Source organism: Ambystoma mexicanum, chromosome 3q (genome assembly GCF_040938575.1).
Source record: "Ambystoma mexicanum isolate Mex_15411 chromosome 3q, UKY_AmexF1_1, whole genome shotgun sequence".
Taxonomy (NCBI): Eukaryota; Metazoa; Chordata; class Amphibia; order Caudata; family Ambystomatidae; genus Ambystoma; species Ambystoma mexicanum.
In genome coordinates, this window is record NC_090926.1 from 645,227,635 (window position 1) to 645,371,813 (window position 144,179).

The window sequence follows — 144,179 nt, forward strand, 5'->3', positions numbered from 1 at the left end:
CCACCCCAAATGGAGGGCCCCACCTCATGCAACCCTCCCTGGGGGCAGATATCTGCTCCTAGGAAGGGGCATCTGACCCCAGGGAGGGATGCATGAGGTGAGGCCCCCCCCTATCTGCGCCCAGGGAGGGTTGCATGAGGTGGGGCCCTCCATTTGGGGTGGGGGGGGTTGAGGGCCACCCCCCGTTGCGGTACATCATGCGCTGCCAATTCAGGGTGGCCCTCAGCCCACCCTAAAAAGCAGCCTGTGATTTTGTATATTTTTTTTTGTTTACCCAACTTGGCTTGGTGCAGATGGGCCCATTAGTGTGGCTATCTGCCCCCAGGGTGCCCAAACCCTACTGCCCCATCTATTGGGGGTCCTGCCCCACCTTTTGGGGTGCCCCCCCCCACCCCACCCCCAATGGCTGGGGGACACACCTCATGCAGGCCTCCCTGAGCCTCCTCCAAACGGCTGCGTGAGGTACACCCCACCTCCATTTGGGGTGAGGGGGGAGAGGGCCACCCCAAAAGGTGGGGCAGGACCCCCAATAGATGGGGCAGTAGGGTTTTGGCACCCTGGGGGCAGATAGCCACACTAATGTGGCCATCTGCACCAAGCAAAGTTGGGTAAACAAAAAAAAATATACAAAACCACAGGCTGCTTTTTAGGGGGGGCTGAGGGCCACCCTAAATTGGCAGCGCATGATGTACCGCAACGGGGGGTGGCCTTCAACCCCCCCCCACCCCAAATGGAGGGCCATACCTCATGCAACCCTCCCTGGGGGCAGATATCTGCTCCTAGGAAGGGGCATCTGACCCCAGGGAGGGATGCATGAGGTGAGGCCCCCCTATCTGCGCCCAGGGAGGGTTGCATGAGGTGGGGCCCTCCATTTGGGGTGCGGGGGGGTTGAGGGCCACCCCCCGTTGCGGTACATCATGCGCTGCCAATTCAGGGTGGCCCTCAGCCCCCCCTAAAAAGCAGCCTGTGATTTTGTATATTTTTTTTTGTTTACCCAACTTGGCTTGGTGCAGATGGGCCCATTAGTGTGGCTATCTGCCCCCAGGGTGCCCAAACCCTACTGCCCCATCTATTGGGGGTCCTGCCCCACCTTTTGGGGTGCCCCCCCCACCCCACCCCCAATGGCTGGGGGACACACCTCATGCAGGCCTCCCTGGGCCTCCTCCAAACGGCTGCGTGAGGTACACCCCACCTCCATTTGGGGTGAGGGGGGAGAGGGCCACCCCAAAAGGTGGGGCGGGACCCCCAATAGATGGGGCAGTAGGGTTTGGGCACCCTGGGGGCAGATAGCCACACTAATGTGGCCATCTGCACCAAGCAAAGTTGGGTAAACAAAAAAAAATATACAAAACCACAGGCTGCTTTTTAGGGGGGGCTGAGGGCCACCCTAAATTGGCAGCGCATGATGTACCGCAACGGGGGGTGGCCCTCAACCCCCCCCCCACCCCAAATGGAGGGCCCCACCTCATGCAACCCTCCCTGGGCGCAGATAGGGGGGGCCCCACCTCATGCATCCCTCCCTGGGGTCAGATGGCCCTTCCTAGGAACAGATATCTGCCCCCAGGGAGGGTTACAAGGGGTGCCCCCTTTCTACTTTGGTTGGGGGGGGCACCCCCCCCCTATGGGGGGACACCCCCTTCCTTTCATTCAGTAAAAAATCCATGGTGGCTAGTGGCCCCCACCCCTTCCCCCAACCCTGTTTCCCATCATTTCATTTTTATTTTTTATTTTACATTCCCTTGGGGCAGATGGTCAGCCATCTGCCCCAGGGTTCACATACACGTGCCCCCATGCTTTGTGGTCGGGAGGGGGGAGAGGGCTGCTTACTTGAAGCAGCCCCCTTCCCACCCCCCACCTCACAAAGAGATCCATGGTGGTCTAGTGGGTTGCTGGTCACGGATCGAGCGCTCTGCGCCGATCCGTGACCAGCAATGCCTCATATGTGGTGTCCTTGGAAAGGGGAGAAAGTCCCCTTTCCAGGGACACCACTTTCTGCTCAATCCCTGGTGGCCTAGTGGGCCCCAGGACCCCAAACCCCCTCCCACCTCCCCCCATCCCTCGGATTATTTTCACGTTTTCTTTTATACATTTCCCTGGGGGCAGATGGTCAGCCATCTGCCCCCAGGGTTCATTTTCATGTGTCCCCATGCTTTGGGGACCGGGGGGGGGAGAGGGCTGCTTACCTGAAGCAGCCCCCCTCCCCCCCAACTCGCAAACAGATCCATGGTGGTTCAGTGGGTTGCTGGTCACGGATCAGCGCTCTGCGCTGATCCGTGACCAGCAATGCGGCATATGAGTGGTGTCCCTGGAAAGGGGAGAAAGTCCCCTTTCCAGGGACACCACTTTTAGGTCAATCGCTGGTGGCCCAGTGGGCCCCAGGGCCCAAAACCCCCTCCCACCTCCCTCCTTCCCTCGATTTTTTTTTTTTCCCCCCCCCACCCCTGGGGGCAGTGATCATCTGCCCCCAGGGGTCCCTGGCGCTGTGGCCTCATGCTTTGGGGCCACGGGGGAAGGGGGCCGCTTACCTAGTAAGCAGCCCCCCCCTCCCCCACGCGTCACAAAAGGATCTTCGTTTGATCCGTGACGTTGCTGCCCGCGGATCGAGGCGCCCTGCGCCCGATCCGCGAGCAGCAAAGCCACACAATGGGTACCGTTGGAAAGGGGAAGATCTCCCCTTTCCAACGATACCCGCCTCGATCTCCGGCTTGAAATACAGCCGGAGATCGAGGCGGAACAAGAAGGGCACTCACCTTCTCTCTCCAACGCAGCAGCCGAAAATGGCTGCTGCGGTGGAATTGCTTTCAGTTTCACGCCGACGTGCGTCACGCACGTCGGCGTGTAACTGAAGGAAATCCAACCCCCGGGCAGTGAGGGGGGACCTCCCCCTCACATAGCCCGGGGGTTGGATTACAGTTTTGAGCAATCCCTGCTTTGCAGGGATCGCTCAAAACAAGGTGCCGAAAAGGACGAGCTATCTCGTCCTTGGCACTGCGTGTGCACTTCCAAGGACGAGATACCTCGTCCTTGGCACTTAAAGGGTTAATGGATGGAATGTTCAAGGTTAATGCATCTGAAGTGCTTAATTGATGGACTGTTCAAGGTTAATGCATCTGAAGTGCTTAATGGATGGAATGTTCAAGATTAATGCATCTGAAGTGCTATGTCCATAATAAAAGCTTTTTGGTGTTAAATGGATGTTCTTGCTTACTTTTGTTCATGAGCCTGGTGCCAAAGGCGTCAGGACAGTGTCCACCCAGGTCTCCTGTGCATGTGACCCCTGCATGCCTGTGCCCCTGACTTCATGACCATGATACTTGTTTCATCATGGAGGATTGTTTTCAGACACTCAGACCTGCTGCAGGGTGCATTGGCGATAGGTCGAATTCCCTTGACAGTCTCCTATCCTGCTTATCTTTAATAATAAGATCCAAGAAATAAGCTTGCAACCTTCGCTGTACTGTTGTCCAAATTCGATTGAATACCTGAGACAAAGCCTTCTACACAAACCATTTTTGAGTGATGCATGGCCAGCATAGTTGTTTGATCTTTAAGTTGGTCTCCCATCTGTTTGTATAACTTCATGAATAGGGACAATATTGCTGTTAAAGTTGATACTAGTAGAAAATCGGACTTGCTTGCTCAACCTTTTGATGTGCCAATGTGCTCAGATTCAGCATTGGCGTCAACTATTTGGATGGTTTGTGTCGTTTGAGAAACCTTTTGTATCAATATATTTACGCCCTCTTCTTGCTCATCTGCGTTCTCTAGCCTGCCTTTTTTCGAGGGTCACATGTAATTGGTGTGGTCATAAACCTGTGGTTTAGTTCGCTTAGTGTACTCCAGGCTGTTTTAGTGTCCCTTAAATTGTGTCCAATGTTATTAAAACAATGATCCAAATGCGTAAAGTCTACGTTTCCTTTTTCTAACTGGATTTTCTCACGTGTCACTCGAAATTGATGGTTCTCCTCGGTTTCCACTGTCAACGACGTCTCCAAGAAAAGTTGATCTGAGATTTCGTTATTTGTGTTCTTATATGAGCTCCCCTCACATCTGGATGTTGTTTGAGGTTGGGCATCCCCCTTTTCGCCATGTAGAGGACTCTTAACCCTGTAGAAAAACCGTGGGCTCCTTGAGCCTTCATACAGCTTTAAGCCTGTTGGTTTCCAGATGGTTGTTCCTCCTTGGCAACTTCCTGGGAGACCCATTTCCCCTCTTTCATTCTGCATGGGCTTTAAGGAGTATTCTTTTAAAACCGGTCTTTCCTGCTGGTAACCAGTCATAACACCTTTTGCCGGGATATTAAAAAGAGTGGTGTACTCACTTTTTGCTCTTTTAGTTTTGTTTTTGATGTTATAATAGTCCGCTGTACCTCTGGAATATTCCTTTCAGAGCCTAACACTTTAAGCGGGTCTGCATGCTTTGTGGGTTCTGCATTCATGTGAGGGGTGATCTCCTAGCCGTGTGATGTTAAAGGGTCATCACTAAACCCTCCTAAATGTGCGGGTTGAACTTGACCACACTGCCATCGCATATCTCCGCCGCCTGAAGCAGGCGTAGTGAAAACAAGTTTGTCTGAGATTGCGACCATAACAGCTGTGACCTGCACCTCAGCCGGTAAGCCACTCGTATTGTCATTTTGTGGGTCTAAACTTCGCTGGTGAATGTCAGATATCCCAGGTGTCCCTCTCCCCCAAGGTACAATTTGAGACAGCATTTGTTTCTAATTGGCACGCCTGCATAGCATCCATGCATAACGCGGTGCTTGCGCAATTATTACCTCCTCATTTAAAGGATGAGATGAACTATCGCCTCGCCCTTGATAATATGGCAAGTGCTTCAAGTCTTCCCTACGGCTAACTGTCAAATTACCAGGGGAGGGCATTCCCTGTGCATTCAAGATCATATCCGCTTCATTCATTTCGTTCAACAATGGGTGCGTTATCGCGCAGCAGTCCTTTAACATGCCAGCATCCATATCCCTTGATTCCGCTTGCACGACCGCCGCACATCCCTCCGGGCCATTCATGTTGTTCGTCTGCAGGGTCCTGTGCAGTCCTGCCCAGACTGCACACCTTGTCACACTCCGAGTCCTCGGACTCTTGGCTCACCCGTTTGTTTCTTGACGTTTTCTTTCTTGGGTTCACAGATTTCTCCTTCTTTCTAGAAGTTCGGGATTTGTACAAGAAGGGGCGTGTCTCCTCCGTTGCCAGTATGCAGGCAGGTAATGTGTAGATGTAGGTTTGGGCTCCTGCCGAGGAAGGATACGATGGTCTGGAACGTTCAGTGTTCCAGGAAGGATTCCAGGAAAGACCAGGTAACAATCCCGGAGGGAAGGCAACAATCCAGGAAGTTGTGAAAGATACTCGCACTGCTCCGAGAAGCAGAGATAGCGAGGAGTGAGACAGATCAACACACCGGGAAGGAAGGGAAGCTAACCGCAAGGAAGCCAAAGGATTAGGGAAGCGGACAATGGATGGAATCAGAGTAGCAAATTGCCGGTACGAACAGCACGAACAACCTTAGCGGTGAGACGCACCGAGCAGCGGGGGCTTGTCTGTTTTCAAGGAAGCAACAGGCATTACTGGAAGACTAGACCGTGTGTTTCCCCGCGGCGTCGGCCATTATGGGAGTACAATGGTTGCAATACTACAGAGTTTGAGGGACCATGTTGTCCAGAAGGGGTGGAATCAGCGATTCAGGACACACCTCTGCTCAGCTCCGCGAACGCTCCACCTTTCCTGGATTCAGAAGTGTTCATGTCCTGCAATATCGCAACACTTCATTTTCCAAGCCACTAAAAGAGCCTCTGTGTTCTTCTGTAGGGCATTATTCAAAACTTTGAAATCCCCTTCTGCTAATCCCAACAGGCATTTGCGGTAGAATGACAATGTTTCCCATACAGTGACAGTGTATAAAGAAGCTAGGCCAAACTCTTCTCTTATGGATGGGCAAACCTGAAGGCAAAGAAAGAACTCTTCTCCAAAATATACCCTCCAGTTTGGGCCAAACCAATGCTGAAAGTGTGAACGAGGCCTCCGCGCTGTAAGTCAATATCAGTGCTACTTTCAGTCTGTAAAATTCTATCACCGTTATTGGAGAGAACTTGCAATGTTTTGATAGTATGAGGCAGGCCTGAGATGCCAGATTACGAGTCTTGCTTCTTAAAATATCTTCCCCATGGGCATCTGCTGTGCTGTTATTTAGACACATTCCTAAGTAGGTGATAGTTGATACTTCACTGATCCTTTCACCCTTTAGGTACCAAGATGTTTTAGACAAGATCTTTTGTCTTCCCCCACACCTCCAAAGGTCAGGATTCTTGATTTTATTATGTTGATTTGCTTGCTAATTCTAATCCTCAATTACCGAATCATACTTTCAATGTAGTACAGTCCACACGGGAACATGATTGAATGCACAACAAACTTGGTCTGGCACTTAATAAAGCTAAAGATTTTGGGCTCTTCTTTGATGGACTTCCATTCCTTAGCATATTCACACATTTTACACATCCCACATTTGTAAAAACCTTTAATTCCCTGGTTCAACCAAGTTCTCGGTCCCTGTACTAGTTTCATAAATGAAGGACTCAATTCCCCTCGGAGCGTCGGGGCTCTTGTAAATACCCAATTGGGTCGATCATTTAAATACGACTGTAAATCAGGGTCCAACAACAAGATATTCCAATGTTTCTGTAATATCTTAAAGAATTAAGTATTTTCGGTTGAATACTGTGTCATCATTCTGAAAATCTTCATGTGCTGCCTTTGATATTGTCTTGGTTTCAGTAGGTCACATCTATTCAGTGTAAGGCTCTTATTTTTCGCATCCTTCAAAACATCTGTAGTGTAAATTCCCTTTCAAATGCTGGCAACTCGCTACAATACGCTTACATGCTCTAATATATTCTCCAGTCGGGATGTTGCAAATCTCACTTCGTTTATGACAGCTACTTGCTAGTAAAACTAAATTCACCTCAGTTGGTTTGCGTTATCCACAACATATAGGTGAACATCTAAGAAATCAATTTCAGTGGGATGTGTGTTGCACGAAAATTATATTCCAAAAGTATTAGTATTCAAGGAATGCACACATTCAAATATTTTTCTTTGTGTACCCTGCCAAATAATGCACATCTATATATCTGACCCACAACTTGATTTGCAGTGTTTAGTCATTCTCCTAAAAAATAAATGGGTCTTAAAAAAAAAATAATGAAAAGGTTGGCTAGTGTAGTGGGGGAGCATAGCTGGCCCCCATAGCCACACCCCTTGTTTGTTTATACAGGTTACCATTAAAGAGAAAAATATTGTTCCTAAGGGTAAACTCCAATAATTCTTTGAGCATAATAATATGTAAAAAACATGAAGCGGATTTACCAGCATGTGTGTGGTCTAGGGTCTTAAGTGCCAAATTGTGCTCATTAGAAGTATATAAAGCCGTCACATCTAGTGTCACAAAACAATAGTGCTCCATCCATTCAAAAGTCTCCAACAACTGAAGTAAATACATTTTGTCTCTCAGATGCGCTGGTAATTTAGTAAATTCCTCAGATATGATGGCATCAATGTATCTTGAATATTTCTCTGTCAACCAGCCTATCCCACTCACAATGGGATGTCCCTCTGGAATAGTACTGAATGTTTTATGTACTTTAGGTATGAAATAGATTGTAGGTATTTGAGAATTGTGTTGATAGCTTTTGTCATCATCTGACAGTAATCCTGTTCTTGCCCATTTATCAATCAGCGAAGTAGATTAGCTCATAATCTCTTTAATAGCTTCACATTTTACTCTCCCATAACAACCCAGTAAATTCAAATGTGTTTCTGCCATCACAGATAGTCCTTTCTATCCATTATCACCACTTTACCTCCTTTGTCAGTCTGTTCTTCAGTGCTTGTCGCTCACCCAATGTCAAATTACTATGTACAGGTTTTTTGACATCATGGTCTACTAATGTATGGATATCTTTCACAACTGCTCTATGGAACAGATCTAATACATTGTCAGTGCCAAAATAAAGTGTACATTTGGACTTTCTTTTAATCTCAATCTCAGTAAAATGCTTAGGATCAATCTCAACTTCTTTTAATATGTCAACATTCTCCAAATCCTCAGACTCATCTAAGGACAACAATAAATGTGTGTCAATAATATCTGATACAGCCAATGAACTATCGAGTACCTTGGACAAATATGTACGAGTGTATCCCTGAGGAAGATGAGACATTGAGGGTAGAAACACGTGTTGGCAGCAATCAATCAAGACAAACAACTTATTAAAGAGATTTTTGTTGTAATAATATTTATTCAAAGACAATTTTTTCAGAGACTCATGAGAAATTACTGGGCATAGCGCACATGGCCAGCTCTTCAAGTTGATCTAAGTATTCATGACATAGGGCTAAGTGTCAAGCAGCGCAACTTGTTTTCCCCGCTTGGTTAGAACTACATGAACTGAAGTCTGCAGTATTAGGAGATGTATTTTGATAGTTGGGTATTAGCTCAGCAAGGTAGTAGCCCATATCCCTTCCGGTGTGTATTGGTGAGAGTATGGAGCCTAACATGTGTTCATCTGAATGGCACAATGTCTACTCAAGAGGTAGGAGGTAAACCAATGCAGGACCGTGCCAGTGAATCCAATCATGTTGGTGAGGAGGGCAAGGAGGATGCAGTGGTCAACATTGTCAGGTCCAGGACGAGGAGGAGGCAGGAGTTGCCCTTGTCCACGATTTTGAGGGCATCTTCCACCACCTTCATGGTGGCTGTCTGCATACTACACTTGGGGGTGGAGCCCCGACAGTCATTTAGGGGTGTAGTTGATCAATTCTGGCTAGAAGTTGTGCAGCAACTACTTTTCCCAAGATTTTGCAGATAAACAGGAGGTTTGTAATGGACTGGTAGTTGGCCAGGTTGTCTGATCTAGGGTCCATTTTCAAGAGATCGTATGAGAACAGTCTCAGTGAGGGAGGCATTTATAATGCAGGGGTGTGATTCAAGCGCTGGGGCCCATCAATTGTTTAATGATGGAGGCCAAGAATGATATTGTCAGACTGTCTTATACTTATCAGAGAGGTACTTCATGTATGCAACGGACATGTTCTTGTTTGCTGTGGTAGCAGATCTAAATACACAGCTACATTATCTCAGTTTAAAGGCAGCAGGAGCATTGCAGATGCTGAAAGTCATGACTGCATGTTCCAATTGCCCATACTAGGTCTTGCATGCAGTCTACCACTTGTCTACTTTTCAGATCTGGTGTAGGCACCTTGCAAACTAGCGTAATGAATCAGGAAACATCTTGAACTGGCTTGATGAGGTCAAGAATGAGCATTATTGGGCTCCAGATTTCTACCTAACAAATTAGATCAGACCCCCGGCAGGCACGGTTGAATGAAGCCCTTTTGCAGGGATTCATTCACATAAGTGTTTAGGACTTTTTCCTTTTCCACAGAGAAGCAGTAGATGCATCCATGTGGAATCTTCTGATCCAATATGAGCTCTATTAGACAATAGTAGGCATTGTGCAGAGGTAGCTTCTCAGTGTCTGTTGGCGAGAACACCCCCATGAATGCTTGATATCTGGCGGAATCTCACTGAGCGTAGTACACAAGGTGGGGGTGTTAAGAGTTACCACAAGAACTATGCTGACGAACATGGGTTGCTGGCAGACTTGTTGACACGAATATTACACTGGTTGCTTAACCAAGTTGATTTTGGGGATTGTGGCAGGATACCCAAGACCACACCAGGATAACTTGTAAATTTGGAGCATTGATTGTTTTAAAGCATCTGGTCTCAGATTGTCTTGGGCGCCCAGTCGCAAAGCACTTGGTGCATGCTTGATGTCCCCAGAGGTTGGGAAATCATCTATTGAATGAATTGGTGGCAAGCTAAGGCTTCAAATACATTAGGTATTGAATGTTTTGACAAACTGCAAATCCATATAGTTGCCGGTTGCCACACAGTCCTTACAGGAGGCAACTTTCACTGTGGCTGTAGTTCCTACAAACTCAAAGGAACGTATAAGTACAAAGACAGGTAGTCAAAGAAGAGGCACATGAGAAACCCACGAGAGAAGTCGATATTCTCAAAGAGGAGTTCCCCATATTCTCGCAGGTTTTGGCATTACCCAAACTTAATAAATGGCAGTCTTGAACAAAGTGCCCCTTGTCTCCGCAGTACATTCATTGGCCTTTCGATCGTCCCTGATTCTGCTGTTCCGAAGGGTGGGGGCCGAGTGGTCTGTGTTTTCTGGCTGTGTTTTATGGGTGACCAACTGCGACCTCCGATTGGAATTCCCTATGCGGAGGCCATAATTATGGAGGTGCAGCAGGGCAGCCCATCAGTTCGAGTGCAGAAAGCGGATGGCCACTCAAACTGTCAGGCTCTGGACAGGAAGCGCAAGTGCATGGGAAAGGGAAAAGGGAAAAAGTGCATGGAAGGGGGCGAGTGGAAAGTGCAGAGCAGAGGAGAGCAGATAAATAATAATTAAAAATAAATAGAGAATGGAGGAAATAAACAGTGGTAGTGCAGCCAGCAAGTGGCAAGTGCTGTGTTTATGGCAGCAGACTGGAGAAGTCTGATAAGTGCAGAAAAGATGAAAAAAGGGTTGAGGGGGCTGGATGGGAACAGATACAGTCCACCAGTGCAAGGGTTGGCCAGGAGGCAGTGCCGGAGGGCGGCAGGCTGATCGGGTACCTGGGCCCAGGGAAAGAGGGTGGCCAGGTGCACAGTGCCAAGAGGGAGCCGGTCAGCAGGGGAGAGAAGGCAAAAGCAAAGAGGAAGGTCATGGGGTGCTTCCGGAAACCGGAGATGGTTCTCCTCAAGTTTTAGAGTGGCAGGGAGGCTGTTCCAGAGACCTTCCCAAAGACTCAATCTCACAGAGTGAGACAGTTCAGTGGGCAGCCAACACTGGTGGATAAGAGCATAAATATTGTCGGGGGCGAGTTACAAAGACCTATAGCAGCCGAGGAGACATCAGTCAATGACGTTGCGAAGTGAAGGGTGTAGGCATGGGGCCAGCTTTTGTACATCAAGGTTTACAAGAGGTTGCATCTTCAGATGAGGGCTGAAAACGCGCAAAACAAATTCAGACAAGGTTAACTCTTAAAAATAGTCCAGTTATCTTTAGAGTAAAAATATATTGTAATTAAGGGCCTCATCGCATCGGTAGCGCTATTACCGCCACATTTAAGGGTCCGCCAGATCATGGCTTTGGCGGATTTCCCCTCAGCTCTGAGCTGTGGGGAAATCCGCAGCAAAATTGGCGATTTTCGGCGCGATTACTGCCAGCGGGAAATCCGCCGGCGGTAATAGCGCAAATTTTCCTCATTGGGCCCAATGAGGAATGTTCCTGAATGGGCCCAATGGGGAATGGGCAATAACCCTTCCGCCAAACCCGTGATTCAGCGCTAATACCACCGGGGGGTTTGGCGGTAGGGCTATTAGCACCGGCGCTAATTGCACCGGCGTTACCGCCCAACTCGTGATGAGGCCCTAAATGTAATGCTTTTGTAGAAGTGTTCATATACAATTGACTAGTACAATATAAGAACAGCACTTATGTACACAGATCACCACATTTTTAATTCAGCCAAATTGATCATGTCTTACATGAAATAATCATACGTTTGTATTGAAATCTGTAAGTGGCTTCGTAGCACTGTCCTACAGTACTTTGGGACTTGATGAGGCAGGACTGTACACTTCCATCCTTCCTACTGATCCCGACAAAACAGTATTTGGTCCAATCAAATGAATTATAATAAGGTTTTGAAGTGGATATCACAACAATATAACTAAACATTATACATAACCACACCACTTCAGTAATCATGTGGCTTCAGATTACTACAGCTAGAAAGGAGAGCCTTGGTTTTTTTGTCACCAAATTCACATAACCTAGTAAGCAGATTAAAAACATTCAACAACCAATTATCATCCAGATACGTCTAGGTAACAAACAATGTTTGTTTAGCTGTTAATCATTTTATATTTACACATTATTTGGTTATATTTAGCAAAATGTAGTAAAAGCTGAGAAGGCTCCCAATTTACAAATGAGCACGAAGGTCCACAAGACATAGGACCTCATTACAACTTGGGCAGATTTTTTGGCAGGAATACTACGGGTGTGTCCGTGCAAGTGCAAAAAAATTATCCACCCAATTACAGGTAAATCACTGCACGAGTGCGAACAGTTTTGGTATTTCAGAAATACCACTTTGTTTTTTAAATTTTTTCCTATCCATTGCAACCCTCATTTTGATGGTGGTAATGCTTGGATTACCTACTGGTACTCTTCACTACTTCTAGTCCTACTCTTCCTTGTCACAGCACTTGCCTACGAGACTGCCTCCCATTCAAGAACTCATTTTCTGGAGGTATAAACTCCCTACTTACCCACAATCCTCAGTTCATAGCAAGACAAGACAGATCATGGCCCGGTCCACACCAGATGGTGCAAACGGTCGGCAATACTGTGACAAGGAAGAGTAGTACTAGGAGTAATGAAGATTACCTCTACGTCCCTCTTCTTTGTCCCAGTACTCACCTATGAGGCATACCCAAGCCAAAACCAGTGGAAGGGGCCAAAGAAATAATCAAAGAAAAAGTTCACCAAGGAACCAATGCAGAAACACCCAAAATGTATGGTGCAATGGAACAGTAAACTAGAGCACTGCAGTTGGGCCATGGACGGCACCCCAACCCCAAAGGAACCATCCCCAGGATTGACCACATTCAGCCTGTAGCGAGTAATAAAGGTATTGAGGTCCGCCCAAGTAGCAGTCCTGCAAATGAACACCCTAAGCATCAGTCCAGGAAGCAGCCATACCCACGGTTGAACAACCCTGCACCAAAGGGACCCAAAATCCACAGGCCAAATACGCCATGGAGATAACTAGCCTAATCTAGCGACTGATGGAACCTACCAACGCCTTCCTCCCCGCCCGAGCTGTCCCAAAAGTCACCAGAAGACTGTCCGACCGCAAAAAAAAAGCCTCTATCCTGGCTAGATATGCCAGGACCGACCGTCGGATATCCAGAGAGTGCCAAGCCAATTCCTCTGGGAACAGAGGGTCTGGAAAAAAGGCCGGGAGGACCACCTCCTGTGACAAATGAAACGTCAAAGCGACTTTAGCCAAGAACCGGAGATCACACCGCAACACCAGACAGTCAGGCAGGATGCGAAGAAACGGGGAACGACAAAGAAGAGCCCTGATCTCCCCCATACGGTGCACAGAGGTGACTGCAACCAGGAATGCTGTCTTGCGCGGAAGGTGCTTAACATCAATGAGGTAAATAGGCTAAAAGGGTCCAACGGAAGAAACTGCAAGATCAGGGGGAGAACCTGAACACAAAAGGAGGCAGAGAAGAAGCCAGGCTCTTTAGGAACCGGCCCACCAGACCGAGATCAAGCAGTGGAAACCCCGACCAGAGCCTTGAATGCCACACACTGGGCCAGCAGAGTGGCAACCGCCAGCCCTTTATCGAACTGATCCTGCAAAAACTGCAACATCGCTGGGACACCACAACCCAGAGGGGAAAGCCTGGTAGCCAGCAGAGAAAATGGGCCCAATGCTTATCGTAGGCCCTCAAGGTACTAGGCCGTCTGGAATGGAGAATAGCCTCCACCACTGCCGCAGAGAAACCCAAAGTCAAAAACCTTTCACTCTCAGGAGCCAAGCAGACCAGCAGATCACAGGAAACCCTGACCTGCCCGAAGATGGCATGGCCAACTGGAAATACAATAAAGAACAGGGGGACAATCTCTAGAGGTCCCTTTAGGTACAGCTGGCAAGTGAAACAGACTCTACTCTATAACTTGTGTATATTGACCACCTTTGGCCTTTCTGGGCACTCCTTTAAGAAAAGAACATGTTGGATTTCAAACAATTTACTTTTTCCTAATTTACTTTTTCTTTTTTTTTGTTAAACAATCTAAAAAAACAATCTAAAAAAACATTTCATCATACAATTAATCTTCATAATTTACCACTTATATACAGGTTGTCAATCTACACAAGTTATAGAGTTACAGAGTAGAGTCTGTTTCACGTGCCAGCTGTACCTAAAAGGGACCTCTAGAGAGGGGTAGTCCATCTGTCCCTCTGTTCGATATTGTATAACTCTCCCCATAGTACAGATCTGAATCCCTGTGAACAAAAATAGGGGATTACCCATTAAATTATCTACAAATGGGAATGCTCCAGGACTCCCACACAAGGAGATCCAGGAGTGACGGGACTCACCCACTGTGTGGCGAAAAGGGAACCACCAAGATCACCAGAAAAGAGCTCCAGCGGATCTTCTGCACCACTCTGAAAATGAGCGTGATAGGAGGGAATGCATAGGAGACCCTGAGGTCACTCGATATTCAAGGCGCCCATGCCCCATCCGACAGGAACGTGGAGCAAAACCAGGAAACCCGGCCGAGGACGGCAACGCAAACCAATCCAGCACCAGAGTATCGAACCAGCAACAGATCCCTGCAAAAACCTGATCTGACAATACCATCTCTTGGGAATCGGGAAACACCCTGCTGAGATGATCAGCCACCGCATTTTCCACCCCCAAATGTGAACCGCCTACAGGGACAGCAAGTGCTGCTCGGCCCAGGCCCTGATGCACCTGGACAGAGAATTCAGGGCCCTCGATCCAGAACCCTCCCCCCTTCCCGATTGTTGACATAGGCCATGGCAGAGGAATTGTTGGTCCTGATCAACACCGCCCACCCCCGTAGGACGGGAGCAAACCACAGGAGAGCCCGATGAATGGCCGCCAACTCCCTCTAATTTGAGGACCGATGGATCCCCACCAGGTCACATCGACCCTGTGCAGACAGAGACCCCAGGGAGGCCCCCCCCCACTCGGTGACACTGGCGTCAGTGGTCAGAACGATCCGAGAGGAAGATCCAACTCCCCCCTGCCCCCTCTGAAGGGAGGGCGTGGACAACCACCAACCCAGAGCCTAACGCAGACTTCGTGAAATCGGGACCCCGGTGCTCGAGGGGCTAGGAATAGCGGGTACCAGTGCTTCAGGAGATGTACCACCAGGAGGCGCAGATGGAGGCAGGCCCAGGGGACCAGAAAGACACAAGACACCATTTGCCCCTACACCACCAGGAGCTCCCGTGCCGAAACCCAGGGACTTTGTAGGACCTTCAAAAGGACAGTCTGTAGACGGATCGCCGTAGCCTGCGGGAGAAGGACTTTCCCACTCCTGGTGTGGAACAGAGCCCCTATGAATAGCAGGTCCTGGGACGGGATCAGATGAGATTTCCCCAAGATGATCAGGAAGCCCCACTCCTGGAGCGACCGACAGACCTAAAGAAGATGAGATTGAACAGTATAGCAGAGTTCTGCCTTGATCAGCAAGCCGTCCAGGTAGGGGGAATTGCTGGATCCCCAACCGATGCAAATGAGCCACCAATGGCGCCACCAGCTTTGTAAAGACCGTCGGAGCAGATCTCAAGCCAAAGGGCAGGACACAGAACTGGTAATAAACCCCCCCACCCCACAGACAACCAGAGGAACTGGAGATGGGATGGGTGAATGGGAACACGATAGTAGGCATCCTGGAGATCCAAGGAGACCAGCCAGTCCCCCCGCCGGACTAGGGGAATGATCTACTGCAGCGCCTACATCCAGAACCGAACACCCCTTATGAACGTATTGGAGTCCTTCAAGTCCAAAATCAGGCAGAACTTCCCCAGGAGATTTGGAACCTAGAATACACCAGTGAGTAGAATCCCAGACCCCACTGGGCTCTGGGAACGCGCACAATTACCTACTTGAGCAGGAGCGCGCCGGCGGCCGACGACAGGGCAGCTTTCTTGACTGGGTCCTTGGGCAAAGTAGTCATGGTCAACGAGGACTGAAGAGGAAGGGACAGAAAGTCAATCCGGTAACCGTCCCAAACAGTCTGCAGGGTCCAAGCATCAGAGGACCACTTTTCCCACACTGGCAGAAACTGCTGGAGCTGCCCCTCCTCCAACCCTGCATCTCCACCCAACAATGGCCAACAGCAATTGTCAGGACTTCGGATGGGTGTCCGTCATCTTTCGAAAGTCCTGGGAGCGATCAGAAGGACCGGATCTGATACCCAAGCCCTGGCTCCGGGCCAAACCACATGAAGGATGTATACCATGGGCGCAGGCTTACGCCGGAACCTGTCCACATGCTTGTCTGCCAGAACACCTGGTGTTCTAGTCTCCGAAAAGCTTACTGCTCACAAAGGAAAGTTTAAGAGCGGCGGCCTTCTGAGAGCCATCCGATTTCCCATCCCGCAAATGCAGATGACGTTGAGCAGAAATGCAAGCCCCCCTAGCCATGGCAATGCTCCAGACGCCATCACGGGAAAGATCGGAAAGGAGTTGCACTTGCTGCTGCATGTCAGCCAGCACTCGAGCACAATCAGTGCCATCGTCCATCGCCTTACGGAGAAGCCGAAAACCCCCAGAACTGTCTCTGCCGTATAGGAGCCATAGACATTAGCCTGCACCGCCAGATGGGACCCCACATGTGCCTTCTTTAATGCGACATTCGTTCTACGGTCCACCAGGTCCCGAAGAGCAGCATCCTCCGCAGCCATGGAGGAAAGCCCCACCAATCTGGCCAAAATATCGTCCACAGTCACTGCATCTGGAAGAAAGTTCTCCGCCCCATTCAACCGATAGAGGCGGGCCATGAAGCACGGCATTGAGATGCGCTCAGGCTCTTTCCACTCACTTAACACCTTGTGCCGGATATCCGAAATTATGCGGACGCCCAGCTTCGGGGTGTGCTTGTATTGCCGGATTTTTGGGTCAGAAGAGCAACCTCTCCCCACCCCCTAGACAGGGTCAGAAAAACCCATGGCATCCCATACCTGGGAGATGACAGCCTCCACTTCATCCCAGGACAGATGTTTACCTTCAGCCTCCTCGTAGGAATCTGACCCCACAGATGAATGGACTGAAATTAAGGAGGAAGAAGACACAGAAGAGGAAGGGCTGGACCGACCTCTGTGCCTTCCCACACCCTCATGCTCAACGGCCTGCTTTACGAGACGCTTAGGGCCTGATTCACAGAAGGGTTTTCTAATGGTGCAAATCCATAGGAAAATGTTCTGTGAATCAGGCCCTTAATCTCCCTCTGGGACAAAGAATACATCAGTGCCATAGCTTTCTTATGCTTCTTCCTGGCGTGGTGACGGTCAGGCCTGGTAAAATCCCCTGGAGAGTCCACATGCTTGTGTTTCTCAGACTGTTTGCTCATCTGGGATACAGAGCAGAAGACGCACCAGCCTGTAACCTGCCGTCATGCAACCAGTCTCCCAGCAACAGGAACTCAAAGGAGAGCCAGCCAATCTGCGCATATATGCTGGCTGGCCTCCTGCCTAAGGTAAGGCATCAAGGGAGGTAGCAGGAGACCCAGACCCGCCCCAACATCAAGGAACAAGAAGCGGCCATACCCCAAACAGGCAGTATCGCGGAAGGAGGGATCCCGTGTAACGGAACACCGTTCGTACCCGGCAGCCCTCCGAAACACGGCACAAAAACAGACTGCACACACAGCCGCAACCAGAGAGCGGGGAGGAACCCGCTCCCAGATAAAAGACAGTTGTTAAGACTCAAGCCCTGCAGGGGACAGAAACCAGCAAACAGCCACGCCACTGTACCCAAAGCCCCGGAAGGGGGTCTGGGGCAGCTGCGCACCCCCAGCCCGACACCAAGCCCTGCAGGGAGCCCTCAACTTACTAGGAGTACGGCGCCGCCCTGCTGGAGACGCCAATTCGGAAGACTCTGCAACAACGCTTCTCAGAGCCCTGCTCTTGGAAGATCCAGTCACCGTCGGAGACAGGAGAAAAAGAACTGTGGATTATAGGCAAGTAGGGGGTTTATACCTGCAGGAGAAGATAAGAAAAAAAATAGAGTTCCTGTATGGGAGTACTTGGGCGAGGAAGAGGGACGTGGAGGGGCTCCTGTACACCTATATTTTTTTGATGTACAAAAGGGCAAATTCTGACTCATGCATTGCATGGGAATGGTGGTTCTCCCTATCCAATGTCTCCACCCCAAAGAAATGGCTACTTTCAAGGAAGTACTCTTGTAGAGGAAATAAAACCCTTGAGAATACCTCTAGGGACCCCGATTTTCAAGGTAAAACAGCACCTTATAATAGGGTGGTATTTACTGCTGGCAGCATTTCTGTGGAAAACAGCTGAGATGTATATTCCTTTAACTGTATTTGGAGACCACTGATACCTCTACGCCTGTAACAAGGCCCAGAGTGCCAATAGCACAATGTTAAACACAATGTGTTCAAAGGTGAAATACATATTCAGCAGCACTTCTAATTTACACACAGTCCACCAATGTATGAACCACTTCACCCCTCAAGAGCAACAAATCAGTTAATCTTAGCCTCTGCATCGTGTCAGAATTTGCTGTCCCGCTGTACAACATGCATTGGTTGAGTCAACATTTGGGACCTCCTATCTCAGAATATTTTCCTCTGCTCCGATTTTGTAAAGATCGGTAGTCTGAGCTGGTCGGGTCCATAACTTGGAAAGGGTGGCATATGTTTAATGAATACTCACATATTTACATTACTGTAAATTGTTGCAAAGGCTTGTTTTACTTTTATGTATATAAGGCGAACTTCTGACTGGGGCTTAGCCTACACCATATAAACATGCATACATTTAAGAGACGGGCATTCTAAAGCTGTGATATAGAAAGATTCAGGAAGATGGACTTCTGATATGCTTACACACTTGTTATCAGCTTTCTAATAGGGTCTGAGGATCATGCAACACACAAGCAGCTCTGTCAGAACAGCACTGGCAGTTTACAGTTAGGCTTTCTCACTGAGGTTCTGGCCCCTAATTCATTTGACAAGGTTTCTCATAATGTTAAGGGAAGACCCTCGATAACCAGACCCAAAATGGTTCCAGTGGTTCAGGTAATGGAATAGCTGGTAAAGTTTCTGCCGTTTGCTGAAGCCGTCAGCTTTGGGAATCTTCTCATGGTAAGAAGCGTAGAAGGTGCTGGAAAATCCCCCAAACATGCCTGCGATGCCCAGCTCGTATTCTGAATGACCGTAGAACGATGCAGGGTCGAAGATCACTGGGCCAGATCCATCTTCTGCCACATTTCCACCCCATAGATCACCGTGAAGAAGAGCTGGAAAAATATTGGCATCTTTGAACAGCTCTGGTATCTTCAACTGGCGGAAGAGAATACATGAAAAGATTTACAGTGTACATAGACTATAAAAATAAAAGGACATCAAAAGGTCATAAACCACCCACAACTAACATTCTATTCTTGTCCACTGCCTTGGACATCTTTATTTTTAACACCATGGAAACAATGACCCTGTTGCATTGATAGTGTGGATGTAAGAACCCTAATCACTGTGGTTTAAACAAAACAGTTGAAAAAAGATATCCAACCCTTTAACAGAGTATGTACGACCCGGAAGCATAACAGATTTGCACTGTTCCAAAAAACTGTTCATGCATGTATACAAAGTATTTAGTTGCTGAATACATACAACAAAGTGCCCCCTGAATGAAAAGCAACAAAGACACCAGCATCTTCTGCTGGCACCACTTATCCTCCATACGTAGACTACACACTATGGCATGATTGATGCAAGTGACTCCCACATTGACTTTGCAAGTCAGCGTGCCTAGGTCTCATGCTTGTAGGAATTTAAAGGGATGTAGCCAACTTGCAGTTTAGGGGATGTCAGAATTGCACACAGTGCAAATGTAACAAGGCGAACGGGAATTAGTGCATTGACATTTTCCGGTACAAACAATATCCTGGCATGCCTGAAATTTGTATTGATGATCATCACATTTTAAAACAAATTGAACACACTAGCCCCCCACCTGCGAATATACCACTGCTAGTGCCAAGAGTCTTCCCAGCACAAATTACATCACAGTTGGTGTAATTGATTCAACCTTTTTCTTTTGTTTGCCAAGGAACTACAAAGCAGCCATGAAATGCCAAATAATGCATTTTCTATATTATTTGTTTAGTTATGTGGTACCACCTGCAATGGAAGTTGTTTTGTGGCACCACAGACAGAGGAGAGAGTAGTGGAGAGGCACAAAACAAGCACAATGAGATGGAAAGACAAATACCTCTTCATTCTCAGTCTGTAGGATGGTCGGATGATTTTAAGATGGTAGATAAAACCTAATTTTGCTGGGAACTAATGTTTGTAAATTATTTCCCTGTAGTTTGAAGTTCCTAGAACATCATTCGAATGTTTCCTACACATAGGGGGAAATCTTTTGTTAAGACAGTCTGGAGGGTTGACCTTTGAAACGACATTCCTTTCAATACCAACAAGACTCCCTATAACATTCCAAAACATTTAACAAAGGAACAAAGGACCATACCGTCTATTACTAAGTTCAATAAATGTGGATCCATGAGAATGTTACATGCCGTAAGCATGAAGCCATCAGGTATTTTACGGTGGTTAACATCCTTGCTAAAGCCAAATCCCATGGCCTGGCAGACATTCAGAAAAATATCCTATAAATAATGTTTATGCAATATGTAAAAATATTATGAATCCTTTAATTTCTTTTTTAACAAATATTTTCTTTTTTTTTTAAAGAAATAAGGAAATGTCAAGTTCTACATGCGACATACTGAGAGGCTAAGATTTTTTTTATATGTAGCTATTGAGCATAAAAACCTGTATAAACTCTGATAATCTCATCTATAAAATGCAGCAACATTTCCCTTTATGCATTGTTTGAATTAAAAATATTGTGTGCAAAAATGAGCAATGAAAGGCTGCAAAATGCATTCATATTCATTAAGGATTTTACAATAATCCATTCACAATCTTCCTTTATGTATGGGATACATTACTCACAGTAATCGTATTTCTGATGCTTGGATTCACATGCTGTGCATAGGCCGACATCTAGTGGAAGCTGCACAGTATTACAGTTGTTGTTTCCGAAACTCAAAAAGGGACGTCGACAGGGCGTGCCAGTAATACTATCCCTAGTGTGACGTCCACTGTACCCATGGCCCTTCACGCGTCAAGGTCCCTCAGATTATTTTTCTGACATGAGGTAGCAGGAAGTGTAGCCTGAGTACAGTTGTATCCAAGCAGTTACGTATCAGACAAGCTCATAAGCATCCATGCGCCTTCTCTCCGCGTGGAGGAAGGGTGGGCGCATGTGAATCTAAGCAGATACAAGCATAAGAAATACTATTTACGGTGAAGAATGTATCCCTTCTGAGGCTTATGGAATCTGCTTAGATCACATGCTGTGCATAAATTAGCGAGCAATGTTAGGAGAAGATGGTGGGATGTGAGAAGGTTCATGGGCGAACAGATGTCTTAGAACCGCTTGTCCCACCTGCGTATCTGTCTTGGAATGAGTGTCAATGCAGTAATGCTCAGTGAAAGTGTGCATTGAGCTCCATGTAGCTGCTTTGCAAATGCTGTCTAGAGGGACATTTGCAATGAAAGACAGAGTGGCTCCTGTGCTCCTTGTGGAGTGAGCTCTAGGTGTGAAAGGCAGTGTTTTGTTTGATAATGAAGAGCACAATTGTATACATCTGACTATCCATCTGGAGATGGCATTTTTGGAAATGTGGTCTCCTTCTCTGCCTGTTGCTATGGAGACAAACCGTTGTCTGTTTTTCTTAGCTGTCCGGTCTTGTTTACATAGCAAAGGACTGCCCTCCTCACATCCAGTGTATGGAGTTTTATCTCAGCTGAGCTGGTGGGGTTATGAAAGAAAGCCGGTAGCTCAATAGACTGGTTTACATGAAATTTAGAGATGAACTTAGGGGAGTACCTACGATGTGTACGTAAAACCAGCTTATCCTTGTGTATAACTAAGAAAGGATCCTGCACTGACAATGCTTGTATTTCACCAACTCTTCTTATGGAAGTAATAGCCACGAAGAAGGCAGTTTTATAAGTTAGGTGTTTAAGACTACACTTATGCATCGCCTTGAAAGGAGGTCCCAAGAACTTAGCGAGTACAGCATTGAGATCCCATCCTGGCGGCGGATTAGAAATTGGAGGGTGAAGTCTCTTTACCCCCTCCATGAATGCTTTGATGACAGGCACCTTCCACCATGAGACTTTATTGTGGGAGGTGGTGTACGCTGACAAGGCCGCCAGGTGGACCTTTAAGGAGTTGAATACTAACCCAGAATCTAGCAAGTGGAGCATATAAGTTAGAATGTCGGATGGAGTAAAATCTATGGGGTTAATTTTTTTAGACTGGCACCAAATTACAAATCTCCTCCACTTGTCGAAGTAACAGAGCCTAGTGTTAGCTTTTCTTGCTTCTGTTAAGATATCCATACACCTCTGTGGTAGGTTAAGCTGTCCGAACTCTATGACTTCAGGAGCCATGCTTCCAAGTTCACTGAGTGAGGGTTGAGGGTGCACTGTTAGCCCCCGGTGCTGAGTGAGTAGGTTGGTCGGGCACAGGAGCTTGATGGGATCACACATCGCCAGTTTGCGCAGATGTGGATGCCAAGGTTGTCTTGCCCACATAGGAGGAACTAGGATAAGCGTCTGTTCCTTGTGGATCTTGTTGACCACCTTCTTCATGAGAGGTGTGGGGGGGTGGGGGTGATGGTAAAGCGTAAGCAAATTTCCCTGACCAGTTCATCCATAGGGCGTTCCCCTTGGAACCTGGCTGGGGAAACCTGGACGCGAAGTCTGGGCATTGACTGTTTTTGCTTGTAGCGAACAAGTCTTTCATGGGGTAACCCCATTGAGAGAAGAGGTGCTCTACGACTCCTGCGTGTAGTCGCCATTCGTGTTCCTCTGGTAGGGGATCTCTGCTCAGTGAGTCTGCCAGAGAGTGGAGTTCCCCTGGAACGTGCTGCGACAATAGAAATATCATCCGTTTGAGTGCCCATCTCCAAATTTGCTGCGCAAGCCTGGACAGATTTGGAGAACGTGTACCCCCGTTTGTTGATGTAGAACATCGCCGTAGTGCTGTCTGTCAGGACTTGCACAGATTGGTTTGCTAGGTGAAACTCGAATGATTGAAGTGCTTTGAATACTGCCAGTAGTTCCAGCAGATTGATGTGGTTCTGAGCTACCGCGCAAGATCACATACCCCGAGCTGTGTGGTGAAGGTAATGAGCCCCCAACCCAGCGAGTGAGACGTCTGTCGTGACAATCACTTGTACTTCCGGATCGTGGAAGGTTTTCCCATTCAGTAGATTCTCCCTTGTCGACCAGCGAAGATTTTGTACTAGTGTTGGCGAAACGACTACTAGATCGTCCGCACTGACCACTTTCCTGAGACCACTGTTTCGCTAACCACTCCTGCATGGGTCGAAGGCGCGCGTGTAATACCAGGTAAATGCAAGATGCCATCATGCCTAGCAAACGCAAAGCTTTGCGCACCCTTACCTGGTGGCCGGCCTGATAATGTGGTATTTGCAGTAACATGTTTTGGACCCTTTCCTCTGACGGAAAGACCAACCCCTCTTCTGTGTTTCAGCCAGCTCCTAGGAACTGTTTGGTTGTGCTTGGCACTAGGCTTGATTTTTTCTCGTTGATGGAGACGCCCAAGACGCCCAATTGAAAGAAAAGGTTGATAGTTCTTTGAATGTTTTGAATGTATTGCCTTGCTGATAGGTGCGCATTTCCTCAATTTTCCAGCTCCGAACCCGATTTCTGCCTCGCGCTACTCCCTGCCGACCTGATTGGCCCGCGAACGCAAACCCAAACGCAGAGAAGGTGTAATCACTGCTGTCCTGCTTCCCACAGCATTTGAGCTGCAGTTATTTTCGCATGGCGAGTGCCCTTTGCTTTCTGTGAGGTTTCACTCACGTTGCCTAACGGCAGAGTTGTATATACCTATTGCCTGGATGATGGGTTTGCATTTCCTCTACCCATTTGTTCCCATTTACGGCTCCGAACCAGATTCCTGCTCCCCTGTGCTGACTTCATTGGACCGTCGAGCCCACTTATGTCCGACACACACGGCAGCCCAATGCCCGTGCAGCTCCTGCGGCTAAGGGCCCTCAGAAGCAGCTCCAGGTCGTGTCTGCCGGTGTGGTGTGGACATGGAGCGCAGGATTCCCTACACCCCACTAAACTGTCCCACCTCTCTTATTACTCCTACTTCTCGTATTTCACAACTAGGTGAACTATGCTAGTTAACAATATGTAGCATCTGGTGCAGACGGGGAGAACAGCCACTGCTTCTCCCCACTGGGCTGACACGCCACCCTTGTTGTGTAACAGTCTGATGTACATGGCCTGCGATGGTGTGCTGTTCATATCTTACACTAAAGCCATAATGTTAATCAGCTATTCTGGATAATTCTGCTAACTACCCACCTATCATTACCCAATTATCCTACTGCCCCAGGCTCTCAGTCTATCTATGCCTGTCAGCTATAGTCAGCATTTACCTCACTTGTACAAGCAAGCCATCCAGGAACCAGACCCATTGTGTAAGGTTACCACACTTTGCATCATGCCAATAGTGCTAGCCAGCCACAGTATGCATTGAGTAAGCAGGGACGGGGTAGAATTGTGAAGTTTATCATGCATCACACCTGGATAGAATCAGGAGGATGATCATGAGTCACATCTAGATAGAATTGTGAAGTTAATCATGTCAGGTCTAGATGGAATTGTGAAGATTAGCATGTGTCCCATCTAGATAGATCCACTAACCAACCCTACTAAAAACTCTCACCCCTCTGTATACACCTCTCACACTAACTAAACACAACCATACCTCTAAAGCACAAAAAACAGCACGTACTTTCATCTCTAAAACTCAGGACATTCTGCCCTCTCCTCCCCGCTCTTCTGTGACCACCTCTCCTCTCTCCTTCTCTGACTTTCCCCTGTTCTCCCCAGACAAGGTTTCTAGACAAGTCAGATCTATAAAATTCTTGTCGAAACCGGTTCTCCCCTGTTCCTCTAAAACCATCAAGGACCACATCGACACCCTGGCTCCTGCTGTGGTAGACTTCTGCAACCACTCCTTTGCCACTGAAGGCTTACCTCCCCCCCCCGAAGCACTCCCCTGTGCACCCTCTTCTTAAGAAACCCTCAGCCGACCCCTCCTGCCCTGCTAACTACCGCCGAATCTCCATCACTCCTTTCCTGGGTAAACTCCTGGAAAAGCTGGCCATCTCCCAGCTTGATCTTCACACTGAATCGGTTGGTTGTCTCCATGACCATCAGGCTGGCTTCAGAGCTGCCAGAAGCATGGAAACTGCTCTCCTGAACATCCGTGAAGACCTGCTCTCCAACCTTGATTCCAATACCCCCGGTATCCTCATCTTACTTGATCTCTCTTCTGCTTTGGTCACGGTCAACCATGGCATCCTGCTCAACCGGCTCCATGATAATTTGGGTATCACCGATCAGGCCCTGGCTTGGCTGACCTCTTTCCTCTCCGATCAACCCTCCCAGGTCCAACTTGGGTCCTTCCTCTATCTCTACCTGTGGTGATCCCCAGGGGTCTAACCTCGCTACCTGGCTGTTCTACCAATACCTGGCACTTCTGGCCCACCACATTGCCGATCTCTGTCCCAACTTTCAGTGCTATGCGGATGACACTAAGCTCATTTTCAGGCTCCCTTCCGCCACCACTTCTTCTCTCATCTCGGACTGTCAGTCCGCTATCCAGGAGTGGTGTGCCGCCAATGATCTCTGCCTTAACGCCAGTAAGACATTCTCCTCACTGGCACACATGCGCCCTCCTTTCCTGTCGCTCTCTGGCCGGCCTCTCTTGGTCCTCTTCCTGCTCCCACCTATGAGGCTAAAAACCTTGGGGTCATCTTCGACTCCACACTCTCCTTCGTTCCTCACATCTCGGACATCTCTAAGAAGTCACACTACCAGCTGCACCTCCTCAGAGGTGTTCTTCCTTTCCTCTCCCTCCCCCAGAAGCTCACGGTCTCCAGAGCTCTGGTTCTCTCTAGGCTAGACTAATGCAACAGCATCTTTCTAAATCTGCCTGCTTCTACTCTCCGCCCTATGCAACTCATCCAGAACAAGACTGCAAGACTTGTCGTTGGCCTCAAGCCCATGGGTCGTATCTCTCCAGGACTGAAATCACTGTACTGGGTCCCAGTGGCTGCGAGGATTAAGTTGAAAACCCTCTGCATTGTCCACAAGGCCTTCTGGGGATTAGGGCCTCAATACCTTCAACTCTCTCTTCCCAAATATCTTCCTTCTCTAGCTCTTCGCTCATTCGCCTCCAACTCCCTCAGGGTCAGTCGCTTCTCCAAGCAACAAGTTGGTGGTAGATCTCTATCTTTGGCTGGGGCCTCCCTCTGGAACAGCCTCCATGAAACGAGGAGAACCATCTCCGGTTCCGGAAGACCAATGTTCCCTCTAAGCTGTGCGCATTTGCGCTTGCCCAGGTTCCTTCTGGGTGCCGCACACAAGAATGTTAGCAGCGCACACAGACAATTCCCAACTATTTAAATCAGATTTAAAATACAAGCCACAGCAGGTACCTAATATTTGCTTTCGCTCAAAATGAAGCTAAATCATACTAATTATTCTTGATATTCTGGTGTAACCTATTGACATTGCCATACTATGCAAGCTTGACCTTAAAAACCTAAACACTCTAAAAATGGAATACACCCACATGAGGTTAAAAATGTAAATGAAAAGTGGCTCCATGAACAGAAGATACAGCTAAGATATGCCTGCACACATTAACTAAATTATCTTCCCTCCCCACCCAGGATCCTATTCTTGACTCTACCACACTTATACCGCATGACTCAAACTCCGCCCTGGGCCACATTCAGCTATTACCAGACAACCTTGACTCTGCCTACCTTAGCTCAGCAAAAGGTTACCAGACTTGGATACAAATCTTGGTTTATGTTATGATAGGAATGGCGTTCAAGCACAAGAATTTCTGTTACTTATGGTGCCTTAATAAAAGCATTACCCATATTATGTAACCCGACTGTCAGCTCAAATATGGGTATTGACTGTAAGTAAGCAGGCTACTAAGATATTTAACCTCATCCCATGCTTCCTATTCTTTGTAAATATGTCACAGAACCACTTTGAAGAGCCCCCACTTGCAAGTTAACGCATTATAAAACTCAAATATGAATTTGCCCTCTAAGAATTTTGAGTAGGCAAATGTCATGTTCAGCCTAACATTACCCTATAAATGGAGAGCAACATTGCAATATAATGTACTTGGCTTGTAACGGATAATTGGTATGGACTCTGCCTGGCATTATTCATATATAAAATGAGGGCAACAATATTCAGATAACTAGAATGCTTTTCACACACAATCTGCAACCTTTCAAAATGTTCAGAGTTCCATGGGGGATAGACCTTAACAAACTATATGTTAACTTGCTCCTATACAAAAATGGATTCACTGAGCACTTGTCGAAACCTGATCAACAATTGAAAGGTGGGGTATGTTGCAAACAATCTTGTATGCACTTCATATTAATTGTGCACATGCAGATTGATGACATTTTCTTAAACTGCACATAATATCATCATGAGGCATTCAATTGGATTTGCTTGCAACATATTGTGGGTATGCAAATATCCCAGTTACAGTTTTACTTCTACAATCCCTCACTTTTGACAGAGTCCCGTCAACTAATATTGGAGGCTAGCACAGGAGCCCGGGAGGGGAACGGGTGGAAGGGAACAGGAGAACACTTCTTCAGGGTGAAGAACAAATCAGCAACTTTCAAAAAACAAATCAGATGTTTTGGCAGTATAGTACACTGAAGGACACGTTTGTTTTGGTAAAGGATAGGAAACTATAGTAATAGCCTAGGAAACTGCACCTTCTATTTCTTTCTACGCTCAGCTGCTGAGGACTTTTCAGTATATTCATGGGTTTGCATTTATTGCTTCTAGCATCTCCATGCATCTTGTTCAACTGATAACAGTGAATTTCAGAAGAGGGGTCCCTAGTTAAAGAAGAAGGTACTCAATATGTTGTAACTGTGAGCATTGCTGCTATTGACTTAAAGGCCAATTGTATGTGATTTTCTTCAACTGGGCGCCAGGAGAAACATTGTTGATTTTTGTCTAGGCTGTGGTGATCATGGGTGGGCAAAACTATAGGCTGTATTATGTGCCCTATAATTTCACTTCCTATGTCAGGGTTACAATCAGGGCTCCAATACGATTTTACTCCAGACTTGGAATCAAAAGATTTTTTCAGGGAGTAAGAAGGTAACTGGCTTTGCCAGTAGGGATATTTCATACTTCTTAAAATATGTCCTTTCCCCTTAAAATTCCTCCTGAGATCGGGCAGTAATATTATTTGAGTTCCTACCAATGACACTGCTCTGCTGGTCACTGATTCGAAAATAGATCAGTGGAACTTTGTGGGTAGAAGCAGGGGGTAGATTCCTATATGTTCATAAAATTCATGGTTTCCTGTTTATGTTGGGTACATTGCCCTGTTTTTAGTAAAATAGTATATGCCTCCTAGCTGTATGGCTGGTTTTGAGTAAATTTCACAACTTACAGAACATAATGTGGATAGTAAGCAGAGGCCTAGGAATTCAGATCATATTCTGTGGTGCAGTTATTCTGATGCAATTATTATCCTTACATGAGAGGCATTTTTTCATGGCCCTTGAATTACTCCATTAAAGCGGCACATCAACTCCTATTGGCATGTTTTCTGACACATTCCTTTCAGTTGCGATTATTCCATTTGCAAAAATTGCATAGTGTCTGAATTTCTTGACAACCACATCAGTGGGTTTTTTCCCCAAAGGTATTAAACAGTTTCTGCATTGTCTCTGTGCAGTGTTGACAAATGAATAGCCACAGCTAAACATATTGTTTATCCTGAGCATGCAAAGCTTTTTTGTGCATACACATGTTTCTCTCTGCGCAGGAGTACTTTTGGTAGGTGCTATGGAATATCTTGAAGTGTTGTACTGGTTGATGAGCTCTCCTTATAATCACATATAACATATTTGATTTTTTAGCCTACATGTTTGGAAAAAAAGTTGTAAAATGCTTCTTTTACACTGATTTGTAAAGAACTGCGGTGGTTGGGAAGGGGAAATTTCCTTCCAAACTCTTCGGAGATTGTATCTCACTAACTATGCATGCTTACAAAGTGGCTTACATCGTTACTCAGTTGCGCACATGGAAAATAATGTGCACACGAAGGCTAATCATTTCCGCACTTACGGAAAAATAATTAGAGGCAACATTGCTCAAGACCTTCCTCTTTGCTTCTGCTTTCTCTCCTCCTCACCCCTGCTGAACTCCTGACTGAAACTGCACTGGTCACCTGGCTACCCTCTGATCTCGGGCCCAGGTTCCCCATCCCCCGCTAGTTGCACACCTGCACTGCCTCCCGGGCAACCCCTGCACTTAGGGGCTGTTTCTGTATCCCTACAGTCCCCTACAAGCTCTCGACAATGATGGCTGCACTTACCCCTACACTTGCCACAAGCTGGGCGCACTTTTTACCTATTGTTTTTATTTATTTTTTACTGTTGATCCTACGTATTGCACTGCCGCCTTCCCTCCCCCCCTGCTCCCCTCACCTGCACGATCTCAATGTCACCTGGCCTAGTAAGATAGTTTTCTTGGTCATCCCTCTGTTCCCCCTCTCTTGCCTCGTTGAAACACTTGTGTATAGGCGTGTCACAAATGCCATATCATACTTCAGTACATGGCCCCAGAGTGTCTGGAGTGTTTCCCATGTGGGGTCCCTCGCCTTGCAGCACATTTGTTGAGTCTTTGGTGTCTTTCTTTGCTGTTGGTTGGGGAAGGTGGAGGCAACCTTTCAAAATCTTATCTCTGGACGTGGAGGGTCGCAGAGTGTTGGGAGTGTCTCCCGTGTTCCCCAGGGTTCCCGGGGTAGAGGAGCCGAAGCAGGAGAGTCCCGATGCAAACGAGGGGCAAGTAGAATGATTTTATACTTTATTGAAACTGTTTACCAGAAATTGCTACTCCATTGCCGAGTCTGGATTAAGAGCTTTTGGTATTTGGCGCAGACAGAGAAGAACAAGTTACTCTCTTACCTGGTAACGTTCTTTCGATGGGATGGTCTGACGACGTATTCCATATCTATGAAAGTAATCACCACAGCTGTGCTGCTTCGGAAACTCTTTTGGCGTCTGACAATATATGACAATCCCACCCGCCTGAACACTATGGGAGAAATAATTGTTACTGAATTTACAAATTTCAGTAGACAAGAGGCACTACCATCTACAACTTTCCCAGCAGACAATGAGAAAATGCTGGCTATGGTGTCCCCAGAGGCAAATATTTTGGAAGGCGTGTGCGCTAGCAAAATGGTTACTCTGGCGGTGCTGGAGGCTCGTCTGGCTAGAGATATTGCGGGTATTTAAAAGGAATTGGACCAAAAGAATTAAGGTGGCAATTTAGCCATTAATGAAATATTCAACAAGACAAATCTTAACTGCGATGACCATAGTCTTCATGTGAATACCTCAGAGGTTGCCTTGGGAACAGATAGGTATTTCAAAAGAAAAGAGGCACTGTAAGCTTCAAAGATCTGACTCCACCCTTCGATGAAACGGTTGATCAGTGGGGCTTTTCTACATACATGTCAGATGAAGATGAAGGGGTGAGCCTGGCAATTGTCAATAAACAGACAATTCAGTTCTCACTGCTGGACCTTACGTGTCTCAGAGTTCAAATTTAGTCTCTAATTCTTCCAGGGATATCGGACGGTCAGCAGAATCTGATCAGAAAAAAAAATGACGAGGCGGGATGAAGCAAGGCGCCGTTCTTCCATAGTGTCTGACTATGACAGAATAGAAGAAGGAAAAAGGCGCCTTAGGAGATACGGGTCCTGTATTTCGTAGACTGCAAGAAAAGCGGTAAATGGCAGATCTAAAATTCCTAGCAACTGACACTGGAATTCGGAAATCATCTACACCACCATTTTTTAGCAATAACTCTAGCAAACGTCTGTGCAGGCGGTCGGAGCAGATGGAAAATTGGCTTTTCTGACCCATAGGAACTTAGTAGTTCCAACTGTGAAAGATGAGACCTGTGCACCTTTGCTTCTCTTGGAACATTTATTGACGACAAATCATGGTCCGATTATGAACCGAGCAAATGTTCTAAGACTACTCCACCATATTCCGCTACTAAGATTTATTAGTACAGACATCAAAATTATAGTATTCTTGAAGGAATCTCACCAGACAAAGTCTGTTTGCACTTAAATTCAAATGTGATTAAATCATCTTTATTGGAAGTGGCACATTTACTTCTGCCATTAGGCTTTGAACTGATGGATCCCTCTTGGAACGTTAGGGTGGAGGTGTCGCCAAGGCCCAGCGCAAATGCTTCAAACAAAGAAAAGATTCTTGACAAACCACAACATGAAGTATTATTACGAGGCCTAGATAACCAGAAGAATAAGAGAAAGAAATCGGGGGGAATCCAGACAGCCTATCCCCTCAAGTTCTTTTACCTGCTAAAAGTGACTTTTGATCAAGACGGTGGACAACTACGAAGGATGAGGGAAGCTGTAGATAACCACTCTGAAGAGGCAACTTCTCAACAAAATTCCCTGCAACTTCACCAAAGTGGTCACAAAATAGATACAAGTAACAACCAGACGCCAGTAAAGAAGATAGTTGGTGGAGGAAAGAGTTTGATGTCTTGTGTTTTCAAGGAACTTGGCTACAAGCACCCCCGTTGGCAGATGGACCTAGTCTATTTTTAAATAGGGCTTACAGGGGTCTTCGAGGAAGACCTGCCTCTGGTTTACTCACACTGGTGAAGAGCAGGAATGGCTGGGCAGTGGTGGAAATGGCAAATCCGAACCCTTTTGTGCAAGCCCTTCTGTTGCAATCTGATCCGGGTCTTGATAACATAAGGATGAGGATCCTTATTTTAAATGTGTATTGAACTCCCTGGCTTTTAAGATAGAGGATTTCATAGACTCTGTAACAGAGAGGATTGATGAAGGGCTATTGTTCTGTGGTGTCTTGAACACCTCCTGCATGGATATTATAGAGGGGTATAAAGGTGGGTTGGGGGGCTTTAACAAGGGCCTTTCAAGAGTACGACAGTGGCATGAGGCAATGCAAGTGAGAGATATGCAGATTCTCAATGGGAGATTCCAGGTGATATACCTAGCTCCTCGACTTGGTTGAATGGAGTACACTCAAAGGTTTTGGATTATTTCTACACCTCATACTTTGATAGAAAAAAATCCCAAACTATAGAGGTTCTGTAGAAGAGAAGCATTGATCATGCCCTCCTAAAACTAGTCTGTACTTTGGGTTTGAGACAACAAAAAGACCAGTGGAATTTTAGGTCGGAAATTGCATCAGGTAGAAATCGTATGCGTATAGAACAAGCGGCAACGGTCTGCTTTACACAGGGCATCAAGCAAAAGATGCTCCACAATCATTTAGCTATTGATTACCCTACCTTCTACTGGACTATGTGGTAAAAGACACAAAGTTCAAACCAAATTTTACCCCAAAACATATATTTGATCAGAATATAGTACAAGAAAAATGAAATCTAAGGAAAGACGTTCGAGCGATTAATCAATGTGGGAAAGATCAGAAATTTGAATTAGTCAAAAAATAGAAACAGAAATACAAGAATCTGTTGCTCTGTTATATGGCCTAAATGTTTCAGAATGACTCAGAAAACATGTTAAAAGTAATTATGAGCGAGGACTCAAGGCAGATCTGGTGTTGGATTAATGCTCAAACATCTTCCCAATCGGCACTTCTGATCAATGGGATCACAGAACTTAAATGGGTCAAATTCTATGGAGATCTTTTTGTCCCAAATAAACCCATGTTGACATTGAATCGGACAGACGGGCCCTGGCCAATTCCCTTTGATATGTTGGATCTGGTATGACTAATTAAAAAGGCTAATGCATCGGGAGCCCCAGGCCTGGATGCCCTTACGTATGCTATGATCAAGCAGGCTAAAATAAAACGTGGATTCCTTTGGTGGCCGCCCTATTTAAATCGGGTAAATAACCTGGGTTTAATTCCTGTTACGTGGAAATCCGTAATAGTAGTCCTGATATTTAAGAGGGGCAACAGAATGGATCCTCCGAACTACCGCCCCCTATTGCCCTCCTGGATGAGTTGGACAAACTGTACGCCTCAGTAATTCTGCTTAATCTCCAAAAGTGGATGAAGCTAGTGAATGGAACTGACCCTCGTCAATCTGGATTTGTATAAGGGGTCGAACAGATCTCAATCTGTTTCTCTTGAACCTCATAAAGTGGAAAGAATATAAACAGCTAAAGATATATTTAGCCTTCATCGACCTGAAGAAGGCGTTTGATAGCGTTGACAGAGAACTATGGTCAAAATTAAAAGCGTGGGAATGTCCTGTGTACTTTGAGGCCAAAACCAAACCACACCTAGCCTTGCACAACAGCGCATGACGGATACCAACCGAAAAACATACCTAAGCACAGTGAACAGTGTTAACCGAACTGAAGCTACCAACAGCACATCACAGCTCCTCAAGCACTTTTCCCGCTCAGTCCAACTAACCCATCTTACCCGGTCTTCCTTTTCGGATTTGCCAGAGCACCAGGGGATCACTCCTGGGATGAGAGGGCGTGGTATAAACATCCTTTAACATTAACATCTTTTCTTTCTAATCTTCACAGTCCAGTGTTTTTTACTAAAAGGGTTTTAGAATATACAACACAGTTTCTATATCAGCAGGTGTTCATGCTTGATTAGACTGTCTTATTTCTTTATTACAGAACATATTGATCAAACAGAACATATTGGTCAAACAGCACACATGCAACAACCTGTAATTGCAGGCAAAGATTACCTGAAGAATGGACCACAGCTCTCTTGCCTCTCTGTCTCCATATTCCTTCTCAACCATGTCTAACTGTGTTTGCAGTCGCTGCCTAGTGTAGAAGGTGACCCAGTCGCTCTGCCAGTCATTCACCTGAAGGAACAAAAAGAACACTTGGAAAAAAAACTGCCTGGTGCCCTGTAACCCAACAACTATGAAACAGCAAATCAACAAGGAAGTCAGTCTTGTGAATCTTCACAGCATGTTGACATGAGCCAGCTGCACCTAGGAGACAACATCATTAGGCGTGCAATTGTAATAGGAAATGTATTGAAGTCTGCAGATTGGGACCTCAAGCTAGCAGTGCAGCAATCTGTTCGGTGTGGAAAGAAACAGTAAAACCAAATGGCACATGTTGAAGTTCTCACCCGAGAGACCAGTTGTGTATGAGGATGTTGGACCTAGTTCGGACATGGGGCAGATTCTGCCAGAGGGGGGGGGGGGCGATCTATAGGGTTGGGTACTATTGTTCAAATTTATGTGGAGGACAGATGTCGTACCAAGAATATATTTATTTTTAAATGTATTTATTGGCATTTATCATTTTTACATTTGCATGACATAAAATATGTCCATAGTTAGAGAATAATAAGCATTTCGTAATAAAACATTAACATTTAACAATTCAACTTTAACTGTCTCCAAATGCTCCTTCCATCATGGCAGGGCAGTCTGTCGGTTCAGTCGTACCAAGAATATAAGGTAGCAAACTCAGGATGTAAGGTGGTTTTGTATTGTAAAATTCCAGAATAGCTGAATGGTTTGAAGTGCGGGCCAGGGTGACATCAGAGACCACTGGAACACGCAGAAAATGTTGCCATCAGGGAATTATGCACCACAGGACGTATCATAGTCAAATAGAGCAGTGCTTGATAAATCCACAGCAAGGCTAAAGTGAGAGGGAAGTGGGAGAAATAATTTGGGATCCAGCTAAAAGATGCAGTGTCTGGCATGGCATACGAACACACCTCAAAGATCGAGGATCAGTCAGTCTGCTTGTGTAACTCGGCCATTGTATGGACAAGGGATATGGTTCAAGACTGCTGAAAGTCAGCTGATTTCATACACACATGGTAGGGACACGTTAAGATATCTAAACTGTGGAGCATAGTAGGAGAGAAGCAGTCTGGGGTACTCACGTGGTGATACGAGGCGTCAATTACATTAGGTCTCCTGGAGTAGTTGCACATTATGAAGAGGTCAAAGTAACAGACACCATTCTAATATTAGTGAATCGTGACGCAGCCATGCATTGGAACAAAGAGCCAGCACCTGGCTCAGAGATTTAAATAAGTGGGCATTAGCCAACCACGAGTTACGAGCCATGATCAGGTAACAGGAGCACATCCGTGTATCATGTAGCATCGAGCTGTGGATGAGATATAACATCTCTTCAATGTAATGGGACTATGATGCATGGATAAATGCATGTGACCAATTGGATGTGCTGGCTCATTCTAATAATATGAATCACCAAATTGGGCAAAAGTAAATAATTTAAATATAATTAAGCAGTATTATGTGGGGCATGGTTAGATTGGATTCCCAGGAGGTTATATCACACGCACTTTACATCAGTTTTTATAATAGCAATGACACTCAATAAAATACTTTAAACTGGGCTGACCTGCAAATGCTACAATAATAGCCTACCTATTTAGTTGCTGGTGACCAATTGCACAATATATAAAGTCAAGAACTGTAATATAATGGCCACTGGTTCAAAAATAAATACGGCTTCATGATCGATGGAATCGCGCATCTGAGTGAGGAAGTGCACTAATCCACTGATGCAAGAGTTCCCAGAGATGGGACTAACACTATCCAATTTAAATGTGGTGCGAAAGAAGGGACACTTTGGCGATTCAGATTTTCACATAATATACCTGGGCAAGGTAACCGCAGCAGGTAGCTGTATGAAATCCGAACTGGTCCACATATTGGGGGCCTGATTGACTGCCTCCTTTACCTACAAAACAGAAAGCATGTGTACATTCAGTGCTATTTACAATTTTTCAAATTACGGCTACTGCAATACGACATTTCATTAAAAGCTAAGGATTTCATTTCTGTTCACTGGTATAGTTTAGAAAAGCTTAGCAAACTGAGGTAATGGCGCAAATTGGCTGAACACTGACGCACTTAGCTGGTCTCCTGCACAAAAATCTATATAAGGCAGCGGGCCCAATAAAAACACTTCAAAGACATACGGAGTGCATGAGAGCCAGAAATAACAGCACACATTGGCGTCAGTTTGAAATCAACGGGCAGGATTTACACAGAAATAATTTTGCCTGTGCTAAATGGCTCATCTAGCAGCGCTAAACACTGATCCCGATATAATCAACTATATGCCCGACTTCAAGAATATAGCACAAAACAAATCGAAGTTGTGGGATGGAGTCCAAAATATAGAGAAGTTGCATACTAGGAAAAGATAGAAGGAATATTCATACCAGAATGTTCCCTTTTATAGACCTAGTGGCTATTTATCTAAACTTTGCACAATTGAGCTGAAACGGTTAATATTGTTTTTTGCGGCTAAATCTACTCCCCACTAGAGAGTTCCTGGGAATATGGCACATTGGACCACTAACTGACTGTTTATGCCGGCTTTGCCATAAGGACGTTGAAACTAGCCACCATATATTAACAGCGTGTTCCGAGTTGGCAATGTGCTACATGAAAGATTACTCTGGATACGTTACAAAAATTCAACTTCCTAATTGAAGGCCCTCTAAACATTGAGCCATCATCCTCCAACACGGATCATGGACACCAGTAGTACATGGGAATGGCCCTGCACACAAGGCACATTTATCCAGATAGGTAACGGCCTAGCCCGCCTTCGCTGCAACCAACTCCACCGTCTCACATGCCCTACCCAATCCTTAACAAAAGGTCCTCCTTTCCCAGCACGAGCACTTACACCTGATCTTACCCCATCCACCCAGGACATAGAGGCAGCTCGTCCCACCACTACAGCCCACCGGCCAGCTCACTGCACACCGGACAGCTTAACTAGAAAATATAGACTATTCTCTCGTACTCACCAGAACCAAAAAAAAAAAAAAAAAAAACCTACTCGTCCACATCCTACTAAGCAAACCCCATCGAGGGCAGACAATATAACTAAATGCCCTACAAGCGCACCTACTAAAAAACCTAACCACAATGAGCCCTTACACCTAAAAAGGTGCCCTCATCAATGCCAGATCTATTGCAGCCCATGCCCTGGACATAGCCAACGTCATTAAAACTAATAACCTGGACTTTATAGCAGTCACCAAAATATAGCTCCACCCAACATCAGGACCAGGCCTATCCCTAGCCATCCCAGAGGAATACACTATCGAAAGGATAGAACAACCGCCAAAGGAGGAGGTGTAGCACTAACAGCAAAAAACACCCTTGACATAAGAACCTTAGATGAACTTCCATTCACCTCTGGCGAAGTCATCTCTGTTAAAATATCACTCACACATGTACTCTCACCCTTCACATCGTTTACAGGCCACCAGGCCCCACAGTCTCGTTTGAAGAGGATATTACCAAATCTCCTAGCTCACAACATGAAACTTAATTCCAAATCTAATCTATCATCCTAGGAGACTTCAACCTTGGTCTAAACGACCCCCTCGACGCCCATGCGGGGCTCTTGGCCAACTCCATGACAGCTCAAGGATTCACACATAGAATCTGCTCCTCCACACATGAAAAGGGACGCACCCTAGATTGGATCGCTGACTCTGTGTCACAGATATCATCTCTAACATTGCAGCTCCTTGGTCAGACCACAATACTATAATATTCGCTACTACACTAACTAACAAAAGACCAAAATATACCCCTTCAACACCTATGGCACCTTCCTGAAGTATGAAAAAGATCAACCGTGATAATATGCTACCTCTTATCTCCAATACTAGATATGAGCACCCTGACCAATGACCCCTCAACATTGGTCAAACTATATAATAAAGCCATGGCGCAGTTGAGAAAGTAGCCCCTTTGAAAGTTAAAAAGGCCAAACCCATAGCACATAACTCCTGGTTTAACTCCGATTTACAAACATTGCGCGCAGCCAAAAGGTCTGCCGAAAGTAACTGGGCAAAGTCACCAACGACAGAATAAAACTCTATTCCAGACTATCGCTAACAGCTACAAGGCAGCCATCATCAAGGCCAAAAGTGAAGTCTATAACCAAACAATCCAGAACTCTCAATCTAATTCCAGAGAATTATTCGCCATTCTCTGGGAGCTTGAATCTCCTGCGCCCTCACCCGACCACTCCACTAAAGATATACAATGGGACTCTAATGTACAAAATGCACTAGCCAGCAAAATGTCCCTACTGCAAAAATAAAAGATCAAACTTAACATCGACCCGACCTTACCTACCTTACTTCCCGCCACAGAACCACATAATGCATGCAAATTCACATTCATGCCTGCAACTATACAGGAAACCATCATCATCAAAGGCCTCAAACCATCAAGATGCAAAGGTGACACCTGTCCCGGAAACTTGATAAAAGAATGCGCCAATGAACTAGCATCCTTCATATTCATAACCAACCTCATCAACAATTCCTTTGCCACCAACACAGTACCAGATGAGTTAAAAGAAGCATGGGTACTACTGCTATTGAAAAACCCCAACCTGGACCCTAACGTACCGACAAACTTCGGACCCATTACAACAGTGCCTTTTCTTTTAAAAATTCTAGACTGTGCAGCCTATTTGCAGATCCAAAAATACTTGGAACTCAATCTTCTAGGACTAAGACAATCTGGGTCAGACCCAGTCAAAGAACTGAATCAGTGCTCCTAGATTTAAAAAACCCAAATGAACCAATTCAAGGACAAAGGAGATCTGTGCATCCTCCTTCTACTAGACCTCTCAGCGGCCTTCGATTTGGTCAATCACCAAATCCTATGCCAACACCTCGAAACATCCGTTCACTTCTCACGTGCAGCCATTAATTGGATCAAATCCTTCCTATCAAACAGATCCATGAGGGTATTTTCCAATTCCACAGCGGCCCCGCCTGTACTAGTGACATGTGGTGTACCACAAGGCTCATGTGTGTCCCCCACCCTGTACAATGCTTTTACTAAGCTGCTATTTGACAAACTCGACATAATGGGTAACACCTATACAAATTATGCGGATACTTATACTTATCACAGGATGTTACGAAACCGATTCTAAAAATCTTTGCTTGGATGGCACAAAATGAATTGTGCCTCAATGATGAAAAAAAAAGCTCATTCTAAATCGGTAATAAAACCAAACTGAACAACCTCCCACAACAAAACAATCCCTTTAACATTGACGGCAACACCATTACGGTTGCAAATGAAATAAAAACGCTAGGAGTTTATATTGACTCAGCACTTACCTTAGACAGGTGAATGCCATTGTCTCATCCTCAGCATACACCTCCAAACTAATTAGAGCTAGCAGACCATTCCTTTCAATGGACAATAGCATCACATTAGCTAGAGCATTGATACTATCTATAATAGATTACTGCAACTCACTCCTTGCAGGTACCAGCAATAGAAACATCAGAAAGCTGCAAATTGTGCAAAATAATGCCATCAGAGCGGCATTAAACATACCTACGAATGAACATATTTCGGCCACAAGACGAAATATTCACTGGCTTCCAGTCCAAGAGGGGCTCAAATTCAAAATCCTCACCTTGACACACAACTGCCTTACCAAGAAGGCACCGACCTACCTTAGCAACCTGATCAGCAAAATCCAGTCCAACAGACCAACACGCTCCCCCTATGCCAACCTCATTGCAACACCTAGATACAGAAAACAGAAATCGGTAGTACAAGCTTCCCTGTAGTAGCAGCTAAACATTGGAACACTCTCACTACACACTTGAGAAATTACACCTCCCTATGGCCTTTCCGTAAAAAACTAAAACCCTACCTATTCATCCTTGAGACCAAACCATAGCCCTCAATGTCCTTCTGAAATGTCTCGCCATTTGTAATGCCTGTGGCTGTCTGCAACTTATGATCTTATGCAAATATTCGAACTGCCGCTTAAAGTAACCGACTACTGCAACTGTACCGTTGTAACATAAACTAACTATTACAAGCAATTGTATTGATGTAACAGAAACTACAACTTAAGTGAATATCCATGTTCTTAAGCTATAGGCCTAGATGCCTAAGGGCTACGTGCGCTTTACAAATGAATAAATAAAAATAAAATGTTATGTGGGGCAGAATCCATAGTAGTAACTGCAGCAGCTTTTGCAGTTTTGCAAGAAGCACTGAAGAGATTTGATTGATTTGGTAACCAATTCTGTATAAACTTGAAAGAAATCTGTGTCATTCTTTTAAGAATTTTGTATGTTTACTCTTTTATTTGATGTGCTTAAAGTTTTGTAGTGAACTAAATGCACAATAAAAAAATTGCTAAGTGCAAATTGCACACGCATGGCGATTCACAACGAATGTTTGGTGTGCAATTTGCAGTTAGTGCCTGAAAGTAAAATTCAACATGAGAATGAAACACAAGTGAAAGAAATGCCACCCTTATTACCTGAAATTGGTGTCGAAATGGGGGACAGTGAAACATATTCTAGAAAATGTTTTTAAAAGCAAGAAAAACATGTTGCTGATCATTTACGTGCGTCTTAAATTGGACGTACGTACGGTATGCCACGCCAGGTTGGACGAGGGGCAAATTGCTGCAGGGGCAGCAGACTTGTCATTTTTGGGTGAACGAGGGTGCTCCATTGCATTTATGCTGCGACACTAATTTTCATTGCGCCTGTCCTTTACCACTCCTCCAGATATGTGTATTTTGCATATGCAAATAGGGTGTTAAGGTGCTCCCCTCCACTGCATATGCGAAAATTTCACAATGCTTTTAACGGATAAGCAAAACAGAGCAATTTGCCACTGGCAGATGCAATGAGACCACAGCAAAGAGTTTGCTTCATTTTTTTGTGAAGCAGACATAAATGCATTTGCGTCAGGAAAAATATGTAAAAATGCAAATTAAGCCGTTTAGTTGGTTTTCCAACATTCCAATCTGTCACATTCTACCAGAATTAGAGTGAGTCCCATAAACGGAATGGTAACGTTAGAGAAATCAAAAGCAACATACAATGGGATTTCCAAGATAATAGACTACCAAGTGAGAATTACTTTCTCAGTCCACATAGATGGATCGAAATTAATGTTTTTTGGGGGGTCAACTACATATCAGACTTTCGAGAGAATGGACAGTAGAACAAGATCAGAAAGTCGTAAACAAATTGACAGGGGAACAATTTCACCAAATGTCTCAAACATTTCCATCACCAGTTGGCCCCATACCACCCACCCACCGTTCTGCTGACTGCACTCCCCCACCATTCCTCTGTTCTTATTTCTCATTTACTTCACATAAGAGAAAGTAAGCAATTTAGGTGACCATGGTAGAGGTAATTCTGGAAACTGATGTAGGTAATTCGTAGCTCACCCAAGAGAAAGAGATACGATTTCCCCAGTTAACGCATAACCCAGAGTAGAGTCTGTATCCCTCTTATCAGTTCTAGGTCTACTTTGGCATGATAGTTCTGTACGCAAATAGTTGGCAAGGGGCTCCTTCAAAAAGGCAAACATTCAGCTGTTATACAAAGACCCTAAAGCCAAAGTACGTACCAATCGTCCCCGGTGCTACCCTACAGAGGCGCACGTGGCGGGGGTGCCCCCTATGCACCCTAATCTTCGCTCTCACGATAGAGGGGCTAGCAGCATATCTGCGCCACAAACATTCACATCAGGGTATTCCAATCCGCGGGCCTTCCCAACTCATCTCACTTTATGCAGATGATACACTGTTGTATCTGCTAAATCCGGAAACTAACCTATTACCAGTCATAGAAGACGTTACAAAATTTTCCAAGTTCTCGGGTCTCGGGATACAAGATTAACCAAGCCAAATTTGAAATCATTCCTCTTACCTCGCGCGCCAATTGCCTGCCATGTCACAATTCCGATGGTCAACCGATTCTGCCCGATACCTGGGTATTATCATAACTACGGAAATAAATAAACTATACAAGACCAATTATGACCCTTACATCTCACATTTAGAAACCAAGCTAACATTATGGAGTAAGCTCCCCATTTCAATATATGGGTGCATAGCGCTGCTCAAGATGGTAGTGGTCCCCAAGTTACTCTACCTATTTAGTAACATCCATTTATAGTCGGGTAAAGCCCTTTTTGAAAAGCTACAGAAAATGGCATCCAAATTTGTGCGAGGAGCGGGACCGGTCAGACAGTCTTGGGTCAAAATAAGCAAGAAATTTGACACTGGAGGCTTATACGCACCAGACTTCACCCTATATTACTATACGGAGCAGGCACAATGTGCCACATTTTGGTTTCATGACACTGAAGCATATTCCCACATACAAGTAGAGAAACATTTAGCTGCCCAAATGATATACGTTTCATAATATTCACCAAATCACGCACGAAACCAGACGGCCTGGACCCGGTGACCTGTACAGCTCGGGCTGCTTTATATCACAGGGTTGGCTTCACATGCCCATACTGGGCTCCCACCCCGCTATGGCACCACATAAACATGACCCCCGCACTAGATACCAGATGCAAATAATATGGGATCTGGCTAAAGCCCTGACACTGGGTGACCCGTTTCCAAACGGGGAATTCTTACACCTAGACAAAGCACATTGTAATTACGGTTAGAGCCTCACGGTTACCTTGTAATACCATTGCCTAAAGGCAGCTCTCAAACAGAACTGGCCATCATTCCCCGCGGAACTGCAGCCACATCCTTTTATACTAGAGATAATGGGTCAGGATGGCTTCAAAGGTTATCATCTCAGAACTATACAGCAAGGTCCAATCTCACACCCCCTCACAAAACACCATGAAATCAAAATGGGAAAGAGACCTGGAAACTGATCGACTAAACGCAGTGGTCAAGCTACTGCCAATATACCAAGTCAGTGTCAATCAACCCCAACCTCAGACTTGTCCAATACAAAATGCTAAACCATCTACATATCACACCTGCTAAAATCACCAAATTCGACCGCTCTACGCAGTCCCTTTGCCCCAAATGCAGACTACCTGAGGTCAAATCATTCCACATGTATTGGGAATGTCCACCAACGAGACATTTCTGGGGAGAGGTGGCATCCAGCATCAGCGCCATACTAGCTATACATATACCAGCCATACCCCTAAAATACCTCTTGGGCGACATCGGTAAGGCCCCCCCAGCCCCCCCAATCAGGAAACGCAGACTCTTCTCGGTAGCAACCGCGGTGGCCAAGCGCAATATTCTCAGACACTGGAAGGCGAAAACAGTCCCCACAATTCAAGCTCGGTTTCGTGACATAATTTACACATACAAATGTGAAGAAACGTATGCAAGATGTATAATCCCCAGGAGCAGACCAAGAGACATTTGGCCCCCCTGAGGCGGTACCTGTACTCCTCAACGCATAATACTGATGATGCGGTCTGAATAGATCTCCAAGTACAGTCGCGTAGTCCTCAAAAAGCGGCCAATACAGATTGCCTGTTTTGCTATTCCACTTATTGTTTTGTATCAAGTAATTATTGCTGCTAATGTAAAGTTTATGCCAGCTCAAAAAAACAAAGTAAAAAATAAATAAATAAATAAAAAGCCAGACATGAGGTGACATTGCACACCCCTGGAATGTATGTTGTTTAAAAAGTCAATTCCTCTGGTATCCTCTTTGAAATGTATAAGGCACTGGGAGTTCAGAGGGCAGCACATAAACCTCTGCCCATGCTATTCGTCTGTGTGTGAACCCAATTACTTTCTTTGGTGATAAAATAAACCATGCCATGGACTCCCTTCTATCCCAAACAGACATTCTGGCCCTCTGGAAAATTAGCCTCTTTTCCAAGGGGATAAAATAAGATTTTGACTTCCTTCACAAAAATAGTATTTTCTAACCGCCTTGTGCAAAGGAAAGGTTATCAACTAAGCATACTCAATAGTGCACCATACCAACTTTATGAACCACCTCCATACCAACTGGAATTGCCCTGCAGGCGTTTCAAAATGCCAGAATCCCACCACTTCCCTGGGGATTAAGACATCCCTGATGACAAGCCATCTCCAGCCTTCCATTGATCGCAAAGGCCATTGAAATAGTGATAACTCCCTCAGATTTCCTCCCATTCAGAACCCAATGACATAGACAGTGACTTCCACTTACACTTTAGAGTATAACAGGTGCACAATCTAGTTTACAAGACATATAAAAGAGGAGAACATGGCAATGTGAGATTTGTGCACATATTCCAATAGAGCTCTTGCTTAACGCGAAGTATCTCTTGAAGACCTTACAGTGTCACCAGGCATGAATTCCACTAATTTCCCTTGATTGCCATTTTGTCTCTGAAACTACACTCACTGAGTCAAGCTGGTATATACCCTCACACAATAAAACATCACATAAGGACCTAAAATAGAAAAATCACCCCCCCCCCCCAGTCATGCATTATTAAATCCATTGCGCAGAATACTGCAAGTGCACGTAGGACACCCATATTCATAAAAACCTTGACAAAGGATGTGGAAGCCATCGCCATGTGGAAAACTGCCTGAACTAAGTCAAGTACTGAATATAGATGAACTGGCTGTGCCCAAACTAGCATTAAGAGATCCTGCTCATGGGCTAAGTCGAGTCTCCACCACTACCATTCGCTTGGCATGGCTCCAATGAAGAGCTGGAATAATGAAATTTCGTCTAGGTAGGAAAGCTCAGCGGCAACGTGCCCGCCTTGCAAGAAAGACGGCACGGAGCCACAAAGGTTCGATCCCCGGGTCCGTGCTTAGAAACCTCTGGGTATTAAGCGCGTTATAAATAACCTATCATATAAATACAGGAAGTCTGTTAACTGGGAGAGAGATTGAGCAGTGATTAGTAATTTACTCCCAAAATGAATTTGTAGTAATTTACTCCCAAAATGAATTTGGTTGTAAAAAATTAATTCGACCACCTGCACATGCTCACATAGTGTCATTGCCCTTTTGCAGCTTCCTCAGAAAAATCACACTGGTCTTCGCAGAGGTCACCTGCTGCTTGTGCTACCACAATAGTGACCCTGGAAAAGACAATATCAAAAAAGCAATTAGTCCAAAATCATGGGGATAACCGACATGGTCTTTCTAGTATCTCTTAAACGTATTAACCAACCAGAAAAGTGTGACTGGCCAAATCAAACTTACTCTACATCTGCTCCAACAAATACTAAAGGCATGGTGGCAAGAGTCTTCAAAGCTCATCACTCGACTCTGAAAAAACCTCCATCAACCACACCTTCAAGGTGAGGTAGACTTCAGGTTATTGAGCCATTTGAAGACTCCCCTCTACCACCTTGCTTATGGCAATGGTAACCCGGATCCGAATGCTCTGAATGGAGGACTGCCATCACCCACAGACACAGCTGCTCCCAACTGGTCAGATGCTGAAGATGGACCCCAATATGAGCATAAACGGTGATTGGGTCCCTACACCTCACTAAGGCTGCTTACAACTAGGAGTAATCTCAGAGTATATTAAAGCAATATCCCTCAGCCTATGCCGCAATTGGCATGAATCTCTGGATGTCCTTTGTCGCCCATGCTATACTTCGAAAATTCAGCCCTTAATTGCTTTAAAGACTGCCTTAAAGCAGGGTGTAGCACTGTACATATCCCAAACAGAAAGCCTTTTAATAACTGAACCCGAGCCGCACTGTTCTTTACTGATCCTGATTGCCAATAAGAGCACCTCTATCAGACATTTTGTTGATCTGAATGGTTGAACATCGAGAATTCTTGGTTTATTTTGTTACTGTGAAACGTATCTTTCTGTACCATACCTACTACGTTCTGTTCCTTCATCATCTTCTCTCCAAGTTTCTGATTGTGGAGATGGAGATCTCCCAGTTGATCGCCAAGCTTGGCAGAATGTCTGAAGGGAAAAAGGAATCAACAGTCACTGAAAACAAAAAAATGCGAGACAGACCACTTATTTTCAAAAATAAACATGCAGGTTAATTTAATTCTGGTGATCCACCATGAACCATGCCTGTTGACAAACAGCATAATAGATATTCCTTCTTTAATTTGGCCAGCAACTTATGAGGGGATATAGACATACTGGCGAAGACAGAGGCAGTCTTGTCTGGCACTAATCACATGAAGACACTTTCAGGGAAGCTTGAAAGCCTTGCTAACTAGCCTTAGGAAGCCACATGCACCTTCGCCTCCGGGACATAGCATGTTACTTAAATGTGAATCCACAGAGAAAAACCAGGCTTTCACATGTAGGCTTGAAGAGAGTGAATGGGGGCAAAAAGGGTCGTCCAGCAGTCAAAGTACACTGCAGCCATCATGTCAATGACTTATAGTGTGCTGACAAAGGGGGACAATCCGCAAATAAAATATATCCGTTGCTACAATGGACTGATTGAACAGAACACAGTTGTGATCAGTGAGGAACAACATCAAAGGTTTTTATTTGGCCAGTTTACCTGAATGGTGTGTGTATGTGTGTGTGCTCCAGAGGGAGGCCAGGGATGCTCTGCATCAGCAGCAGGTCTAAGGAGAGTTGATTAGAGTTCTGCAGCACTTCCACAGGTGAATAAAGCCTCTTGGGGTAAGTGAGTCCCAAAGCACTAAAAACAATAACAATTAGCATTCCTGTGGCCTAGCGGAAAATGGATATCCTCACCCTGCACGTAGTTTGGCAAAGGTGTGCGTGCATTGATGAGCAAAAAGATGGCAATGTAGAGCAGAAGTGGGCCTTACAAAGATAACTAGCTTCACTGTATCCTGGTTTCCTTAAGGCTCCCCTGGGAGCACCGGAGACCCAAAGTGATAGCCACAGCAGGCAGAAACACACGCGGTTGTGTTGGAAAACGCTGCGGTTTTTCTTTCCAAGTTTCTCAGGCTCCTCCAGCCCGGAAAACTTAGAAAAAAAACCGCAGCTAGTGCTTATTTTTTGTAAAATAAATAAATAGCACTTACCAAGATTCAGCTGCAGCTTTCCTGCTCTGGTCTCCGGTCCCCGTCCTCCGCCTACAGCACTAATGAAGGGAAAGCCACCCAGCGGTAGCCTTTGTTTACTACAGCTGGCTGGCTTTTCCTTCATTAGTGCCGCAAAAGCAAAAGCCAGCACAGGAGGGCCTCCATTTCACAAAATGGCTGCGCCCCTGTGCTTGCTTTTTCGAATTTTGAGCTTGAATAGCTCAAAATTTTACATAGGAAGTTTTAAAACGGAGGATGCTAGTATTTTTTTTTTATGTGGCCTATCTATTTTTTAAATAAAAATTTTTACTAGACCATCCCTTTAAGTCAGTGAGTGGATGGGGGCGAGAGAACTGGTTACAGGTTAATGCCAATAAGACAAATCTTTTTTGGGGGACCCTGGAGGTGTTACCCCAAGTGCAGCTTACATGTTTTCCCCCGACCAAATTTCCATTAAAAACCAGGTAAAATAAATCTAGGAGTAATTCTTGATTCAGGTATGGCTTTTTTCCTGCCACATACAGAATACAGTGAAAGCTATTTTCTTCTACTTGTATAAACCTTAATCACTGCGCTATCCTTTATTCCCCAAATCAACACTATTGGAGAGGGGTCCCCCCCCCCAACTCCTGTCTGCATTATTGGAACACTGATGGCTAAAAATGTGGCAGTGAAGATTGCAGGTGGCCTGGGAAAGGGGAATCACATCAGTGTTTTAAGAAGACACCTTCAGTGGCTGCCTATTCAATCCGTATCCATTTTAAAATAGCAATTTAATGCATTAATGTGTACATTTGAAAGCACAAGCATATTTAAACAACTCAACTACTCTGTATGGTGCCGAAATCTGGGCCTTTGACAACCTAACGGAGATGATCAAACTTGAACGCAATTTACTAAAGAAACGTATTCGTATTCGCTCTCGTACCCCTATCAAGTGGTTCTTGCAATTTGACATTGCTCCCCTATATATGAAATTGTGTCTATCTTGTCTTAATACGTAATGGAAACTGAAAAACAGAGCAGCACAAATTTGTCCAAGCTGATCCATGATGCTTAAAGTTGGTTTAATGCCGACTATCGTGAAAATCACAATAGCTGACAGATGGCTTGGGCTGGTGTCCGAGAACATTGTCAGTTTGTCATACAAATAAAAACATTAAGACTACATTGCTTGATTACAGCCAGGAACAACTGACCATCGATTTTGCCACTAAAAGTAACCACGAAGCAGTCATCAACAGGAAAGGGTGGAATCTCCCAGTTACATTAGACATTTTGTGGGTAACCCGTTTATGTGGGACTACCTCCAAATTAAGCTTATGTGGTAAAAACCTTCAAGATGCCGGGAGCGGGGTCTCGTACACCTAGAGAATAAAGATCTTGCCGTCTCTGTGGTGAGGACACAATGGAAACAGCAAAACATCTGTGGAGTGTGCTCCTCTTGTGAATGTTAGGCAGACCGCATTAAGATCTGCGGGCATTGATGTAAACACAGAGGGAAGAGTTGTGGCACACATTTATGAATGGGAATCAGGATGCATATTTTATATATTTCACAATTTTTTAAAGGAAAATAGTAACAATCTTGGATCTGTTGGCCCACTAACTGTGTTGTCACAGTTATCTGGTCATTGGTGGAAGGAGAATTGGGGAAATGTATTTGGGGCCTATGGTCTTATTGTCTGTTCGTTTAAACATGTAATGTTGTTGAGATAAATCAAACGTTGATTTTTATTAACTGTATAATACTAAAAACAAAACTTTTTTTTTTTTTTTAGAACTTTACAATTACAGTCGCATGAACAGATAAATGTCCTGTGATGGCAGAAAGGTGAACTAGGTGCCTTGATTTCAGACTCCAGAGGCCGAGGTTTTGCAATAGTTTACGACTGGAACCCAGGTTGGAGTGAAATATCTCAGCCTTAAGAGATACTCTTCTTTTTTTCACCGAGTAATCTTGGGAGTCATGCTCTTCCCTGTAGTGTCGTATGCTGCTGTCAGTTCCGACTGGCACCAAGAGGTGACCATTTATGCGTTAGGCACTGAATAAATGCATTTACTCACTCCCTCATCTATCGAAGATGCTGTGTTTGTCTTTAGAGCTATATGGATGAGAGAAATCCTGAGAATGTGAAAGATATGTTAGTGGTTGGATAATGTGAAGTGATGCCATAATTTGAAGTGACAGTGCCCTGCCTGGTTAAGACTCAGGTGGACCAACGTTTCCATGATGTTGCTAGTACTGGTGGAAATTCATGTTTTATAAAGCTTGCTACATCTGTGATGCGGATGACCAGTGTGGCGAGTCGGAAGAAGGAGTCGGACACATTGAGGAAATTCCGTACACTCTTTAATAATGCCTCTCTCTCCCTATTGCTAAAGGAAATAACCCATCTATCTAAAGGAACTAAAGGTGCTCGTCAGAAAGTCCAAAGTATATATGTCCTCTGTCCAAACTAACTATCTGACCCTACCCTACCACTAAATATAACTAAAGTAAATAGGCCCAAGGGAATGTCTCTTCTTCCTCTAGTCTTTTCTTCATGGATCGGTGATAGTCTTTTTATATACAGGTTTCTTTTTGGCTCATATCATTCTTAGCGTAATCTCCTTTGATAGTCTTCAAAAAATGACTCTTGGGTCTCGTGCTTCCTGCAGCCCTATCTTTGGAGTAGTTTTCCTTATAGTAGTTCCTCACGCTCTTGTCATCACCTATATAGGTTCTTCCCAGTCTCTTTGCTCAGGCTTTCCTAAATTAGGATTGCCTTTATTCCCTTTTAGGCTTTCCTTACCAAGGATTACCTTGTTCACTGGCAAGCTTTATCTCGTCTTTCTCGTTATGCGTTTGTGTTGTAGTTTCTCCAGCCTTCAGCTCTGCAGATATAGGCTGGTTGCCCTTCCTCCCAGCATGTTAGTTCCCAGGGTCTGTTGTCTCCCCAGGACTGGGATGAGTTTCTCTACAAGTGACACTGGTCTTCCCCAACTGGGTTGTTTGTTATTTGCTTTCTCAGGTTTTTACAGTTCATATATCACTCCTTTTTATATATTCACTCTCGTCCGCAGGACGAGTTTCTTCACGCACATAAATGATTCTCCGGCGGTGTCCCGCTATTCCCAATTCCCCCGGTTCCTCTTGTTGTGCGGTGAAAGGTTGCAGGGCTGGGCTCTCACGTGGTTACTGCTCGCTCTTCTAGGTGCTCCGATTCCCGTTCCCGGTTCCTCGCGGGGTGCCTGCCTTCTACAGACGCTGGTGATCGGAAGTTGTTCAGGATTCCGGTCTCGGTAGTCTCAGCGCTGTTCCTTGGGCGTCTTGACCACCACTCTGCAAGCGTGGTCACCCCACCACCAGGTATTGCTTCTCTCTGTTCCTTCCCATACTACTTTTGCGGTTGCATGAACCGGGGCTCCGGCGTCTCCCACTGTGATTCTCTGGTTGTTCGAAAGTCGCGGAATCCACAACCTGCCTTGACTCCACCTTCACACAGTGTGATGATGTCAGGGGGGGGGTTGCCATTGCGCATAGCACTCTCCTTCTGCTTGTCCCAGTTAAATACATGTCTCTGGTTAAAGAGACACCTTCCTTTCTTTTTCCACATAGGTTTCTTTTCACATTGTCTACAGCCAAACAAAGTTGCCACACTACTCTTCATAGAAGATAGTCCCATATATGCAGCTACGGTAGTTGACTTACGGAGTTCCTCACAGGAATGGGAGTCCTAGTCCCCAAAGGGGAGCCTCTCTCTGTGAGGTCACTTGCCTCAACCCCCTAGGGAGGGTCTGGCAGCGCAAGCTCACCTCACTAGCTTCACAGTACGAGTCCCCTCCCTGGGCAGAAGGGACGAATACCAGCGATTCGTCACACCAGACAAACACAGAAATCTAAGTTTAAGGTGGTCTGTTAGGGAACCTTTGCAGTGTATGGGTAAAATAATAAACTGAGTACTAATAAAGCACACCCAAAGTGTCAGGAAATAGAGTTTAAAAATGACTTCTCTCCAACAGAGGTCAATTCCCTGGGTTAGCACCCCAAAAAATGTATGTAACAAGAGAATGTTTTACAACAAAGTCTTTAAGTGCAGGACTTTCCTCCTTACAGGTTCTTTGGCAATTCATAGTCAGTATTGACTTCAAAAGGACAATTCTCCTTCTTTCTCCTTCTCTTCAGTTACCTGAACTTTCTGGTCTGCTGTTGGTTATCTTTTTCCAGTATTCCCATGGTCTGCTCCTCAAGACAAATCATCAGTCTTCTTTAGCAAAGGCATAAAGGTCCTGGGTAACCTTTCAAAACCCTTGATGCGGGCCAGGGCACTTTCAAAGGTTAAGAGGGCGGATGAAAACTCTGCCTATAGCTATAATAGCCCCTCAGCTTGGCATGTGCGTTTCCCCGGTTCTCCTTTCTTCCAGGCTCCTGCTTCCCTTATATGCCCCCTTTCGTCAGCTACAAGTTTGTCTTCACCCGTTCACACATCTCTGTGCAATGTGTCAATTTCCTCAATTACTATTTCTATGAACTCACTATTACAATTCTCTCTCCTGTCAAACATCTCTGATCTGTATGCTATTCTTTCAATCTACGATCACCTGCTTCACCCTTTTGGACAACATTCCTCCCATAGTCTTCAATTTCAAAGTGTCTACCTTCTCCCTCACCTTCTTCAATCCTTAGTGTAATACTCACATTTCTCCAAATCCCACCTCTTCCTCTCACCTTATTTACCCCATTAGGCACTAGTCACAGTTCTCCAATTCTCTCTCTCTCGAATTTATTCCCCCATTTGGGTACTTTCCTCTGTACTCAGAGCAATCTTTAGCCTTCTACTCTAGCCTTTATAACCTCTGTGCCTGCTACACCTTCGAAATGTGTGGTCTCCCTTTTTGCTCTTCTGAGCACCAGCCTCCTTACTACATACAAACTACTTCACCCCTTTGGGTGTTGCTCTTCTGACTACATTCAATCTCCCCTTCTAAAATCGCTCTTTTGGATTCTTCACCCATCTGGGCACCTCATGTGCCCCTATCGGCAACAACCTCTTTCCCTCTACCTTCCAGCTCAATGTGTCTAGGTCTCTCCCACCTTCTCCCCCCTCTGGGCATCACCTTATTTCTCAATAATGACACCTTATTTGGCCAAGACTATCCCAATGATTGCTGCTTGCTCCAGCTCTCTTGGCTTTTGTCTTGTCTGTCTCTCTTCCAGCTCAAAGGATCCTGTACTGCCTAATCCACTGGACCTCTCTTCCAGTCTCCTGGGTCTTGCTCAATCTCTTGCTCTCTCCACCAATCTTCTCCAAAGTAATGTTTCCACTCTCTGGTCTACAGCTCCTACTCACACATCTACAATGCCAGACTGGCATTTTATAGGGCTTCATTCACACCTTCCAGACACTGTACTGAAAGGGGACCCATGTGTGCTAGCTGGGTTGGGGATTGGCTTTTGGGCTATGCCCCTGGGGATAGGTTATATCCGATTTGTGATGGACTCGTCTCGCCCTTCGGTGGTCCTCTCTCTACCTGCCACAGGCTGGCCCTGCCCTTCAGCCTCTCGCTGAGGTAAGGGAACTCAGGTGTGTCTCTTCAGGCATCTGATGTAAAGATTGGCAGAACCCTAACCCAGAGGATGGCTTCCAGTTCTGAAGTGGAAACTGGGGTTAACTAGTCCATCCTCTTGAGCAGTCTTCTATTGGGAGGTCACGCCCTGTGACAGGGTGAACTCTCTAAGCATTTCTGTTAACCATACAAGAGTGGAGGCATTGTCCGATGGCCAGCTGACTGTCGAGTTTCATGCCCTAATTCAGGTCGCCCTTTCCATCTGTAGATTTATATGGAATTTCTGCACCTGCATGAAAGGAGCAGAGCATGCAGGTGCTGTCGGTTGTGTGCATCCGCTGTTCCTCAATTCCATTAATGGGGCAGAAGCATCTGTGGTGTCAATGTGACTGCCCCTCCTCCCCTAAAACAGCGGCCCTATCATCTGCTAGCTTGGAGAGGGACCCAGCACCTTTGGACACCCCACTAAAAGTCCCCAGAGCAAGCTAAGGGACTTTGTCACACATGGACATTGGCTATTAGATGTTATGGCCAGGTAGCAATTGAGATCCGCTATCCAGTCCTTAATGGCCGGACTCTGGACTGGAGAGTGGACCTCAATTGCAACTTGGCCATAACATCTAATAGCCAATGTCCATGGTCGGACCACCACATTATTACTTTCAACATACCCCAAATATCAACTGGTGCTCTAGTATCCAGTAAGCACTATCTGACAAAATAACCCTCCTTCAATCTAAAATAGAATGCAGAAAAGCAACTATACAACTTACAACTCCACTGCCCTCTGCACACAAGCATAGTAATAAGGTCTCCCAATATTTGAATTGACTGCAGTCACTAATGTGGAAGTCTTACAAATTATCAATGGACTCAAACCTTTGAGATGCCAAGGAGACCCATGTCCGGCAGCAGTCATCAAAGACTGTGCTGCAGATTTGGCACCATTCATAATTAGGCTCATCAACGCCCCATTCAAAAACAGTACGGTCCCAACAAACCTCAAAAATACATGGGTGCTCCCCTTACTAAAAAGAAAAGCATTGCTCGACCCAAACATCCAGACTATCTACTGCCCCATTACGACAGTGCCCTTTCTACTTAAAATGCTACACATAGTAGCTTACCTTCAGATACAAAACTACCTGAAAGTCAATAACCTCCTCAACCTCAGACAACCTGGCTTCCGCCCTAGACATGGCACGGAAACAGCACTGCTAGATTTGAAAATCCAAATGGATGAGCTTAAAGACCAAGGTAAATTAGCCTTGCTCCTCCTACTGGCCTTGTCTGCAGCATTTTATCCGGTGAATCACGACATTCTATGTAAACGTCTAGCCTCAGCCGCCCACTTCTCTACTAAAGCCATTCAGTGGATTCAATCTTTCCTCATGGACAGAACAAAGAGTCTTCTCAGCCATTCCCCGTCACTTGTGGTGTAGCCACAAGGTTCTTGGGTCTCGCCGAGACTTTACAATATATTTACTAAACCCCTTATTGACCGCCTGGATGACCTGGGTGTCACCTACACCAACTATGCAGATGACACCCAAATCCTCATCCCCATCTCAGGAGTGCATGACATCGACTCTGCTTAAGTGAACGTCATCTATCAAACTATCCAAACCTGGACGGCGCACCATGGTTTATGCTTGAATGATGACAAAACCGAACTGCTTTTACTAGGGTCACAACGTCGTATAAACAAACTGGATGAAGCCTGGCGTGAAATTTCGACGGCAACATTATAAAAGTCGCCAAAGAAGTGAAAACCTTAGGTTTCTACCTAGACTCAACACTTACAATGTCATGGCAAGTCAACGCTACAGCTTCAGCCGCAGCCTACTCAGCCAAATGAATCAATGCCGGTAGACCCTTCCTGTACATGGACAGCTGCATTACTCTAGCGAGAGCTCTAATCCTGTCAAGACTGGACTACTGTAATGCTCTCTATGCAGGCACAAATAGTTACAACATGAAGAAATTACAAGTGATACAGAACAATGGCCTTAGAGCAGCATTAAATATACCCATAAGTGTCCACATCTCCTTGATAAGAAGGAACCACCACTGGCTCCCAGCGCAAGAACGTAGAGTGTTCAAAACCCTGACCATAACACAAATGCTCACACAAAGTAGCCCCCACTTATCTAACAGATCACAATCCATTAGGCACACCCGGTCTGCACACAGTCACCTACTATCAACACTCAGATTCAGACTTCAGAAAGTCGGTGGGAGTAGCTTTCCTGTACTAGCTGCTAGACTCTGGAATACGCTTCCAGATAAACTAAGGGTGGAAGAATCTTTCTGGACCTACCGGAAACAATTGAAAACTCTGCTATTCACCAATGAAACACAATTTTAAGACTTCCGCCTCGATCCCAAGTCTCACGTAACATGGTCACCCCACTAAAGGTTACCAGAGCAAGCCAAGGGACTTTGCCACACATGAACATCACCTAAATATCTATCTAGGCATTGATGTCTGAAATGCCACCTTTACGCAACTATGTAACCTCGATTATGCAAGTCTATCACCACATAGCTATGTAACTTTGTTTGAAATGCCACCACCTATGTAACAATGTTGCTATGTAACTATTTTGATTCTCTTCTACTTTGTAACTCAACCTTCGTCAGAACAGCGCCTACAGTTGGATGCGATATACAAATTGCAAAAATAAATAATCAATACATCTTGTGAAATTCCATGCTGATCCTTAAGGTTGGTTAATTGTACATTATTTGTGATACTATTTAGAAATGTGGAGCCGGTGCTTGTCCAGAACTATGAATGTTCATTTGATGGGAGAAACAGGGAGACAGGGAACATGCAAGGCATGTTTACAAATGGTAAAGTCCATCCTTAAAAACTCAGGTCATCTACACCCCTTTTTAGGAGTGATTATTTGGGCCTACCTCCCTGACAGACGAGATGCCCTATTCAGTAATTTCAGTGAGCTGGACAGAGATATGCATACTATTTAGAAGCAATAGTGCTATGAGTAGCTAGATTTGAATTAAAGACAAAATAAGGGTAATTGGTGGTAGATCCATTGTGACGCCACATAACGTCTACCAACTAAAACAAACCAGCACACAGTGACTGGTTTTTCCAAACTGAAGCTACCAACAGCACATCAAAGCTCTCTTGCACTTTCCCCTCTCAATCCCACTATCTAAGCCCTCCCAGTGCCCCTTCCTTTTCAGATCCACCAGAGCGCCTGGAGACCATGAAAATGGCAGCGGTGCGCGGTATAATCACAACATAACATAGTTAAAAGAAATCTGAGCAATGGAAGTGTGCGTGCTGAAATGACTTATACATTAAGCGCTTTGAAACACATTGTGTATAGGCGATATATAAATAAACTATCATATCATATCATTTAACACTGGTTTCCAGTGACAGAATACTGTGGAAAAAGTACATCCCCATTATGCGTATAACAAACCATGCATGTATATACGTTTGCATTGTGTTTTATATAGCGCAAAACGGGTTTGGGAGCAATGGAGCGTTGTACAACTAAAGAAACAGGATACAGTAATTTGGTTAAAATAAGGATAGAAAAGTAAGGGTATGGTTAAAGGCTATGGTGAGCATAGAGATCGAAGCACAGATAAGGGATACAGGTGAGAAATAGAAAGGCAGAGACAGTCTGGGTCAAAAAGGTTCTGCAAATATGCTCTGTTGGAGCAATGTTTCTGTGAGTTTACCATGATCTGACCATAACAACTTCATTGTTAAGTCCCTTACCATCTTCTCCAATAGTAGAAAATTAAAGGTGTTCACTTTTAATCATTTTCAATGTTAATAGTTACTGGAGTTGGGCAGTGAAGACATTTTTTTTCCTCCAAGATTCCACATAACTAATAATGTTCACCTAATTTCACTTCGCTACAGAACTTACTTTCCTGGAGGTGTGTGGGTCCACTGCATAAAGAAAACAGGCGTTTTATTGTTTTGCTAAAATGGTAAATAGGTGTGTGGCTGGGATGGGGAGTTGGCCTGTGTTTTTGGAGATCATGGTCCACCTAGGGAACTGAACTTGGCTGGGCTACAGCCAGGGATAACAGGAGCAGCATGTGCAAAGCAGGGTTGAACAGAAGGGATATATGTGATCACTGCACCACCCATAATGTCGACTTTCAATAAGCCGACCTCCATTACAGCCAGTGCAGTTATCACATAGATCACTGTGCCCGGCATTCCCCCTACCTAACCTTTTTCGGCGGCACATTCCTCTGTGTCTCCGTTTTGCATGGTCTGAACTAGCGCCACAGGCTCCTTCTTTGTGCGTTTATGGTCTCCTGCTAGCATCTAATCGAAGCGGGGACACCCCCCAACCCACCCCTATCCCCCACCTGACTCCCATTACAACTACTAAGGAGAGCGGGGGACACCCTGCAATCCTGCTCTCTTTGATCGGTATAATGGGGGTTGGGATTTTAGGACAGCGCAAATGCGCAGTTTTCGGCATGAGCAAAAAAAATTGGCCGCAGTGTTTGTATGTTTCCAACAGAAGCAGGGTCTTCCTAGGCCCCTCAGCTTGAAAAACTATCAGCCACCGCTTCGCCTTTATAAGCACTCTGTTGTGAGCGCTATCTTTAGCACTGAGCCTCAGGTGCGCTCCCAAATCAATAAAAACAAAGCATGGAACACGTTCCACGCTGTGTTTACGGTTTTGTTGCCAGCACACAGTTATGAAGGTGTGCATTGTGATCTCTGCCCTCTCCTGCGGCCCAGAAAGCAGAAGGGACAGGAATAAGTGCAGATCTAGCTTGAGAGCAGGAGTCGGACACACCAGAACGGTATCCAACAAACAGGAAGACAAGAGGCTACAGGGGAGGGAGAAAGAGACAACGAATTGGGGGTAAGGATAGAGTGTAGAAGAAAGGCGGTTGAGTGAGAACATGCGCAAGAGAGCCAATTGTAGCCAGAGGAGAACAGGAGGGGAAACATAGGGTGCCACAGAGCAAGGAGGGAAAGATTTAGATCCAGAGGTGAGAGAGCAGCATTTAAACAAGCATTGGCAATGCCAACAGTTTGGGTTTTGTGTAGGCATGGGAAAGGCACTTTCCAGGCACTGCCACAGTGGTTATTAACTGGTCATTGATGGCAACAGGTGCAAATACCTGGACATCTATAGCCTGGCAAATTCCTAATACTTACACACAAGTGGCTGATGGCAGACCTAATCAAAACATTTATATTATACCAGGAGTGGGTTTACAACTCCAATTAAGTCATTAACTCTCAGAAGACTGCTTTGAAGAAAAAAAAAAATAACCCTGGCTGGCACTTCAAGTGAAACGTTTGATGGTAAGGCTGTTTTGCAAGTTCAAACAAATCCCACATGAGAAGTAGTGAGAGGCAGGAACTGTGTGGAAATGGCCATATGATATGATAGGATGTGATGTGATATGGCATTTATAACACGCCTATACACAAGTGTTTCTGGCCATGGGCGGGCAGTCAAAGGGCGGACAAATAACCAAACGCCACCTACATGCGGCGTGTCCCTTCTCAGATGCCATTTCTACCCAGCTGTACTCTGAAGCAATACTTTCGGCTTACAGATGGTGCAAGCGTCACCTAATAGCCCAAACTAAAAAAGAATATTTTTGTAGAACACGATAATACCATATATTATATAGCGTTATATGCTAGATTGTTCCCACTAAACTCTTTAATAAGAGTGGTTATTACCAATTATGGGTACACATTTTTTTCACCTTGGAAGGATAAAGGGCTGCTTAAACCCTGCCTGGATTAGAACTAGGGACGGGCTGGCTTGCCCCATGTCAGAGGATAGGGCTTTGACAAAAAAAAGAAAAGAAAAGTAATAAAACATAAGCAACATCAGGATCAGCCAGCCTATATTCAACATTGGCAAACTATATTGGACATACTAAGGAGGCACAGTGTAAATTGCGGTCTGTTAAGCAGTGCTATTATGCATGTAAAGCCCTTAGTCAGCTGTGAACCTAAAAAATGTTGTTGAGCTCTACAGTCTTCTACTGCAAAATAACTCATTTACGTGAAAATGTCACTATGTATACTACCCATGTTTGCATCCGTTACCCAATGTTCAACATATTGCCACATTACATTGAAGTAGCAAGCGTACCTGTTAAGGCTTCCCATATCCAAATACTCCATGGCAAGCGCTGATCCACCCTCCTTCAGGTCAATAATTTTGATTGGTTTTGGCGCTTTCACCGTGTTCGTTTGGAGGATAGCTTCCAAACTTGCCATTTCTCCCAAAAACATTTTCATTGCCTGTGAAACAGCAACGGAAAGTTCAGCCTTCTATTAACAACATCCAACAGTTAAAAACTAAACAGCTTGTTTTGTGATAAGACACGTTCATTAAGTTAGATGGTAATGGTCATTTTTATTTATAAAGCGCCTATACACAGACAAGTGTTTCAAAGCGCTCAAGGAGGGTGGAAACCTGGGGGAAAAACAGTCGCTCAGAGGCCTTGAAATTCTGAGATGATAATAGTCTGCACAGGCAGAGGAAGTGCATATCATATATTTAACAGTAGAGACACAGCAAATAGGCCTGACGACGATTCTGCAGTTTTACTAAGTGCAATTAAGGGGGTGAAGACAAAGGAGAACAAACAGACGATCTTCAGGCACGGTGCATCCGGATCGTGCAAGTGCACAAACGGTCACAGGGAGGGGGAAGGGCCAAGTGCACCCATACGGTTGAGATTGGGTTTAGTGCAGAGGGAGCCACTCTCTTGGGTTATTTCTCAAGTGCAGTGAGGGTGCAGGGCCCTGAGACAAGAGTGAGAGAGGACTGGCCGCGGTGCCCGGGACCTGTGAGACTCGGAGGTAAACCAGGCGGTCAGTCAGCAAGCTGTAAGCAAGAGGAGGGAAAGAGCAGAGAGCTAGGTTAGCAGGGTAGAGGGAAAGAGAAGGAAGAGGAGACAAGGAAGGCTTGTGGAGTTTCCGGAACTTAAGAAGATCAGACTCAAGACGGAGTACGGCTATTCCAGAGGAAGGCACCTGCTGAGGATAACAATCTCCCTCCAAATCTCTGCTTGGAGAACCGGCTCACTCTCAGAAGGTTGGAGGTATATAAGCAGGGGGCTCCTAGGGGACAGTATTTAGGTAGGCAGCGTTGCAGGTAGGTAGAGCCCAGACCCCAGAAAGCCTTGTGGACAATGCAGAGGGTCTTGAACTTGATCCTTGCAGCTACGGGAAGCCAGTGAAAGGATTTCAGAGCCAGAGAGATGCAGTCCCTGGGCTTGAGGCCAAGGATAAGTGTTGCGATTCTGTTCTGGATGAGTTGCAGAGGGCGCAGGGCAGAAGCAGGGAGGTTGAGGAAGAGGCTGTTGCAGTAGTCCAGCTAGAGAGAACCAGGGCTCTGGAGACGGTGAGCTGCGGGGGGAAGTGAGAAAAGGTAGAGTACCTCTGTGGAGATGTAGCTGATAAGTTAGACTTTTTAGAGATGTCCGAAATGGGAGAGGAGTTGATGACCCCAAGGTTTTTAGCCCCGCAGGTGGGAGCGGGCGCAGGGCCAAGAGAGGCCGGGAGCAGGGGTCTCATTGCAAACAATCTCAGTCTTGCTGGCGTTGAGGAAGAGGTTGTTTGCAGCACACAAACACTGAATTGCAGACAGTCAGATATGAGCGAGGAGGAGGAGAAATGGGGGGCCAGGACCTGGGTCAAGTCAAGCCTGCTTGGCTGCTTGAATCTTCCCCTGCAGGTGCCAACAGCGCTGTGAGCCTCCACCGAAAGCCTGGGACCGACCTCTGTAGGATTCCTGCGCTGTAGAGCGGGAAGGTTGATGGTAGGAAGAAGAGGCGTAACCCATGGAGAATCTTCCAAACGTACTCCTAGAGGACTGAAAGGAAGAGCAATGCTGCTGCAGGCTTCCTAGCGACCTAGCTGTCTCAGTGTCCGTCTTGATGGCCTGCAGTGTTTCATCCACTGCCTTCCCAAAGAGGTTATTGCTGTCGAAAGGATTATCTACCACCTTGGCCTGAACCTCTGGCCTGAAATTGGTAGCCTTCAGTCAACATTGACGCCAGAGCGCTACGCCATTACCCATTTGGCAGTAGCCGGAATCCGCGACGTCCATAGCCACAGTAATGGCATTATTTCAAGAGGGGGAGAAGGCCGCCGACCATAGCTCTCTCTCATACTGGGCTGGGATGGCCAGCGTGTGGCAGCCTTGATGGTTGACGCTGCAATATATATGATGCGCTTTCCCAACACATCCCTCTTCCACTCCTGGTCTGCAGGGACCATAGACTTTGAGGATGGGTTCACTGACCACTTGCCAAATCTGGCACCCTATATTTTTTCTCCAGCCGGTCCCGCTTTGCCAGCGTTGAGCTTGGGAACTTCATTAAGGCTAGGCCCTCATCCCACACTTCATCCAGCAGTGGGACAGACAACAGTTTTCCTGCCTTCGGTATGCCTCTGGTAGAGGGAACCTTCCTCCGTTTTCTTCTCTGGTACCAGATTAAATAGGGCAGAAGCCCTAGCCATCATGGAATGGAACGACCCAACTTCATCCGGAGGTGAAGCTCTGGCGGTACTGTCCACACCTGCTACCACTCCATCCGCTGTGACAAATTCATCGAATTCATCTGTGTCCGTTGCATCGGTGTCCATGTTAGTTGGGTTCAACTAACTCTCTCTTCCTAAAAATCTTCCTTCTCGAGCTCTTCGCTCATCCGCCTCCAACTCCCTCAGGGTCTGTCGCTTCTCCAAGCAACGAGTTGGTGGTAGAGCTCTTTCTTCGGCTGGGGCCTCCCTCTGGACAGCCTCCCTGCCTCCCTGAAACATGAGGAGAACCATCTCCGGTTCCGGAAGTACCTCAAAACCTTTCTCTTTGCTTCTGCTTTTTCTCCTCCTCTCCCCTGCATGACCTTCCTGGTTGAAACAACAGCACTGGTTACCTGGCCACCCTCTGATCTCGGGCCCAGGTCCCTCGCCCTCCAGTCGCACACACCCGCACTGTCTGCCTGGCAACCCACGCACTCCGAGACTGTTTCTGTATCCCTACAGTCCCACTACCAGCACTTGACACCTGATGTCTGCACTTACCTTGCACTTGCCACCTGCTGGCCGTTAATTTTACTTATTGTTATTTTCTATTCCCATGTACTGCACTGTCCCTTTCCCCCAGTCCCGCACTTTTCCCCTTCCCCATCCCATGCACTTGCGCGATCTGAATGACACCTGGCCTAGTAGGAACGTTGTCGGTCCTCCTTTTGTTCCCCTTCCCTTGCCTCGTCGCGCCTTGATACACTTGTGTATAGGCGCGTTATAAATGCCATATCATATGTATGAGGTGCCTCACCTGGCAGTGTTGGGACAGGCAGCGACGCCTGTGGGGAGGCCTTGGAGGGCTGTACCTAGAGTCACTGCCTGAAGGGCCCGCTACGGGTGGTAGCTGCTGTTGTATCTCTGAAACCAGAGAACTGAGCACATCTCTGAGCCTGTGGAGTTTCCCTTGGTGGCACGTTGCCTTGCCTCAATGGGTTTGTACACCCCGGCGTATCTCTGCCTACAGGGCTGTAACCACTTTCCTCCAAGCACTCATGCTGTACCCCATCGTCTCAGTTGTCAGAGCTGGTGTAAATGGGTACAGAGGCTACTGCAGTCTCTGCGTACCATTCCCCTGTTCTAGACGCTTCTGCAGTAACGGCTGCGCCAAAGCCTTTGAGAGTTCCTTTGAAGAATTCGGGAGTGCTTCTTCTCCCGTGTCAAACTGCTGTGCTTAGCAGACTTCGTGCCAGCCACCGGCAAGAGCGCCTGTGCCCTGAGCTAAAGACCTGCAGCAGCAGCGTCCTTGGTCGGACCAACAGACTGGCGCTTCGACTTACTGGAGCCCTCCGGGGCCATGTCCTCTGCCGATCTGGATCTTAACCCGGTGGAGAGCGCTCTGGAGATTGGGCCGATCTGGGTTCCGCCTGCACGTGCCCAGAGGCCACACCAGAGGCCCCTTCCTCCTTCAACCATGCCACCAACCGGCGGTAGCGGTGTCAAGATTAGTCAGGCGAGTACAAAGGCAGCGAACATGGCAAGGGAAATGTGCACCCAGGAACTACGACTCAGGTATGCTAGAACCCAGGAGTGCAAATAGAGTGTGACATCAAAACCAATATAAGAAAAGGGATGTGGGGTAAGCACCTGACCGCGAGGAAAGTCGGCAAGCGCCTTACCCCCAATTGCTGTTACAGGTACTGACAGCGCTAAACCCACGTGGAGGGCAAGCAATGACAGGATCTGTGTACTAACACTCTTGATGGTATTACATAAGGGAACTTAAGAACTGTACTCACGAGGACGAGATAAACCTCTTGAATGTCAGCTAGCCCACGAATCCTGTTGAAGAAACTGGGACCCCGAAAGGCTAGAACAGCAATGGAAGGAAAACTAAATACCTAAGTGGGAATAGTGTTTACAAAATAGTGAGGAAAACATAAGCATTCACACAGGAGCTAGCTACTACCGCACACCACACCTAATAATCAAAGGGAAAATAAATGCAGAAGTGCAGTGAAAAACATGGAATGGATCCTCTAGAAAGTAAGGATCAGGAGCAGGGAAAAACGAAATAACCTATGCAAACTTCTCCCTACCCCTCCAAGGAAAAGACAGGAAACTAAACTAAGAGGAAGGCTAAGGCAAATGGGTAACAGCAGCAAAGGACAGAGTCAAAGAAATATAGAACACAGACAAACTGGGCTGCATCTAAAAGGGGAAAGCACTGAGAATTGCTGCCTGCAAACAGAGGAAGACAAAAAGGGAAATCAAGGGAGCAGAAATCAATTAGCGCATGAATCCGAAATTCAGGGCGGAGGAAACAAGAAAACAGGAACAAGGAAGTAGGTACAAAGGCAAGGAACCAGGAACCAGGGACTAGTCAAAAACAGCAACACTGCAAACGATGACCAGCGCTGGACTGAAGTAAGACTGAGGCTTTTAAAGCTGCTTAACGAGCACACGCCTCGGGTGTGCTGATTGCTGCACCTGCCGCCACAGCTGTTACCTATCCTCCACCCAACCTTGTGTTGCAAGGGTGGAGGTGGAGCAGTGGGCCAGGCATTCTGGGAAGCATAGTCATTTGGTTAAAGAAGCATGCTGGCTGCCAAAAACCTGGAATGGATCCGGAAGGGAAGTAGCTGGGAAAATAGGGATTTAGCGCTCCCAAATCATCACAGCACTGTAGCATAAAGTTCGGAGGAAAAGTCCAGTAGGGAATAAACCCCAAATCATGCCCCCAAAATGGTAGGAACGGGAGTGAAGGGAGCGAGTCGTGACAAGCGGTCCCACTTAATTTTCATCAAAAAACTTTGTTGCATCGGTCCTCCTCACGGTTCGGATGCAGACAGACATCTAGTGTCCACATAGATGTGTTGCAGGCCACACCGGGAGCAGAGCCTGAAGAGACTTCTCCTGCCTTCCTCCGACATGGTGCAGCGCAGAGTAGGCCTTGGTATGCCCTTCCACTTGAACATGTTGTGTAGAACTTTGAGCAAAAATAACCAGCAACGGAGTCCCATTACCGGAGCGGACTAGACACTAACGGTCGTTGAAATCTCATCAAAAAACAGAATTTGTCTTTTTTTTAATGAAAGAAAACTCAAGGACTCCCTGCACCGAAACATGTGGTAAAAATCTGAAGATGACCGCCGGGGGCTAGACTCAGGGAGACGACCGCTATTGGATGGGTGCAGTATGACCCCGGTCTTCAGTGATTGGATAACAGGTGAAAGGCAGTATTCAAGCTTTTTAAAGGGAAGTACAATCAAAATTGTTATCGTTTCAAAAGATGGGTCATAATCAAAAATATATATAAAAAATATTTTTAAAGAAAGTTCCTATGTAAAATTGAGAGCAAAGGCGCCTCAGTCAAAAATTTCCAGCAATAGGAGGCATCTATTTTGTGAAATGGATGAGCCTCCTATGCTTGTGTTAAAGGGATAGTGCGCTCAAAAATGTCTTAAAAGATGGGCAATAATCAAAAACATATACTGAACATCTTTTAAACGAAAGTTCCTATGTAACATTTTGAGTTGTATTTATGATTTCTGTGGCTTTTCTTTTGAAGTATCCTGGGCTCCTCCGGCCAAGGGGAACCCAGGAAAAACTTCAAAAGAAAAACAGAAATCATAAATACAACCATGTTGTATTTATGATTGCGGTGGCTTCAGCTTTCAGTCTCCCAGGCTTTAACCACAGCAATCATAAATACAACAACATTGCATTCATAACTGCCACGCCTTTGCTTGTAGGCAAGTCCAGGCAATCATGAATACTTCGCCGGCTGCCCTGACTTTTATTTTACGTTTTCTGTGCTTCCCTGGGCTTGGGGAGCACAGAAGAGGTAAAATGAAAAGTGAAGGCAGCCTCCTCTCTGCTCCGGCTGCAGGAAGCAAAAGCTCCCAGTAGGGGGCTTTTGCTGCTTGATTAGTACCACCAGAGCAGAGCTTAACATGAACAGAGGAGGCTCTTCAAATCCCAAAATGGATGCCCCCATGTAAACACCTTGAGCGTCATTTGCATGTTACATAGGACCTTTCTTGAAAAAGATGTTTAATATATGTTTTTGATTATTGCCCAGCTTTTAAGACAATAACATTTTTGAAAGCACTATCCCTTTAAAGCAATATTGCTTCCTTCTTTTTACCGAGGATTCCCGACTTGACGACAGGGAATATTCAGGAGCATGCGACTCCATGCCAGACCCCATGCTGGGGAATATATGTTTGGCCTCAGAAGGAGGAGGGCACAGATGATGGGCCAAACATCAGCTAATCTAAGAGCCAGACAAGAATTGAATAAGTATTGGCATGACCTTAAGTGGACTGGACTCCTGGACAGGAGATACTTGTGATGGAGCCCACCAAGTCTAGATCTTTGCCAGATAAGTGGACTCGACCCTTCAGGACAATCACCAAGATGGGTGAGGTCAACTATCTTGTTGACATGGGAACTCCTGGGGCAGCCCCTCAGGCCTTCCATGTTAACAGGCTGAAACCATTCCTCAGAAGAGAGGTCTCATGTCTCTTGCTAGCTTCAAAGCAAGAAGAGGATGAGAGTGAGCCTCCTCCTGATTTGCTGAATGGCAACCATCAGAATGGCTGAGTGGAGGAAATTAATCTCTCTCCAGATCCTACTCCAGAGCAGCAGAGGTCCTCCAGGGCTTTGCTCCAGCAGTATGCCCCTCTGTTATCACCGACGCCAGGCCTCACCACATGGTGTAGGCATGATATTGGTACTGGTGACAGTGTACCTGTCAAAGGCATATGCTACAGGACGTCAGACACGGTTAGGAACCACAGCCAGGTACAAGTCGCCAAGACGTTGGGACGTGGGTGTAACTGAACCTCAACCAGCCCATGGCCCAGTCTAGTGGTCCTTGTCCCCAAGGCAAGTTCCCAGGCAGGCACCAAGGATTGGAGGTTCTGTGTAGACTACAGAGGAGTTAATGCAGTCACCAAGACTGATGCACACCCATTGCCCAGAGCGAATGAGCTTGTGGACAAGATCGGTGCTGCCAAATTTGCAAGCACCTTTGACCTCACATCATGTTATTGGCAAATAGCTCTGACTGACCAGGCCAAGGAGAAAACTGCTTTCTCAACACCCGAGGGGTTCTGCCATTTTAGAGTCATGCCTTTTGGGTTGAAGAATGCTCATGCCACCTTCCAAAGGTTGGTCAATCATACCCTCAGTGGACTGAAGTCCTTTTGTGTGGCCTACCAGGATGACATTGCTGTCTACAGTTCCACCTGGGAAGAGCATTTAACGCTTGGATAAGGTGTTGCAGGCTTAGACCAGGGCCAACTTCACCATCATGGCAACAAAGTGCCAGATAGCCATGGGGAAGGTCAATTACCTTGGTCATGAAGTAGGAGGGTGTCGAATCCAACCTCTCCCCAGTAAGGTACATGCTGTACAGGACTGGGAGACTCACACTACTTAAACCCAGGTGAGAGCTTTTTTGGGCCTCACTGGATACTACAGAAACTTCATGGCAAACTATGGCACCATAGTTGCCCTCTGACATCTTCCAAGCAGCCCAAGAAGGTTCACTGGAGTGAAGACCTCCAGTGGGCATTTGATGGCTTGAAAGAAAGTCTGTGCAGGGCACCTGTGCTGTGTGCTCCAGACTAAAGCAAACCCTTTATTGTGCAAACCTATGCCAGGGACACATGAATTGGAGCGGTCTTGTCCCAGTTGGACGACTAAGGGAGATAGCACCCTATAATCTTCATCAGTAGGCAACTGAAAGGTAAAGAACTTAGGAGGGCCACTCTTGAAAAGGAGTGCTTTGCCATAATTTAGGCACTAAAGAGTTTTAGACCTTGCTAAACCGGGTCTGCCTTCAAGGTCCAAACTGACCATAAGCCTTTAAAGTGGCTTATGTAGATGAAGGGTGGAAACCCCAAACTGCTCAGGTGGTGCTTAACCATTGAGCATAGGCCAGGGAAGTGTCATGACAATGCAGATGGCCTTTCCAGAAGGTATGTTGACCATCTGGATGAGGGTGATCATCTCGTGGGAGATCAGTCACCCTAATCTCAGTCTGGGGAGCGGGGGTGATGAAAATGTGATGCTGGAAATACCTTATAGAGGAACGGGGCCTGTAGGGTGTGTCTTTGGGCACATGCGTGTTGCCCACATAGCAGGGTATGGGCTGATGGCAGCTACATTCTGACCTAGCAGTGGCTCTGAGTATCCTCCATTCTAGGATACCCAGGCCCTGCAATAGGAATCAATGGATTCCTACACAACGGCAAGATGGCCACTCTTGCCTTGTTTTCCAAATGTCCTGGGAAGCCCCGACACTGTCCCTTCCCCTGACTGGCTGTTGGGTGGAAGAACCGTATCCGATCGTGTGGGGAAGTCCATGCCATACTGGCTGGAGCCTTCCCAGTGACTGTGTTGTGGGTACACCCATAGGGTGGGACCATGTGAATGGAGTTGGGAGCTAACTCACATTCTGTGTTGTGGGTGTCTGGTATCTGGTATGTCTGACAATGCCCGAGCCAGCCCTGACTGAAACTGGTATGAATGCAGTGTGGTGCTCTGAAAGGCTGGGTGCTTACTCCAATCTACATTCTCTGTTATGGGTGTCTGGTTTTGGGTGAATGACCTGAATGCCTGTGAGCCCGATACGCTGACTGTCTGCATGAATGCCCTGGTTTGTGATTGGCTGACTGGAGCGGAGTCATCCTGAGTGAGTGGGGAACAACTGTGTATCACTAGGGTCCCTACATTCACCAATTTGTTAAGAAGCTGAAGCTGGTTCAGAAGCTGCAAGTCAAAACACAAGCCGCTGTTCCCTGGAGCCCAGCTAGAGGAAGAATCCTGCTGCTGCTGCTGTTCTTCACCGAAATCCAAAGGCTGCTGTGTTTTCCAAGGACTGATCCAAGAGAGGACCTGGTTAGGAGACATCTCCCGAGCTACGAGGGACCACCGTGCAACCTGCTACTCTAAATCGAAGTGCCCTGGAAGGCAGTTCTGTGTTCCTGCTGTCCGGAGAAGGGGTCTCTGAGTACTGAAGAGGAGTAACAGGACATCTTGAGTCGGAGAGGTCAGTGGTGACACCCAGGGTCCAGAGGAGCGTTTGTGACCACTGGAAGCCAGTTTGCATTGTATAGCCCAGTAGAGGGGTCCGCTGGCATAGTGCTGCTTGACACCCAGAGCTGCGAAAGTTCCAAATGATCTTCCAAGGGATATCCTTGCCATCTCATATGACCACTTAACCACGGCGGAGGAGGTCCAGGATTGCTGGGTGCAGAGGAGTGTGTACATCGGTGGGTTTCCCACCACCAGAATCGAACAGGAGTCCCGGGAGTCCAGACTTGGTGAGGGTCCGTGGTCCACTCCAGTGGTCGAGTCCAGGTCACCAGAAGCCATCCAGCAGTCTGTGCTGTGGTTGTAGCACCGAAAATCCAAAAGCTGGTCTAACGTGAAATCCTGCGACCTGACTCCAAAACAGACCACTGCACCCATCACTGTCAGAAGTCATTGGAGGTCCTCAGGGGTCTTTGGGCCTCATTTAAAGTATGCCGGTAAGATTCTGGTATTTTCGTGATGCCGGTGCCACCATTTCTTGCACCCCTGCAGCACCGTAACGTATTGGCGATTACGATTCGTCAGCCACACGCGAATTCCGACATGCCGCATAAGGGGACACCAGCACCACTAAAACGTGTAAATGGGCAGAATCCAGTCACACTGTGACCCAGAGTGCTGGTGCAACTGTTTCCGGCATGACCATGCTGGACACAGCAGCACCGGAAACAGCGGCACCGCAAATACCATGACCGGAAAGACCATGATCACCAGAACAGAAAGCTGGCCTGCAGCCATTTTTAAAACACAATCCACTTTAAACCTGCAGGTTCCAGCAGCCGTCCACTCCCCCCGACTCTAGAATTCCATCCCTGCCAATGGCATCTAGGATCCCTGAGATGCACCAGCACAAGCCGCACTTTACAGAGGCGGAGCTCAACATGCTCAGACAACATTGTACTGCACGCTGGTGAGCCGATTGCCACTGACCCGTGCCGCAGAACCCAGCTGAGAAAGAAGGGGATCTGGAAGGAAGTGTCCCAAAAGGTCTCAACGGTGGGAACCACCCCATGCCCAGTCTGCGACTGCCACAAGCGATGGGACAACCTCCGCCTGAGGGCGAGGAACCTCCTGTGGGCCCACGGCAGGCAATTAATGGCCCCAGGTGGGGGACCCTCCTCACCAATCCGGGTCATGCCCTGGGAGGAGAAGTGCAGCAGCATGCTGCACATGGAGGGCATAGAAAGAGTAGGTGCTGCAGAGGCCAGAGCTGGGACATCCGTCGAGGGCGGTGAATACATAAAGCCACAATATAAACAACACACCCGACTGCCAGGCAGCACCACCCAACCACTGTGGAGTGGGCACCCAACACACACACCACATTACCACTGCCTGCAACCACATTGCCACTGGGACTGCACCAGCCCCTGTGGACTGTAATGGCAGGAACTGCAAAAAACAAGTCCACCCACCCCTGGAGGCAAACAGGAAACAATTTCCCTGGGTACATGTAAGCACAACCACCGTCTGCAACCATCAGCACACCCAAACCTGGTGCAACAGCCCTGTACAGTGGCCTATGGCAATGCACAACATCACCCCTAACCAATACAAGTCCAACCCCCTGCCGGTGTGCCACGGCCATGTGCACTGAGCAGCCACCCATAGCCATGGCCACCCCAAAGGCCTGATGGACTATGCCAAGCCAAGTGGGGATGCACACCTGCCATACACACATGGCCAAGTGCATTGCGGCCCTGCCCAGTGCACAACACCACACCCCATCTTCGCTAGGCCAACACAACAGACCTGTCAGCTCAACAGAAACCACCCCCCCTGACCACCCAGTCATCTCCACCGTACCACTACAGCACTGAAATGGCAAGTAGACAGTCCCCATCCCCCAAATCGCAACCAGCACCAGCACTGCCTCCCCTCCATGCCGGCCACATTCCCACCCACATGACAAGACACCTCACCTGTATGTCACCTGACACGCTGAGACACACACACACACACACACACACACACACTCTGTGTCTGAAATACCCGATTAACACTGCACAGGCACCATGTACTGCCATTCGTAAATGCATGTCCCACAGACACAAGGCACCACGTACAGCATATGTGCCTGCTGTGCCACAACTTCCACTATGACACAACAATGGCAACCCTCACCTGCACCCACACATGGCCACCCTCCCATGCAATGAGGACAGCATGGACCTCCCATGTCCCTGCCAGACCTACCACAAAGCCCCCCCCATTCACATATTGGACCTGCAGCTGGGTCAGGCATCAACATATGGACACTCCACCCTTCACATCCCAATAGCCCACCACCGGACATACCTGTATGCCACTATCCCCAGCAAATGCTTTGTCACCATGCCAGTAGTCCCACTAGAGCTGTGTTGCATTTGCCAACATCCCACAATTTGCAACTGAGGCCCTGCAACATGTGCATGAGTGCACCATGCCATGTACCACGGCATGTCACCTCAACATCACCCCACACGATCACCATATTGCATTTGGAAGCTACACTGGCCCTGAACGGCATGCCTTACTTCCACCCTCAGGCACATCATCTGACAGCGACTGAGGCCAACCAGGCACCTCAAGGGGCACCAGACGTGGAAGGCGCACCACTGCCCAAGACACAGCAGTACCGCCTATGCAGGCCACGGCTGCCTGGCCAAGACCCCACTCCTGCGGCATCCCATGTGTCACAACCTGTAGCTCCAGTCACAGCTGCTTCCACCACCATCCAGGTTACACCCGCAGTGCCCACAACAGCTGCTTCCACCCCGAGCCAGGCACCACCCACAGCCCCTGACATGGCACAGTTGGCAACAAGGGAGTCAGCACAGCAGGATGGATATGGAGAGATCGAGATCTCGAGATATCTCTCTCTCTCTCTCTCTCTCTCTCTCTCTCTCTCTCTCGCAGCACCTAGGAGGAGTCCTGTCTGATGCGGTTCTGCTGCAAGGCCCAGCAAATCCGGGAGTGTGTGCAGGCCACTGGGCGCCGCAGTACACATGCCCTGGTATATGTAACATCAGCCATTGTCCACCTGGCGAGGGGACCAGCGGCATTTCGGCCATGGCTGAGTCCCTATCAATGTCCCTGTAGGTAGCCCTGGATCAACAGGCCATTGACTTGTCCCGCACGCCCTCATCCAGCTCCACGCCCGCTTGCTCAATGTAGAGCAGGACGAGGCGCCGGTCCATGTTCCTGTCTGCAACGCACAATGGCGGGACATGCAGTGAAGAGGGCACGTAAATAGACCCTGGACTTACATGCGTCATGGGAGTATCTAGAACTTTAGTATTGACGTTGTTATACAAGTTGGGGGGGGGGCGGGTATTGGTCCACCAGTGCAATTCTACAAAACTGTTTGAAATATACTGGGTGATGCACTACATATCATGACTGGACATTCATTATTATGTTCCTGCTAGTTCTGAAGGTGCCTGACAGGTATCTGGTCCCTGGTCCCAGAAAGCCTTGTGGACGATGCAGAAGGTCAGGAACTTCATCCTTGCAGCCACAGGGAGACAGTGGAAGATTTCAGGGCTGGAGAGATACGATCCCTGGGATTGAGGCCAAGGACAAGTCTCACAGTCCTGTTCTGGATTAGTTGTAGAGTGCAAATGGTAGAGGCAGGCAGATTTAGAAAGAAGCTGTTGCAGTAGTCCTGCCTAGAGAGGACCAGGGCTCTGGAGACAGTAAAGCAAGAATACCTCTGAGGAGGTGCAGTTGATAGTGTAGAGGGCCCATGGTGGGCAGCCAGAGTGAGAGGAAAGGCAGGAGCAGGTGTCCCAATGAGGAGGATCTCAGTCTTACTGGCATTAAGGCAGCCATCGTTGGAAGCACACCATTCCCGAATTTCAGAGAGTCAGGTATGAGAGAAGGAGCAGAGGCTAAGGGGAGCCTGAAGGAGAGCTGGGAGTCATCTGCATATCACTGAAAGTTAGAACAAAAAGGTAGAGATGTGGTGGGCCAGAGGTGCCAGGTCCAGGTTGGACCCCTGGGGGACACCACATGTAGGAAGAGAGAAGAGAGGAAAGACCCAAGTTGGACCTGGGAGGATCGATCTGAGAGAAAGGAGGTCATGACCAGAGATGCACAGGTTGTCACTGAGAAGATTGCGCAGGATGGTGTGGATGACCGTATCGAATGCAGAAGATAGATCAAGGAGAATGAGGACAGAAGGAAGGTAACAGACTAGATTAGAGAGCACGTAGCTACGGGTGTTCAGGAGAGCAGTTTCCATGCTTCTGGCTGCTCTAAAACCAGACTGGTAGTCATGGAGACAACCAACAGATTCAGTATCTAGATTAAGCTGGGAGATGGCCAGCTTTTCCAGGAGTTTGCCCAGGAAAGTAGTGATGGATATCAGACGGTAGTTTGCCGGAGAGGAAGGATTGGCAGAGGGCTTCTTAAGGAGGGGGTGCACAAAGGACTGCTAAAAAAGGGGGTGGGGGGGAGGTTCCAGGGCAATAGAGCGATTGCAGAAATAGACCAAGGCTGGAGCAAGGGTGTCGATGTGGTCCTAGATGGTTCTGGTAGAGCAGGGGACCACCTGCTTTGGCAAGACTTTCATAGATCGGACTGGTCTAGAATGCTCGTAGGGAGTGAACAGAGAGGAGGAGAAACATCCAATTATTGTTTTCATTTTTAGCATAACTCCTGTGGTCTTTTCAACTTTCTTTGGAGAATAGATTGATCACGTGTCATGAACAAGTTTGAAAAATATATTGATATGCAAATAATCATTTACGTGGCAGCAGAAGCAAAAAGGTACAGAGGCAAGACTCCTGTCCCTGCTATATCAATGTACCCCTCCCCCCCATGACGAAGTCAAAGGCTTAACTACTGGGCTAAGCTTTCAGATGGCCCACACATCCAGTTGTTAAAATCACTTTGTGAAACTAAATAACCACTGTATTGGGATGCAAAGGAAGGCCTAATGGCTATGCTCAGTGCAAGGGGTTGGGGGGAGGGGTGGGGCGTGCAGGGTCCGTTACCACAATGCGTTGAATGGCTCTACTAAATACTAGCTTTCAAAACGGCCATCCAGCCCCACCAGAATTTTTAGGCTGGTTCCACCCCTTGTTCCTTTGTTTCATACTGTGTTTGTGACGGTCAGATCCAGTTCATCTACTGGGTACATAAAACTTTGTAATGGCTACATTAATGCATTTGCTAGACCAAAGGAATAGTTCTTCTGATACTCTGGCACACGTTAAGCTTTCTCTTAATACCACTTCCAAAATCCTTCAATTTTTCACAGTATATTTGGCAGAATATGCAGGACCATTCCCTGGTTGGCTCTATTGCTTGAAGCTTCGAATCTGGTTGGCTCTATTGCTTTTTAAAAAAGGTACCTGTGATGGGAAATCCCCCAAGGCAGCCATGAGAAGTGTTGTATCCTGGGCAACAGGTGAGACATGCAGCAAACAGAAACAACGTAGGACCCAGGATAATGTAGAAGTAAAGTCTTTAATAGTTACGGGTTACAGGGTAAGTGGTTATGCAGGAGAGTAGGATATAAGCATCCACCAGGTATCTACTCCCACCCTGAACCTCCTCCAGCCGTCACTCCTGGAATCTAGAGAGCCCTAGATTCCATATTCCATCAGGCATTCCACTAGTACAAATCAGCTCATGCACCCAAGACAGAATAGCCCAGGCACAAAAGATACCACACATCTCCGTCCCTAATAATAGGAAACAACCAAAACCTAGCACTTACTCACACAACCAAAACGAACAACCTTTCCAAAACCAACCAGACCGTACAGAAGCCCCTAGGACTAAATAAAACATCAGTAAGGATGCGCACCGTCACGCAAGAATTGCTCTAAAAAAAACAAATAATGTGAGGTAGCAATTCAAATGGTTTAAATAGCCCCAACAAAGTAGTCCCGGTAAAATAGTCCCTAAGCCACCACACCCAAAACACTATACCGCATAGCTTGGTTCCTAGGAGACAAGCTATGTGGATGCCTCCATGTTGTCGGAAAGCCTCAATAAAGTAGTTCCCTGAACACATGTCTTTCACGGTGTATGAGTCTGGCGCCATAGGCGCCAGGACTGGCCCCAAGAGGGCTTTTGAAGTGGATGCCAGGCCTTAGAGACCCGAGTCCTGATCCCACCTGACCAATGGGCTTGCCAGTGGGGATTTGGGACGAGGGTCGTGACAGAAGGTCCAAGCGGACACCCAGGAAGGGGTTGACGTCACGCAGATTGCGCAGGAGTCAGAGAATGACACCGTCATACAGATCATCCTTCGATGCCTAGAGCCTGGAAGATGGGCAAGCAAATGGGGCAAAACACCTGCTACGAGACACAAAGGGACATTAATGGACTACTCTTAGTAAAGGAAGAATTGATGTGGGCTAAAGGAGGCCTACTCTTGAAAAGGTTCCACAATAGTGATAACTAGGAGTTTGAGGACGAAGATGCTGGAACTGGCGCACAAGGGACACAAGGGTTCAGTGTCCACCAAGAGACTCCTGCGCTAAAAGATCTGGTTTCCACATCTGGATGATCAGGTTGAAGTTCTGCTCAAGGATTGCTCTACATGCACTGTCCTGAATCCAAACACCCGACCCTGTATTTTTGGTATCCTTTTCTGTAGGAGTGAGTGAGTAGCTACCTGTAGGAGACCCGAGTATAGGAGTGTAACACCCCACTGCACACATGTGCATGAGCAATAGATAGCCCAAGGGGGGTGAGGTGTCTGCCAGATTGGAGAAAACCCAGTGAGGGCTCTAAAGGGGGTTTGCCCTGCCAAGCAGTAGCAGCTAGGGTATCTTAGACCAAATAAAAAAGCACAGACTTATTAGTTTTGTTTTCAGCATGGCCCGCTTTTGTTTTATATAATGAAAGAATGTCCAATCACATATACAATCTCTATTACACCATTAGGCTCCTGCCAGAGTTGCTCCATTCACTTAATATTGGATGACCATTTGTCAAATAAGTCATAAGATGAATCTATAAGGTTCCCCTACGGGGTTAGTGCGTTACATGTGGTAAATAATTAATCACTCATTGCATTAGGCATCCCCTGACAATGAACGCTTCCACATTTGAGAAGTAAATAACCTTTCCTTCACAGGTACTCCAGGAGGATGAATGCTTTCTTATTTGATAGGTGAATAACCTTTCCTGTCACATGTTTCTCTTGAGAATGACCGCTTTCAGTGGCCAGCAGGCACACAATGAGGACGCAATTCCTCGGTGCACCGAGGCCTCCAGCTATATCCTACGTATAACCTGAAAAATATAGATCCACCACATACGAAAAGAATATCTCCCAGCTGCGGATACATGTGGTGTCACCCGGTTGCAGTGAGAAACAGAATCGGTATGTGGAACCAGAGATATTGACTGCCGAAAGTGGAGGTGCCCGTCACCGACCTCCAGCAAAGATGGGCGCCGTCAACGAGAGGCAGTGGAAAGCGCTGTGATGTAATTGCAGCGACGCCACGACTTCCTCCTGCTGCACGCACCCGCAGACTGGGCACTACCAGGGAGATGAGAGAGCCAACTGCTGCCGATTCGACTGCGGTTCCTGTGTGGGATTGACCCTGCGGCTGATCGGAGGGGGTTGGGGGGGGTCGGGGGAAGACCTGTGGAACCCCCACGTTGAAGCCCGGCTCCGACCCATACCACCGGCTGGAGCGGAGTTTTTTGATCCTGTATGGAGACCCCTGGAAAGTGGGAAGGACCCGCCATGTCTGGATCCGAGGCATCGGCTCGTTTATGGGAAGAGGGGGGGGACCCCTACACTCCGAGGGTCTGCACATCCACCACCCGAGACGACGGAGCGAAATCCTGGAGGTACAGACAGTGAAATTACCGGAACGGATTGGGCTGCCCACACAACATGCTCCCGGGTGGTAGTCGCAATCACAGCAAAACGGTGCAGAGACCAAAGCTGGGATCACAGACCTGAGATCTGCGTGTGATACCTCACTCCGGATATCCCCGCGCAGCCCAGAGGGGTGGGGGGGGGATCACCGGCATGACACGCGCAAACGACCGACACTCCAGAAGGCGTGGTGAGCCGCAGCGATCCACCGCTCCTGTGCCGGCCATACTCGATATATGCTGCTGCCCACAACGGAATGCACAAAGAACCGATGTGCTACAGGCCTCGACGAAGTGGCGTCTCCTGTGCGAAGAACGGACCCCGCTCAAGAGCGTGAACTCGGAATATGCACACAGACCAACGCTGAAAAATACGACACAGACTCTCACATGACGGGCAAGCCGGTCGTCTGCCACGATCCATTAGGAAACACTGCTACACCCTAGCCAATAAAATCGCCACTGTAGTGACACCAAAGGAACTCACTGTGTGCCGGTGAACGCGGCGACCGCCTTAACAGTCAAGATAAAGAGGTCAGCGATCGCCTTCCCGCAAGACTGTATGCTACGCCCGAGGAGGCACACGATATAGGGACGTCACAGGAACGAACGCTACAGCAACTAACACCCCTGGACTGGTACACAACTCTACCATCCTCAGGGCGTGGTTTTACCCTTGCATACCCTGGATTAAGGCACGTAGAGACAGCAAACCACGGTGGCTGAGTGAAACCTCTGAACCACACGAAGAGGAAACTTCCATGAGCGGACCGGGGGCAAGAAAAAACATTGTCTAACTGTCACAGGGCTGGTCCCCATGCTCACTGTGTCCCCACAGACCCCCTCCTCGTGTGAACCCAAGGGGAGAAACAAAGTGGCAAAACGGGGAACAGAGGCCGGGATACCATTGTAGGAAACGCAAAACCCAGCCGACCCCTGGGGGCTTTCTGTGCCGCTGAGGCTCATGCTAACAGATATCCACCATCCGAACTTGCCTAATACTGCTGTGCCTGTTCGCGTAATCTGAGCTGTACGCCTGTGTGGCACTGCCGATGAGCGAGAGAAGCTTCAAACAATATAACGTCTAAAGAAAGAGCAGATGCGCACCTCTGTCTTCCCACAGAGTCGCACTGGCCTTGACTCAGAGAGTGAGTGCACAACGATAATAGCAGCGTTTGCAGAGAACCGTTAGCCCACACATTGCCAACACGCACACAGAGAAGGAAAGGGAACCACGCACTGGAGTCACCCCTCACCTGCACCTCCCGCAGGGATCAGCAGTGGAACCAGTTCCTATACTCACCTTACGGCATTGCTGGCCTGTCACCGTCCATGATAGCATCGTGACTCATAATAGCGCCCCGGGACACCAACGAGGAGGGACGGATCACCTCTCAACATCCAAACCGCAGTTCTCGCCATGGGGAAAGAAACTCAAGAAGTCTACCGTACAGAGCAGAATAGAACAATACACAACACCAACCTTAGTCCTTCCACCGGAACAAACTATATCTTATGAATCAGAGAGTAACGAAGACAACATCTCCCTCAGAGATGTGATGAGCGCCATAGCTAGCTCTCGATCTTCGATGGCCCGCATCTCAGAGACAGAAGACAGCCTGCGAAATGTAAATCAGCAAATATCTGGTGTGATGGAGTGCATTAGAACCCTGGAATGGAGGGTGGACGAAAGTGAAGGGAGATCGAGGCGTAATATTATTCAAATTCTCGGCCTGCCTGAAAAAACGATTCCTTGAACAATGGCTCACCGATCTGTTTGAGCTTAAGACTTTCTCAAAATGCTTCTCCGTCGAACGAGCACATCGCATACCGACTGGTAGACCTGTACCAGGAGCGCCACTGCGCACAGTCATCGCAAAACTCCTGAACTACAGGGATAGAGACACTGTTCTCCAGTTGGCGAGAACAAAAGACTCCACTACATACAACAGCGCCAAAATCGCGTTCTTCCAGACTTTCCCAGAGAGGTGCAAAAGGCTTGCCAATCCTATGACCCACTCAAGAATCGTTTGCAATCAATGAAGATCAAATATGGGCTGATATTCCCTGCACAGCTTAAAATATTCCACAATAATACAACAGTGCACTTTACTGATCCCATAGAAGCATGGAACTGGGCAGAAAGACTCTTGGAAGGAGACTGGAGCTCACCAGGGAGACAAGAGGACAGACAAAACAGACCACGCCCGGAAATACCACCCTGACCAAGACCACAGCAACAACCGGAAGCAATGCAGCAAGTCGGCAATGCCCAACAGGAGCTACGAGTTTGTGAACTATTATGATAAATCTCAAAACCTGAAGTCAGCCCCCTTGGTTGCATTGGAATGTTGGATCATATGTGTCCACAACAGCTGGCAGCCCACCAGGAACCACCCCCTGAGGCAGAACGGAGAGCGCTTCAGTAGCCATGGGAAAGATAGGCGGCCGAGGAAGGTAGCGCCTACTGGGGAATTTGTTGTTTGACTTGTAGTGTTTTTTGACATAGTCGGAAGCAAGTGGCAGTTGTTCCCAGACTATCGTCGGGTGACAGATGCTTTGAGTTGGGTTGAAGTATGGGAAGTTTGTTGCAGTTTTGTTTATATGAAGATGGTTAAAGAATGGAGGAAACAGAGTTCTAACGGGGCAATTACGGAAACAGACAACAAGTGTTCGATAGTCATATACCATGGCTCCACAACATAATTCCACTGGACGACACCGCACATACGCCACAGCTGGCGACACTAGTCCATACCCACGATTAACCGCCACAGCTGGCGACACTAGTCCATACCCACATACTCACGAATGGCTTCCCGTGAAGAAACTTCCCATGCCCAGAAGTTCTTAACCTGGAACGTCAATGGTCTGGGCAATAGCCTAAAGAGGAGACTGGTTTTACAGTTCCTGAATAGACATACCCCAAATATAGCCTTCCTAACTGAAACACATCTGGCGGGCACAAACTGTAATTTCTTCAAACGCACTATCGTACTGCTATACAGGCCGGTTTCACAATGGGCTCACGGGGGGTGCTGATTCTAATACATAAAAGGCTTCCTTTTACCCTCGCGAAAGTATTGCAGGACACTAGTGGCAGGTTCACATACATCACGGGTTCATTGTGGAACAAAACAATTTCTCTGATGGCAGTCTATTCTCCTCCCACACTGCTCACAAGCACTGATGCATGATATCACGCCAAAACTGGTGAACAACACAGCAGATATCCTGGTTAATGGGGGGATGGGAGGTCAATGAGGTTATTGACCTCACCCTAGATCGCACACACTTACGCAAGAGAGATCCAAATGTGCACACCAAACTCGCTACCTTTGCTGGAGCATTAGGGCTTTGAGATGTATGGCGCAATTTGAACCCCGTTATAAGAGAATACTCATGGTGTACACGCCTCACTGTCACGACTTGATTACTTCCTCCTACCGGTGACTGCGATACACATGGCAACACGGGCACACTTTCTCCCAAGGGGCATCTCGGATCACTCCCCCCTGCTCATAGACATTGAAACTGAAACACTATATGTCTATACTGTGCCTTGCAACTAAGCTTTTAAGTAATCTCGTTTTCCTGTTCTCTGTAGCGCCCCGTTACCTTTGGGTTTGGCGTGCCATACAAATCAATAAACAAACAAACTCCGTCCGGCACCAACCTGGCGGCTGAATAGCTACTATCTACATTTCCCGGAACTAATTGAACATATGCAATCCGCTACTAAATCATACTTTGAATCGAACGTGGGGTCAGTGGACAATGCAATATCACTGTGCGAAGCATTCAAAGCGGTGATGCGCGGGCATAATTATCTCCTGGACCACCGCCCAAAAAAAGCCCACCTAAAATTAGTGGAGACAGCAGAAGAAAAGGTAAAGAAGGCAGAGGAAGCACATCTCAGAGACGGACAGTCAGATACACACAGAGCCTTGGTCCTAGCCAAAAAACACCTACAAAACACTGCATTAGATGACGCCAAACAAGCACACAACACAATGAGAGCAAGAATATATGAAACTGATGATAAAGCAGGAAAGATTCTGGCATGTTTGGAGCGGAGAGATGAAGGCCATATTCAGGTGAGAGCGATCACACCTGACGATGCTAGTCTGCTCCTTTCCGACGCAGAAATTGCAGAAGAATTTGCAAAGTACTATGCAAACTTATATCGAACTCCTGAGGGCCCCCCGCACCTCCCCCGATACCTCTATTCTAGAAACTATCACTCTCCCTTCCCTGAGTGTCGTACAAAGAGCCTCCCTGGAAAGTGATATCACAAAGGAGGAGGTGCTGTCGGCACTAGCACAGCTCCAATCCGGAAAAGCACCAGGCCCGAATTGTTTCCCGGTTGAGACTTGGAAAGGTGGGAGGCGCAGAATTAGCTCTGCATCTCTTAAATATGTTTCGCTAAGCAAAAGAACTGGGCAGCCCGTCAGAGGATCTCAGAACCGCCAACATAATAGTTATACCCAAAGCGGGCAAACCGCCAGAAAAATACAGCTCATACAGACCATTCTCCCTCATCAACGGTGAGGCAAAAATCCTAGCCAAGGTGCTGGCCTTGCGCCTGCAGCGTGTTATAACAACTGTAATACACCCTGACCAATGTGGTTTCATGCATGTGAGATCAATGAGAATGAACATACGTAGATTACATCTGGCCATCGAACGTATGCAATAATTTCCACACCCCTTGGCGCTATTAGCAATAGATTTTGAAAAGGCATTTGATTCTGTTTATTGGGAAGCAGTGTGGGAGATAATGCGCAGGATGGGATTTGGCGAACAGTTCCTGGGTTGGGTACAGCTCTTATACAGCTCCCCAATGGCTAAAACCAGAGTGAAGCGGCTGGGCGTTTCAGCCCTTCGAACTAGGAAAAGGGACACGGCAGGGTTGCCCCCCCCCCCGTCTGCGTTAATATTTGCTTTAGCGATAGAGCACCTGGCTGTTTTGCTGAGGGTCACGCAGACATGGAGTGGATTCCCAGGCCCGTCAGGATGGGAAGACCGGGTATCTCTTTACGCAGACGGTCTACTCCACCTAAAAAACCCTGATACTGCATGCCCTGTGGTGACAACTTCTGAAATGTTATAAAGCATTTAGCGGTCTCAGGGTAAACTGGACCAAATCAACCCTTTTTCCACTCAATGAACTAGCGGAGAGCGTCCCAGTGAATTGCCCGTACAAAGTGGAGCAAATTCACTTCACTCATTGACAGATTTACAAGAGATGTCCAGCACTGGATATCCCTACCCTTGACCCTTCTAGGTCGGGCTGCACTATTTAAAATGTTAGCACTTCCCCCGCTTCCTCTACGCCTTGCAGAATGTCCCTTTCCATATCCCATCACGGCCATTCCAGAAAATAGAGAGCACACTTAGGAGACTTATGTGGTGGTGGGCACCCGAGGATAGCACTTCGGACACTTCAGAGATCCATCTGGGAGGGTGGTATTGGCCTACCTAGGCTACAAACATTATTGGGCGAATCAAATGTCAGTGATGAATGACGCACTCCATGCAGACACATCGTTACCACATGTAAGAGCATGAACGGCCATGCTGCTGTACCAGAAAACATCAGCATCTCTCCCCCCGAAGATGATGCAACAAACGCCCCAAATCTGGGCTGAAATCCACACCTTCATAGGCTGGGACAAAATAAAAAACCGACACCACTGCAACCGTTATGGGAAAACGGACACCTCCCCGAGATTGGCAAATTACCGAAATGGCTGATCTGGGTGGCTAGTGGTCTAAGAAAAGTAGGTGATGTATTAGAGACGGTAACATAACCCCCTTTGAAGACCTGGCATTGAAATTTAGTCTACCGGTATCTGAGAGATATCACTACACACAGTTAAGGCACGCACTGCAACAGCACCTGCCAGCCGTATCCAATATGCCAGACTGCACCCCAATGGAAAGGAACATTGTTATGGAATGCATTAAATCTAAAGTCACCACAGTTATGTACAGTGCCATCACCTCCTTTGCCACCCATGAGCTAGTGAACTTAAAAAGCAAGTGGGAAAATGAGGTGGGGAATATTATGCCGGAAGACTGGCTAACAATACTGATGTACCCGCGTGCGGCAGCAATCTCGGCCAGACTGTGTCTGGTCCAACTGAAAGTTCTGCATAGAATTTACTACCCGAGAGTAGCCCTCTATCGCTGGGGCAAGATCGCAGAACCCAACTGCCTGCGATGCAGGAGTGAAGACAGAACCTTTTTCCACATACTGTGGGGATGCCGACACATACAATACTTCTGGCAACAGTGTGGGATATACTGTTGAAAGTCCTGAGTCGGTCGATCCCCCGGGATCCCAAAATGCTATTGGTAGGGGTGGAGGGTGATGTTGAAATGTCAAGGTATGAAGGGCTGTGTTTTTCTACCACCACCGCAGTGATTAAAAGGAACATTACCAGATTGTGGGGCTCCCCAGCGCTACCAGATGTCGAACAATGGGTAACGGACGTCCAGATATGGATGTCCATGGAACAGACAATCTGTAGGGCACGAGGATGCCCAGAAAAGGCCGATAAAATCTAGCGAAGATGGGAAGATGCCATGTAACTCCAGATAATGAAAGACATGAAAAGTGTACGATGACTAACACACTGTTGAAATAGAACTGGTAGAGTTTTAGCCCTGCGAAAGAACCACTAGAACCAGATTATATTGTTGTTAATAATTCTGTCAGTTTCTTTATAGCTTATGTGTTGACTCAATTGGAGTCCATGAATGTTAGGTTTGTACAAAACCAATAAAAATATGTTATACATTTTTTTTTTAAATGACCACTTTCACATTTGATAAATAAACAACATTTTCTGCCACAGGTATCTGAGAATGAACGCTTTTTCATTAGATAAAGAACCAGCTTTTCCTGTAACAGATTTCTCTTAAGAATGATCGCTTTCACATTTAATAAGTAAATAACTTTTCCTGGCACAGGCTTCTCTTGAGAATGAACGCTTTCCCCTTTGGTAAATAAAAAATCTTTTCTGTCACAAGTTTCTCTTGAGAAGGGGGCGTGGCTTGATGGCCGCGTAGAAGGACGAGCTCTGGAGGAGCTCCCGCGATCCGACATCGATCTGAAGTGAGAAAGGAGGTTTGCAGGAATACCAAACTGCTAGCAGCATACCCACGGACGTGTGAACAGATGGAGTGTATTCTGGGCACCGGGAAAATGCAAGCAGTAGCGGAATGAGCGAGATACAGCATCTCGCGAAAAATTGGGTGCCCGTGCCGTGAAGGAAGACAAGATGGCCGGCGGCGGACAAAGGGTCATAAACTGACCAAGGTGCCGCGAACAGGAAACCTGCAGTTGTGGCCGAGCCCGGGTCTGCCGTGACGCTGCACCGACTGCAGGGGCTAACCCAAGGGGGACGGGACGAGGCTGGCCGGAGGGGATCCACAAGTAGCGCCGCAGCAACAGAGCGCAGTGGTGCTGCGGAAGATGCACCAAATGGCCGCCTGAGCCCTGCCGAAGTATAGAAAACGGGCCGGTTTGGCAGACCTGGCCAGATGCAGGCACGGGCACTGGGGCCAGTGGCGAGTGAGAGCGTGGTGGGAGTCAGCGCTGCCCCCGACTGCTGAGCACTGAGGGGGCTATAGAAGTGAGAAAGCTGTGCCGCTGCCAGCACCGAAGGAAGCTGGCAACACAGGAACCCGGCGCCTGCTGCTCTGCGAGGATGAACCCCCGGTGGGTCGTGGCCTTGCACTACGGGAGCCCTGGAGAGTGCGCGACATAACGTGTCGACCCCCACAGTTGCCCGGAGCACCAGAGGGCTGGGACCGGACTCTATGGAAATCAAGAGCGGGCGGGCGGTCCCTGCAGTATCCTGAGTGGAAACGAATAACTGGCCCCAATTGAGCACGGCGGCGTCTAAGAAGGTCGCCCTTGCGTGGCGAAAGGGACCGATCGGCCCGGATACGGGCCACCCGACGCGGGCCCCTGGCTTCATTCCACAGCCCCTGCACTGGAGCGGATGAGTGAGCAAAACACGGCCGGAGGGTGCAAAGTGGCGCGCCCAAGTCACTGGGTGCATATAGTGCCTAGGGTGCCTAGGAACTGGCACAGGAGGCCCAAGAAAGGGCCGGCGAGCTCAGGCCCTAGCGGGGCACACCAACTGCTGTACACACGTAAATGATAGCAGGTGGGGGCCCGAACAAGGCGGTCTAAGGATAAAGGGGGGGCTGACCCGCTAACACATCCATAAGGGCCAAGGAACCAGAGGGAATTACCTTATACAAGACCAGGGGCGGCAGGTCCTGCGGCCAACAGAGTGCCGGAGTGGAGGTGAGCAGAGTCGGGGTGGGCATTTAACCACCGGCCTCTGGCAGAATGACGGCAGGGGCTGGCTGAGCAATACCACATGCGCACAGGTACGTGGGAGGACACAGCCCATTCTGGAAGAGCAGTGTGATAAGGACACACCCAAATACGGCTGAGGCAGCTCCTGAACACAGAGTGGCCTGGTGCTACGCTGGCTGTTTCGAGTGGGGTGGAACTGCTGGCTCGCGCCCGTACGGCGCAGCACGAGGTCTACCAAAATTGTCAGACCCAGGAACAAGCAGCCCACACTGGATGCCTACGCTAAAACATCCTAGGTGACTAGATAGGTGAATGCTGGGCTCTCCATCTGCGTCTAGTGCAGGGTGCCGTTGCCAGTTCCTGCACTGGTGAAACGTTGGCCTCTTGACTTCAGAGGATGGTACCGTCGTTGTCTGCACGACCGGTAAGTTTCTGGACACCTTTAGTCTTTATAGTCTTTTTATGCGTGGCAGTGAAGCGCCTGGAATTGCGTAAGTATGGCAAGCGCTCTTACTGTCTCTTTCTTTGTCTTTGCAGGCGACGATGCAGAATGAAGAAATCCGGAATTCGCCGCGTGCCGGTAAGTGTAACACTGCTGTTGTCTTTGCAGGTGACGTTGCAGCGTGAAGAATCCGGAATGCACAGCGTGCCGGTAAGTAGAATAATGCTGTTTATCTTTGCAGGTGAAGATGCAGCGTGAAGAATCCGGAATGCACAGCGTGCCGGTAAGTAGAATAATGCTGTTTATCTTTGCAGGCGACGGTGCAGCGTGAGACACGGCCGCTGCCGATGGATCAGGTAAGTAAGCGCTGCGTGTTAAAGTTCGTTCTGCTAACCTGTTGTTTCTGGTCTTTTGCAGGTGCTGATGTTGATTGGGTACCGGAATGGTCAGTATAATTCTTGCAGGTTCAGGATCCACAGAAGAAAGGCTGGAACAGACTCGGTGAGCGTTCTGCTGCAGATGCAGAATAACGCGAAGCACGTTTCATCAATCGGGTGTGGTTTAAATAGCCTTGGAGTGATGAGGCGTCTCCTTCCACGGCCCCGCCTAGGTAAGAAAAGAGTTCCTGCTTCCAGAAGAGTTCCAGTGCTGTATCCAGGGAGTGGAGCTGCCCCAACCAGGTAAGAAAGTAGTCCCAGTTCACCGAGGACTTCTAAGAGTCTGGTAAGTAAGCAGCATGGTCTGCCACAGGTAAGTCCACCCAAGCACCTTCACACCAATGATGAGCCCGGCGCTTCCAGTGCCGGGACCGATGCTTCTGATGAGCCTGGTGCCACCGGCGCCAGGACAAGGTCCAAAAGGTCCCTGTGGGGACCGGCTGGTGCCTAGGATCAGGGTTAGGGGCCTGCTTCCAAGGACGTTGGGCTGATCCTGGCTCCTTGGAAGCAGTGATCATGACAGTATCCCCCCTCAAGGCCCCTCCTAAGTGTGTCTTTCCCGGGGGCTTTGGCTTGTCGGGGTGATTCAGATGGAATTTCTTGACCAGACGAGGTGCGTGGACATGTTCTGAGGGTTCCCAAGACCTTTCCTGGGGACCGTATCATTTCCAATCAACCAGATAGTATAATTTAGACCTGGAAATTTTGGAGTCTAGGATGTTCTTTACTTCGAATTCGAGTTCTCCGTCTACCAAAACGGGTTCTGGGAGTTCAGTCAATCGGGTTTCTGGTTGTACTGGTTTTAATAAAGAGACATGGAATACTGGATGTATTTTCATATGCGTAGGTAATTCCAATTTGACAGCCACCGGATTAATTATGGCAGATATGAGGTAGGGCCCAAGGTATCTCGGCATGAAAGTGCGGGGTCCTTTTAAAGGCAGGTGCTTAGTGGATAACCAGACTTGATCTCCTACAGCGTAGTGAGGGGCCTCTTTACGGTGCCGATCGGCTGCCTTTTTGAATTGAGCTTTAGCTCTTTGCAGATGGGCCGTGGCTTCCTTAAAAGCACAGGTGATCTCCGAATGCAAGTGATCCACAGCAGGTGCTTCAATTTCTTGGGGAGGATCCAGGTTGGAGGTTCTAGGATGGTGTCCATATAATAGGAAAAAAGGAGTCTTCCCGGTTCCAGAATGAGTCGAATTGTTGTAAGCGTATTCAGCGATCCAAAGAATGTCCTTCCAGGGGTTTTCTTTTTGTTGGAGCATGCAGCGTAGATATTGTTCTAGTGTCTGGTTTGTCCTTTCGGTTTGTCCGTCAGTTTGGGGATGGTGACTGGTCGAAAGTCTTACATCAACTTGGGCTAGACGACAGCAACTGCGCCAGAAGTGGGAGATGAATTGACTTCCCCTATCGGAGACTAAAACCGAAGGAAAACCGTGTAAGCGAACGATGTTTGCCAAGAATTCCCGGGCCAATACTGAGGCTGAAGGCAGACCCTTCAAGGGTATGAAGTGAGCCATTTTCGAGAATAGATCCACGACTACTAAGATGGTAGTATATCCCAAGCATGGAGGTAAGTCTGTGATAAAATCCATGGACAGGGTATGCCATGGACAGGGAGGGATGTCAAGTGGCTGTAATAGGCCGGCTGGTTTTTGCTTTTGACTTTTATTCTGGACACACACCGCAGGAGATTACAAAGTCTCTAATATCCCTTTTCCACGATGGCCACCAGAAATGTCTTTTAATCTTTTCCATGGTTTTGGTAATGCCAGGGTGCCCCTCCATTAGAGAATCATGATAACCGGAGATTACTTGTTTTTGTAGTTTCTCACAGGACAAGTGCAATCGTCCTCGGAAATATGGTAGGTCTTGATCTACTGAGAATTCTTTTCCCTTTAATTGTCAGTTCTGCAAATCGGTCGGAGTTAGGAGTGATTTCACTGTGGTCTTGATGTCCTCAAAAGATTGAGTGCTGACCAAACCCAAAATCCTTTGTTCTGGGATTATGGGTATTGGATCTGGATTGATAAAATGTTCATCTACTCCCATCCGGGAGAGGGCATCCGCTTTTCCGTTCTTACTACCTGGTCGATAAGTAATTATAAAGTCAAATTCTGCTAGAACAGAGCCCAGCGAAGCTGTCTGGAAGACTGGGCTTTGGCTGTCTTTAGATATTGTAAATTGCGGTGGTCAGTCATTACGGTGACTGTGTGTCTGGCTCCTAAAAGATAATGCCGCCAGGCTTTAAAGGCCGATCTGATGGCCAAAAGTTCCTTGTCTGTAATTGAATAGTTGATCTCAGGAGGCGAAAACTTGCGGGACCAAAAGGCAACCGGATGTAGTTGGTTTGTGACGAATCCCTTTGTGATAACACTGCTCCCATAGCAAGACTAGAAGCATCCGTTTCCATGATGTAAGGAAGTTCTGGGCGAGGATGTTTTAAAACGGGTGCAGAAATGAATTTAGCTTTTAAGTCTTGAAAAGCTTCTTCCGCTTCAGAAGACCACTCAAAACGTTTGATCTTTTTCAACAGAGCGGTGATGGGCTGGACTATCCGAGAAAATTCAGGAATGAATCTGCGGTAAAAGTTAGCGAATCCTAACATGCTTTGAACTCCTTTTACAGAGGTTGGTGATGGCCACTTGATAATTGCATCAACTTTCTTTGAATCCATATGGACTCCGTTAGGTGACAATATGAATCCCAGGAACTCGACTTCCGTTGCGTTGAAAACGCATTTCTCAAGCTTAACAAAAAGACTATGTTGACGCAATCTCTCGAGAACCTTTTTAACGTGTCTCTGATGTTCTTCTTCAGATGATGAATAGACGAGGATGTCGTCAATGTAGACAACTACACGCACGTCAATGAGTTCTCTAAGGACATCGTTCATAAAATATTGGAAAGCAGCAGGAGCATTACACAGTCCAAAGGGCATCACTTGATATTCGAATAGCCCGTACTTGGTGCGGAAGGCCGTTTTCCATTCATCGCCCTCTTTTATCCGTACCAAGTGGTAGGCTCCTCTGAGATCCAGCTTTGTGTATATACATGCATCTTTGACTTGGTCCAGGAGTTCTGGGATCAAAGGTAACGGGTATCTGTTTTTAACAGTGATCTGATTCAGGGCGCGGTAATCTATGCAAGTCCTAAGGTCTCCTTCCTTTTTCGGAACGAAGAACAAAGCCGATGAAACTGGAGATTTTGAAGGACGGATAAACCCGTTAGCTAGGTATTGGTCCAGGTACTGTCTGAGGTGAAGGTTCTCTGGCTCGGTGAGGGCATAGATCCTGCTGCAAGGAGGAGTTGTTCCAGGTATCAGATCTATTTGACAGTCGTAAGACCTATGAGGAGGTAGGGTGTTAGCTTGATCCTTCTGGAAGACGTCTTGGAACTCCTGGTATTCGGGAGGTAATTTGAGAATCTCCTCAGAAGAGATCGCCGCCAGTGAAACATCAGGTCGAGGATAACAAGTGGCAGAACACTCTGGAAACTGAACCATCTTTGCTCGCCAATCAATCTGAGGATTGTGCTTCTCTAACCAAGGGATTCCCAGAATGATCTGGAACTGAGGGGCCTTGATTACATCGAACACTATTCTCTCCCGGTGTCCATTGTGACTCAACAGCGTCACCTCTTGGGTGGCATGCGTTACTGGTCCGGAGGCTATCTCCGTGCCATCCACAGTAGTGATGACGTCTTTTACTGCCTTAGGGACAAGGGGTAGATTCATCCTTGATACCATTTCACGGTCCACATAGTTACCGATTGCTCCGCTGTCAATGTAAGCTTCAATTGCATGCAAACGATCCGGACGCTCAGGACTAATGAGGACCATGGGTATCACGAAATGCGAGGTCACGGGACAGATCTTAACGCTCGGCAAGAGGACCTCTACTCTTGTCGGGCGAGGTCGTTTCCCTGCTCAGAATTTGTGGTACAGGTATCCGCGGCTCCTACCGTCTTCTTAGCTGGTTTCACGGGACAGTCCCGCAGAAAGTGTCCTGAATTACCGCAATAGAGGCATAATTGCAGCTGCCTTCTTTTTTCCCGCTCTTTCTGGGTTTTTTCCCGCTCTTTCTGGGTTAAAGGTCCTCTCATGCCCCCTATTTGCATGGGTTCCACAGTGTCAGCTCCCTTATTCGAGGTCTGTGGTTTAGAAAACACTCGGGTATCAAATCTGGAACGATCTGCCTTCCTGTTCTGTAGTCTATGGTCCAGTTGGACAACTAAGTCAATATAGTCTGAACATTCTTGTGGAGGATTCACAACTTGCGCTAGCACATCCTTGAGCTCTCCACGCAGGCCTCTGTAGAAAAGCGTTACTCTCTTGTCCTCGGGCCATTGTGTTTCCACTATGAGTCTATTGAAGGAGGCTATATAAGTCAAGAGGTCTTGGTTACCCTGTCGTAATGAGAGAAGTTTATTGTCCAAGGCCTGCCCTTGTGCATGTCTTGCGAACAGTTTCTCCATGCTGGACTGGAAGGCTTGAAAATCGTGTAAAACCGGATCATCCTGGGTGACTAAAGGGATCGACCAATCTGCAGCGCTGCCACTGATATAAGAAAGCACGAAAGCCACCTTGGCCTGGTCTGTTGGGAATGCAGCTGGTCGACATAAGAAGTGCAGGCGGCACTGGTTGATGAACACTGCAAATTTCTTTGGATCACCAGCAAAGCGTTCGGGCGGAGCCAAGGGCACATTACCGGGCAGATTGATTTGCACTGGATTTGAAGCTGATGCAGAAGGATAACTCCCTCCTGGAACGGGCAAAGGTGTCTGTCCTGCCTGCGTTTGTAACAACTGCCTAGCAAGGTCCTCTGTTCGCTCCTTAGAAACTATCAGTTCTCTTCTTAGAGAGCTTGTTTCCTGGCGAGCTGCATGTACTTCTGCTCTTAATTCCCCAAGCAACTGGGCTTGTTGATCAGTATCTGAGGTTTCCATTGCGCCTGTGTAGGAGTTTTTTGGTGGGCTTCGCGTTCTGTAACGCTCACCTGATTCCCACGGAGGCGCGGGTCTTGGCAGGAAGGTGTCTGTAACACGAAACGTGATGTGCAGGATTCGGTTGGCTTCTGGGGTCGAACCTCTCCGCACTGTGTGTCGAACTCGAAGGGTGAGGTTTCTGCAGGTGAAATAATATGGGGGTTAAAGGTCTGGGTTGTTGAATGTCCCTATCTCTCTCTCCTCCCAGCTTGTCTGTTGAGCCCCCCTCCCAGGTCAACGTGCTCACCTTAGATAGGTGAATGCTGGGCTCTCCATCTGCGTCTAGTGCAGGGTGCCGTTGCCAGTTCCTTCACTGGTGAAACGTTGGCCTCTTGACTTCAGAGGATGGGTACCGTCGTTGTCTGCACGACCGGTAAGTTTCTGGACACCTTTAGTCTTTATAGTCTTTTTATGCGTGGCAGTGAAGCGCCTGGAATTGCGTAAGTATGGCAAGCGCTCTTACTGTCTCTTTCTTTGTCTTTGCAGGCGACGATGCAGAATGAAGGAATCCGGAATTCGCTGTGTGCCGGTAAGTGTAACACTGCTGTTGTCTTTGCAGGTGACGTTGCAGCGTGAAGAATCCGGAATGCACAGCGTGCCGGTAAGTAGAATAATGCGGTTTATCTTTGCAGGCGAAGGTGCAGCGTGAGACACGGCCGCTGCCGATGGATCAGGTAAGTAAGCGCTGCGTGTTAAAGTTCGTTCTGCTAACCTGTTGTTTCTGGTCTTTTGCAGGTGCTGATGTTGATCGGGTACCGGAATGGTAAGTATAATTCTTGCAGGTTCAGGATCCACAGAAGAAAGGCTGAAACAGACTCGGTGAGTGTTCTGATGCAGAATAACGCGAAGCACGTTTCATCAATCGGGTGTGGTTTAAATAGCCTTGGAGTGATGAGGCGTCTCCTTCCACGGCCCCGCCTAGGTAAGAAAAGAGTTCCTGCTTCCAGAAGAGTTCCAGTGCTGTATCCAGGGAGTGGAGCTGCCCCACCCAGGTAAGAAAGTAGTCCCAGTTCACCGAGGACTTCTAAGAGTCTGGTAAGTAAGCAGCATGGTCTGCCGCAGGTAAGTCCACCCAAGCACCTTCACACCAATGATGAGCCCGGCGCTTCCAGTGCCGGGACCGATGCTTCTGATGAGCCTGGTGCCACCGGCGCCAGGACAAGGACCAAAAGGTCCCTGTGGGGACCGGCTGGTGCCTAGGATCAGGGTTAGGGGCCTGCTTCCAAGGACGTTGGGCTGATCCTGGCTCCTTGGAAGCAGTGATCATGACAGCCGCCCACGAATCGGAACTCCATGCCCTAGTGCAGCGTATGGGCAACTTAGAGAACAGGGCTGAGGAGGCAGAAGGACGCGCTAGATGCAATAACATTCGCATTGTGGGACTGCCAGAAGGAATGGAAGGGTCGAACCAGACGGAATATGTGGAAACCATGCTTCTGCAGGAAATAACTGGCGGAGCACTGACCCAGGGGTTTGCAGTCGAGAGGGCGCACAGGGCTTTGACAAGGAGACCACCCCGGGATCTCCCCCGCGGCCGCTGATTGCAAAGATCCTAAACTACCGGGATCGGGAGAAGATACTCAAATTCTTCCGGAAGGGACGTACGATCGAAAGAAGGCCGGCGAAAATCACAGCGTACCCGCACTACACCTTGCACGTGCAGCGCAGCAGGATGAACTTTGGGTCGGTGAAGAGGAGATTGAGAGAGGCTGGCCACAGATGCCGCTTTATCTGGCCAAACTGAAAGTGTTTCACAAGAACAAACCTCTGTTTTTTGAGACGCCGGAGGACGCTATGGGCTGGCTGGACATGCAGGGTCGCCCCCAGGAACCCGGTATCCAGATAGAAGCCGATGAAGATAAGTAACATGCACTGGGGCATCTCTAATGCCATAGCACAAAATATTGGGACTGGATTATAGTACTAAATAAAGCCTGTGGGGAATGTGTTGCAGTAAACATACGCCTGAAAGACTCGCTAGTAGCAAACACTCCCAAGCGGACAGGAGGGAGCTCATAGGAGACATTCCTTGAACCCCATAGCATGAAGCTTAGTTAGGTCAGTTAGTTCAGTGACGCCCCGCGGGGTCCTAGCCCTCGGTTTACGGGACGGGACCAAACGCGGGCGGGCCTGAGATCCAGGGATGGAGCTGGGCATTTGTTGGGGTTGGGTAGGGAGGGGGGAGGGGCGGGGTTGTGCGCAGTGGGGAAGGGTTTGGGAAACGGGGGTGGGGGGAGTTATTGAGGTTGGGAAAGTTAAGAGTCGGGAAATGGGCCATCGAAGCAGACATCAGAGGGAATGGGGGAGGGAAGAAAATCAGGCCAATGGCTTTGAGTAATCTCAGAGTTGTGACCTGGAATGTGCGGGGCCTCAACAGTTACCTGAAACGCAATAAGGTGATGATGTACCTAAAGAGGATGCGGATTGACATAGCCCTGCTACAGGAGACTCACCTCACCAAGGAGAAGTTGGAGGTGGTTAGGCGAAAATGGAAAGGTAATGTCATAGGATCCACATACTCGGCATATGCAAGAGGGGTGATCACATAGATGGCACCACATGTGCCATTTCGGCTGCGTAGATCAACGACAGACCCTGAAGGTAGAATGGCGGTGGTGGTGGGGCTCCAGGAGAGCAGAGAAGTGAACATTGTAAATTTGTATGCCCCCAACCATGATGCAGCGGCATACTTTAGGTCCCTATATAGTAAAATTAGCCCCTGGGTGGGTGGCGCTACGGTGTGGGGAGGGGACTTTAATTGTACCCTAAACCCCAGGATAGATAGGTTAGATGACAAGTCAGTTAAGCAGGCACCAGCAGCTAAAGCGCTGGGGACACTGCTGACAGATCTCGGCCTGGAGGATGTGTGGAGACAGTTGCACCCAAGGGACAGGCATTACTCGCATTACGCAGCTCCACATGACCTTCATACGAGACTGGATTATGTGTTTGTCGCCGCCGAGATAGCGGGAGAGATGGTGGGGGCGGAATACAAGGCCCGGGTACTTTCTGACCATTCACCTTTGGTCATAGAGTGGCGACACCAGCCCCCCAGAGCGCTAATTCCGACGTGGAGGCTTAGAGCTGAGGCCCTACAGGATGCAGGATTTTGTGAGGATTTCAGGGAGGCCATTGAGGAATACTTAGAAATCAACATGGGCAGTGTATGCTCTGTGGGAACAGTCTGGGAGGCATTTAAGGTGGTGGTGCGTAGGGTAGCTATTTCCAAATCCAAGGGGCTCCAAGGGGGCATCGAACGGGAATTGCAGGAAACAGAAAGAGAGCTAGAGGGCCTGATACAGAGAGGGGGGACCACCCGAGAGGACAGCGCCAAGATAAGGGATCTACAGATGACCTGTAATGAACTCTGGGATAGATTATGCAAGCTAAATTATAAGAAATATACAGAGAGGCTACATGCTGGGGGGGGGGATAAGCCGGGTAGATTACTGGCATGGTTATATAAGAACGAGGCCCCCCGCGTGGTAATCAGAGAGGTAAGAGACGTGGAAGGCCAAATATGTAATACACAGGAGGGGGTAAACAAGGAGTTCCTCAAATATTACAAACGAATATATGAGGACAGAGGAGGAGATATGAGCCAAGAAATACAGGAAACAATAGGTGATATAGGTTTGCCCACCTTGGATGACCTGGAACGCGCAGAACTAGAGGCCCCCCATCACTGCGGACGAATTGGATGCGGTGATCCAACACTTGCCCACATGTAAGGTGCCCGGGTCAGACGGGTTACCCAGTGAGTTTTATAAAACATACAAGCAGGAGTTACTCCAGCCACTGCTGGCTGTGTTTAATGAAGCCTATGAGCAGGGGGAACTGCCGGCGTCCCTCCGGGAGGCTGTAATCATCCCGCTCCTAAAACCGGGAAAGCCGGATGTGAAGTGTGGGTCTTATAGGCCCTTGTCTATGCTCAATCAGGACAGTAAGATACTTACAGTGGTGCTGGCCAATAAACTTATGAGAGTAATTGGCAAGTTGATACACCCAGACTAAACGGGCTATTTCCCCGGTAGAAATATTACAGACAACCACAGGAGGCTGCACCACATCATCGATCAAGCCGAGGAAGACTCGGGCGAGCTAGCTATCGTGTCTTTGGACGCGGTTAAAGCCTTTGATTCAGTACGATGGCTGTGGTTGGTGGCAACCCTGAAAGGATATGGGATGGGACCAGGATACATCAGGTGGGCCCAGCTGTTATATAGTTCCCCGATAGCAAGAGTTAAAACAGGAACAGTAATTTCAGATAAATGGCAACTCAGCAGAGTGACCAGACAGGGTTGTCCCTGGTCGCCTATGTTATATATTCTGGCATTAGAGCCTCTGGCAATTTGCCTGAGGCAGCAATACGGGGAGGTGGGGATTTGCACGACAGGAGGAACACACCTAGTATCACTGTATGAAGATGATATGCTCCTCTACTTGCGCTACCCGGAGGAGAATCTACAATATGTGCTGGAGGTGATGGATCGTTATGCCACCCTCTCGGGCATATCGGTGAACCCCGGGAAGTCCAGTTTGTTCCCCTTGGGCAGGTATAAGGGTATCCCATTGGAAAGGCTACCCATTTTGCAGATACCCTGGCAGACCGAAACGTTCAGATATCTGGGCGTATACATCTACCATAGTGTAGAGACAGAGCATAAACACAATACGGAAAAAGCAATTGAAGGAATAAAAAAATAGCATGGTATTCCGGTCTAGATTACCCCTTGCTATGATGGGAAGAGCAGCGTTGCTCAAAATGGTGGTTTTGCCGAGACTCCTGCATTTTTTTGTGAATGTCCCGTATTTGATCCCCAGATGCTTTTTTGCGAGACTTCATGGCCTGTGCAGGGGCTTCATATGGCACAACTCCAGGAATAGGGTGGCCGTGTGGAAACGACAGAACGCATGTGATAAGGGGGGCATAAACCTGCCTAACTTTGAATTGTATTACTTAGCCGGACAGCTGTTGTATGTGGCTAGGTGGTTGTCTGCAGAGGATTCGGCGGAGGCTAGGCTCCTACGAGGTGATTCAGCCCCATACTTCCTTAGAGAGACAGTGTGGTTGCATAAAAATAAAATGACGGGGATGGGGAGACTATTGGTGTTGGGCTGGGAAGTCTGGCGCAGAGCATGGAGGACTTCAGGCGACCCAGACCCGCACTCTCAACAGGTCCTGCGGGTGGTGCTATGCGGGGAAGACTCCCAACTGTTCAAAGGGGTCCGGAGATATTGGGAACCGGTGGGCCTAGCCACCCTCGGAGATATATGGCAGGAGGGGGAGGCACTAGAATTTCAGAGGCTGCATGAGAAGACAGGGGTGCATAAAGGTACCAGGCTCATGAAACGGGTGAGGGAGAGGTGGCCTGAGGCGGTGTTAGCGGAAGAACCTGATGCCACCCTAGAAACGATGTATGATGTCTCGGAGGGTGGGCACGAAATATCTCGAATATATGAGCTCTTGAGCACGAAAGCAGGGAAGGAGCTACTGCAACTGAGGCATGACTAGGAGGAGGAGGTGGGGGAACCCATGACAGAGGGACAGTGGGATAGAGCCCAGAGATACCATAGGAAGGTGTCCCGGAATGCGAGACTCCAGCAGATACAGCTGTATATCACCCAGAGAGCTTATTTGACCCCGGAAGAATAGCCAGGTTCGGAGGCTCGGCTATACAGAAATGCCCCAGGTGTAGGGAGGTGGAAGCAGGGCTGCTGCACATGTTCTGGGCTTGCCCTGAGGTGCAGAGATTCTGGGAAGAAATAAAGATGAAAATGGCCAGGGGAGGAGTGGTGCTTGATGTGAGGTCTGCCTGGGCATACATGCTCGGGTGTTTCCCTAGACCACGTAATTTGAAACATCAGTAAGATGAAGGGCCTGGCCTATATCCTAGCCAAGCGTAGAATTGCTAAGTGTTGGAAGGGGACCCGTAGGCCCAGAGTGGAGATATGGTGGGCAGACCTCTTGAAATGGGCGGAGGCGGAAACCGCGGTGTGGTATGAAGCTATCACTAGAGGAGGAGAGAGGCCCTTTGATAGCCTGGAGGAAACTGGTGACTACAATGGCAAACCCCCACCAGGTCAATCTTGAAACGGAAGACTCGTATGAGTTGACAAATACTGAGAAACCTGAAAAATCCCAGGCAGATGGCACGGAGGAGACGGCTCAAGTTTGTGGGGAGGGAGGGGGAAGACGGGGGATGATACTGTATAAAGTGTTGTTTTGATACGGACTATGAACGTCCGAAATGGTTGTAATCTTTGGTGTGTTTGTTAAAAATAATAAAAATAGTTTAACATTTCTTTTTTTTTTAAAGTTTCTCTTGAGAATGATCGTTTGACATTTGATAAGTAAATAACTTCTTGTTAGCGGTATCCCCTGAGAATGAATGCTCTCACGCAGTGACGACACTGGGCCAGTATCCTCCTCCACCCTAGCGGAACTTCTACTACCTCACGGAGTAGGCAGATTGCCAAACTCCGATGGGATATATCTACTTGACCCCAAGAGCGGTGGCAACCAACAGAAAACCAGGATGATACATTACACAACCCAATAGGTCGAGGCGCGATTCGTGAGAAAACAGGACACTGGCACTTCACCAGTGGAACACCCACACCCTTACAGGGTGCCAATGAGGACTTATTGCGCTGTGTCCACTTGGGGCATTACTCTCCACCTCTGCACTACATGCGGGAACACCACTCACAAGTCGCCTATCCAGCGCAGTGAATATGCCTTAAATTACTTTTCCTCCCAAAACAGCCTGCGTGTTGACCTAGATTGTCACACACCAGGCATGATATCCTCACTAAACTTCTCTTCCACCTGACTGGCCCAGGCTACGCCACTCCCGACCCCGTTTCCCCCGGCACTCGCCAGCGGCGGGGCCCGGATGCCGTGCCCACCAAGTACTGGGGGAGAGAGAGCACAGTCAACCACCCGATAAGCGGTCGGCCTATGGTCCAGAGCGGGTCCCCGACTCGACAGAGGGCCTCAGTGCCCTCCAGAGAAGTCTGTGCTTCTGCCTCCTCTCGTCTCTGCCGGCCGCTCTCCTCAGCGATTCCCCTTTGGGCTATTATGCCCTATCAGGCGCTACCATTCTTGCTCACCAGCAGGGGAGCTCTCTCAGCCTCATAGGCGGCCCTGTTTCCCCTGCTGGTGGAGCATACTATCCCAGGGTCCCAGCCTTTGTGCGCCCAAACCTCCCACCGTGGAGGGGATTGCGAACATAAAGGAAGGACTGTAAAACAAACCAGCCTGTCCCCAGAAAGGGACATTTAGCCCTTTGCATACTGACCCCTCAGGAAATGGGGCTTACACTCACCTTCTCCATCAAAACCCTTGTCCCTAAGGGTTCCTCCATTCGCGAAGTGCATACAATACAACATGACATTTCTCACGCCACAGCAATGGCACAGTCCACCATTGCCTGGAACAACTCATTGGTTCATTGGTATACATAACTGCACCTGTACTTGTGTGGACAATCTACGTTGAAGCTCTACGAACCCGGTCTTCCCAAGCACAGACTGCTAACTTGGAACTCACCCCCAGGCAACTTTGCTTCGTCTCACTTAGTGCGGTAAGGATTTTGCACTTCACAAGTATGCACTTCACCCGAGCGATGATACATCTGTCTGGCTGTTCGATATAGTGCAGGCTAGGTAACTCTTGCCTTCATCTCAGGTTCAACCTAACGTATACACGCACATTGTTTAGATCACGCTTCCCTATCAAGCGCTCTGAGCTGATTTAGCCAACCTCAGCAAACAGCCGCCTCTAGTGTTCTAACAGTATACATTCCTCTGCAGTAGACCCACGCATACCCGTTCCTCGCATTCCATCCTAAATTTGGCTCTCATCGAGTTCTAGTTTCAGAGCAACAGACCTATCGCTCCAGAACACACTGCGTAATGGTGTCTCATCGCCAACTGTCCTACCCTCCCTCATGACATTAGCGCTATATAATAATCACCCTATTTCACCGACATATGACCACTAGCAACAAATGTAACCTTCTACTGTGGCTGACTACACTGTTCATTGTCACATGTTGATTGATGCTGTATACTTGTTTTATACTACAGTGGCTTGCCTATCTGATTAAGGGCTCACCTTCTACAGCACGCACTCATAGGTAAACCTGCCACCTCTTTACTATATTAGCATATGTCATTGTGTGTATTATGTGTATATTGTATTACTACCGTTCAGTTCGTACTCACACCGGTAAACTACTCACCTGGTTACCAAGTATCGCACCTAATATTAATGTCATACATAGCTTATCTTGCCTAATACAAACACTGCGCCCATTCTATAACTAGTGCCTCCCACACCCATGGCGATTCGGGGGAACTCCCGATTCACCCATGGGAGGGCGTCTTCCACCTGGCCTTTAGCCTTGCAGCACTCGTCTTCCACCTTACTCTTACTTCTTCTCTACACACTCACGACTGCATCAGCCCAACAAAACTCAGGTAACTTACCCTTCAAAACATTTCAGTCACTTCTCTCTGAATCACAGCCCTACCATGCTTGACACTTACAACACTTCAAATGCACCATGCCTCACCTCCCTCAAACATGAGACTTGGTTCACGCACCACATCAGGACCTCATGCTCAACATAAGCCACCAAGGCTCAACCCTACTACCACCACTATTACAGCACCTCCCCTCCTAACTCCGACAGACAACTTTGCTGCTCTTGCTCTTCCGCCACAACTAGAAGGCGCCACCATCAAGGGAGCCCTTATTAATGCAAGATCACTAACTGCTCATGCATTAGATATTGCAGACTTGATCACAGCCAATGAATTACATTTCTTGGCAATCACAGAAACCTGGCTATACCCAGCTGCCGGCCTGGCTCTGATGTTAGCAGTCCCAGATGAGTATACAATCTTCTGGGCTGATAGTAAGGAAGAGGGATAGCTATCATTGCTAAAAATACCCTAGCCATCAGAGAACGTGCCAGAACCCAGTTCACTTCTGGAGAACTCCTCTGTGTGAAACTCCCGCTCCCAGAAGAACGGACGCTCCTCATCCACACCATCTATAGACCACCTGGCCAATTATCTTCCTTTGAGGATGAAATAACAGGCATCCTCACTCAAAATACAAAACCTAACTCACAAACATTATTCCTAGGAGATTTGTACCTAGGTTTACATGACAACCTAGATACCAACGCTCTAGCCATCCAAAATACCTTCCTAGAACTAGATTTCTCACTGAGGATATCAAACCCAATACACTGTAAAGGCAGAATTTTGGATTGGGTAGCAGACCTCTGCAAAACAACAAAATATTAGCCAATACACTGTGTGCTTGGTCTGACCACAATGTCATTTTCTTCAAAATCCCGGATTCCAAACCATCTCCAAAGGACATCCAAGCCCTGCCAACATTAACTAGGAACAATCGCCCAATATCACTAGAAAGCATTCTCCCCTTAAATCAACCTATTATCCAGCAACAATTGTCTCAGGATTTAGATTCCGCCACTATGGTAGAACTTTATAACAAGAACCTACTAGATGCCCTGGACCAACTGGCCCCTCTTAAATTAAGGAAAGCCAAACCTGTAGCACATCTCAATAAATGGTCACGTCTGAATTGAAATCACTACGCAAAGCAAAGAGACGCAGAAGCGTCTTGGAAAAAAAAAACATAGCAAAATAAGGATACATTTGTAAGGGCCTCCACTTCTTATAAAACTGCTACCTTAGAAACTAAAAGAGAGAGTTATAATAACAGAATCTCCAACGCCAAATCTAATACCAAGGAGCTCTTCACTATCCTGAAACAACTGGAATCTCCTATCACACCACCTGACTCCTGTAAGAAAGATGCCCTCTGGTGTACCAACATCCAAAAGGCTCTCTACTCAATAAAATCACACTACTCCAAACTAAAATTGATGCGAAAAGAGCTAGCCTGTCAACCTCTGCCAAAACGAACAACTCTATGCAACCTTACCAGAGTTAACAATCTGCTTCTACCATTATTCCTAACACAGCCTTTAAATTCACACTTGTCACCTCACTTGAGGTTGAATCCATCATCAGAAGCCTCAAACCATCCAGGTGCCAAGAGGATTTATGCCCAGCCACCATCATAAAAGAAGGTGTCAAAGAATTTGCTCCCTTCATCACCTCTTTTATAAACGTGTCCTTTGCCTCCTGCACCGTCCCAAAAAAAATTTTAAAAAATAAAACGCAAAGACGCGTGGTTCATGCCGCTCATAAAAAAGCCAAACCTTGACCCCAACATCCCAACTAACTTTAGACTAATTACCCCAGTGCCTTTCCTCCTAAACATTTTACACAAGGCTGCATATATCCAGATTCAAAACCACCTAGAATCAGACAACCTCCTTGGCCTCAGACAATCGGGCTTCAGACCAAGACATGGGACAGAAACAGCCCTCTTGGATCTGAACATTCAAATGGATGAGGTAAGGGATAATGGCAAGCCTGCACTACTCCTCTTAGTGGACTTATCGGCAGCGTTCGATTTAGTCAACCACAACATCCTAACTAACCATCTAACCACTGCTGCTTCATTCTCTAGCCAAGCCGCAGCCTAAGTCAATTCCTTCTTGGCTGACAGATCTGCGAGGGTCTTCTCTCCACGCGCTTCAGCCAAACCATCCCCCAATCACAGGCAGAGTCCCTCAAGGAACCTGCATATCGCCCACCCTCTATAATATATACACAAAGCTATTGTTTGATCATCTTGATGATTTAGGCGTATCATACAGACATTGTGCAAATACTCATCACTCTATCAGGTAACTACCAATCTGATACCACTCTCCTCAATGAAATCTACAGCAAAATACAAGGATGGATGGCCAATCGTGGCCTCTGTCTCAACGACGACAAAACCGAGATCCTCCTCATTGGCTCTAAACTAATACTCAGCAAATTAGACCCTAAATACACTTCATTCACTAGTGATGGTAATGTCATCAAAGTAGACAAGGAAGCAAAAACCCTAGGTTTCCATCTAGATTCGGCCCTAAACCTCCAAAGACAAATCAATGCCACTGCTTCATCTACGGCATACACATCAAAACTGATAAATGCCTGTCAAACATTCCTGAATACCAACAGTTGTCTCACCCTTGCTAGAGCCCTGATAATGTCCTGGACTATTGTAATACTCTCTAATTGGGCTTCAGTCAAAGGAATCTGCACAAACTACAAGTATTGCAAAACAATGCTCTCAGGGCTGCCCTCAACATCCCTCGGTCTAACCACATTACACAAAGGAAACACTCAGCTCCTAATTACCTGACAAACAAATTCTCCAGGAAAGAGTCCACCAGGCCTACTAGATCTACGTACACCCACTGTCTAAACATTCCGAACTTCAAACTAAACAAAGCAGGAGGGTCTAGTTTCCTAGCGTTAGCAGCTAAAACCTGGAACAAGCTTGCACCTGCACTAAGAATTGACCCTGTGTTCCTCTAATTTTGGAACAGAACATGTTGGTTATTCTCGTGCAATCTAACTAAATAACCACTCTGCGCCATCGAGACTTCTAGACCCCAGATACCCTCTCGACTATGCCCAGAGCCTGGTAGTTCTCACTCCTAGGCCATCCACGGCCATCTGCATTCCTATGTAAGCTCTAATTATGAAGCTGCCTTATTTGTACATTTTGTAAAAATCCAATATCTTGTTTATATTTGTAAATGCTAATTATTTTTTTATCCTTCAATGTATAACTCATTATATTTTGTATCGTATTGTATCCATTCAGTAACAGGTACTTTAAGAAAAGCACCCAGATACCTTTGGGCTCAGTGCCTTATATAAGCAAATAAAAACAAACAAGCAGTCCCATTTGGAAAGTTTTAGTTTGAGTTCTAGGCGCATCGTAGGTCAACATTCTGACGGGCCAGACTTCTCGTTGAGATCGTCGCAGTTCCTGTATAACCCCTGAAGGATCCTCAGGCGCTGCTTCTTGAGAGCCTATGGATGCAGGTGATTGGCTCCTAATTGCTCAGTCTGGCTTTGGTGGGCTTTCCCATTGAATGGGGAGGACCGTGTTGGAGTCCCCAAACTCTGATATTTCTCTCCTTATTTTGGACTGTTCGGTGGAGACTGGATGTGTATCCTCGCTTCCATAACAGTAGCCGAAGTTTAAGCCCTCATCACCTCCATCTTCTTCATCTTCCTCTGTGCTAGCCGAATTGTCCGAGGGACTTAGGGCTACTACAATGGTGGCAGGCTCTATATCTTCTGCATCGTTTTTCTTTCCTGACGTGGAGGCTACAGACGGTACAGTAGGTAGGCCGGCGGGCTGTTGGATTTCCCAGTGGAGGGGCTCCTGTTGAAGATCTCTGGTGTCCCTTTTACTGGCAGAAAAAGGAACTTCCACAGCAGTTGGATCCATTTATAGACCATCCCCTATAGGCAGGAGATGGTTTCGGTGGAGGGTCTTCACATCCCTCGGGGGCCCTTTCCTTCTTAGTTTAAACAAGGGCAACCCCATCAGCTGTCGCTCAATCAGATAGGGTTGCGAGTCCCAGCGGTCACCCAGCTTATTTCACCCTCTCTTCCCTAAATTCCTGATAAGCACCCGATCCCCTGGCTGCAGGTTGTGGAACTGGGCTTTCTCATCATACCTCCTTTTGTTCTGCTGTGCATTACGTTCTGCAGAGGCTTGTGCTAGTTGGAAAGCTCTGGTCAATTGTTCTTGTAGGTCCTTCACATACTTCCCTGTGCCATCAGAAGAGACTCCGAAACCCAAGTCTATGGGGAGCCGGGCATCCCTGCTGAACATAAGAAGGTACGACATGAATCCCGTGCTGTCATTCTTGGTGCAATTATAGGTGTGGACTAGAGTGGATAAACGTTGGCTCAATTTCAGTTTTTCTGTGGTACTCACTGTCCCCAGCATACCCAACACTGTTCGGTTAAAGCATTCGGGTTGTGTATCTCCTTGGGGATGGTAAGGAGAGGTACTAGATTTCTTTATTCCAATCAACTGCGTAAGTTCTTTGAACAGTTTGGACTTGAAGTCTCATCCTTGATCTGAGTGTAAGCGAGCCGGTCAGCCATAATGCACAAAAATGTGCCCCAGAGTACTTCTGCTATGGTCGTTGCCTTCTGATCCTTGGTGGAATATGCTTGGGCATAGCGGGTGAAGTGATCAGTTACTACTAAAATGTTCGGAATCCCTCCATGGTCAGTCTCAAGGCTCAGGAAATCCACACAAACTAGGTCCATGGGTCCGGAGCTCTGTAAGTGTTAAAGGTCTGCAGCAGGATGACTGAGGGTTTTTCGGGCAATGCACCTTGCACAGGTGTGGCAATACTCTCCACTTCGGTAAAATCGATTCCGTATCAAATCTGCACTTCCCAGATGCCCGCGTTGGTCATTCAGATCGTGCAAGACCAGGGGCCGTAATGAGTGTGACACCACCAGTCTATGTATCAGCCACGCTTGGATTTGACTCTTGTACAGCACTCCTCCCTTCATCACCAACGACTTCCATTCTTGTGATATATTAGTTTGGCATGCTTCTGCTTTCCGGTGGGCCCCTAGCGCCGTTCTCTTTGTCCAGCAGGACTTCTTACTTCCTCATCTTGCAACTGCTTTTGCTTTAGTTCCGTCAGGTTCAGGTGTGGCAGTTCTGATGCCATAAGGCTGGTAACGTCACAATAGCTTGCAGGGACACCTTCCTCAGTCCCTTCCAGGCAGTCTATACAACGTGCTGGTTCGGCGTTCTGGCTAGTTCCCATTTGAAGGATGGCTTTCATGGTGACCACAGAGGCTGGACTCTGTGCCGTCGTCAATGTGGTGTCCGGGACGGTGGGTGGTCATAATTTCGAAAAAAAAATGTCGACAGAAAAATGTCGAAAAAAAAAATGTCGACTTTCGTTTTTTTTAATTATATATTTATTTTAGGGGTTCGGGAGTTAAAAAAAAGGGAAAAAAATTGTTTAAAAAATTAAAAAAGGGGGGTTGGGGGAACCCCCCTATTTAAAAAAAAAAATGCATTAAAAAAAATGCATTGAAAAAAAAAGTCGACATTTTTTTTTCGATATTTTGACTTTCGACATTTTTGTTGTCGAAATTATCACTGTAAATCGTCCGGGACAATGCATCAGCATCTACGTTGTTGACTCCAGGGCGATATTCTAGCTGGAAATGTACGTGGACAAGGCCGCTAACATCTGTGGCCGGTGGCATCCAATTTGGCAGACTTGAGTATGTAGGTCAGTGGATTGTTGTCTGTTCTCACTGTGAAAGCAGCTCCATCCTGGTAATCATGTAAATTCTCAGACACAGCCCACTTCAGTGACAAAAACTTTAACTTATGGGCAGATTAGTTTGATTCAGCTGTGCTCAGCTGGCTGCTGGCAAATTCCACAGCCCTAACACTTCCCTGTTGCTCTTGATAGAGTACGGCACCCAGTCCATCAGAAATGGCATCCACATGTAATATGTAGGGTAGATGCGGATTAGCGTAGGCCAGTACCGGTGCCTCAGTAAGAGTTTTTTAACTGGGCGAAAGCCTGTTCACTTCGAGCACAGGCAGAAGACCTCTTTAGGATGATACCGGGCTGTGGATTTATTTCCCCATAGAGTCGTCTTCTTCTATGGGGCTGGATAACCTTTGGTCAAGTCCGTGAGTGGACGGGCTATTTTAGCGAACACAGGCATGAACCTTCGGTAATAATTACAGAACCCCAGGGAGGTTCTCATCTCCCGCAGGTTCTGCAGCTGAGTCTCGAGGGCTTCTATCTTGGTTGGATCTACACTCACCCAGTTAGCCGACACCACATGACCAATATATTGCATACTGGTGCGGTAGAATTGGCATTTGTCTAGGGAGACTTTCAGGCCTTGTTGTTGAAGGAGATGCAAAACTTTCAGCAATCTTTGGTGATGTTCTTCTAGTGTCCTCCCAAACACGGTCACATCGTCTAGGTAAACCAACAGCTCAAACAAGTTCATGTCCCCCACTGTTTATTCCATTAAACATTGAAATGTGGCGGGCGCCCCCGATATCCCATGTGGCATTCTGGTAAAATCCTAGAGGGCAGACGAAAGCCGTCTTCTCCTTATCCTCAGGTAAGATGGGAATCTGGTAATACCCACTCCGGAGATCCAGAACAGAAAACTATTTTCTCCCCACCAGACAGTCGAGGGCCTCATCCACTCGAGGGGTGGTATATTGGTCTGGTACGGTTCTGCCGTTTAGCCATCGGTAGTCGATGCACTGTCGCACATCTTGTTTTTACTCTTGGATTATACCAGCATGCATCAATTCTACTCGATGACATTGGACGTCTTCTACATCCACAGGTGCCAGCCTTCTCAACCTCTCTTGAAATGGGGTGGTATCTCTCCAGACGGATGTGGTGTTGCAATTCTTTAGCTTCACCCAACTCCCAGGCACTGGTTGAAAACACATCCGCCCTCATGGCCAGTTGGTCTCGTAGAGGATTTTTTTCACGCTCGTACAACGAAGAATCACCATAGTTTATCTTTCCCACATCAAAAGGTAGGATATGAGTTTCTGGTTCCAGCCGTCTGGGCCACCGAGTCAGCAATGTGCAACTGCGCTATTGTTCTACATCCAGGCAGCTGCACTCTTATCTGTGACATTAGTAATGGAGACACGTATGTGGGTCACTGCTGCATCAGTATCACTTATCAATGTGCGTTGGACCATCAAACCTCCTGGGCAGTTCTTCACTCTCAGGAGCCTCCATCACCAATCTTCGGTAGCGGTTGTAACTTTGGAGTCGTACACGACCAGGAACCATGATGGTCTGACCAGGGGGTATGTCAAGTTGACTGTGGTTAGTGGTGTCACCTCTCCCGCTGGACCATCAGAGTGTACCACTTTCTCCATACTGTTCTTAAGGTAGACTTGTTTGCAGGTGGGGTGCATTGACAGGGAATGTGCGAACTGCGGGCCGGCCATCTCCATACACATCCGGGTTAAGGTACCAAACATGGCGGAGTTGGTGCCCATGGCCAGGGGTACCTCGGGATACAGGTTTTTTGTGGAGCATACTAATGCCAGAGCGGTCAATATGGTGCACACTCCAGGCACTTCTTGGTCTACGTGGATCTTAACGCAGACGTACCACAGATAGGGGCAAGTGGCATTGCCGACTCCCATCAGGTTTAACCTCTCCAGCGGTTCCAAGGGCAGATGTGAGATGTTTTTCGATATTAGGGCTCATAGACAATAGCGACCTGGGAGCCACTGTCCAATAGGGCTGTAGTCCGCCACCCTTCAAGCTCAACTGGGATTGTTAGGGGTGGTCCAATCAAACCCTCAGGGATACCCCTTGAAAAACCTGTCTGAGTTCGTAGTCTGTTACATGACGCTGGTGACATATTCCGGGTGTTGCAGAGCTCAGAGACTAACCCAAGGTGGTCAGCTGTGGGACCCTCCTGAGCCTTGACTGGGTGTTTGATAGTCGGCACGTCAGAATTTTGCGTCCGTACAGATATACAGGAATTATTGCCAGCGCCCAGCGGAGCTTACTCCTGTACTCGAGGTTGTAGCTGCTCCTCCATTACAACCTCCTGTGCGTTTCCCAACACTGCTTGGGCTGGAGTTGGTTTAAGAGCAGTAAATCAAGCAGCTACTCGAGCATAGTCTTGGCCTTAGTCGCACGGACCAGTTGAGTGGTGGTCATCCCCACATTTATGGCAAAATCTCCAGGGTGGTAAAGGAGCAGGCGAGGAGGTAGCATATTCTCGGGGCTCGTCTAAACACTTGATGTTCTCCGTCACGTGACGAGGGGAAAAAGTCTCTGCACCGTTGTAGAATTACATTCAGATTTTCCCTGGGTAGTAACAGTGTCTGTAATCTCTTCACCAACTGTGGCAGGTCCTCAAGCTGTTTCTGTTGAGAGAGGGCATAGTTGGGAGCTGGGATCTTGTTTTGGACCGGGTGACTCTGGGCATTGACCTCGCCGGTTTCTTCTTCTTCCAAAGCTCTTATTGACCTTAGTAGCTCTTCGTACGGAGGTGGTAAGACCAGCTTTTCTCGCAGCCTCAGTTGGAGGATGGGTATGGCAGCATCTTTGGCCCCTCTAAGGATCTGTTTCAAGCAACACCGGTTCAGTTGGGAAGTCTCTACCTCTCCCCTATGATGTGCTAAATGCAAAATGTGTTAAATGGAACCTCATCATCAAATCTTCCCCAGGCTCGGTAGTGCCAAACGCTCCTTTCAGCACAGCCATCACTTGCAGTGAAGTTGGATCTAGATTCAGTGTTCGCAGGGACTTTACCGTCTGTAGTGCAGGTCCTCGCAATGCCTCTATCACACGACTCCATTTTTCGTGATCTGACTCTTTACAATCATGAAGCATAAGCTGGGCTAGGTCGGCCCATACTTCATACCCTTCTCCTTGGGCACCGGTTTTTAGCCTGAAAAGGGGCCCAACTGGGTGTAAGCTCCATGTTCATTCATCGACAGCAATGAGGATTGTCTGTCCATAGTTACTCTGACTTCTTCAGCCACTGCAGCAGCGATGACAACGGCATCCTTAGTGGGGTAACAGCTTCAGGGCGTGGAGGTATTCCAGGCCACGTGTCTAGCTGCGACACTGGGCAGGTAAACACAGGTTCTCCGCCTTGGAATTTCTCTAGGCAGGTTCTTACCTGTAAGAGAAACTCCACCATAACATAGCATATAACATTTGGTATCATGCCCTCGTATGTGGCGCACACTTTCACTTTACCAGTGCCAGATTCTAAAGGACCAGTCATGGCTAAAATTTTATCTGTGGTTACGTGTAAGGGAACCTCACCTATGATGAAACAGGCCTCAGGGCCAATTCCCTCAGCCCGAATCCACTGTAACATGCATTCCTGTGCCATCTTGACCATGTGTGACTATAACTAAATGTTTTTTTGTTCGTTTTCGAAATACCCGGGTGGGCGATCCTTTCCCCCTATGGGATCTCAGCATTGCCTCCAAAAAGTGTAAGGTGTTTCTCCCTGTATTTTTTTTTTATCCTTTTCTGTAGGAGTGAGTAGCTACCTGTAGGAGACTTGAGTATAGGAGTGTAAAACCTTACTGCACACATGTGCATGAACAATGGATAGACCAAGGGGGGTGAGGTAGCTGCCAGATGGGAGAAAACCCAGTGAGTGCTCTAAAGGGGGTTTGCCATGCCAATCAGCAGCAGCTAGGGTATCTTCAACCAAATAAACAGGCACAGACTTTGTTTAAACGTTTAAGCGTAGCCCGCTTTTGTTTTATATAATGAAAGAATGTCCAATCACATATACATACACTGAATCTCATTTACACCATTAGGCTCCTGCCAGAGCTGATCATTCACATAACATTGGATGACCATTTGTCAAATAAATCATAACATGAATCTATGAATCAATCACTCATTGCATTAGGCATCCCCTGACAATGAACGCTTCCACATTTGATAAGTAAATAACATTTCTGTCACAGGTACTCCCTGAGAATGAACACTTTCTTATTTGATAAATAACCAACTTTTCCTGTCACAGATTTCTCTTAAGAATGATCACTTTCCCCTTTGATAACTAAATTAACGTTTCTGTCACATGCATCCCCTGAGAATGAACACTTTCTCATTTGATAAATAACCTTTCCTGTCACGTTTCTCTTGAGAATGAACGCTTTCACCTTTGTAGTGAAAAGGGGAATCCCGCACCCTCCCTAGGGGCCAGCCCTTGGTGCTATAATCACTCCTAGTCACCTTCCCACACAAGTAACCCAAGTAAGTTTATACGAAGCACGATGAACTCATTCTGGAAGAAACACCAATCACACAGAATATACGATGCTTGCATTTATTTCTATAATGTCTAGTGAGGACTAAGCAGCAATTTACAGTAATATGGGAATAAAGGTGCAAGCTGAATAATACCAATTGTCAGTCTTAGATGAATATGCAATTATTTATCTTACGCTCCTAGAAAATGTAGATGATTAGATCAGATCACACCCGGGACCCTTGCCGCTACAGGTGCCCGGCACTCCTCGAGAGAGAGGAGGGGAGGACTGGCCAAGGCCCCCACAGTCCTACACCAGAGCGGGGATGTGACGCTTGGAGTCTCGGCCCAGATAGTGCACGGCTGATCGTCCAAGTGCTGTTCCTCTTCGTGCGCGCGTTTCACCAAACAGCCCAGGATGAGTCCCTCCCTTACTGGCCCAGGTATAGTTCTCTTATTAGGGGCTGCACGTCAATCACTATGACGTACCAGCTCTTCGAGAAGCTTCTGGGCTCATCCTTCCGGGCAGTAAACATGTTTTCGCCTGGAAAGTTACAAGACTGGAAACAGCCAGCCTTGGCTCACAGGCTTCGTGCACGTTGTTTTGGGGAAGGTCTGGCATTCCTGCGTTATCACTGCACCTGACTCGCAGAGCGAAGACGAGCAAGGCTGTGCAAAGCTGTGCCTGGCTACCAAGGGCTACGTAGAGCTTCTTGCAAAGGCTAGATGTTTATGTCTTTATGAAGGGCCTTCGCAAGTTAACCCCTTACAAGCATGTGGGCTCACCCAGTTCGAGAGGCCTGGCTAATTTCAGCATTTTCCTCCACGCTTTGAACAAGCTCTAATATACTCAAGATAGCTCAGTATGGTTGGTGCAAGTGCAGGCTACTGCAAGCGCCTAGAAGCTTATCACAACAACCTTTGATAAATAACATGTTCTGTCACAGGTATCCCGAGAATGAACACTTTCTCATTTGATAAATAAATAACCTTTCCTGTCACGTGTTTCTCTTGAGAATGAACGCTTTCACCTTTGATAAATAACATGTTCTGTCACCGGTATCCCCGGAGAATGAATGCTCTCACGCAGTGAGAACACTGGGCCTGTATCCTCCTCCACCCTGGCGGAACTGGTACTACCTCACGGAGTAGGCAGAGTACCAAACTCCGACGGGATATATCAATTTGACCCCCAGAGCAGTGGCAACTAACAGAAAACCAGAATGATACATTACACGACCCAATAGGTCGAGGCGGGATTTGTGAGAAAACAGGACACTAGCACTTCACCAGTGTAACAGCCTCACAGGGCGCCAATGGGGACTTATTGCACGGTGTCCACTTGGAGCATTACTCCCCACCTCTGCATCACATGCGGGAACAACACTCACAAGTCGCCGACCCGACGCTGTGAATATGCCTTATAGTACTTTTCCTCCCAAAACGGCTTGCGTGTTGACCTGGATTGTCACACGGCAGGCAGGATATCCTTGCTTCACTTCCCACTCCTACCTGACTGGCACAGGCTGCGCCACTCCTGACCCCCTCTTCCCCTGGCTCTCAGCAGTGACGGGACCTGGATGCCACGCCCACCAAGTACTGCATGGCTCCCACTCAGGCTCGCTATCTTGACCCCGAGTGGGGGAGAGAGAGCAGTCAACCACCCGATAAGCGGTCGGCCTATGGTCCAGAGCGGGGGTCCCCGATTTGACAGATGGCCTCGGTGCCCTCCGCAGAAGTCTAGGCTTCCACCTCCTCTCGACTCTGCCGGCCGCTCTCCTCAGCGGTTCCCCTTTGGGCTATTATGCCCTATCAGGCGCTACCATTCCTGCTCGCCAGCTGGGGAGCTCTCTCAGCACCTGAGGTGGAATCACCTCATACGCGGCCCGGCTTCCCCTGCTGGTGGAGCCTACTATCCCAGGGTCGCCCAAACCACTACCGTGGAGGGAGTGCAAACATAAAAGAAGGACCGTAAAACAAACCAGCCTGTTCCCAGAACAGGACATTTAGCCCTTTGCATACTGACCCCACAGGAAGGAGGTTTACATGTGCATGGGATGCCATTGATTTCTTTGGACCCATTGTGGCAAGCGACCACATCTTGTGGCCCTGGACGAGTACTCTCGATACCCATATGTACAAATGGTGGCATCCACAGCGGTCTATCACACCATCCCGGCCCTGGATAGGATGTTCACGGCGTATTGAATACGAGTGGTGAAACCCGATACATAACACACCCGTTGAACACTTGGTCATCCAAATGCCAGTATAAAACATCCTGTGCTCCTTACAACCCTCCACATGCTCATAACTTCACGCTGTCCCAGAACAGCAGGCGCAAATCCTGCATTTGGTCCCGAGTATCTTCGACACTCAGGATCTCCCACAGTAGCGCTGGTATGCCCCTCTCCTTCGTGGCTTATCTTAAGCAGGAAATACATCTCTTCCCTTCGGTGGCACTCATCTCATCACGAGTACAGATTTCCAACATCCTCGTTGCCAAACATGTTGTATCCTGGGTTTCAGGTAAGAAGCCTAGGCACAGAAGATACCACAAGAGGGTTGGGATCAGTGGCCCCTTTCGCACTCCCAATGCAACATGGGGGCTGGTATTAAAACAATGTCAGTGTTGCTTTTGGCTCCAAGTGACGTATTTGCATTGCGTGTCCTCTCCATTGAAGGTGTGCCATCTCTAAGCTGTTGTGACGTTCTTTTAGCTTCTCCAACACTTTCCACCACGGCACATTCTACTATCTAAGAAGGGGACGATCAGACGGACTGACTGCTTAATCCATCCAAACTCCCGTTATATTGTTATTATCGCCTCTATTTAATAACGAAGCCAGCTAAATAAATTACATATGTGGATCTCCTTCCTTCTAAGTACATTAGACTACGAGCACGCCAGTTTCCGGATCGCGAGATATGTTTCCATTGTTTTTTTGTCATTCAACGTTTTTGTCTCTTTTTGGGACTTCGTCTTGTTAATTGTTGCGACCCTTCAAACGCCCATCCATCGCCTCAGACGTTGGTTTCTTTTAATAAGTAACTGGTGAATAAGCAGCTAACTTCTGCTTTTGAATAAGAAGCTAACTTAAACGCATTTTACAAATCAAGGCGGAAAATCTCGTGTCGTGCGACATCAAGTCCTGGACTCTGGAGTGAATGCCAAACTGATGAGGAAACTGTGCTCATGTGACCGAGAGCAGAAACCAGGCATATTTTACCTCAGGACGATGGTTCATTTTCACGAACACCCGTCCAGCGTCGGTGTTGTAAGTTTTCCCGTGGCTGATACATCCACCCTGAGAATGCCCGGTCTCCTCCAGCAACGCGGTGCCCAACTCGCTCCTGAGTAGCGATTCCATCTCCTTTCGGCTGTTGCTGTTTTGATGGCGGTCGAAAACACAACACGTAGCCTGCACTGGCGCTCCCGTGACACGCCCCCACACGTGGCCGCTGTGTGTGTCTGCTTAAAGGTACAGACACAGCAGGGAGGAGCCAGCATCAAACACGAACGACACCGTTTTGGCGAGGATGGGGCGTGAGCGTGGAGTTCTGGTCATCCTTTACACAGGTCTGCATTGGCACAAGGGTCGATACTAGTTTCCATCCGAGAAACGGACCATCGGTTGCTAGGGCCATTTCTCAGATGGGAAATAGCTGCTTCAGTGTGAGTGGGCTAGTTCCCATTAGACGAGAGGACCTCTTGTGTAATGGGAACTAGCCCACTCACACTGAAGAAACTATTTCCCATTAGAGAAACGGCCCTCCGACCTGCAGAGGCAGAAAGGTCCTCTCGTATAATGGGAACTAGCCCACTCACACTGAAGAAACTATTTCCCATTAGAGAAACTGCCCTCCGACCTGCAGAGGCAGAAAGGTCCTCTCGTCTAATGGGAACTAGCCCATTCACACTGAAGCAGCTATTTCCCATTAGAGAAACGGCCCTCCAACCTGCAGAGCGTGTTACACTCTAATGCATGTAGAATGTTGTTGTACATGGAGCATATTTAGGAAGTTAGCCATTTCTTGACATTGTCATATTTTTGGATGCATGTTCCCGTCGAGGTGCTGAAGTACTGTGGCAGGCTCCAAAGTAATTCTGTTCTTGTTAGCCGTCGCCGGTATAATTTCAATTAGATAGTGTGGTGAGGAGCTGGGGCCGGAGCCGCGAGCGAACGTGCCTGCCTCAGGCAGCCAGCCCCGCCCCTCTTTTTGAACGCTTCAGACGTGCCAGGAACACAGCGGTCTGTAGGACCCAGGGGAACGGTAAGCTCTAGGCTTCCCATCATCCCCTGTGAGTTCTCTGACACTTGCATGTGTTTATTTTCAACGTGAACGCAGAGCGGAGAACATTTAGAAGCCTCCTGTCAAAAAAAAATAACAAAAAAGAAATCAGATGCAATATCAAGTTCATACAAGGGAAGGCTGAGTGAAAAATACAAAGTCCCAGCTAAAGGCTTCAGAGCCTAACTTTACAAGTTAGCACAGCCATCCTCATAAACTGACTGCCCTGAAGTTGGCTCTGCCAACACAAGAAGCATGGTGCATTATGAAAGCTCCAGAGAGACAGCATACACTACACCAGAGTAGAGCGAAGAGAAGTGGGAGGAGGATCCCGATCAACAAAATGAAGATTTATCTCTAAGCTTCAAAAAAGTGCTGGGAGACTCACTTACTCAAGCAGTCTCACGAGGGGTCCAGCCTATAGCCCAGAGGCTGGAAATATTGGAGGCGATTATGGCAAAGCAGCAGGAGCAACTAACAGCCAGAAAAAGACAGGCAGAGAGCCCCGAAGAGGGGCCGTCAGCCAGACACCCTGCTCAACGGGTTGAAACAAAGGGGCGTAAAGTGGCTTTGAAGAGCAGGAACTCTGTGACCCCCCCCCCCGAGCAATCTAGAAAGGGAGGGTACTGCTCCCCAAAGACTAAGCGACCCTATCGCTAGGCTGAAAAGAGCCTTCCTGGAAAAAAAGATGGAATGCTAGGACAGACCCTCTACCCCAGGGGTGAATAATTCAGGGGACCATGACGAGGGCTACGTGCCCGATGATGGAGGAGAGGACGAAGACGCCTTTCGGCGCACCGAAGAGAGCGTAGACCCTCAGGACATGGACAATACCACAGATACGTTTGATCCAGAGGCCATCAGGTACCCGAAGCCCTCGGAGTGGGTGCCGTCGCCCAGAGTAGCAGCGTATATGGCCCAACATATAAGGAAGCCTCTAGATAGAGAGTTACGATCTTGCATGCGGTCGGAGTGTCCGAGGCCAGAGTTGCCAGGGAAACTGGCAGAAACACCAGACCTCGACTCCAAGATGGTCACCTTCGTGACAAAAGCTGCACGAGACATTAGGAAAGGTGTCGACTGCGCAGGGAGGGAATGCCAGGACAAGATTCTGGTTAGAGCAAGTCCATTAGCAAAAATAATGGACCTGGCGGAGAAAGTGAAAGACACAGGAACACCTGTGGATGCCCTCACTCTGGGCAACTGGGCCCAGCGAGCTATTTGCCTCCTGGGCAACGCCAACTGCGCCCTTTCTTCCGAGAGGAGAAGAGGCATCCTGTTGAAGATCGACAGTAAATTAAGCGACCTAACCTCATACGAAGCAGGTGAGGGCACCAAGGGCCTGTTATTTGGCGAAGCAGTCGCAAAAGAAATGTCTATAGTTTGTCGGCACATACTCGGCATTGGAAGAAGCCCAAAGCTCGATAAGGAAGATCTTTCTGGGTCGAGTTTTTTCTGGGACCGGGCGCCACAGGGGTCGCATGTCTGGTCGGTTCAACTTTCAGCGCAGACCCCAGGGGCCGCGCGCCCAATACTGGGAAGGAAAGCAACAGGACACCTTCTTCCTGACCAGATCCAGGTTTCCCAGAGGTCGCAGAGGAAGAGGGTCCTATCAACAACCCAGTGCTTCAGGTGGTGAGTACAACTTGCATGAGAGTAGGGGGAGGAAGCTCCAATTTCTTTTTTTTTGTCAAAATCTTTTTTTATTAAACATTAAATTCATCAAATGTCATTGCAAGTGGCAACATAGTTAATCTCAAAAGCTATGAATCAACAATCTAATTCAGCAGCTTTTGCAATTCATCAGTTATATCGATTTCGCAACATTTGTAAGAAGGCTAAGTTCATAGTTTGTCACTGCAATTGTAACAACAATTAATCTCTCAATCAAAACATCAACATTTCATTTTAATTTCTTTATAATTCATCAAGTATATAGAATTTCATAAACATCCTCTGGGAACAGCATAGTGTAGCTTAACATCCTGTAGCACTCTGAACTAAGGAAAAGCAGAACAAAAAAAAAAAAAAAAGAAAAGGAACCTCACCAAAGTTACCAACAGTTCACTGCGTAGCCCTCTAAGGGGCTGTATCTCTTCCACTACCAGATGTCCATCTGATGGCTACTTCCACCATGTCGGAGGCGTGTTAGAGCTGGAAAAGGTACTTAATCAATCTAGGCTGGAAAAACATATGTTCTTTTTCTGCAACGTGATCCAAAAATGGGCCCCAGATGCGTGTGAATTTGGGTGTCTGACCTTTCGCAGCTGTTAATTTTTCCACTCCCAGAAGTTCCCAAACCTTTACCCACCAGTATGCTATGTAGGGACCCTCTATTTCCTTCCAAAATCGAGCTCATGTAAGGTGGGCATAAGTAATTGAGTAATCAGGTGAGCAATAGGGCCAGAGCGGGAGTAACACCCATCGTCTGGTGTGTCACCTAACAGCATTACTAGCGGGTCCATGGGGAGTAGGATTCCACATATGTCCTTGATCTTTGACCTAATCTCCAACCAGTAAGTTTGAATGACAGGGCAGTGCCACCATAAGTGACCCAGATCTCCCTTCGCCCGCAGCCGTGTCAGCACATAGCCGGATATTCCGGGTTTATCGCATGTAGCCTCTGCGGGGAGAAATACCAGTGATAGCAGATCTTAAGTGCCCATTCCCTCACAGCCGCGCATCTAGAGGACCTATGCGCTCTGTCCCAGATTCTTTGCCATGACTCCGGGGGTATCTCAATTCCTAGTTCTCTCTCCCATGCCAACATGTAAGGGAGTTTCTCGTCTTCTGGGACGTTTTCCAGGAGGCGATAGCAAACTGCTACTCTATGTGAACGTTGGCCTTCCGCGACCATTAGCTCTAGGCCTGAGGGGGGCCTTGTGGCAGCCTTTTTGGTGGTCGGGTTGGTAATCTAATGCCATCATTGTATATATCTAAATCTCTCGGTCTCAGGGAGATTAAACTTCTCCTTGCATTGGGCAAAGGTCAGTGCGACATTGTCATAGAGCTCCTGCAGTCTCAGGGGTCCTTCTCTTGACCAGTTATGATAGGAATTGACCTGGAGCCCAGGGGTAAAAGCCGGGTTCTGCGTGATTGGGGAGAGCGGTCCTAATCCTGGAGGGAATCCCCTTAGTTTGCACGGTCTGTCTCAACAACGGAGAGTTGACCCCGTAGTCTGAAGGAGGGGCCTCTGGGAGGCACGCGCCTCTCGCGGAAGGAAGGGAAGATGAGAGAAGGGAGCTCCAGAAAACAGTTGTTCAATGCCCTGCCACTTGGGGGGCGTCAGCTGGGTTGGTCCAGCTCAGGATGGAGGCAATTTGGGTTGCCCGGTAACATCTTAACATAGAGGGGAGCCCAAGGCCTCCCAGCTTCCTGCCCGAGTGAGAATCTTGCGCTGAATTCTGGGAATTTTCCACTGCCAGATAAAACGACTTATCTCTTTCTGTAAGTTTAGTAAGTCTCGCTCTGGAATGAGCACAGGGAGCGCCTGCAACGTGTAAAGAAGCCTAGGGAGCAAGGTCATTTTGACTGCGCTTATGCGCCCAGCCAAGATATCTCTTGAAGGGCCCACTTCTGCAGATTCCTTGGCCTCTTTAAGTAGAGGGGGGATGTTAGTTTTCCGTAGGCCCGAATAGGTCGGGGTCAGGTGCACCCCATGATCCGTAATTTTGGAGCTTTCCCATCTAAGGGAGTAGGTGTTCTGCAAGGTATTTAACACGTGTGGTGGTTCAGACAAATTCAGGCCTATCAATTTTGTCATGTTTATCATGAATCCCGAAATCACTGCAAATTGGTCAAGCAGACCCATAAGCCGGGGGACCGAAGCCCGGGCATCCCTTAGGAAACAGAGCATATCGTCTGCATAAAGTGCAACTTTGTGTCATTTGTCTCCCACCTCGAATCCCCGAATTTCAGGGTGAAGACGGATATGTTGGGCTAAGGGTTCCATCGCTAGTGCAAAAACCAGTGGTGATAGGGGACACCCTTGCCTGGTCCCCCTACCAAGGGGTATCTGGGGTGTCCACCGAGAGTGGACTCGTATTCGGGTGGAGGGGATCTGGAAGTTCGATAGGACCAATTTAGAAAATTTTGGGCCAAATCCAAAGCCCTTCAGGACTAATTGCAAGTATTCCCAGGACATGCTATCGAATGCCCTATGGGTGTCTAGGGATAGCAGGGAGAGAGGACCCGGAACCGATGGAGCCAGGGCTATCAGGTCTATTGCTCTGCGAATGTTGTCGTGGGCAGATCGACCCTGGATAAAGCCTGTCTGGTCCCTATCTATTAGTGTAGGTAAAATCTCCCCCAATCGCTGCACTATGATCTTGCTAAACAGCTTAGCCTCCGTATTAAGCAAGGCTATGGGCCGGTAGGGTGAACATTCTGCCGGGTCTTTCCCTTGCTTTAGAATTAGGGTTGTGTTCGATTCTGCCATGGACTGTGTAACAGTACCTGTTTCCCAGCATACATTAAATAGCTTCGTGAGATGCGGTGTGAGATCTTTACAGAAGGTTTTATAAAACTTGTTTGTGAAGCCGTCTGGGCCCAGAGCCTTGCCAATAGGGAGTGATTTAATAGCTAGTTCAATTTCCTCAGCGGATATTGGATCTTCTAAGGGTTCTTGTAGAGATTTTGGCAGTTGTGGTAAATCTGCCGTATTTATGAAATCCTTGGTGGATTGTGAGTCCCCCCCTGTGCGGGGCCGCATGTTCCCTGAAAAATTCCTCTACAATATGGCATTTTCCCTCTTCAGAGGAGGTGCTCTTGCCTTTTTTATCCCGCAGGAAGTCTACCCTATTTTGTCGTGTCCGTTTCCCTAGTTTGGCTGCGAGTAATTTATTAGCCTTGTTTCCTTTAGTATAAAAAAATTGTTTGGTATGGATCATGCAGTAAGCCGCCTTCCCCATATGGTGTGCCTCAAGCGCTTTCAGGTCCCTTAATGAGCACAGTGAGGGTTTCTTTTTGTGTGTCTCTTCTAGCCTACGGGCTTCCCCCTCCAGCTGTTCTTGAAGTAATCTCCTAGCCCTCCCCCGTTGTGCTGCTTGCTCGATAAAGTGTCCCCTAATCACTGCTTTACTTGCCTCCCAGACCGTGCCCCAGCTCACATCGTCACTGTCGTTCTCTCTGAAGTATAGGTCCATGGATTCTCTAATATGCGAACAGATCACCGGGTCCTCTAGGAGGAAGTCATTTAACCTCCAGGGAGGTCTCGTGGGAGGGGTAACTCGGGGGGGGTCTATAGTTAATAGAACTGGAGAGTGGCCTGCAAGCGCCTCAGGGAGAATATCTACCTCCACCCTCTCTTGGATGAGCGAATCTGATATAAGAAACATATTCAATCTTGAGAATCCCCCATGAACAGCTGAAAAGTAGGTATAGTCCCTCTCATCTTGATGGTAGTACCTCCACACTTCAATCAAAGAGTGTTCTTTCAGCAGGGTGGTAAGGGCCCTGAAGTTGTTCCTGTCATTTAATGTTGGCAGGAGCGTCTTGTCAACCAGGGGTTAATCACTGCATTAAAATCCCCACCCAGGATGACTTCCCCCTCAGCATGTTCAAGTAAGGCTTTCGACAATTTCATAAAAAACAGATCTTGTTTTGTGTTCGGGGCATATATAGAAACCAGTGTGATTTTACGACCATCCAGCATGGCGTTGACCAAAAGGAACCTCCCTTCCTCATCTCGTACCACTCCTAAGGGTTTACTAGGATGGCAACCCCTCGTTTTTTCAGTCCACTTGAGGCAAAGAATTTGGTGGGGTAGAGCCTATCTTTAAGGCGGAATTCATCTGCTGGTCGTAAATGGGTCTCCTGAAGAAATAGAAATGATGCATCCAAGGACCCTAATCTATGGAAGAGTGCTTTTCGTTTCAAGGGGGAGTTCAGGCCTTGCGCATTAAGGGAGATACACCTAAGACTCGGGGTTGCCATAGTCTAGTCGTGCGGGTTTTCGCTTTAAGTAAGCCCCGCCCAAGAGGGCCAGGGGCAGGATACCCAGTCAGGCAGCTCATTGCAGTGTAACCTGTAGGAGGTCTGTGGTGAGTGAGACAAGTAGAGCAATTTAATGGCTTCAGGTTAAACTCAAGAGAATAATCAAAGTAATAACAGACGAAACAAAATACCCAAGCTACTTTCATAAAGGAATGTGTTATTCCCACACCCAGAGTCAACTTTAACTAAGTATGAAGTATGTCGGGCGCCACCCATTCAGGCGCCCAAGCCGATTACCGTGCGGAAAGTTCCATTGCACTTAAGTACAGACAAACAAAGTATACAGGGGCAGTGAGGAGCTACATAACTTACAAATTGATGTTGAGGTAATCCATTTTTCCCCTGGTCTCTCGGCCCAAGGCTGAAGATTGGACGCACCCGGGGGTGCCTTAAGAGAGAAAAGGAGGAGACATCTTCAGCGACCCAAGATCCCCAGCCTGGCCACAGGGAGTTTGCTTCGCCAAGAAGCGTCGGGGGCCTAGTGGAGACCCCCCGAGGTGGCCGGGTCTTCTCATTGCAGGTCATTAATATTCACTACGGTCAGATCAGGTGGCTGCCCAGCCTTCCTCCTCCCCTGGATTCGGGGCTGATGTCTCCTCAGAGATAGTGATTGTTTTCTCTAGGCCAAGTTCCTGGCGTGGATTAATTGCAGATTGGTGCCGCCGCCGGATTTTCCCTCGTCCGGTTTTTGGCAAGGGGTGTGGGGTAGTCCCATCCATATTCTGAGTGTGCGGGTTCAGCTCACCATTATCGGGCGCCTCCAACATCAGGACTCTCGCTTCTTCTTCAGAGGAAATTACATGTTGACTATGAAAGTCAAAGATCAGCTTACATGGAAACCACCAGCGATAGTGGACCTTCCGGGGTCTCAGCCAGGAAGTTACCCTCTGCGGACGCCGTCTACATGCCAGAGTGTAGGGGGCCAGGTCCTGGAAAAGTTGAACCTTCGTGCCTTGGAATTGTATAGAATCGGAATTCCTGGCTGCAGCCATGATCACTTCTTTCTGGCGAGAAAAGTGCACCCGAGTGAGCACGTCTGGTGTCAGATTCCTTTTAAATTGGGCTGAAGAATATATCCGGTTGGTTCTTTCGAGCTGTAGTTCTTCATTTGGTGAGAGGTCGAGAAGGGATCTGAACAGTGTCTCTACATATTCAGCTAGACCCTGGTCGGGGATCTGTCGGGGGACACCACAGAGGTACACATTATGAAGGCTCGACCTGTTTTCCAAGTCGGCCTGCTTTGCCCATAAATCTTCGAGCTGCTCCTCAATGACCTTCACCCTTTCAGCTAGGACCTCGTTGTTATGGGATTGTTCACATGCTGTGTTTTCCAGGTTGCTAACCCTGTATTCTATCCCCCCCAAGGTGAGAAGTGAGGTCTGCGAGGGACTGGGCCAAAGAGTCTTTAGAGGTCTTGATCTCTTCTTTAATCTCTTGGGTAATGTCCTGTTTGAAGGACCTGAGCATTCGCTCTAAATCCTCTTTGGACATCGCCATGTTTGGGGGCAGATTTGGAGATGGAGCAGGGCGAACCTCGACCGTGACCGTGCGTGTGGGGGGGTAGGTCCACAGGTTGTGGTGCCAGGTAGGCCTGTATGCCGTGTCCCTTCTGTTTTACTGCTGTTTTGGGCATCCCTTGGGGTGGCTGTTGGGGTCTTTTACTTATGGTCCCAATGCTGCTGTGGGAGCGTGAAGTAACAGATGCGCAGGGCCAGCCTCTGATGTTTTGATGTGGAGTGATCAAATAGGCCCTGCAAAGGTTGAAAGGTCTCTCCCCACGTTCCTGCAAGAATTTTGTTTCAGGCCCTTGGGAGGTTTGGGAGATCCCTCAGGGTTGTGTTAGTGTAGGGGGTATTCGCTTAATGGGTGAGGGGGTCTCCGTTCCCCGCCTCGGGATGGGGCAGCGCTCACCAGGGTTCTGTGGTTCTGATCTAGGTAGGCTTCAATTCATGGATGTTAAGCGTGCAGTGGGGGATGGCGCACCTCCCTCATGGTATCCCCACACCTCTCCCCGCCACGCCGCATCTTCAAGTCCTCAGGTCGAGGAAGTCCCAGCACCGGAGCGGCGGAGTCAGCGACCCCCTCTCTCAGTGGCTGCCCCAGATGGTGCGTGCCACCATTTTCTTCTCTGTCGCCGCCAGAGTTTGTTCTCAAATAAAACGCTCCATATGGTCCGTATGCGTTTCGGTCCCCAAAGTCCGCCGCTGTGTTGTTATTTCTTCAGAATCACCCTGAGGATGAATTCAGGCAGGAATTTCCGTATAAAGATGGAAAAAATTGCATGTCTTGGGCACCTTGAAGCAGAGCTCAAGGGAAACACAGCCGCATGGCGTGCTGCCTAGCCACGCCCCATCGACTCTCCAATTTCTAAGCGAGTGGCAAGCTTTGTCGCGCGATGCATGGGTGCTCCAAGCAGTGGTAGGACTGTGACTAGATTTTGTTGGGGATCCTGTTCAAAGAGCAAAACCTCACCCCATACACACAGCGCTGAATGAAGCAAAACTATTACACAACGAGCTTCAGAAATTGGTTGACAAGAACGCAATAGAGCGAGATTGCCAGGGAGGACAGGGTTTCCTCAGCAACATGTTCCTAGTTCACAGGGGGGACAAGATAAGACCAGTCATAAACTTGAAGAGCCTGAACGAGTAGCTTGTGTACAATCATTTCAAGATGGAGGGTATCCATCTGCTCCGAGACCTACTGCGTACAGGAGACTGGTTAGCACACCTGGATCTCAAGGACGCTTACCTTACAGTTCCGATAGCGCCAGCATTTTGGAAGTATCTGCGCTTTCGGTGGAACAACGAGATATGGGGCTTCACATGTCTTCCGTTCAGTCTAGCGTCCGTGCCTCGGGCTTTCACCAAGCTGATGAAGCCCGTAGCAGCAGCCATAAGAGAAAGGGGGATATGCATTATTATATACCTAGACGGTATTCTCGTGCTAGGACCAGACAGAGCAACACTCACCAAGAACATGCAGTGGATTTTCACACACACCTGTCCTCGTTCGGTTTCTTAGTGAACTTAGACAATCCCAGCTGGTACCAGTCCAAAGGCTAGAATTCCTAGGTTTCACTATAGATACGACCAAAGAAATTCTTGAGCTCCCGAAGCACAAAGTGAGGGCAATAAAGAAGGAGCTCAGAGTAGTGATAGCGAAGAAAGTTATTTTGCTTTAGAGTCTCGCCAGAGTAGTGGGTCTACTAGAAGCCTCCATTCAAGCGATATCTCTGGGCCCACTCCACTATCGAGCACTTTAACGGCTCAAGTTCAAGCATCTGCAAGGAGGTGTAGGGTATCACCAACTAGTGACCCTAGATCACGAGGCCCTCTCAGAACTGCATTGGTGGCTGCAAAACATGGAAGCTTGGAACGGCCGTGCAATATTCGGAGACGTTTCAGACCTGGTCAAAGAGTCAGATGCAAGCACATCAGGTTGGGGAGACAGGTGCGAGCACATACAAACAGGAGGGAAATGGTTGGAAGAAGAGTTGTAATTGCACATAAACTGTCTTGAACTGTTGGCTGGTACCTTCGCAGTGCACGCTTTCATGAAAGACAGATGTTGCTTGCTGCTCAAAATGGACAACATCTCAGCAGTGCGTTATATAAACAAGCTAGGTGGGACGAAGTCCAAGATGCTGGCGGAGCTGGCGAAATATTTCTGGCATTATTACCTCAAGAACCAGAACCAGATTGCAGTGATAGTGGAGTACCTTCCGGGGACACTCAATGATGTACCAGACGGGAACTCACGCTCTCTTGTAGACTCCAGCGATTGGAAGCTGCATCCACAGGTGTTCCAAAGATTACAGGAGCTATTGGGTCCCCTAGACATAGGTCTATTTGCATTCAGACTGAACGGCCAGACGCAGAGGTACTTCAGTTGGAGTATAGGCCCGGGTGCAACTGGCACAGATGCAACCTAGGAGCGGAGTGCTTCATTATGACTTCCCATCATGATCACGAGAGTGCTAGTGACGGTTCGCAGAGAGCGCATGGAAGTCGAGATGGTTCTACCCTTCTGGAAGTCCCAGGCCTGGTTTCCAGTAGCGATGGAACTTTCTTCGGATTTTCCGAAGGTAGTTCCTCATCGTTTGGACCTTCTACTCGGGCCGTCCGGTCAACCACATCCGTCGATAACGGCAGGCACGCTGCAGTTGATAGCTTGCAGGGTTTCGGGAGACGATGGGAGTTGCCAGGAATTTCGCGACTCGCTGCGGACTGCATCAAAGATTCCTGGGCGCCTTCCTCCATTAGGCACTATAGCGCTGCATGGAACGGTTGGGCTCAATGGTGTTCAGAACATAGTTTGGATCCCGTTTCAGCCCCTGTAGTACAGGTCCTGAACTTCCTAGCATCTAGATTCCAAGAAGGCTGTGCTTTTAGAACCGTAGGAGTATACAGGTCAGCAATTTCAGTGGGACATGACAAGGTAGAGGGGAGTTCGGTAGGAGGACACCCCATGGTCCTGCGACTACTGAGAGGGATGAAGCTGAGAAGGCCACCAGAACCAAAATACGCAGTTTTATGGGATGTCAGGGAAGACTTCCGGCTTTTCCTTGGATGGCCAGGGAAAAAGGAGCTTTCCCGTTCGCAGTTATCAGGCAAACTGGTAATGTTATGTCTTACAGCATGCCGAAGGGTGTCCGACGTTAAGGCACTGGAAATAGATAGAAAGATCTTCTACCCGGAGGACGTAGCTTTTCCCATCGCTAAACGAACAAAGACAGATTCTTGACTGATTGCATACCCGTACTTTACTGAGAATAAGAAGTTGCGAGTAGAACAGTGCATTAAGGATTATGAGGATGCAACAGCGCAGTTTAGGCCGTGAGGGGTGACCCAGTTGCTTATAGCATGTAGAAAGCCCTATCATGCAGTAGCAGCAGCGACAATCGCTAGATGGGTGAGAGAGATCATGCAGTGGGCATGGATAGACTTGTATGTGTTTGGCACACATTCTGCTAGGGGTGCGATGGCCTCTAGGGCCTTCACTGCAGGAGTGTCGCTTCAAGACATAATGAAGTCAGCAGATTGATTTAAAACATTCTATTTCAAGCCTGTGTCGGATATACCGAATAGGGTAGTAGCAAGCTTTGAACAAGCATAATGTCCTGTCTTGTCATAGAATAAAGATTGCCCACGCTTACAGCTCAGGAAGTCTTAATTCGATTAAAGATAAGGAGGCGAGCATTATATCCCGCCCAGAAAAAAGACAAATCTTGAACTTACATCTGATGTATTTGGTGTTCAATTTTGTCTTATGCCCACCCTCATGAATTCTTCTCCATCTCTCACAGGAGACGACCAGAAGGCAGCCTGAAGGCAAGCTATGATGGGTGTTAAGGTGCGCGTCCCTAGAGCGCTGCGTACCTGAGGTCTCGATTGTTGTTCTTGCGGGTGACGCCAGGCTGTCAGGTCTCGGAGCTGGTCGATGGGGAAGCGACGCAAGGAGGCAACTCCAACCCAACCCTAATAGAACAGGGATGGATGGGAACCACCTCCCGACGCCACAGATAGACCTCCCTGCGGATTAATGTGACGTCGGAACAGTGCAAGCACTGACAGGTAGGTCGATGCAATGTCAAGCTGGTTACAGTCCAAGGAAGATGAACTGTGCAACTTCAGGAGTGGTAGATCAGGTAATCATCGCTGGTACCCTTAGCCAAGCAGACATGGAAGGCTTCAGAATGGCGTAATAATGGGTCAGCATGGGAAGAGAACCCAAGGCACAGGGAGAACCGGGGGGAGACAGGGACCCAGAGGGGAAGAAACAAAACCCCCAGTAAGGCAGCCAGAAACCAGAGCAAACACCTACCCCAAACAAGGACAAGGCAGGGTAAGGGGAATCAAAGGAAGGGAGACCCACCAGGCCAGGCACCCAGGAGGGGAACAGGAGAAACCCTCAAGAACCCAAGGGAACAAGCAGGAGAACAGGAACGGGTAAGGTAAACAAGGCAACAGGAGCTGGGCACCAAAGCAACGGTCCGCAGGTAACAAACCGTGTTAAGACGCGACTTGTAGAGAAAGCCGGTTGCTATTTACAGCGTGCGGCACGAGAATGAGGCTTGGAACGCAAGCTTGCTTCCTCGTTCCTGGTTACCCGCGAGGTCCGTGCACGCAAGCGGAGGCGCAGATCGCCGACCCGCTGTTGGATGCCGCTTCTTCCCAGCTGGAATCGTGGATACAACCGCCACGTCCGGAAATGGGAGCGGGGCGTAAACCAGGTGGGTGTTCTAACAATGGGTGACAGAAGGATAAGATTCCAAGTTGTCCAGTTGGACCCAAGCAGTTGCTGTTTCGGAGACACGGTTTCCTGTTCCGTCGGCAAGGATTGTTGGTCATCCAAAGAAAATTTAAGTTCAGTGCAAGGACATGGAAATCAAAAGAAAGAGGAAGGGACCTGGTGTAAGGGGTTCTTATGCTCTAGACCGGAGGTGGAGGAGAGGTCAGGACTACCAGACCCCAGGGTATCGTGGGGGTCGTAGTTCTAGTAGGAAACTGATTTGGATATGGAAAAAAAGCACAAGCGTTCAGTTTTAAAGTTCTTGTGTTGAAAAGCTAATATGGCAGCAATAAAGAAAGTATAGCATAATGCTCGCCTCCTTGTCTTTAATAGAATTAAGACTTCGTAAGCTGTAAGCGTGGGCAATCTTTATTCTCATTTATTACTCGAGTTATCAGTTCATGGTTCTTACATATTTATCATATTCAAGATTTATTTGAACCATTTAATTGGACCAAAGTGTAAGATATTTTATCCATTGGCATAATTATGGATCTATGTGTTCTAATTGAACCTGAAGTAGTTGCATTTTTTTTTCAAATGTTTTGTACCTCATTTTTTTAAATGTCAGACTGTGGGGTAGGTCGCACCTCCACCACCCACCCTCCTCCCCAACCCTTACACAGTCCAATATGGCCTGTCCCCAACCCACCATCTCCCTTTGGTGGTATAACAAATGTAAAGAAATTGAGAAGGGCGGGGGGGGCGGTGGGGTCGACCAAAATACATAAACCTATAATTATACTGTGAAATGGTGTTCTGTTCACTGAAATTCTTAATAAAAATCTACACAACTTTTAAAAAAAAGGATAACAAACATTAGCTTAAAGAGATAAATAGACAATTAGGTAATGGAAGTGTTTTAATTATGACTTACACTGTAAAGCAACAAATAGTACATATACATGTGTAGACTGGATACTTTACATTGCACAGTATATTTGGCAATTGCCTTTTCAAAACCAACGATGAAATTGGTGGAGCCATATGGATTGAACCTGCTTTACCTGGGGGGATTCAAAGAAAGAAAAGCCCAATAGTGAAACATTTGTGGAAAAAAGGTTCTCATAACGGCACATGAAAAGCTGCAAGAATTTGATAACGGTAAACCTTATTATTGCAAATGTTCACAATCTTTTGTCACAATATTTCCTTTAAGAGATCAACAGATATCACAACTTCACACCTTCAGCAGGGGCACGCTGATACACAGTGCAAGAGGTTTGTGACGCATTTTTAGATCTATACATTATTTGCTTTGCATAATGGTGCTGTACTGTGAACAAGTATGGGTAAACTATAGATCTCAGAAAGAACATTTCCAAGTAAAAAATGTCACTCGAAATATGGATTTATAGGACAGAGTTAAAATAACATGAAAAGCAACTCACACTGCCTAAAATTAAAAATGTGATTAGAGTGGAAGGAATTCAGAAACACTTGACACTTTTCTGAAGCGCATCAGGCACTTTTTGAATCTGTTATACTCTTCGCACTTCAGTCGGGCATTTCCAATATTTACAATTTGCTGTGGTGATGTAATATGGCTCTGCATTGACTTTGACGCATTTTTCGCTCAGCACTTTTATTCGGATGTATAATGGATCTGTATGTACAAGGCAGTATTGTCAGCATTTAATATGCATTTATGTGTTGTGATATGTATTCTTGTTTTTTGATGAGCTCTTTGTGTTAGGTATGTGGTTAGTGTTTTGCAATAAGTCATTGTGAGCAGGGCAAAATGAGTTGTATGTATTTCGACATTAACGTGCACATGAATATATTTTGCTGCCATTACATGTATTATACGCATTACGCTTTTATTTCTGTTCACAAACAATTCACTTATTTATGCTCCACGCTGTGTCTGACGTATTGAGGAAAATGACTCAGTATATCAATTTATTGTTTAGCAACATTTATTGGTGATTTCAATAAAGTTAGTAATGTTTATTTAGTCAGTTAGTGAGTCTATATCCATGAAGTTCTTTGTGTATTGAGATTTGTTGCTGTACAGCAGACGGTGAGATTTACCAGAAATTGGTAGTGCCATTTCTTCATTGATGTGGAAAGCGAAATCCACCTTTGGTCGTAAATTGGGGTGCGTTCTAACCACCTTTTCCCCGTAGAAGATAATAGAAGGCTGTTCTGCACAGAGCGCTTGAAGCTCACTTATCCGTCAGGCTTGGGCGACAGCAACCAAAAAGTCCACCTTTAACAACAACCATTGACAATTGGCGGTTCAAACAGTTTTTCACATGAGCACCGACAGAACCACATTCAGGTCCCACTGGTTGTGCAGTATTCTCCTTGGCAGGTAATCTATGTAGACCGTTAACATGGCTCCAAATGATTTGATTTATAAATGAAAGCATCCGCAGTCAGCTGTTCTAATATGCCCCCAACGCTGCCAAATACGTTATAAAAGAGACCACAGACAAACCACTTTCCACTAATTGTGTGATGAAGGAGATCATCCAGTCTTGCCTGAAGTGGATTTATGTCACTCCCTAAACACCAGTGGCAACCATACCTAGACGCCTTCGGCCTTAGTTTGCGCTATATTAAATTATAAAATAATAATAAAACCTCCATTTACTTGCGTACTGTGACCTGGTGGAATCCTTCTTAGTGGCCCTAATGCTCCCCATGTTCTTTTGAGAGGGTCCCAGGTGACTGTAACCTAGGTCCTGCAACGATCCTTCAGATGGTGTCACTTCACCCCGGCACTCTTTCTTGGAGTTTAGAGAGGTGAGGCCGCTAACCAATAGTCCCCCTAGAGGTGGGAACTCCCTGCCTGGGGTTAAAGGGGAAGTGCGCTCAAAATGGTTACTGTCCCGATTGTTCAGGCATGTCGTGTTTAGCATACTGTGATCGATCATAAAACTTTTTCCTATGCATCTTACCTTAGTTTTCCTCACATTTACACATGAGAAAACAACGTGTTCGGCACGGCCATCTTGTGCTAATCTTATCAGTTGATGCATTGCCCTAAGTTCAAGTGCTCTTGTGGCAATAACAGAGATCGCCCGCCCCTGAAGCTGAGAGACGCGCTCGGCCCTTTTCACAACGCCAGTGCACGTCTCATTTGAACTTTCTCTGTGCGCAAGCTATTGACGATTCTCCATGCAAACGCCAGGACGCCTCTTCCCCCAAAAACGATTAACAGACCCTTTCTGATCAGACAACACTGGAGTTTCTGTGTCAATAGTTTGCTGTGTTTAGTTTAGATCGTCCGTGACTCGTTTCTGGTCTGTTCAGCCATCTTCCTAGTACGGAGCCCCTGCGAACAGGTACTTACAGTAGCAGAACTGATTTCACTTGTTACTTGCGTTTTGGTGAAAAAATTGTCATACAATGGCAACAATACAGCCCTACCAGTACGAGCATCAGTATTCCGAGGAGGAACTAATTGAAAGAGAAAGCTGCGGAAATGATGGGGAAATCAGACGATAGTTTGCAAGATGAATCACCCGAGCTTGAGCCTCAGCCTAGTCGCATGGAAGACATTTCCACCTGGTGTACCTGCAATCGTTATAAGGTCATGCCAACCAAGGTTGAGAACTGCTGCTGCCAAGAAAACTCTGGATGCTTGGCCTACATATCAGAAGAAGACGCACCACCACTATGCGTTACCGAGCTGCATGACCTCAGGGCAGCCTGCCTCACAAGGTCTGTGTTGAGGATTATGATGGTGCTTATGCACAAACCTTGCGCAACAGTTCGCCCTTGCAATCCAAGTAACGAGTAAGTAAACATGTGATGTTGTTTTTACCAATGAGACCACTGGAATTTCATGTTTTTCTATTACTTTGTCCTATCTTTGATCGATTATTGACGAATGAATTTAGTCTTTGGAAATCAGAGTGTTCATCGCTTACGTGTCTTGATTTTTTTTTACTGAAAAGCAATATTTCTGTCTCACATGGGTGTTCAATTTTGTAATGTGTCCAGACCGCAAAGTTACTTTTCTTAGGGCAACTATGCCATCGAATTTAGGATGCACTTTCAAGTAAGGTGGTACACTTATCAGGTTCATTCAATGACAATGGGCCTCATTACAAAGTTGGCGCTCCGGTAATAACGGTACCGGTAAGGCAATACCGGCATCCAATAACGGGACGTCCTATTACTACCCTGCATGCTGAACTACCGGCATCGACAGGGACTCGCTGTGGCCGTGCACCACCATACCGGCGTGCGCACGAGCACCATGCCAGTAATACCGGCATGCCGCAAGGTAGAGAACATTATGACTCGCACGGACATGCACATACCAGCATCCAGATGCCGGTAAGAAGGGCCACCGTGATGCTGGCAATACCGGCATCGCGGATCACCCGTAAATAGCAAACTGCTGTGTACCCAACTGCCACATGTGCACACAATCAACACAGGTTGAGGCAATGGAGCCTGGCCCTGCACAAAAGGGGTACACCCACACACCACACCCCTCCCAAGACCAAAACGATTCCACTTGCAATTGCGATAATGGAGCTGGAGGACATGCCTGCACTGCTACTCCTTGAGCAGGCAGTACAGCAGGGATTACAGAGGAGACGCAGTAGGAGAGTGGGGGTGAGACCGCCCCAGCAAAACCCACCAGTGTAGGCATTGGTTCCCCGCAGGCAGCCATCAATCCCTCGCATAAGGGCCAGCCCATTCAACTTAACCCCAGCACAGATCCACACCCTGTACCGACTGGACAGGGACGCCATCACCACCATAGTGGATCTAATACATGAAGACGTGGTCAGCTTGATCAACATCTGCACCGCCATCCCCCCTCTGCTGAAGGTGGTGTCTGTGCTACACTTCCTGGCCACAGGCACCTACCAGCACACAGTGGGGCAGCTGCATGGCATCTCGCAACCATGTTTCCCCCGTGTGCTAAACCAAGTGCTGGATGCACTCCTAAGCACGCAAGGGCCCACATATCCCTACCACGGACAGAACAGGAGGTTGTCATGACTACTGGTTTCCCCCTGAAAAATGGATCCAAGGTCTCCTGGGTAGTGGCTTATAATTCCTGGTCAAGGGGTAGGAATGTGGCTATGCTTAAACAGAACCCTTCCTCATCATCCAACATGGCCGCCTGGTAGCACTCTTTAGATTTGGCATTACAGTCTTGCTTCTTTCATCCCCGGAGTACTTAAGCCCCTCCCCTTGGGTTTGCAGCACTTCGCGTCTTTTCTGCCTCAGCAGGACGCTTACCGCAGCTTCATTCCAGTGAAGATTTCCTCTGTACCTTCCCACAAAGCCTGTCTTGTGTATTATTCCCCGTTTAGTTTTCATAGTTCCCTCCTTGTTCCTTGATATCTGCAGACTTGGTTCCCTCGCCAATTTGGAACTTTATGGTGCTTGAGGTTGAACCTTCTCGAGTGTAAGGTGAACCGCTCGAGATGTTCTCTCACAGAAAGCCACGTATCGCAAGTATCATTTTTTTTTTCCCTTTCTGGGAAAACATTATGTGGCGGTCTTATGCTTTTCTAGAGTGTTGCCGAGTGAATTGTTCCACATTATTCCGAGTGTGAATGTCGTTTACGAGTTCTAGGGCATTGTTTATGGCTTGCCAGTTTACCGGTTCTTACTCGAATCGCAGTGCGCATTTTCCTGTTAGCTTTTATTAGGAAAGCGCGTGCACCTTACATGACAATGGTGCTTGCTAGTGCAACTCAGCTCTTCACATTGTGTTAGTTTTAGAAGCGCTTGGTTCCTGTCAGGTTTTCATGTGAGAAGTGCCCCTACCTCAACTAACCATAGAAGAGCAAGTGTGTTAGCACTTCGTTTCCGTGTGAGTTTAACACAGAGCTTTTCCCTTGAGTACCCACGTTAGAAAGGTGGTGGCATAATTTCTCTTCAAGGTGTGGTACGTTCTTTTGAAGTCTGGTAACTTTGTTATTTCCTTTCCAGTCCAAGGCTTGTTGTTACTTAATAATAATAATAATAATAATAATTTAGCATTTATATAGCGCTACGAACTGTTAGGGGCGGAGGGCCCCAAATAACGGACAGGAGCCAGCAGAGTGGAGGAGAACTTCTTTGTTGCTCTTCTAACCGGCAAGTGCCGTGCCCGCACTCCCCCGCCCCTCACCACGTCACATCCGCCTGTGACGTCCACCTCACGAGTGAGGTGTCTTAAAGGGCACTCACTCTTGACAACACCCCCGGACAAAATGTCCTTTCAAGTCACCTTTGCAAAACTCGCTCCTCATAACATAACTTGGCCAAGTGGCAACGCTATCAACACTCCTCCACTAACCTGGGAGGCCTCCTCACATTTCTCTGGGGTCTGCCTCGCGGCTCAGGGTCAGAGCCGCCGCCAGTGTCTTCATCAGGGTACACCTGGCGCTGGACCTGTGGTCCGAGGGGGACCCAAGTTTCATCTTGACTGTCTCTTTCAGCTGGGTCGTCTTCTTCCTGTGGTGATCTTTCTTCTGTCTCTTGCATAACATGCTTAAACCTTGAGCTGTTGCAGGTCACTTCCTGCTCTCCATTTGTGGCAGTGATCATTGTTCCTTTGACAGCCACTACTTGGAGCGGTTCTGGTGCAAACTGCGAGTCCGTTTTTTTCATCATGGCCCTTTGAACCCACACTTCATCACCAATTTGGAATTCCTTGGGACGTGCTCTCCTTCTCCTATCAGTCTGTTCGCGAGCTTTCTCCTTCACGGCTTCATCCCTTCTGATGATTTCCCGATCTACTCTGGGCTTCCTCGCTGGGTTGGTGACGACCCTAGTTCTCACTTGATATTTCATCATGAGCTCTGCTGGAGTCCTATTAGTGGCTTCATGGGGCGTGTTGCGGTAATCACGCAACATTCTGCACAGCGCTTGATGAGGGTCAGTTCCTTCCAGGCGTGCTCTTTGCATGGTCTTCTTAATGGACGCCATGAACCTTTCCGCCATTCCATTGGCTTGCGGCCATCTCGGGGTTACTCTTTGGTGATGGAATCCCATGTGCTTTGCAAACACCCCAAATTCATGACCACTGAACGGGGCCCCATTGTCTGACTTGAGAGTCTCTGGTATTCCCCACTCACTGAAGACTTCATCAAATGTTGCTGCAACATGAGCAAATGCTGTCGACTTGACACGTTTTACTATAGGGAATCTTGAATGTTCATCGATGAATAGTAGTAGGTAGTCTCCTTCCTCCCGTGGCCCGTAGAAGTCGACCGCCACTCTCTCCCAGGGATGTTCAGGGATTGGCATGACTTTGAGTGGGACTGGCGGTTCAGGTTTTGCTGTGCAACTGCATGCTATGCAGTTCTTTACCCACCGGTCAACCATATCGTCCATGAAGGGGAACCACACGCTGCACCTCAGCTGGCGTTTGGTGTTCTCCGCACATCGATGTCCCTCATGCGCCGTTTTGATGACTGCTGCTCGCAGTGAGGTAGGAACGACTATCTTACATCCTCGCAGCAAAATGGAGTTGTCTTGGACTGCCAGTTCTACGTGTATTCTCGCCAGACGCTCCATCTCATCTCGAGATGCTCCTGGGTGGCTCTGGACTGCTCTGCGAAAGTCCTTCCATCTGTTGTTCTCCGTCAAGCTGATCGCTAGTGCCATTGTCGGGTCAGCAGCAGACGCGGTCGCAATGGTGTCAATGGATACGGCGGGCGGTAGTGCATTGGCAGTGACATAGCTTATGTATTCCGCGTCGCCCTGTCTTGGAGTGTGGTTGCCCACTGGGTGTCTGGAGAGGTAATCAGCAGGGTTGTGCTCGCCCCCAGGCCGATGAACAATGTCAAAATCATATTCTTGTAGGCGGATGCCCCATCTTTCGATCCTGGGGGGCATTTTCATGCGAGGATTGCCAAACAGCGATAACAAGGCCTGATGGTCAGTAATTAGTGTGAATTTGTTTCCGATGATGAAATTATGGAAATGTTCGCACGCCCAGACGGCTGCCAGGCTTTCCTTTTCTGCCTGGGAATACGCAGACTCAGGCGGAGCTAGAGCTCTGCTGGCGTATGCCACAATGTGTCTCGGGTAAGTGTCTTGTCCACTGGTTTGTGCTAAGATTGCCCCTAGCCCCACCGGACTCGCGTCCACCACTATCTCAGTATGCCATTCGGGATCAAAATATGCTAGCCTCCTTGCCTCAGTCAGAGAGTGTTTGATGGTATCAAATGCTACCTGACATTCCTCAGATCATACAAAGGGAGTGTCTTTTTGGAGCAGGCGCCTGAGGGGTTCAGTGATGGAAGCAAAATGTTGGATATACCGGGCACAATATCCCGCCATCCCCAGAAAGGACCTGACGTCGGCAATCTGGGAAGGCTTATCGAGGTGGAAGATGGTCGCCACTTTGTCCGGGTCCGGAGTCATGCCATCTGCAGAGAAGATGTGGCCAAAAAACTTCAGCTTCGCCTTGCTGAACCGACACTTTTCTATATTGAGAGTCAAACCCGCGTCCTGTACTGCCTGGCATGCTGCACGGAGTGCTTCATCGTGTTCACTGCGAGACTTGCCAAAGACCAAAATGTCATCGCTATAGTTGAGAGCTCCTTTAATGGGACGTATGACTTGCCGAATGGTTTCATGAAAAATTTCAGCCGCCGAGGAGATGCCGAAATTTAGTCTCTTGTAGCAGAATAGTCCGTCATGCGATGCGAACGTGGTGATTGGCCGTGACTCAGGGTGAAGTACTAGCTGATGGTACCCCTGATTTAAGTCTAGTTTGGAGAAAAGGACAGATTTGTACAGTTGGACTATCATGTCCTCAATCTTGGGTCCAGGGTGTCTCTCCCGCTGCATGGCGGTGTTGGCTACACGCATGTCTACACATATCCTCAGACGACCGCCTTCCTTTGGGACAATCACAAGGGGGGACACCCACGGAGTCGGCCCCGTGGCAGGCTCAATGATATCATCTCTAAGTAGTTGGTTCAGTTCTCTGGACACCGCCTCCTGCAGGTGGAATCCTACCCTTCGTGGGTGTTGTGGGACTGGTTTGACTGCCGCGTCTATGTGTAACTTTATCGGTGGGCCCTTCAATTTACCTAGGCCTTGACACAGTTGCGGAAATTCCCGGACAATGTCATCCTTGGTTATGGCAGTGTTGTCGCGGGATATCAGGGCGCGGATCTGGCCTTGCTGTATAGCTGGACCCTCCGACGATTTGACTACGTCCTCCTCCCGCACGAGAATGTTGATTAATCCGAGACAGGACGCCGTCTTGTAACTTAGCAGGCAGCGACCTTTGGTGGGGCTCCTGATGATGTGGATCACAGTATCGGTGGATTTGTCAGCGAACGTCAATCTTCGTTTGAAGGACCCGACGCTTTGCAGCGGTGTGTCTGCCCCCCATTGGTATATTTTGGACATGGACAGGTTTAGCGTCGGTTTCTGGCAGAGCGTTAGAAATTCTTTTTCACCCATGACGTTCACCGTAACTCCAGAGTCAATCAGAAAGCAGAATTGTTTGCCGCAGATGTCAATGGCTATCCTGGGTGCTTCTCGGGCTTCCTGTTCGTCCATTATGAGATTGACAAATTCGTCGCTTGTATGCGGATCATACGTAGCGTCATAATCATGTTCACTTTGCACTTCAGCTATGAACTCGCGGCGCGTTGCTGGCGGTCCATCATATTCATCAGTAATACGCGCAATTTGTCCTTGTGACTCATAGCCTTGGCCGTCATCTTCCGGGTACACTTCTTCAACCACCCGCACATATCTCCTCGGGCTCTGTTGGTAGAACCGGGGCTGTTGAGGCGGGCTAGTGTAGAATCTTTCAATGGGTCTGACTTGCACTCTCGTCGTGTCACGTGCGGTGGGGAACGGCTTACCTTCCCTGCATACAGATTGGAAGTGGCCCTCCCTACCGCAGTTGCCGCACTTTTGAGAGAGAGCTGGGCAGCAACCTGCATGCGGAAACGCCATCCCACACCTATAGCATTGTCTCTGCAAACGCGGGGTCGACATGTTGCTTGGAGAAACGCTCTTGTTCCCAGCGTGGATCGCAGCTATCACGTCACTTTTGTCAAGGTGTCCAGCGGCATTGCTGGCTATGTGAGTGGCTTGTTTTTCAACTCTTTCGAGTATACGTGCCATTGCACTTACTTCTTCGATGGTGACAGGTTTTTTCAGGAGTTGCTTCTGTAGCGTTGCCGATACACACCCTTCAATCACTCTGAGTCGAAGCGCTTCATCAAGTGAAAACGCGTCAAATTGGCAATGCGCACCTTTGACGCGGAGCCTCGTGAGAAATTCATCCACAGTCTCGTCAGTGCGCTGACGGCATTGGTTAAAGACATATCGTTCATAGTCTCTGTTGGGAGCGATGACAAGACGTTTGTTCAGGGCTGCGATGAGGGCATCAAAATCAGCCATTTCCCCTGGCGGAATGGTTTTGATAAGTCATTTTATCTCTCCCCCTGCCGTGTTTATGAACATGCTGCGCAGTCGAGGGGAGTTTTCTTCTCCAGCGGCCTCAATGAAATTATTGAAGTCCTCCAACCAGTCCACCCATCGTGGTCCTTTATCTGCCTGAGGTGTGATGGAAAACGGGGGCGGCATGCGCCATGCTGTGGCGGTGGATCTGGTGACAGCCGGCGCAGGTGGGGGTTGGGAGCTGGAAGATACCTGGGCAGCAGTGGTGCTCATGGTGGCGTGTAGGATGTGGCCTCAGCGGTGGATTGGAGCTGAGAGTCGTTCTGCAGGCAGGTCGGCACAAAGTCACAGAGGTACTGGGACGAGGAAGAAGGCCCCAGCAAATGAGGAGTGGTGATGTAGAAGAAAAACATTTTTTTTTTTTCTTTTCTTTTTAAGCTCCGTGGGCCCGTGGTAGTCTGTGGTTGCTTTGTGGTGGTGCTCAGGCTGGCGGAAAGCACCAGGCGCAGTGTGCAGAGAAGTCTTCTGCTGCACGGCAGCTGCGTGCGAGGCTTCCAAGGATTTGGATCGCGTGTGAAGGAGGAGGAGGTGGGAAAAGGAGGCCGTTTCAGCGGGGATCCGCTCGTCGGTGGGATCACCGAAGTAAAGTACGCGCACACGGGGGGGATCCCCAACGTGGCGGGAAGGAGGACTGCTGGCACCAGGGAGAATCCTCGTCGCCAAATGTTAGGGGCGGAGGGCCCCAAATAACGGACAGGAGCCAGCAGAGTGGAGGAGAACTTCTTTGTTGCTCTTCTAACCGGCAAGTGCCGTGCCCGCACTACCCCGCCCCTCACCACGTCACATCCGCCTGTGACGTCCACCTCACGAGTGAGGTGTCTTAAAGGGCACTCACTCGTGACAGGTATCTGAGCGCTGCTTATTATTACCCACGGTGTGTGGTGCTCATTTATCGACCTCGGAAGGATGAAAGGCTGAGTTTGGCCCCGCCGGGATTCGAACCTGCGTTAGCAGGCCCTGCACAGATGTCAAAGCGAGCGCTCTACTCGCTGTGCCACTTGACTGGCTTGAAGGCACTGCACGCACCTACATCATTAGGTATCCTTTTCTCCATGTGGCGTTATTTGGTTTACAACCCTTGGGGATAGGGAAGTTCATGTGAACAATCTCTGACTCCTCAGTTAGGGCTACTCCTTGTTATCCTTCAGGTAGTTATTATCCAAAACGCACCTCAGCCCCTTCCCATCTACAGAACTTGCACCCCTGCTCCGAAGCAGGATGGAGAGCTCACCACATCACATTATAAGGTAATTGGGGGTTATTGTAGTGCAAGGTGGTATAAGAATCTGCAGCTAACTCTTGCATTAGGACCATTCTCATTAGCTCCCCTGTGTGTTATTTTCCTGTACTATAGAAGAAGAGTCCAGTTGAGAGAGAGAGGAGTAGATATAACAACGCACCCTGAGAAGAGTAGTTGGAATTAGTCACGTGGTGTCCCCGCGGAGTCTAAGGTAAGCGTTACAGAGGTGAACGACACCAAAATAGCATTCCATGCTCTGGCAGGCATGCCCAATGTCATTGGTGCCCTCGACTGCACCCACATGGAGTTGGTAGTCCTGCATGCCGTGGAGGTGGTGTACCGCAATCGGAAGCTATACCACTCCAGAAATGTGCAGATGGTGTGTGATGCCAGCAAGATGATAACACATTGCTGTGCCAGATTCCCCGGATCCACGCATGATGCAATGGTGCTGCGGAACTCCTCGTTATCCCGCTAAATGGAACGAGATGCAGCATGATGTGCCTGGCTGCTGGGTGAGTCTGCCTACTGGGCCATGGGAGTGTATTGTGGGGGAAGGGGGGGTCATGCATATGCAACCTGTCTGCCCTCTGGGCCATGGGAGAGACCTTAATGGGGTGTCAGGACGCTGTCCATGCTGCCGAATAACATGCTCATATTCATACAAATAAGAAGCATGACACAGAAAATGTAGGCCGACGTATTTGCCATGCACACCAATGCGGAAATGTCATACTCACAATCAGCGCACACACCTGTACCCGTCCACTGGACGTCACCTGCACGTACCCACAGCATAACAATGCACCATCATGCAGTCACAAAGCTGAATACACATGACCGCAGCAAAGCACCTCGCAGGTCATGCCTCCATGAGTGCACAGTGCGATTTCTCCCTCAGGGAAATCGCCTGTCACTGCCCCTCCCCGACAGTAACACTGCTTTACACCATGGCAACATGTGCAGATGAATACAAATGGGAAAACACATGTGACATGGATGCCTCAAATTGGAACCATTAAGTATTGAACAACACCTACATGGGTGAGAATGGTGGGGAATCACCCACAGCACATGAGTAGCAGCATGCAAGTCGAATACCATGCAACATACAAGGGACACATCCCTACACTGGGGGAACCCAACCAAAAATCCTATAGTGCCATTGTGACTGCTGTGAAGACATCAAGGGACACGTGCGTGACGTCTACAAACATCCATAAGCATGATAGAGTAAAAAAGCTGTATCATGTTGGGCATTTATCTAATGCATAAAACAGTGCCCAACATGCATATGGTCTCATCCCCTGCCACACAACCTTCATATGTGACTACATCATGGTCCATCTCCCTCCATCTGGGTAGTTGGTGAATCCAATGTCAAGGCCCCTAAGTCGTGTACGTTACCCAAGACCAGCACCATGGAGTGGCAAGTTGTGTACAGGGCAGATAGTTGCGCAGATGTGAAGCTGTCATACACGATATACTGCATATGAGCATGAACGATGTACAGGCTGAGCACAAATGGAACAGAAGGAATACCCTTACACATGCCTCATTGTGCTCCCATGCAGGTGATGCTGGCTATCCCCACGAGCCGTGGCTCCTCACCCCTGTCAGGAATCCGCAGAACAGGCACGAAGAGGACAATCGTGCCCATACACACACTCATCTGGTCATAGAGCAGACCTTTGGCCTGATGAAGGCACGGTTTTGCTGCCTCAGCAGATCAGGTGGCGCACTCATTTACAGTCCCGAGAAGGTGGGCAAGATCATCATGGTATGTGCCATGCTGCACAACATGTGCATTCGCTGGAAGGTCCCTCTGCCACCTGACATGGAGCAGCCACCACCAGGTGAAGATGAAGAAGAAGATGTTGCACATCGGCCAGGCCGCGATGCACATGAGGGACGTGCTGTGCACCAATCATTGATAAACCATACTTTCTAAAGCACTGTTATGCAGAGGGTGACATGGATGTGGGACCCTGGGCACTGTCACAGAGTGAATATGGGCACTGGGTTTGGGGATGAATTCACATTGTACACTGTCATTCAATAAATTGAGCAAAAACAAAGAGGTGATGGCTGGAAGGTTTAGACTGAATCTTAAACACTGGCGTTGGTCTGGGAAACCTTCCAGACCATCGTTCTTCGCCTGCCAAGCCATTACAGAATGGGAAAAACCATATGCAAATCAGGCTTGGTCACACCCCAAAAGGGGCAGTCTAGCCCGAACTGCTAAGTCACATCCCTTCTGCACGAGACCACAAGTATCCCCAAACATGTTTCGGCCTTGTTGGGCCTCATCAATAAATTGACACGCTGAATAAGCAATGTCCAGTTATGAGATTTCTTTTAACACAACAGGTGTATTGTGCAGATGGATTTCACAACATGTATGTACCCTCCACCACCCACACACCCCTACCCTGTTCCCCCCCTCCCCAACACCCACCCCCTCACCCAACACACCCAACACACCTACACACACCCCTCACCCCTAATCCCCCCACATCCCCCAACACATGCACATGTGTCCAGATGCACTGCCAGTGAACACGTGCATAGTTCCTACTGCCAGCCCCTCTTTGGAGGGGTGAGTTGCATATCAGTGCGCTGCATGCTGCGCAAGGGACCTGCGCACAGGGTTGTTCTGCGGGGAGCTGGCAGGCGACGAAGTAGATGGCTGTGGTGTGGATGCCGCTGCTCCATGGTGTTTTCCATTCTCGATAGGATCTGGGCCACAGTGGCAAAGCCCTCATGGACCTACCTGGTATTCCTGCTAAAGGCCCTTATGATGGCCACAGCGTTGTCCCTCATTGCACAGCGTGTTGCCTCGCCATTAGCAACATATTGCTTGACGAGTTCATGCATCTCCTGTTGCCGGCCCTCCATCCTTGACAGACGTCCCTCGGGGTCCCTTATTGCGGTGGATGGTTCATTGGCTGGTGTTGATGTGGCCAATGCGGGGCTGTCCTCTGATGTAGGCCACTCAGCATTTCCGCCCTCGCCTTCAGGCTCGTGCTGAGGGGTGACCTGTGGTATGTCCAGCCGGCTGGACGTACGTACAACGTCCCCCGACAAGAAGCTCCCTTCATGGGTGGCCTCTTCTTGGCCCTCGTCCTTATCGCCACTATGTGGTGCGCATGCTGCTGCCTCCTCAACAGAGCTAATGGCTGCCGACTGAAAGCCGTCAAGCTCGGTCTCCAGTGATGTGGCCTTGGCCTGTGAGACGCGTGTCTCCTGGGGTGCAGGAGCAGGTGTTTGCTTGTCATGTGTTGGGGCCGGTGCAGCTGGTTGGGCACTGGTGTGTGCCTTGTGTGGCACTTGGATCAGCCTTGTGGATGGCTGTAACGCTCACCTGATTCCCACGGAGGCGCCAGTCTTGGCAGGATGGTGTCTGTGACTCGAAAAGTGAAGTGCAGGACTCGATTGGCTTCCGGGGCTGAGCCTCTTCGCACTGTGTGTCTAACTCGAAGAGTGAGATATCTGCAGGTGAAAGAATATGGGGTTAATGATCCGCGGTTGTCGGGTATCTCTCTCCCTTTCCCTTCCTTGCTTTTCCGTGGAGCCCCAAGGTCAACGTGCTCACCTTAGATAGGTGAATGCTGGACTCTCCATCTGCGTCTGGTGCAGGGTGCCGTTGCCAGTTCCTTCACTGGGTGAAACGTAGGCCTCTTGACATCAGAGGATTGCTACCGTTGTTAACTGCACGAACGGTGAGTTTCCGGACACCTTTTAAGTCCTTACAGTCTTTAGGTGCGTGGGCACGTTAATGTGGAACAGGGCTCTTTATAATGCTTTTTCTATTTGTCTTGCAGGGCTCTTGAGGTAGAAGATGGTGTGAAGAAAGCAGAAGTTCGAGCCAGAGTCTTGGAATGAAGCGCTTGGAAATGCGTAAGTAAATGCCGGTTGCCTGCTTTTCAAAAGCTCTCTGTCTCTTTTCCCTTGCAGTTGTGAGTTCGGGTGTTGAAGAGACGCTGGAAACGCCGGAGTATTTGCAGGCGCCCTATTGTGGCGGGCGCGATGGCGCGTAAGTAAAATACCTGTCTAATGTCTCTTCTTTTGTCTTTCAGGTGCAGGATTGCAGCGCTGAAGAAAACCGGAATTCGCGGAGTGCCGGTAAGTAATTCCACACAGGAATAACTATGCTTTTGTCTTCACAGGCGGAGGAGCAGCGTGAAGAGATGGTAGCTGCCGATGGATCAGGTGAGGAAAGCGCTGCGCGTGAAGGTTGCCGTGCTAACCTGTTGTTTCTTGTCTTTGCAGGTGCTACTGAAGGCTGGATACAGGAATGGTAAGCGTTTGTTCTTGCAGGTTCAGGATCGGAAAGAAGAAAACTGGAACAGACACGGTGAGCGTTCTGCTGCAGATGCAGAATAACGCGAAGCACGTTTCATCAATCGGGTGTGGTTTAAATAGCCTTGGAGTGATGAGGCGTCTTCCTCCACGGCCTCGCCTAGGTAAGAAAAGAGTTCCTGTTCCAGAAGAGTTCCAGTGTTGTATCCAGGGAGTGGAGCTTGCCCCACCCAGGTAAGAAAGTAGTCCCGGCTCACAGAGGATTCCTATGTGGCTGGTAAGTAAGCAGCATGGTCTGCTGCAGGTAAGTCCACCCAAGCATCTTCATACAAATTATGAGCCCGGCGCTTCCAGTGCCGGGACCAGTGACTTTGATGAGCCTGGTGCCACCGGCGCCAGGACAAGGTCCAAAAGGTCCCAGTGGGGACCGGCTGGTGCCTAGGATGAAGGTTAGGGGCCTGCTTCCAAGGACGTTGGGTTGGTCCTAGCTCCTTGGAAGCAGTGATCATGACAGCACCCCCCCTCAAGGCCCCTCCTAAGCGTGTCTTCTCCGGGGGTTTTGGCTTGTCGGGGTGATTCAGATGGTATTTCTTGACCAGACGAGGTGCGTGGACATGTTCTGAGGGTTCCCAAGACCTTTCCTGGGGGCCGTATCCTTTCCAATCAACCAGGTAATATAATTTAGATTTGGAGATTTTGGAGTCTAGGATGTTCTTTGCTTCAAACTCAAGTTCTCCATCCACTAGAACAGGTTCTGGGAGTTCGGTCAATCGGGTTTCTGGTTGTACTGGTTTTAGTAAGGAGACATGGAATACTGGATGTATTTTCATATGCGAAGGCAATTCCAATTTGACAGCCACCGGATTAATTATGGCAGAGATGAGATAGGGTCCTAAGTATCTCGGGATGAAGGTGCGGGGTCCTTTTAGAGGCAGGTGCTTAGTGGATAACCAGACCTGATCTCCCACTGCGTAGTGAGGGGCCTCTTTACGGTGTTGATCCGCTCCTTTCTTGTATAGAGCTTTAGCTCTTTGCAGATGGGCAGTGGCTTCTTTAAAAGTACGAGTGATCACCGAGTGCAAGTGATCCACAGCAGGTGTTTCGAATTCTTGGGGAGGATCCAGGTTAGAGGTCCTAGGATGGTTTCCGTATGATAGGAAGAAGGGAGCCTTCCCGGTTCCAGAATGGGTCGAATTGTTATAAGCGTATTGAGCGATCCAAAGGATATCCTTCCAAGGGTTTTCAGTTTGTTGGAGCATGCAACGTAAATATTGCTCCAGAGTTTGATTTATCCTCTCGGTTTGTCCGTCAGTTTGGGGATGGTGACTGGTTGAAAGTCTCACATCAATTTGAGCTAAGCGACAGCAACTTCGCCAAAAGTGGGAGAAGAATTGACTTCCCCTATCGAGACCAAAACCGAGGGAAAACCGTGTAACCGAACGATGTTTTCTAAGAATTCTCGGGGTAATACTGAAGCTGAAGGTAGGCCCTTCAGGGGAATGAAGTGAGCCATCTTGGAGAATAGATCCACGACTACTAAAATGGTATTATACCCTGAGCATGGAGGCAAGTCCGTGATGAAATCCATGGACAGGGCATGCCATGGACAGGGAGGGATGTCCAGTGGGTGTAAGAGGCCGGCTGGTTTCTCCTTCTGACTTTTATTCTGAGCACACACACCGCAGGAGATTACAAAGTCTCTAATATCCTTCTTCCATGATGGCCACCAGAAATGTCTTTTGACCTTTTCCATGGTTTTGGTAATGCCAGGGTGACCCTCCATTAATGAGTCGTGATAACAGGAGATTACCTGTTTTTGTATTTTCTCACAGGGCAAGTACAATCGTCCTCGGAAATATGGTAGGTCTTGGTCCACTGAGAAATCCTTCCCCTTGAATTGCCAGTCCTGTAATTCTGCCGGAGTTAGGAGTGATTTGACTGTAGTCTCGATGTCTTTAAAGGATTGAGCGCTGACCAAGCCCAAAATCCTTTGTTCTGGGATTATGGGTATTGGTTCAGGATTGGTCAAGTGTTCATCTATTCCCATCCGGGAGAGGGCATCTGCTTTTCCGTTTTTACTGCCTGGTCGATAAGTAATTATAAAGTCAAACTCAGCCAAAAACAGAGCCCAGCGGAGCTGCCTGGAAGACTGAGCTTTGGCCGTCTTCAGATATTGTAAGTTGCGGTGATCTGTCATTACGGTGACTGTGTGTCTGGCTCCCAAAAGATAATGCCGCCAGGCTTTAAAGGCTGATCTGATAGCTAAAAGTTCCTTGTCTGTAATTGAATAGTTGATCTCGGGAGCCGAGAATTTGCAGGACCAAAAGGCTACAGGATGTAATTGGTGTGTGACCGGATCTCTTTGTGATAAAACTGCCCCCATAGCAAGACTAGAAGCATCTGTTTCTACGATGTAGGGGAGTTCTGGGCGAGGGTGTTTTAGAACAGGTGCAGAGATGAATTTAGCTTTTAAGTCCTGAAAAGCTTGTTCCGCCTCGGTAGACCACTCAAAACGTTTGTTTTTCTTTAATAGAGCAGTGATGGGCTGGACTATTCAAGAGAATTCAGGAATGAACCTGCGGTAAAAGTTAGCGAAGCCTAACATGCTTTGAACTCCTTTTACAGAGGTTGGTGAAGGCCACTTGATGATTGCATCGACTTTCTTTGAATCCATATGGATTCCGTTTGGTGACAATATGAATCCCAGGAACTCAACTTCAGTTACGTTGAAAACGCATTTTTCAAGCTTAGC

General features: G+C 47.8%; 1 protein-coding gene across 1 annotated transcript; it reads right to left on the reverse strand.

Annotated features, from left to right (window-relative positions):
* Window positions 1-11,566: 11,566 nt before the first annotated feature.
* LOC138582850 (ketosamine-3-kinase-like) lies at window positions 11,567-112,351 on the reverse strand. The gene is made up of 6 exons (XM_069654537.1): window positions 112,131-112,351; window positions 58,606-58,757; window positions 45,769-45,860; window positions 35,751-35,833; window positions 33,835-33,957; window positions 11,567-19,218 (listed from the first exon to the last, which is right to left on the reverse strand). Exons 1-6 carry the CDS (start codon window positions 112,269-112,271, stop codon window positions 18,880-18,882), a joined length of 930 nt encoding a protein of 309 aa, XP_069510638.1. The 5' UTR covers window positions 112,272-112,351; the 3' UTR covers window positions 11,567-18,879.
* Between the last annotated feature and the right edge of the window lie 31,828 nt (window positions 112,352-144,179).

What these genes read in the sequence shown, in the direction of transcription:
- LOC138582850 (XM_069654537.1), bottom strand. Translation starts at nt 112,271, where the DNA reads ATGGAATCGCTACTCAGGAGCGAGTTGGGCACCGCGTTGCTGGAGGAG. An exon ending in GAAGGAACAGAACGTAGTAG is followed by an intron (nt 35,834 to 45,768) that starts GTATGGTACAGA and finishes TCTGTTTTGTAG; the next exon opens with GTAAAGGAGGCAGTCAATCA. An exon ending in GCTGCGGTTACCTTGCCCAG is followed by an intron (nt 33,958 to 35,750) that starts GTATATTATGTG and finishes TTGTTCCTTCAG; the next exon opens with GTGAATGACTGGCAGAGCGA.